General features: G+C 39.4%; 4 protein-coding genes and 1 long non-coding RNA gene across 17 annotated transcripts; 2 read left to right on the top strand and 3 right to left on the bottom strand.

Moving 5' to 3' along the window:
- Window positions 1–24,742: 24,742 nt before the first annotated feature.
- On the bottom strand, window positions 24,743–60,518 carry PROS1 (protein S). 2 transcript variants are annotated; one of them, XM_052794341.1, is made up of 15 exons: window positions 60,346–60,518; window positions 55,529–55,686; window positions 54,528–54,552; window positions 54,110–54,196; window positions 50,154–50,276; window positions 49,873–49,995; window positions 47,849–47,974; window positions 40,924–41,045; window positions 37,688–37,806; window positions 35,377–35,566; window positions 34,222–34,389; window positions 32,976–33,144; window positions 31,208–31,356; window positions 30,174–30,387; window positions 24,743–27,209 (listed from the first exon to the last, which is right to left on the bottom strand). In XM_052794341.1, exons 1-15 carry the CDS (start codon window positions 60,422–60,424, stop codon window positions 27,064–27,066), a joined length of 1,998 nt encoding a protein of 665 aa, XP_052650301.1. In that variant the 5' UTR covers window positions 60,425–60,518; the 3' UTR covers window positions 24,743–27,063. The 2 variants fall into 2 exon arrangements, with proteins under 2 accessions (XP_052650301.1, XP_052650303.1); XM_052794343.1 differs by lacking the exon at window positions 60,346–60,518 and adding an exon at window positions 59,762–60,296.
- On the bottom strand, window positions 38,283–40,110 carry LOC128144917 (uncharacterized). The gene is made up of 2 exons (XR_008236261.1): window positions 39,138–40,110; window positions 38,283–38,553 (listed from the first exon to the last, which is right to left on the bottom strand). It is a non-coding gene; the product is annotated as an uncharacterized LOC128144917 (long non-coding RNA).
- Window positions 60,519–61,262: 744 nt separating the features above from the next.
- ARL13B (ADP ribosylation factor like GTPase 13B) lies at window positions 61,263–112,286 on the top strand. 8 transcript variants are annotated; one of them, XM_052794146.1, is made up of 12 exons: window positions 61,263–61,472; window positions 66,416–66,587; window positions 68,332–68,402; window positions 72,309–72,558; window positions 97,682–97,787; window positions 100,486–100,688; window positions 103,082–103,178; window positions 105,046–105,277; window positions 105,739–105,855; window positions 106,320–106,388; window positions 108,079–108,122; window positions 111,377–112,286. In XM_052794146.1, exons 2-11 carry the CDS (start codon window positions 66,529–66,531, stop codon window positions 108,084–108,086), a joined length of 1,212 nt encoding a protein of 403 aa, XP_052650106.1. In that variant the 5' UTR covers window positions 61,263–61,472; window positions 66,416–66,528; the 3' UTR covers window positions 108,087–108,122; window positions 111,377–112,286. The 8 variants fall into 8 exon arrangements, with proteins under 8 accessions (XP_052650106.1, XP_052650107.1, XP_052650105.1 ...); XM_052794147.1 differs by lacking the exon at window positions 111,377–112,286 and adding an exon at window positions 108,856–109,119; XM_052794145.1 differs by lacking the exon at window positions 108,079–108,122 and having other exon boundaries at window positions 66,419–66,587.
- STX19 (syntaxin 19) lies at window positions 79,047–83,669 on the bottom strand. The gene has a single exon (XM_052794152.1). The coding sequence runs from the start codon at window positions 83,304–83,306 to the stop codon at window positions 82,428–82,430; it is 879 nt and encodes a 292-aa protein (XP_052650112.1). The 5' UTR covers window positions 83,307–83,669; the 3' UTR covers window positions 79,047–82,427.
- A 5,902-nt stretch (window positions 112,287–118,188) lies between the features above and the next one.
- NSUN3 (NOP2/Sun RNA methyltransferase 3) lies at window positions 118,189–140,303 on the top strand. Of its 5 annotated transcripts, none has more exons than XM_052794580.1 (7): window positions 118,417–118,583; window positions 119,303–119,381; window positions 119,606–119,715; window positions 121,322–121,665; window positions 123,162–123,316; window positions 123,836–123,957; window positions 139,621–140,303. In XM_052794580.1, exons 2-7 carry the CDS (start codon window positions 119,367–119,369, stop codon window positions 139,880–139,882), a joined length of 1,008 nt encoding a protein of 335 aa, XP_052650540.1. In that variant the 5' UTR covers window positions 118,417–118,583; window positions 119,303–119,366; the 3' UTR covers window positions 139,883–140,303. The 5 variants fall into 5 exon arrangements, with proteins under 5 accessions (XP_052650536.1, XP_052650541.1, XP_052650540.1 ...); XM_052794578.1 differs by having other exon boundaries at window positions 118,417–118,614; XM_052794577.1 differs by having other exon boundaries at window positions 118,417–118,614; window positions 119,223–119,381.
- Window positions 140,304–144,179: the final 3,876 nt, after the last annotated feature.

Raw genomic sequence — 144,179 nt, 5'->3', positions numbered from 1 at the left:
CATTTAGTTGACACGGAGAAAATGAATTTTCTGGCTATGCTAAGGAGTCTGTGAAAGGAAACCTACATACAAACACCCAATGGACTCTAATAGGAAATGATACCTTCTCTGGAATTGAATAGAGAATTACATCACGTGCACAGGACTCTATAGGATAGTTAAAAAGAGAAATTATTTCATTCCGTGTTATGCCGACAGTCTCTTAGCTGGCCTTTCTCCGCTGGAGGCAGGAGTGCTTTAATAGCTGCAAGCCTCTATAAGTCACTTCTATTCAGCTATAGTAAACATCTATAAATTTATGTATTAAATTCCTATCAAACTTCACAAGGTTTTACCTACAAGAGAAATGCCCAAACAGCAGTTGTATCTATTTTATTTCTCCTGTAAATGTTTCCTTAAAATGCTATCAGGGTAAGATCATTTCTCTACTGGTAAACCCAAACTAAGGTACTAAACTTCTAGTTAACTTTCCTGCTAGCTATCTTCTCTGTGGTTAAATGTAAGGAGAAGGACCAGCTCCAAACACTCCTGGCTCTGACTACCAGAGTGTGTTCCAGAACTCACTCAGGCTTAATGTGGTTGTATTAGGCATGATAAAATTTATTTTAAAAACAAATATTGGGCAATACAGGTTCAGGTATGGTCATGACTAGAGAGAAGACAGGATCGATGGTCCATCTTGAGCCTGTTCCAAGCCCCACAGCCATACTCATGCATCAGCATGCAGCGAAAAAACTCTGAGAGGAGGTCAGGAATCAGTGCATCCATCCACTAAATGGTCTGATCATTTAGTTGACCCAAGTAGAGAAAACCGTTCTTGGAACAGATGACTAAGTGGCCCAGTTGTGTTACTAATTTATAGTAGTTTGATGTGAACTGCAGCCAGGAAGTCTTCAATTTATTCTTTGCTCCAGACATGCTTTCTTCCTTAACCAGCTGTTCACCCCTTACCTACCAAACTGTCAATAAATCCCTGCAGTGCTTCATTGTTGGTGTCACTGTCCCAACATGCTATGAACAGAAGGACATGCATGAATAGGAGAAGGAAAAGGCACTCCTATCCTCTAGACCCTATTGCTATTGTTGCTGAGAAGCATAATCTCTTTCATGTTTTATTCTTATTGTAGTTACATTGATTTTGCATATAAAAAGGAAATAGATTTTGTACTGTATTAATCAATCCTTATAAAATTGTTGTTCAAGTTAGCATGATGTTGTGGTTAGTGGTTAAAACAGCCACGGCTATACCCTCTTTCCATTTAACTTGCTTTTTACACGGGTCCCTGTGTAACCCAGTGTGTTTGATCAGATTTTATGTTACTAATCAAGGTGTAGACCAGGCCTCTGACACTGTCTTTCAAATCAAGGAGTCCAAGTGAATTGAACCGTAAAATGGCTCCAATTAAAATAGTTTGGGACAGAAACTCTAAGATGAATCTGAAGAGGTTTTTAGTGTTACTTTTTTTCCTGCATTCCTCAGTTAATGCATTCCTCATTTGGTGTTTCTTGAACTTCTGTGTTACCTCTAGTCTCCTTTTCAAACAACAGTAATAATTTTACTCTGTGAATTCAGGTAGAGTTGTATTTATAATATTATAATAATAAAAAAAACCCCAAATTTGACAAACAAACATGAAATACAAGCTTTACTTTCAGTTTAGGAAGGGGGAAAATTTTAGCTGGAAGAAATCATCTGTTTAGTACTCATCAACTTTTTATGGACAGTCACGTTGAACTACTTAAAAGCATGACTTCACACAGAAAGTCTTATCTGCTGAGCATATTGGTGATGTCTTTCATTTCCCAATGGGACACGCAAACATTAATGTGAATCTTTTCCTCATGTTTTTTGAAGGGCTTGATCATACAAACACAAGTTCAGAAAGTGTCTGCAGTGCTGCACTGAACCTTCCTCCTGGTTCCTAGAGAGCAGTAAGGAAGGAAAAGAAATGTGTTCACTCAACAGAAGAGTTATATTTTGCTCGTATTTCAGTATAAGCCTGCCTATTGTGTTTGTGAAACATACTGAAAAGGCAAAAAGCTGAAATTACAGTCTTACCATCAAAACAGACTGATTCATGGTTTATATGCAGCTAATTTCTTACTACTTAACCCACTTTTAGCTACATCACCATATGCAGCCTGTTTCAGTCTTTAAATGCTTTCAAGACAGTTAAGGAATATTAATTAGTTCTTCAACCCAGAAGGGTGCCCAATTGTTGGGTCAGCTGTTAAGAAAGGGAAAATAGTCATGTGCACCAGGCAGCTTGCTTTCTTCCATTTGATCAGATTACAAATGATTAATCAAAGCTAAAGACTTCTTACGAGGAGGCAGTTCTCCATGTTTGAGAGTCCACATTATTTAACTCAATGTATGCCTTTTGTGAATTATTATTTGCCGTTATTATGTATTATTTATCCAGTAGCAGCCCCTGAATGAATTAACTCATACTCTGCTTTAACTTGTACCATCAGAGCTTGTAGTTCAAACAGGAACATGCAGCCCTTATATTATTTAGGTAAGGAAAGTTTATTACTTCACATTTATAGAGCCTTGGTTCTCCTGTGCCCTATAATCACAGAGGTCTTTTACTAGCACGACCGGGAAGTGAACTCACAACCATTTCTAAAGGAATCCAGCGTCTTGCAGCTTGAACATGAAATTACAGCTTCTGTAGCTCTGTAAGAATATATTGTGACTTTCATCCTGTTATATTACAGTGTATTTTAAAGCCATTATGGATAGTTTGGCAGCTGCTAGAAATCAGCGTATCGCTCTCAAAGCCAAATGAGCTTCACTTGTTAGCAGAGTTTGCTGAGGACTTGGCCTCTTCTGATTCCTACAGAACAAGACATTCGACGTGCTCTGTGATTTCGGAGCACGTCCTGCTGATGGTTTCAAATGTGTGTTCCTGAGTTGCTCAGTCCATTTGAAACTCTCAGCTCCTGAATCAAAAATGGATAAAGAAAACTAATGCGCCAGGTTGTACTTACTTGTTCAGCACCGCCAACCTAGAATAATCGCATTGCCAATATTTGAAGTTCCTCTGGATGGACAGTAGTGACATTTAGAGAACAGGCCTGTTACAGGTAACTTGGTTGCTCTCTAAAGAATCTGTATGCTTGTCAAATCAAACAGGTTGTCCTTCTCCTTGTGGGGAATAATGCTCCCATGTTTCAGAAAGTCTGTTTCCCACCAGTAAGCTACTTCCATCTTGATAGAAGTCCTTGATTACATCTCTCTGTGAAACTTTGCTTAGTTAAAGGTTCAAATACCTCTTAAGAATTTGATCTGGGCAGCCAATATGTAGCTTGTCTCTACAGAGATGCAAGCCACAGGGCAAAGGCTCAAGAAGTCTTTGCTTGCCTTCATCCTCCTACTCAACGTTTGTGCATGGGCACAATCAGCATTTGTTCTTAACGAGTCTATAGCTGCCCTGGAGCAAGGAAGCATGCTGGGTGGAAAGCCCAGCATCAGCACTCACACTGAGCACTGAGGCTGGCTTTGTACACCACGACCCTTCGAAGAGTAGGCGCACTGCATTTTGAAAGTCCGCATTCTCTCGGGGATTCTGACCCATGTGGTGTGAAAATGAAAGATGAATTTCCTAAGTACGGGCTCACTCTCGAAGGAGCACGAGGGTCAGCTTCACAGTGCTGTATGCAGCTACTTCAGTAAATCAGAATGGTTTCCAAGTGCCTCCAGCTGTGTTACAGCTCTTCTGTTGCTACTCCTGGAATATTAACGGAGAGAAAAGCAGCATCATACACAAGGGCTGTGATCCTACAAATGTCGCTGCTCAGAATCCACTTACATGGAAGCACTTTTGGGGTAGAGAACTTTGGTTTCTACATCAGTAGCCAAAATCTCTAGCTCTCTCTAGGTTGGCTTGGCCTGATGTAGTAGATAGGAAGAATGAGGGAAAGATTTTGTTTGCCAAAAGACAGGATTTTTGTTGTTCCCTGTCTGAAATCATAAATAAATAGTTGCATGATAATTTAGGGGGCTAATTCAACGTGATGTTTCTCTTCATTTACCTCACTGAGTCCTGTTAATATCACCTTGGACCTAAAACTTCCGTGCTTTAATAGTCAAAAGTTGAAAAAAAGCAACATATAAAAAAAGGCAATTAATTTTTCAAGGCAATGATTCACAGTAACAATAGCTTCCATCTAGCTGTCTCTTGTGTTAATGTACAATTTAATTTTCTAACTTTAGATTCATTTTGATTCCTGCCTCTTTAAGCTCTGTAAAATTTCTGGTGGTGACCTCTACTTCTTGCGTAATTACTGCTAATGAAAAGCTTAAAATGCCTCATTGAGTTGGAAAGCTATTTAAATACTTGTTATCCAGCCCAAAGTCTGAGTTCCCCATTGTCTTTGGTGTACTTTTGCTTAGAAGGACAAGTTATGAGTGTCAACAAACTGGCTGCACTGGAGAAATGGTCCAGCTGTCAACTACAGGTGGAGGCTGAGTGGAGGCTGAACTTCATCCTAAATGTGACCCACACTCCCTTCATTTGCTAAAGTAATATGCTAGCAAAGGCAGGATTTTACAGAAAATGTGGAGGGGAAATGGCATTGCTCCACTACACTCTCCCTCCCTTTTTCACAATCAGTGTCACCTTTTTTTCTGCTTTACATGATTCAGTGTCATCTGGGTGAGGGCTACATCCAAGGAATGAGAAGTAAATAAGGTGTGTGGGCAACTCTTTGGTGAAGCTGTGTTGGTTTCAGTGATTTTGTGCAGGGTTGAGTGAATGGAGAATGCGGCCCAGAACATTTTCTTTAGCTGTCCAGGACTGAAACTGGAGCAAACCGAGCTTCTGTGGAGAATTAAGTCTTGAGTCTTGGATCTATAGCTGAAAGCTTTACCTGGTTTTCTTTTTATTAAAAGGGTGTTCAGACGTCATCTCCTGGCTCCAAACCCAACTGGAGGAGGAGTGGTTGAGTGGCTGAGGCACTCGGAAGTGGCCTGATCTGCTACCCCACACTGTCCTGTGTGACCTTTGGTGTGCTACTCAGTCTCTCTACACCTCAGTTTCCCATTTATTTTAAAGGTGCACTTCCCTGCTTCTGGGAGAACTGTGAGGACAAATACACAAAAAATTTCTGTAACGTCTGAGCCTTTCTGAATGGGGCTATTACAGAGAGAGGCGAGAGCTGGTCGGTTGGAAGAGGCTGTAGTGGCAGAAAAGAAAAGCCATTGCCTCAACCTTTGTCCGGTTGGGAAGCTTTTGACATCTATACAATACAAGTAGTTTTTTAGCATGGCTCCTATTGCTAAAGCATTCTAGTCTTGGTTCTGATCTTTTCCCAGATGAGAAGCTGGGGATAATGGTATATCAGTGAGCCTTCCTCATCCCATGTTTAGCTGGAAACATGGGTAGAGGACAAGAGATTGGCTGAAGGTATGAGAACCGATTCCTGTAGCTTCTCCAAAAGGTAGATAGGTGCAGAGTGTATCCTTCTTCCCCCACAGATAATAGAAATGAAAAATCAGGAGTGGCTGGAGAAGCAAAGCCTCCTGGTTTTGAAGGAAAAAGGTACCTCAGGAAGGAGGAGCTGAAGAACTTTTTTCTATTTAACTGCGTGTCCAGACAAGATCAAAGGAAATTGGCTGGGACAGAGGAGAGACAGACAATGTCTCTCTTCTCTGTCTCCAGTGATTCAGAGAAAAATTATAAACTGTAAGAGAAAGATTGAGGACATCTCTGAGGACTTTGCCCTAAGCCCAAGGATGCTCCACTTTGGTGAGGAAACAGAAACAAATGTGCCCATTTTATTGATCCACAGCCTTATATCTCACATGTGTCTGTCTTTTGTTGAAGACCTGTTCACAGAAGCAGTTTGTGCCCCTCAGCTCTCATTTTCCCTTGGAGGGTTGTTTGTGAGCCCCAGGGTATGCAGAGGCTTGAGCTCTGGCAAATGGGGTGTGTAAGCCCCGGGCTTGGTGGGGAAGGGGAGTGAGTTATCACAGGGTCTTTGGGGCCCCACATGGTGACTCTGTGCTCCCGCTTCTGTGAAAAGAGATGGGTGGGCAGGCCCTGGGACAACCACGGACACCAAGGGAAGAGCACTTCAATCCCTGTCAGCCTGGCGGGAGCCCGGATGAGGAGAATTGTATGTGTAGCTGTAGGCAGAGGCATGTGCTGAGGGATCAATGGCAGCAGCAGTCCTGCCTGTATGGCAGGATGCAGGAGCACCGGGTGTGAATGTGATCTCTGGTCATGCTTACCACGCCACAAACCCCTTGGCTCCAATTTAGTTTTGTCTGGCTTTTAAGAGGAATCAGCCCCCGCTAACTCTGGCTGGCCAGCCACCTCTTGCTCTCATCTGACTGGAGTCTGTCACCTTGCCACTGCTGAGTCCTCCAGCTTCGTGAATTTCACAAGACGGACTGCAATCTGGTTTTCACCTGAGAATCTCAGGTTTTGTTGGAAAATAAATATATTTTTGGCCCTTGTGGCTTTAGAAAAAATTCTGAAATATGTGAACTTTACATGCTGTGAAAGGGGGTGGGCAAATTAAAAGACCTAAGCATTTATTATTTTTAAGTCTACTTCTTAGCATATCTCTGGAATTTTGAGGCTTGACATATAGTTGGGGTTTTTTTTAACATTTTGAGGTGATGGTGACACATCTTTGAAACTCTTGATACAGCACTGTGGAAAAAGCAAGACATGAAGAGGCCAGATCCTGCCCTTCGCATGTGTTATGTGTATCTGGAACCATGTCATGGAAGTGAAAGGGATTACTTCTGGTAAACAGGAGGCATACTTCTGGCCTCTGGATTTGGAGGAGAGTTTCTAATCTCAAATTTCCTTTATGTCAGCTCATGTAACCATAATTACCAGGCACTGGTCCCTCTTATCCCAGTCGCCTATCTGACATCTGCACAGAACTCTGAAATCCCTAACATGTTGGCGTGAAGCTGTGCTAGTCCTCTGGTTGTGGGAATTTTATTTTTTTTGTTTGGGGGATTTATTTCTTTTTTTCTGATCAGGTGCACAGCACACGCCTGGTTCCCACAACTGAAAGGAAGCAGTTTCTTGGTGTTCACTCTCCTGGGCAGTAATTACAATTTATCAGGAATGCAGTTCATTTTGTAATTCAACATTTCCCCATAGCACAATTGTGTAACACCTATACAAATATTTGTTCCTGTTAAATGCTTGGAAAAAAAAAAAACATTATAGTGGAGGTCAGAATAGGCCTAAGGTGCTCACAGGAGCAAAACCTTTTCTTTCCCTGTCCTTGAACCTGGTCCAACGTTCATTAAAATCCTTAGTAAGACTTCCATTGACTTCTGTAGGAGTCATTCCAGATCCTAAATATCTGTAGCTCCTGTCAGATGCTATATTGACAGCCCTAATCTATTTATATATTCAGGTGGCATAGTAGAGGTAAAACAAGACTGTCATCATTGCCCAAGTATAAATTTTGAGGGAGAGCAGTTGGGCATCAACAGACCTCAGTTCCTGTGCTCCTGCAATCTCTGGTTTCTCTGATTACAAGCTGGATAAAGGAATGAAAGTAATTTTTTCTGATTAATTTTGTACTGAAGCTTCTTCTTATGGTGTCAGGCTAGTACAATCTACACCATCTTTTCTTGTTAAACAGCCACAAAGAAGAGGTTAATGTGACAGATAGAGCAGTGGTGGTTACTACTTTCTGGGCCTCTTTCAAGTCTTTAAGGGTAAGCATTTAGAGCAGAGCAAAAGATGTGAAATCTGCTAGTTGCAACTCAGGATTTCTTGTGATTATTGAATAGTTGTAGTATTATGCAAAACAACAGCAAGAAAGTTAGAAAACTGGAATGTAGAGCAAGCAGCTGTGACTTTTTCCTCATTTTCTTTTAAATTTCATTTGGAAGGAAAAAAGGCCAGCATAAGAAATACTTTAGGAAACATTTTTTATTGAATATTCATAGCCTGCTGGTGAAAAATGGTGTGATTATTAAAATATCTGATGCTCTCATATGGAGATAAGGCCATCAGATGACGATCCTGATCAGGAAGCAATGCAACTGAAATGACTGTCAAACTATTTACACAGGGATGGCTCTTATTTAAGCTGCCACTCCTGCTGAACTCGCTGCAGTATTACACCCCTCTGCCTGCCTCATGGTACCCCAACAAAACAGTCAGAAGTGTAGACTTGAAAAAGAAAAAACAAAATGTTCATGAAGACTGTGGGATTTTTGTCCATGTTTTGGATGGACTGTATGAACTATTTGAAACATATTCTGGTGAATGACGTTTCAACATAATCCATTGAAGTGGAAAAAAAAATGTTCTTACTTTTTTTTTTTTTTGAGCACCTACTTATTTGCTTGAAGTTTTTATTGTTTGAGAGTGTCTCCTTTTTTTTTTCCCCATGTAGATGGAAAGTCTTGTTAACTTTCCAGATTAAGTGATAAAAGTATTTTATCTCCTTGTGTCCCACTCCTTCTATAGACTGTTCTACGTCCCTGTAGCAATCTGACTGGCAGAGTCTTCGCACTTTGAGTCAGGGCACACAGAAAACAGTTTTAGTATATTCTGCATCTTTTTTTTTTCTTAAGGAACTAATGCTTTTTGCAGATATAACACCTTTTCATGTCAAGCAAGATCCCAACTGATATGCGATTTTTGCTTGACTCAGGAGTGAAAAACAAAATGGAAGACATATCTAGTGGTGGAGCAAACAACTTTCTTGATGTTAGGAGTACCATCAGGAAATTTTGAAGGAACTGGGAGCCAGAAAGCCAAACCTGGGAAGAATGCTTCAGGAAAGCTTTGTCATTTGGGAGGTACCAGCAGTGCTCTGAAGGAGCCTACCTGCCTCTCCAAGGGTGGGGATGAACTAATGAATGGAGTAAACGCTCCCCATTAGGTCACTCCATCATCTCACTGGGTATGTGGATTACCATAGGGCTGGCATCACCGCGACGCTGCTGCTGTCGCGGGACTTTGCCTGCATGCTTGAGCCACACCTGAATTGTTGGTGAACAACAAGAGGCTCAAGAGCCATGAATTCATGATCCTTCATCTAGCTGATTTCTGAACCAAAGGCTGCCCATTGGGTTCCAAGCAAGATAAAATTGACATTCACTTTACCTTTGTAATTTTACAATGCAGCTGGAACTTTACGCTTTTGTGTCAAAGAGAGTCCTAAAGGTAACAACATTTAAAATTGTTCCTGTGAAGCACTTTGGATCCATAAGAGCCAGATGAAGGTATGATCCTCTATATGTGTGCGCACACATGGAGCTTACAGCAATGAGAAGAAATTAGGTATGGAAAGCTAGGTTTTTGTTACCCTTGACTGGAAAAAAAAGGAGATAAAAATAACAGCATTCTCAAGTGCTCACAACTCAAAAGCTAGTCGCTAAAAGCTAGGAAATCAAACCCAAATCAGAAGTTTTAAATAAAAAGAGATGCTATCTATTTGGATTCCAGTGTTAAGCTATTAAGCAGTACATTTCCAAGATATTTCAACAACCCTGAGGGTGATATGGCAAATATGTATTTTACTGTGTTTTAATAATATTTGTATTTCTGCAAAAGAAATTACTTCTAGGTTATCTGATGAACTCTAGCCAGGTCTTTGGTGGCAAATCCCTTGCCTTTTTTCTACGTTGCACTTCTGCATCATCGACCAGCTTGTTTCTATATAAAAAAGGTGACTGGAATTTGCAGGTATGTTAGTTATTGGTGATTTCACACTTGCTGCGAAGCCAGACCTTTGACAATTACAAACAGATGCCTCTGTAACACATTTGGTTCTGCTCAAAAAGTGGAAAAGTTGGTTTATTCTCTATTAAAATAATAATAGTAAAACTATAGCTTTACTGTAAGTGGTAAAACTTATGCAGTCACAGTCAGGAAAAATCTTCATGATAAAACTATTCATAGTTTCATTCAATAGCAGTATTTTCTGCTTAACTTAGTTATTTAACTGCACTTTATCTGATGCAAGTGTTGAGCAGAAGTGAAGCTGGACTGAGGATGTTAAACCTCTGATTATTCATCAAGCATGACCTTCACCTGCAGTAGCAGGGCCACATTCAGTGGGTCTGCAAAGACTGTACTATCTGAGAAATATTGTTTGTCTGTCCTTTGGCGGTGGGGGGGGGGAAGTCAGATATTCCATATAATAATCCCCGATCTACAAAATTTTAACTTCTGAAAACTCTTGTGCTCTAGTAGTGTAGAAGATAGATACATATGAGCTGCCAAATTGAAACAGTGACCCAGATATAGCCTGTGATGCCTCAGTTAACTGCAATCTTAATTAAAGATTGACTGTGTGCAGAAAAACTAAACCAGAAAATTCTTTAAAAACTAAAATAACTACTACCATCTAATGTTTAAATGTTGTTATAGTGGTTAATAATGCTTTGCAATAATATGTGTGCATCTCTACCTTTTCAATAATAAACAGATTGCATAAATGACAGATGTAGAAGCTCCTGTAAACTGACTTCATTATGGGATTATATGTTTAACTCAAGTGCAAAAATAATCATAGAAAGAATGTTCATACTGCAGCTGGTTGGAAAGAGCAATGGTAACATAAAAGGGTTTTGTCTTTTTTTTTTTTAATCCACTGATGCTTTATTCTATATGAACTCATCACTAGAAGACATCAAAAATCTTTAAAAATCAAGTTACACAGGCAACAAGACCAGGATGTGCACAGAAATCTAAGTTTTGATTCATTTATTTTTAATTAACAAGTGCTTCGTGTAGTGCAGTGAAACAAACTGTTTGCCAGTGTTTCTCCATTTAATGCACTGTATGAGAAAAGTCCAGGTTCTGAAGCATTGAAATCAATCTAATTGCCTTTGACATGTCTGCTGCTTTTCATATTTTCTTCTCCAGGATCTATATCTCTTCTTGGTACCTGGTTCTTCCTCTGTTTCTGTTCTCTCTCATCTTCATATTACCTTCCTTACTGTTTGCACCTTTCTTTTCTTTTCATCAATGAAGTTTCAATGGACAACATTCTTTGAATCAGAAATTTAATGCCACTGCACAGTGAAGGACCAGACACCACAAGGTTATAGGCATGCCTACTCTACAGTCATAGGACAATAATGTAGATATCCATGCTAGCTTTAAACTGTCTCGCTTGGTTAACAATACAGGTCTAGGCACCATAGGGATCAGCATGAGATAATGTAACCTAACTAAGAAAAGTCTGCAGAAAAGGTGCTCACTAAATCCTGCAAAACCTTCTTTGTTGGGGAGTTACACTGTGCAGTAATTTAGAGGATCCCTATTTAGATCAGGATCCTCAGACTTGGAAGATCGCCACTGGGGGAAAAAGCGAAATCTTCTACCATCTCTGGTGCAGAAGTATTCATGAGATTTTAGGTGTGAGTTTCTTTCCACTCTGTCTGGATCCCAAAGTGGCTTTTCTTCTCCTCCAGTCAGATGAGGCCGCCTGTGCTAGAAGAGCTTTTGGTTATGATCTGGATTCAGACTTCACGTAAGTGTGGAGATTAATTAAGTGAGGAACGGATACCCAAGACATTTATAATTAACGCCTTAAGTAAGTTATAAACCAGGGCTCCAAAGATGAAAGCTCACTGCTTGACTGATTTACTAAATCACACATTCCCTCTCGACCACTGTTTTAAGGGCACAATCTTTGCCAGCTCCATGCACGTGCTTTGAGAATTATTCACTTCAGAGATTCTTGCATTATCAACATCACAGTATTTTTTTCCCTAGCACTGCAGTACATGCTCATGTTAAATTCTTTGAACTTGCATCACTTCATAAGATCTGATTAAACCTTTTAGACCTGCAAGTAGATGTTTTGCATATTGAAGAACTTAATCTCATACCTAAATCTTTCTGCCTCCTGGGGTTCCCCACATGAAAGGTATTCTCCATCAGCTTCTCAGATGCTTCTATTTTCATCCTGGAAAACTATGATGACTTTAGGGGGGATCTAAGAGGGAGCAAGTTGCTTTGAACCTTAGTTCTCTGCTACAGGGTGGGCATGCTTTTCAGTTTCAATTTTAATTTAAAAAAAAAAAACAAACCAAAAAAACCAAACCATTCTGGCAGCTTTCAAGAAGTTGGGTACTTTTTTCTTTTTCTTTTGGCATTTTCAGAGAGAGTGTTTGGAGTCTGGTCCAATACTCCTGAAGTCTAAGAGAACTGGGGACAAGAAGGGAAGCCAGTATGGCTAAAAGCAAACTAAGGAGGTTATTAGAAGTTGTCCTGGTTTCAGCTGGGATAGAGTTAACTGTCTTCCTAGTAGCTGGTACAGTGCTATGTTTTGAGTTCAGTATGCGAAGAATGTGGATAATACTGATGTTTTCAGTTGTTGCTCAGTAGTGTTTAGACTAAAGTCAAGGATTTTTCAGCTTCTCATGCCCAGCCAGCGAGAAAGCTGGAGGGGCACAAGAAGCTGGCACAGGACACAGCCAGGACACCTGACCCAAACTGGCCAACGGGGTATTCCATACCATGTGATGTCCCATCTAGTATAGGAACTGGGAAGTGGGGGCGGGGAATCGCCGCTCGGGGGACTGGCTGGGTGTCGGTCGGCGGGTGGTGAGCAATTGCACTGCGCATCATTTGTACATTCCAATCCTTTCATTATTACTGTTGTCATTTTATTAGTGTTATCATTATCATTATTAGTTTCTTCTTTTCTGTCCTATTAAACCATTCTTATCTCAACCCACGGGTTTTGCTTCTTTTCCCGATTTTCTCCCCCATCCCACTGGGTGGGGGGGAGTGAGTGAGCGGCTGCGTGGTGTTTAGTTGCTGGCTGGGGTTAAACCACAACAGAAGTAAAAAAAGACATCCTTCAATAAGTGGAAGTCCAAATGAAGAACATAGAAAAGATAATAAACCTTCTGGCAAGCTAAATGTGAAGCCATAATAAAGCTGGCCAAAAAAAGATTCTGCGGAGCAAGGGTACAAAGTCTAACAATAAATACTTTTTTTTCAAATACATCAGAAGCAGGAAGTTTGCCAGCAAGTTGATGGGACCAATATATTACTGAAATGTAAAAAGACCACTATAGAAGGACAAGTCTATAGCAGAAAAGCTTGAAAGTATTACATTTGTGAATGCTCATTATGGAGGGGCTCAAGGAAGCTTCCCTGCTGGAGCCAATTGTTTGGGACTGTCCTGAGGAACTGCTGATACTGAAGTGGTTTGATAGTAAAGGGGATGAGAATAAATCAATACAACAACAGGGACAAGGGCCATGCTATAAGTGTGCAACTCGTGCAAAAGCTCTAAAGAAACTCAAAGAGCAGTCAACTCTTCTTGGATCTTAGCACTTAAGTCAGCCTTGTTTTAGAGATTTATGTCATTCTGTATCTGAAGCTGCTTTTCAAAAAGGCTTCAGGACAACCAGGGAACTACAAACGTGTGTATGACTTCCATATTTCCAAACGGGTATAATCTTCCCTTATTAAAGACAAATCAAAACCAAAACAACAACAACAAAACACAAACCCATGCTTATTACAGAGCAAAACAGATCAAATTTCCAGCTTCATTTCCTTTGTGTGGATAATTGTTCCAAATTCAGTTGACAGGTAATACTGGGTTTTTATCATTGCTTGACTTTTGACGGGAGACTACCTTCTCTTCTAGCTTGAAGTCTTACCAGCTCCTTCAATTTAAATCAGACTCATGCACTGCACAGTTGGGATAAGGAGTGGAGAGGAAGAAGTAATACTACCTAAAAATTGAACAGGGACTGTGAGACATTTGGTGGTTCATATGGCTGGGAGAAAAGCTGGTATTCCCACTTCCCTGTAGTATTAGTGTGCCTGATTTGAAAGACTGGCCTCAGCTCTGTTCCCTATCCCTAGTACTCAGGGGAAAAATAAGGATTAAGGTTATTGTAAGTGATATTTGTGGTTAAGGCATACAAGGGCCACCTGGTCCCTGCCTGATCACCAGTGCAAGTCAGAACAGCCAGTTTATATCCCATTTCCCCTGGTCCCTTTGGAGCTCTGGAAAGCAAAAAGCCTAGAGCTGTGCACTTCATCTCCTCTTTTCTTCAACACTCCCTCTTCCGTTCCTTGGTGCAAAACCTGCCACCTGCATGGGGGACTGAAGCACATTTGAGGATAAAACCCCATCCTGCCCATCTTGTGCTTCCTAAGAAGCTTCTTCATAGAAAATTACTTCATCTGGCCTTTTTTGCCCTCTTTATTTTACAGTCAGTGGCATAAATAGACTATACATAAACATTCATATGACCTGTCAATAGGTAAGACCTATGTTGGTAGGGCTGTGTTCAATAATAGCATAGTCAAAGCTCCACCTACTGTGCAATAAAACTCTTACTGTCTGTGTGGTACACGGCTATGACTTTGGAGACATTTTGCATGTGCAGATGCTACCCAAAATGCCTGTTGATACAAAGCAGATGTGTTCATTTCATCCCAGCACATTTTGACTACAGAGAATGTTGTTGATGATAATATGTGGACTTGCTACTTTCATTTTGGGTTAGGGTTTAGTTTTACTTTTCCCTCCAGGGTCTTGATGTAGCTTTCAGAAATAGGGTAGCTGTTTCTAGCTAAAAATCTCTGACCAACCTATCTGAACATATAGGAGACCTTTACCAGAAATGGTGGATGGGAATCCAGCTGTACATAACAGGATCTTAAGCATTGACTTCTGATCCCTTAACACACCTCTTTTTTTTTCTTTTTTTTTTCTTTTGTCATGAATAGTGTATGGAGCCTGTAATGAGCATCTCCAGGTGGTTGTTGCCTTTGTTGTACCTTGAGCAACTTTCAGCCTCCTTTACAGTCAGATACGAAACCTTAGTCTGGGTGCTGCAGGTGCTAGAATTTCCTGAAAATCCTTCAGGAATGACCAGACCATTTAGAGACACTTGAAAATATAACTGGAGAGGATCCCCCGCTTATCTGAGGTTACCATCAGAGTATATTGCCAATGAAATGTTTTGGGTTAGCTAAAAAAAGTAAGTAGTTTCTGCCCAATATACTTCAAATATTTCTTCTTCATTTATGAAGATTGTAGCTATCCAGACTACTGAATTGTTTGCTTTTATCCTTATTTGCAATTTACGTTTTTTTTCCTGATTTTTATATAGAATTTGTAATCGCTAAAACTCCAAGATAGAACCTTCTTAATTGCCTTTAATTCCAGCCCAATTGGAAGGGAGGATGAATTTACCCAGATAGCTTCAGACATGCTACAGTTACTCCACGAAATCTTCAAATGCCATTTCAAATGTTCATCCAAACTAAATGTCTACTCTTTTACAACGGTGGGGAGAGATCCTGTTTGCTCATTAAAAAAAAAAACAAAACAGTTCCCTGTGTGTTTACAGGACTTCGCAAGTCTGCAAATGTCAGGACTTACTTAATTTGTACTATAACTTTTCTAGAAGATGAAATGCAGTCGGTTTCTCCTGACAGTGTTTCTGTAAAATGAAGAAATCACCATTTTGCCCTAGTCTTTGTCTTGCTTAAACCACCGCGGGGATTGTAGCTGCACAGGAGGCTGAGGCTGAGGGAGAGGAGGAGGAGGAGAAGGAGTAGGAGGAGAAGAAGGAGGAGGAGGAGGAGGATAAGGAGAAGGATGGGGATGGGGATGGGGGGGGTGGAGGAGGAGGAGGAGGAGGGAGGGGGAGGAGGGGCTCCCTGCCCGCCCGGCCCCCGGCGCGGCCGGTCTCTCCCGGTGCCGCAGCGCCACCCCGCGGTTCGGCGGTGCCGGCGGCGGCAGGCGCTCCCCGACGGCCGGCGGGTTGGCGCCGCGGGGTTATCAGGAGAGTTACCGCCCGCCTCAGCGCGCCTGACCGAGGGGAAGCACGGACATAAAAATCTTTCGGATGCGTCATGAGCCTCTGCAGGGTGCTTGAGCTGGGCTTACGAAGGCCTCACCACGTTATGCAGCAGCTCTGCCCTGTCTGGCTTCTACTGACCCCGCTGACCCGCCCGTCTCTTGCCTCTTCTGGCTGGAGCTGACCGGGAATTTCCAGGCCGAGGAACCGAATGTGGCCTGTTGTGATTTAAGCGGGAACGACCTGTTGCTCATGAGCCCTCAGAGCTCGGCGGCCAGGCAGGTGCCGCCGGGGAGGGCAGTCGGTGGGGCAGCTCCGGCCCTGCCCGCCACCTGGGAAACCCAGCGCCCGGCTCTCCGCCTGGGAGAATCCGCTTTGAACACAGCCTAGTGTTTCCTCCAACGGTGAATTTCACGCAGGTTCTGCTTCTCTGTAGTTCCTTCGCATTTCTGGATTTCATTCGCGATACAAAAAAAAGGATTTGGGAGGAAAACCAAAGAGGGTTTGCGTAGATAGCAGTGCATGCACGTGCGCTTTCTCTACAGCAGATCTTGCATCACCTTCAGAAAGTGACTTTACTTCTGGAAACCTGGTTTATGGAACAGCAAATGGATGATGGATAGCTGATCCTCAGGGAAAAAAATGTAAGTCATCACTGACAAGCATGTGGAAAGACCACCAAATTCCAAGTTGATGGTCCCAGGCTGATAACTGTATTAGCAAATATTTCATATAAGCCTAGCTTGTGTGTTCTCTGGTAACTATGTTGGCTTTAACAGCTAACATAAACGTAGCAGATACGAGCATTTCTTTAAGATCTGGCGTATCACATTATGTCAAAGCACTAAGTGAAAATGTGGCAGCAAGTCATCCAAAATAATGGAGTTAGTTTGACGTGAAAGGATTTTTGTCAGCTAAGGTAGAAATTCTGCGGTGGGGGGAGGGATGTTTTGCCCTTAAAATACCTGATTCTCCACACATACGTGCTCCGCTGACAGCACATCAGTAGTTAGCCATATGAGAAACATCCATTTCTCATTGGTTTTAGTATCTTAATTAAACACATTTGACAAAGAGGCAAAGGCAGAGTGGCTGAATGGACACATTGCCACAGCTGATACATGCAGACAGAAGTGCTACATGGCAGATATATGTTAATATGGGCCATCACCTTTTGTCATGTTGTAAGCAGAAGCTCCCCTGCACCCCCAATGCAGAGTCCTGTGTATAAGAAATCTTATTTGTGCTGTCTCAAACCGTCATGTGTTCATGTTCCTTTTCAGATGAACTTTAATTCTGACCCCGCTGAGGGTATATTGCTTGCTTTGGAAATAACTTGCAATATCCCTAGAATGTTTATTTTCCACCCCAATATGCTGCTACATTCTTGCAAGCTTTCTCTGGTTGTAATGCAATGTTTGGCCAGGAAACAGAGAATACAAATGAAAAACAGTGCCCCAGTCTTAGGGAAACGTAGTGAACCTATGACGGAAAGTGTTTTATTGGAAACAAGACAAAGATTTCCAGAGAAATAATAAACAGCTGGTCAGCATCTCTGTAAGGCCATCAACTTCAGATGTGTATTTCCTGGAAGGGTCAGAGTACTTTGTTTAATTCTCTTCCTCTGCCCTCAGCAGGTGGGAGAAGCAGAGGGCAGGTCTAGTGATAATGTTCCAAAGCAGAAAATTAGACATCTAATAAGTGTAGCAACAATACAATTTGCATGACCAGCTAACCATCTGCAGATTGTTTCCAGTAATGGATCCAAACCGCTGGCTTCCTCCAGGTATTTGCTGAAGACCAGCACTTAAACCAACAGTACATAAAGAGTCAGGCTCCAAAGGGTCAGCAGCAGGAAAACACTTCTCCCCTGCAGTGTTATGCAGGAACCTGTCTAACGTCAATGTTGACATTAGGGTCTCTTTTGCCAGGGTAGTAGAGTATTGGAAGGGTCAAGGCAAGACCTGTGTTTTCTGAAACAAGGGCTCAACCCTTCATCAAAGAAAGAGAAGTTCCCAAAACCGGTGTCAGAGAACCTGAAAGCAGACCCTGGTGTCTATGAAGTCATAGCACCATCATGTCCCTGCACGTGGGCTAGATGGAAGTGCAGCTATTAAGGTGAGTCCAGGTACAGAGTCAGACCTGGTTATGTCACCTCAGAGGGCTAGACAGGAGCCTTACTGTACTGTCACTACCCTGAGAGTCATCAAAATTCAGGTTCTCCATGATAGCTAACACCTTTCCCTTCAAAACTACATCACAGAGGGATACGACATCTCAGAGCAACTCTAGAAGCAGGACATCCCTTTCTGATAGACCTTAGACTGGTCGAGGGGAACAGCAGGGGATCATGTTCTCCCATAAGTGCAAATACAGCTTGCAGAGCTGTATAACCTAAGTATTAAGACTAAAATGTTGTTGGATGGCACCAGGTGCTTTGAATCCCACTTTGTGATCAACAACAGAGACAGGGAAATAAGTGTGATGCAAATCAGTAGAGGAGGCTCAGATAGGCATTTCCTCATCCAGAAGCACGAGGAGACTTGAAGAGCTTGGAGTTGAGAAAAATTGAATGAAAGGGCTAGAAATGAGGAGGTTTTACAAATGCAGAGAAAGAGGTAGAGTCCTATATGACCAACCCAGTCATAAGAAAGCAAGTCAGATTCATTTCTGGTTTATGAAACAGCAAGGGGATTGATAACTAAATACCAGTGGCAAGCTCTGCAGTGCGGATGGTGCCTGAGCCCGCAAGAACCCAGCATGCCTATTACACTGCAAGTGAAGCTGTGCTGGCAGCTACCATAGCCATTATTTTATTGCTAAGCTAAGTAGGTCAGACATGTACATTCGCTTGGATCTCAAAATGCTCCCATTGTACTCAGATGAACTTCCATGTGAACATTCAGTGAGTAGCAGCATATCCACAGATCTGCTTTCACCGTGTGGATGATGGGTGGGAAACCTAACACATGGAAGGAGGGGACTAACATAGAATAGAGAATTTGCCTTCAGGACAGTGTTTGGACCAACCTTTTCTTGCTATAAAGGCAAAATAAAATGGTCACGGGGCAGGATTGGCTTTTGCCCTATAAGGCAAGGTAACAAAACTGGCATTGCACTCTAGTGAAAAGTCAGTCTTGTGACCAGTAAGCACAAAGCCGAAGCCTTTGAGCAGATGAATCCTTGTAGCTAATATGAAGACATAAAATTGCTGTAAGTGTATTTGCAAATCAACCCATAAACATTGCAGTGCCTGTGGAGACGACAGACAGGCCGCCAGGACAGCTGCAGTGCTACCTGGGCCTTCTCTCCCCCTTGCAAAGCAGCATAAATGGGCTTGCATCATGCTCCATGCTGGTGTCAAATACAGCTTGTTTAAAGCAAGGTGGGTTATTGTAACATGTCACTGCTTCCTGGAGTGTAGATGTATCATCTATAGGCTACACATCCTCTGCGCTCCACACTACGCAACAGTGGAGCATCCAATGGTACCTCTAGATGGCAGGGCTTCGTAACAGCACTTGAACATAAGCCCCAAACAACCAGACAGGTACCATCTGCTCTCTTTCCTCTGCTTGCCTCGAACACCCAGCCAGCATCTCCTTTCTGCTATGAGGACTGAGTGACAGCCAGCTAGCTCTCCTCCAAGGCTCAGACATAGCCACGCCAAGTGACTGGACTTTTGAACTCTGGTGGAACAGAAGTGGAGATTAATTTTGCTAGCACACTGGAGTCCCCAACATTCTCCCTGGGGCAGTGGTGTATAAACCTAGCTGCAGTTTGCAAAAGTCACTAGTGTCATTGCAACTTTCTTCATCACTAGGAACTGAAAGTCTGGATAGAAAGTTTCCAGCAGGAGTTTAAACTTGGCATTGCTGCATATAGTCAACATGGCTTATGTTCAACACAATACTTAAAAATGTATTATGCTATGCATTGATATATATAGTACAATGTACAACAGACATGGGAAATCATCAGATTTCTGGATTGTCTGGGAAGTTGCTTTCTAACTCTCTGTATACATCATACTTAGCTGGGACAGGTTAAAATTGGTCTCCCAATGCAGTACTATCACAAGCATGTTTTATTTTTGTTTGAAGTCAGAGAATCTTTGGACCTATTTCTCTTCTGACTGCAAATATAAACCTCTGTATTCGTACCCAGGTAGATCTTTGTTCTGGTAAAGAATAGCACACAATTTAAGTTTTGGCTTTTGAGATACTGTGTGTAGATCAGGTTCTTCTGGCTGTCTAACAAGACAGATTTGCAGAAGCATGAAAGGTAGTGGGGTGGTTGACTTTCAACAGCAGGTGAATGCCTAACATCCCTTTGCGCCCTTGGAGATCATTCCTTCATGTATTGTTTTGTCATCTGCCTACACAAACACTTTCTGTAGTTTAGGAGTTAAACATTAGCAGCAGAAAAATCAGTGCACATAACGAAGAAAACCCCATTGGTTCTGGGCAAAGGCATGAAGCGCTTCAGGGATCTGTTTACTAAACATTATGCATATTCCTGAGGAACTAATATCCACTTTTAAATTTTCACTGGTTGGTTTTTTGGGGGCAAGTGGAGGGTGGTTTTTATATCAACACCTACAATAGGGTGTAAGGTAAGACTGATTAAATCAATTTCATCCTTGCTTAGCAGCAGTTTCTTCAGGCTTCTGGCAGTAGCTGGACATTTGAAATATTGGCAAAGTTTGTTCTTACTTTCTTATAGATGAGCTAAACTACATTTTCAGCCCTTGAAATCATAGGTCATAGCTCTGCTTCACTGGCTTCGGCTAATGACATCACTGACACTCAAAACAGAGCAAGGAACTGCTGAATGCATCAACTGCTAATATCGTTAGTGGTAGGGAACTTGGGACTCCTTGTATCTTCACCTTTTGATGAAAGTCTAAAGCCAGTTCAGAAGAAGGGTTGCTACAGAGCACAAACAGCTGAAAGAGTAACCATTTAAGTTACCTGCTTTACAACAGCAGTAAAAACCATTTTATTTTCTGCAGGAACAAAATATGAAAAGAAGATTCATGTCATTTAAATCAATGATTGGGCTTTTCAGTGACATGTAAAGAAATTACCAATCCATATTGCCCCAAATTATTGTGATTATATTCTGTCTGCTTGTTTGAAAAAAATTCAGCCTGTATTTCGAATTTTTGTTGGGTTATTTCTTTAAAGTCTTCCCTGTGTAAATAAAGTTTGGAAAATAACAATGTAAGGCTCATCTTGCTTTAAAAAAGACCTACAGTAACTGTGCTCATCTTACTTGAAAAGATTGTTCTCATCCATTGTGTATTTAAAGAGACAATCTTTTTTTTATATGGAGCATGCTTGGAAATATTGTTCCTTTACCTTTGTCTAAAAAGCTAAGTGCCTACAAAAGCAGCCTTCACTTGTGAAGACAGGACACCAGTCCCTCTCTTGACTGTTTGACCCAGACTAATCTCATTTCCCGTATGGGGTGGAGCACCCCAAGGACTGGGGGTTTTGGCCCACCCCAGCAGATGGAAGGACATTTTGGGGCAGATCCTCATGTCATCCTCGTTCACATCTGTGGAAAACAGCAAATGCAGAGTAATGACTTCACTATGAGGATTTTGTGAAGCTGCCAATAAACTACTTATGAATCCTCTGAAAGACTGTGAGAGCGTGTATAAACCTTCACTGAGACAAACTTCAGTTCATCTGTGCAGCTTGCTTAATGCCTCTATTGCCCTGTGTGGTAATATAAAGTCATGAATTACAAGGTGATAGGGTTTGCCTGTTCCAGGCAAACAGGTTTGTTAAATCCACACAACCTTCTGTTCCAGAAGAAACCCTTTAAGCAAAAGGCTGGCTTCCTCCCAGATTTAAAAGGAAAGATTGCTTTTCAACAGGCTGTGTCAGCAGGAGTCTGTGACCAGCTCGTGGGAATGATCAAGCACTCTGTGATAGGCTAGAAAAGAGTAAGGCTTGCTCTAATGACAGCTGGTTTGTGGTTTTCTTTTTTTTTTTTTTTATACAGAGTTTTGGTTGATGGGAATCATGCTAGAATTTGAAGAAAGAAAAAAACCCTTCCTGGAAAGGTAAGCTACTGCTGAATGGTAACCAGAAATATTGGCTGTTTTATACATGAACTTTTCTTTCTTGGGGTTTGTTTTAAGCAAAGCTAGTTTTATTCTGTACCTTCTGTGCTACCCAAACCTTGCAACAATTCACATGTACCTTAGCATGTGTCTTACAGTGCTCTTCTTATGTCCCACTAATTAAGGCCTTACCTTTAATTAATATTTTATTTATAATATCATAAATAAACCCACTAGTAAGTTCTGGAAGTATTGCTCCCCAGTCCTGTGGCCCTCAACACCTCTTCAGTTGACTGACGCCGGGTGTCAGCATTGCCTTCCCCCGCCAGTGCTGCAGCGGGCCTTCAGCAGGGGAAGTTTGACCTGATCGGAGACGAATGAGGCTGATGCTGGCCCTGTCTCTAGAAAAGCTAATTATATGGCTTTTTGTAACTGCGGAGCAGTGTATTGTTGTGTTGGTTTTTATTTACCTTTTAACTGGGGGATGGGAGGGGAGGGAAGCACAGCTTCCTGCTGAGCATTAAGAAACGAAGCACTACTTTGGAAATGTTAAGGCTTGCAAAAGTAAAGCAAGATTTTCAGAAGGGCTTCAAGGACCTATTTTGCTTATGAGGAAAGGTGAGAGAGAGACTCGATCTATAGCAGGTCTGGCATCACAGACTAGAGTCTTGTACTTTCAGTGTCTTTGGTTACTCTTCTAGTGACAGATACTCAAGGGCAACAGGAACTCCTTGTTTAAGCTGCAGTTTACAGTCAAGCGTGCCTGTTCAAATACATGCATTTGTAAAGCTGGCCTTGGGGTGGGGGGGCACACACACAGCCCTGACTTTTGAGCAAACTGTTGCCATGTTGGTGATGGAAAATTGCCAAGTGAGGTTAAAAAGTAAGCTGGGTTTTTCTGAAAGAGGTGTTGATGCGTTTGGAGGGGCATAGGGTGGAAGAGAGAGGAAAGGTGAAAACATCTATTGGATCAAATTGGCATGTGTTTTTTGCTGTGTGTGTGCTGTTTTGAGAGGGGTTTTTTGGTTAGTGTTGTTTCTGATTTTGTGCGTGTGTGTCCCTCCCACAAGTGCTCCACTAGGCTGGATAGAAGCCAACACACAAAGGTGGACTGGGTTTCTGCCTTTTCAGTGTTTCCAAAATCAAGGGACAGAAATGAAGCACTATGCTACTTTGAAAATCTTCTGGCACAGATTGCTGCATAGGATGCTTTTATGTTAATGTTTGTGTATGAAAATGTTACTTTAAAAAGTACTGTTGTCATAATTATTTTTGCATATGTCTGACTTTCCCAAAATGCACCTAACTGCTCATGGGGAAGGGGAGGAGGGGTGCGGTGAGTGGTTTTTTTTGCTTTACATGTTGTTGTGCTTCCCACGGTCCTCAACCTGAATGACAAGGCGGGGGGGAAATCTGTGGCTCTGCAAACCTATGTTGTGTGATACTGGTTTCTTGTTACTTGTGGTTTTTCCATGTTCCTAATTTGCTGAGATGCTACAAATTCCTTTAACACCCCCCCCCCCCCCCCCCCAAAAAAAACCCCACTCAGAAAAACCCTACATAGTTAAGTCCTGAATTACATACAGCTGTGTTGATTTGCAACCACTTGATTGATTCAAGTGCCTATAAGCAACGTACTAGCTCCCTTACTTGGAACCAGCTTATGATTTAGCTGCTTATTCACATATTCCTATTGAAATGTAACTACCCTGAGAGCAAAAGGATATGCCCAGTGTAACAATGGGGTACAGTTGTTTTGTGGATAGGAAGCATTTTTTAAAAACATGAACAATAAACCCTGTTACTATGATGGTTTTGTAGGTAGTTTGGATGAAGTTTTTTGTAGACGTTCCTTCTGATTTCCAGTGATAGTGCAATGGTATTTCCATCTTGCTGGCACTTCAGCACCCACAAGCTATCTAAAATGACAGGAACCAAGGTCACCTAGCTCTGAACTGCTGCTCCGGGACTGTGGTCAGGAAAAGACAAAACCAGAGTGTGAGTATCTCGGTTCTTTTTTAGTCACAGTGATGCCTTCCTTACCCCTTTGGTATTAGCTGTTATGGTTTTCTTTGTATCCATTTTTTTGGTACATAACTGTTCTTTTTGGCAGATGAAACATGAAATTGCTCCCAAATCAGGGTGGTTATTTTGATATAATAAGGTTGCTGAGGCAACAAAATATTAAGCATGTATGTATGACTAATGACATCAAAGGACCAACATCAGTGGACTGTTCAGTGATAAGCAGGACTAGAATGACTGAAAATGAGTTTGGCCTCTCTTTCTCTGAAGGTAACAGCTCTAGAGCTAATCTTGAGTATCAACAGTGAAGGTGTTTGCACTCAATCTACCAGAAGACATGCAAGCATTAAAGAATGTAAAGTAAACATTGATCAGGCATGTAAGCAGGAAGCTGCTCTAGTATAAATGAGAACCAATTCCATGACTAGATTTCATTTTCAAGGAAATTAGGAGATACTGATTTTTAACACTTGGTGCACAGGAGCTGAAAAAGCACAGAGCAGGTGCAGCTGTTCTGTATAAACACTGAATGGCCCCTGCTGAAATGTATTTCATTGTATTTTTAGGCATAATCATCTGATGAAGGAGAAAAGATAGGAATCAGTAACTTTCACCGATCCCTTTTCTTCCACATGTAGTTTTAAGTAAAGCATAATTTCCTCAGGCAATATTGAACAATTAATAAACTTAAAAATTTATCTAGAGAATATGGATGCCTATTTGGATAGCATATTAATTTGAGCCAACTCTTTTCTTTGATGCTGAAGATTATCACAATCTCCTGAGTAAGCCATTTGACCACTGGAACAAGTCTTACACAGTGAAAATGAACGAAGATATGCAAATACAACTTAAAATGAAAAGAAACTTGCAAATGCTGCTTTATTTAATTCTTACAATAGGGAGGCACTTTTACATTAAAAAAAAAAAAAGTGCAGAGGTTTCATTATAACTACAAAACCCTAAAACATTATTCCATGAAAACAAAAAGAAATGGTGACTGCATGAGAAATTTTTTTTTCTTTCATTTTACCACTATACCATTTATTACCCTTAAACAAACAAAAGCTAAAAAACAAACAAACAAACAAACCCCCAAACCTTTTCTTCTGGTCGCACAGGCCGACACAGGCATTTAGAGTATTGCTGACACTTTACTGTGTGTTTCTCCTCTCATCATGTCTGTGTTTGTTGTGGAAGGCAGAGGCTGACCCGAGGGCTTTCCAGAATTTAGTGGGTGCTGCCGTGAGATACTGTAAATAGTGATCACGTGTATTTGGTGTCAAAAGTCCCAATTTAGCTCTGCCTTGCATGCAAAACCTGCTTATTTCAGTCAACTTTTTCTTCAACTTAGGCCCAAATGAAGAATGTGTGGGTTGGGATGGAAGGAGAGCAGGGAGAGATGCTTTCCTGCAGTTATTTCCCCTCCACGGAGTCTGGAGAAATCAAAGCTTTTTTTACATGCCATCCTAGAAAAGTGAAGTATAAGTTCACTAGCAATTAGCCCCCGAGTGTCAGCCGTATGGTATTCCTGCTGATAAGCAGCTACGTATGAACGACGGCTGGACAGATTCAGAGACTGTACTGAGGCTGGCCGGTATGAAAGTCGGAGCAAATCCTGTATTACATTACACAAGTGGGAAGTGAAGTTAACTATAACTTCAGACAAAGCAATAATGTTGAAAGATGGGCTCATATTCTGCAATACTGATGTACTAATGTTAGTGCTCAACAATGAAAGAAACCTCACTAATGTCACTGGGAATAGCTCTGGAGAAAGGCAATACTCAAAATGAGTATTGTCACAATCCATCCTTCTGTACATACATTTCCACTTCAATGTCTCAAGCTAAGAAAGCAAATCTCAGGTCAAGAATCCTGGCAGATAAATGTCTCTCCGGTTGATGGATGAGAGTATATATTCATTGCTTATAGCAATTCTCTTGCTATTTATTTGGTTTGGGGTTAACAAAACCTCTAGGTGAGCTGCATAGGGAGGTTTCTGATTGTGTGAAAATGAGGCTGGAAGTGGAAAGAGCACTCAAAGGATGTTAAAGAAGTATTAGAAATGCTTGAAATGAGCACACCTGAGGAAAACAATACTTTTCTAATTACCTGTTCCATTAAAGTCGGCTGAGCAGAATATGGCTTTACATTCTGATGTTACTAGCAAAATTTAGGCTTTCAAGTATGTCAGAAACACAACTGCAAGAGAGCTCACAAACAAATCTCTTCTGGGGCTCTATGAATGCAAGGTTGACCTAAATAAAGGGAATGATATGATGGACTATTAAAGGGTGCTCATTTTGAGGAGTGCTAGATTTGTCACAAATGGAAGAAATGTTTACCGCAAATTCTCAGCTTTACTTAGCAAAGTCCAGTTTGATGTCCTGTGATGAAGACCAGAGCTCCTTCTTTCAAGCCATCTCCTCTGTTTTCCAAAATTGCCTGGGGTGTATTCTAACCCACTTTGAAAGCAAATTACCTGACCTGATCCAGAACTCTGTCTAAAGCTGGGTTCCTAAGATAGAAGAATTAAAGCTGGTACAGTATAACAAGACCTATTTTCAAAAATTGAGCTACTTACAAAAACACTTCAGTTTTGAAGTTGCTTTACCAATATTGATACAACTTGTAAACATATTCACTGAGAGCTTGTGCTCTGGATTCCGGGCTATTTTTTTGCTTTACCAAAAGCACATGTTACAAAACCTGTAGAGATTTTTTTTCTCTGTATATTATGATTGGAAAAGTTTGAGACTGGTTTTGTTTAGATTCAAATACATTATCAAAATTTGCAACTCGTAACTTTATGCTGATATATGAAAAATAAGAAGTAAAATTGGTTCTAAACAGAACTTCCTAAACTTTCGCTCCAAACTAAATATATCAAGTGCATAGTATGAACATGGGAAGATAAATCTAGCTTTAAGATTTATCACTGATATGAATAAAAGAACATTTTACAGAATTTTCATCTTGATTGATTGTCTCTTTACAGCTGAAAAGAGAGGGGATTTTTTTCCCTCATTCTATATGAAAGGGAGGAAAAACATGCTGTTGATTACTTTCCTGGCACATCTTGAATAAAATAATATAGGCTCCATTATGGCATGAGACTAATTACACAAATTATATCTGAAAGAAAAAAGTTAAATTAAGAATTGAATGGTTACTGCATAATCAGTGGGCATGAGTGAGATCTAATGTCATTGTGTTTAGAAATGGCTTCATCCAGATCCAGCTGTCTGTTGTTGACCTTCACCTCCATGCAGCCATTATAAAAAGCGGTTACTAATGTAGCACCCAGAGGAACATCTGCACAGAAACACATTCAATTTATTAGGCCAAGGCATAAAAATTCTTATGTATTTTTCAGATTAGCAGAAACACGGGGAATACTACATTCCCCATCCATTAGCCAGCCATGGGAGAAAAAAAGCAATTTGGAAGGAAACACTTAAGTTCTTCTCCCTTTTCTTTAAGATTGAGATAAAGTCAGCAAAGATGAGAGGTCAGTAAAATTTGAAATATGCGTTAGGAGTCTATTCCCATCCAGAAACCTAACTATGTGAATGTTTTTCATAGCAGCATTTCCTGTATTAACAACAGTGAACCAATAGTTTGTTTCCTGGAGTCCACTGTTCTCGTACTGACCTACAAACAGATGTTTATGGCTTTAGAGGTCACAGAGAGAACCATCTTGCTTTTGCCAGAAAGCTACTCTGGATTCAAAACTGCAGGTTCTCAGATAGGGGACCCCTGGGAACTCCACACATTTTACTGCTTCCTTACTGCTTCTAAGAAGTGAATTCTCTCTAAAAGACTCACTTTATCTGTTCCTCATTTAGGTATTGTTTGGGTTACAGCAATATCAGATCATGGATATGCTTCAGGAAACAATATGTTAAGCACAAAATCAAGCAGGCATTGCTCTGAGGTCTTAGGGTACAACTGGAGTCTTACAAGGTAGACATAAGGTGATCCACGTACCTTCAGCAACTAGAATGAGGATGCCTAGAAGCTGATCTCAAGAGCATCACCTTTTTTTTCAGATGTTAATCATCCTATCACTCCTAGAAGATAGACTTCATTGTATGGGGAACAAGAAATGTTGCTTCCTTGTCATTTTATTTTGCTGTAAGCTGAGGTACTGCACAAATTCCTGTAGAATTGTGCCCTTCTCTTTTTACTCTAGTGATGATAACACTGCTGTCATAGAACTGTGCAAGTCTCATCTAGCCTGCACTGGTTGTGCTGTATTAATTAACAAGGAGGCATACTCGCAATGCTGTTACTAGTTTGAAGAAACGTATAAAAAATAGGGACTTCTGGCCTTCATGAAATGCATATTTTTGTTAGGTGCCGTTTAACCATACAGTTCTGTACATCGTAGCTCAGTGTGGGGATCCTTACCTACCTTTTTATACTGCTCAGTAATCCCAGAGGCTTTTCAGGGGTGAGTTAGAGTAAGTAAATGAATCGGTCTAGCCAAACTGGCTGTACACAGGGATCTAAAGTAGTTTTCCTATATTACTTTTTCTCTTTTTGGTAACAGAGGCTGTTGTGGAAGACGGTCCTTTGGATAACGTGGGGGTTTTTGTTGCTTTTTTGAGACCTCCAAGTAGAGACTGTTTATGCATGGGGGGGGGTGTTAATTTGCATGTTGAAGATACCTTTAAAACTGAGAGATTACACTCACTTTTAAGGACCAACAAGTAACTAATACTTGCTTCTTATCTATTTAGGATGCCTGACTGAAACCAAGGTCTTAACTCTTAAGATGCTAATTACTCTGTGGCTGGCAATGTACTAGAAAGAATCATTTAAATATCACAAAGATGAAGAGGTCTAAGAAATTACTGGAATCTTTGTTAAGTTACTATAGCTCAGTTAACCTACTGACACATCTCTACGAAGTAAATACTGACTTCATCTCTCTTTTAAAGAAGAGAGATGGTATTGCAAAAATACTGATGCTGACCTATTGCGGTATGTGATGGTACTGCACCATTAGTGCATTATTCTCATTTTACACATTCAATTTGAACTCACCTGGTTATCTTGTTTCCAAGATATTGCATATCCATTCAAAAACAAAATTAGAGGAGAAATTGTCATATTTGGTGCCTAAATCTTGTTACATCCTTGATTACCAGTGTATGAAGACTTGTAGAGAACAAATAAATGCCAACATATGGGCCTGGATACTCAGGCAACCACCACTTCAGACAGAAGCTGTGATACCTGCAGTGCTGCCCTAAACACCTTTCTTCTATTCTGACAAGCAAGTCTAGAGGGTGAACCATAATTCCAGCTTCTCCTGTGTAAGCTACCTTGGAAGAAATGCCTAAAGAGATCATCTCCAATGGATACACAGTTCCTCCCTCCTTTCTACTCCTGTGCACCCTTGACTCCTGCAGAAGACACACACTGCACATACAGACCAACTGTAACTGGGGCAGTGCTATGACACTGCAGCCTATGTGTAAAATGGATGTCAATTCAAAACTGTGTTGGTCAAACTCTTAGAATTTCCTTAGGAATTGTGGCTTATTCTCCCTAAAGTAACTTTAATAGAGGATATAGAAAAGCTCTGCTACTAGTAATGTTGTAACCATGGTGTCCTTCCTCTACTAGTTTTCAAGTTCTTTTCAAGATCTTAGGCTTTGCAAATTCCTTGTCTGCGGCAATGCTATTTTTCTTCATGATTCAGCCCGAAGTCAAACTATTTTACAGATAAGCATGTGTACACTTCCTGTACAAAATAATGTTTGTACATGTCTTAAGACTGGGGATATGCTGGCAGCTTGCTTTAATCAAAATATTTGCTGTTTCAACACATTTTCTGTCTCAAAGATTGCCAGTCATCTATTGCCCAGAGTTTAATTACTGAAACCATATTCCTGACCTCTCCTTCTGCACTTCTGACAATTTACTTAAAAATGCCTGTTTTTCTTACATGCTTGATGCAGTTCCTAAATTGTGCCAGCTGGTGGCATATCAGAAATATGCAATGTTCACTCCTCCCTAGCTCGAAAATCAAGACGTTTTCCAAATTCAAACCTCTAGAGAAAGACCCATGCCTTTTAACGGGCCTAATAATGCGACTGTCAAAAAGCAGGATCCCTCAGAAGCTGTATAGAATGGATGAAATAAGAATCACTTGGGAAAAAAACTGGGTTTTTTTTGTACAGTTGTAGACTTTTTCTAGCTTGGGTAAGGCTGAATATAATCAGGCTTGTACAAATAATCAAATTAATGAAAAGAAATAGAATTCACCTGGCAGGCCACCCAAGTAGGTAACAACATTTGCCATCATTGCCTGATGCAGGATAGACAGCTGCTCTGAATTGCTTCTGACTGTGTGTGAATCAACAGACAGTTGAAGTTGCTGTTTGGTCACTAGAAGTCCAACCAGAACTTTCTTGGGTGTACATAACTTCTTTGATTCCAGATGTGCAACAGTGATGTTTCCAATGGTCACAATGATTTTCTAAATGGAAGAATGGTAGGTCACAAAAGATGTCACATATAACTTTAACAGACAATTATACTTAGTTCTGATGCATTTTATATTTGGAAGTAGAAGAAAAGGAAATGTTAGAGCCACATTTTAAAAACTAGTACATTAAGTTGGATAAGTTACTAAAATTGCTGTATAATCATCACCTTTGGTGATGAATGCCATTCATTTATATTCTTAAATTTATAAGTCAGAATGTTCACTGTAAAAAAATCTTTGGCTATGGTTCTGAGGTGAAATCCTGTTTCTCTTACAGGCAAAAGGAGTACTGCTACAGTTTCAAAGGTAACAAAGTGTTCGCTATAGGTTCTCATTTCAGGCAAAAGCATGGATTAGCCATAGTGTATAATCATGCTCTCTCAGGATGCCTGACGTAAACAGATGTAAATGGAAACTTAAGGACAAAAAGATCTGTTCATAAATTGAAAGTAACATGATGCCATTACTATAGTATCATCACTCTACTTCTGCCATATTCCCCTTTCTGCTTTGTGCATTTGGAAGGAAAGGTTGAAGAAGATGTGATGTAATGGATAGTGCCTGACACAAGAGCGGTTAGTGCTTAGTCACTGCTGTAGCAATCATTAAGAGTAACACATTTTCTGCACATCGCTATACGATCTAAGTGCTTTTTCAAAATATTAATTCAGCCTACCAGCTCCACTGCAAGTAAGCGTGAGTAGCTTTTTTTTAGTTTGATTTTTCACAAATGGAGTAGTAAGTTAAGTGAGACAAAAACAAGAGGTGTGACGTATATGTGTATCAGCTGCTATGATAATTGTAAGATCACCTGTGAGTCAGAGGAGTTAGAGTCCACTATGGACAAAGCAAGAGGCACTGTTTCATTAGAAACCAAGGCAAACATAACACCAGTGTCTGTGGATGGGCGAATAGTCAGTGTCACATTTATTAGCCAATCTTCAGCACTGTCAAGATTATCTGTTTTAAAAAGAATAATTGAAATTAATAAATCCATCTGCTAATGAAAAACTAATATGGTGTTAAAAATTAGCATTTAGTCTGCTCCCACTGCGGAAAAATTAGTACTAATCTCCAGAAAAAACAGTGAACTTTGGAATTTTCAGAAAGAACTGTGAGTCTTTAAAAAAAAAAAAACTTTTAATGCTGCATCTTCCCTAATCTTCTGTGCTTATTGGACTTCTTTTTTTTTTTTTTTGCTACCTTCTCCATTCTAATGTGGAATACGTGCCACATTCATTAGAGGTCAGTTCAGGATTAAACCCAAAAACCTAATTTACTCATAAATTGCTGCCATTTAGTAGAAGATTGGCAGTTATTCTACAATTTTACATTCCAAAGCAGTTCCACTATTAAAATGGGAATATGCAGGTGCGTAAAGTAAATATGCAGATGGTGCAAATATAATTTCATATAATGCATTCATAGTGAAGCTAATATAAGAATTACTGTTTAAAGAAATATTTGACGTTTTGAGATCTTTGTATCTTTTCTTCCAGTGCCTTTTCTCTCTCCCCGCCCCCGAAGTCAAATCTAGTAGTTTCTCAGTTTCTAGTAGTTTCTTGAGGAAGCAGAAATCCTAAAATATGAGGTGAGGTTGTATCCCTGCACAAAGCCAAATGGGCAGGGAGACAGCGGGCTATAATAGCTCATAGAAGGGTAGCAGTAGGTGTGGGCAGCCTCTCGGTGTTGGGGGTGGGGGGGTGAGAACAGAAAGGAGAGGGGGTGAAGTCATGGCAGCAGCCCCAAACACAAAGGTCAGGATGAGTCATGGCAGCAGGGTGTTAGTGAATGAATGGGAGGAAAGTTAAGGAAATCTGAGTGGCATATGAAACCGTGATATAAGTTGGTTGGAAGAATAGAATATAAAAAGCTGGAGAAATCTTTTGAAGTAGGCTAGGGAATTTAAAGAAAAGGCCTGGGAAACAATAGCAAGTCCTGGGATGAAAAAGATTGGGGATAAGAGCAGGGCTGAAGGGTAGCATAGTATTTGCGATGGGGAAGAGCATAATGAAAACTGGATTTGGGATGATGCTCAAGAGATGTTTTGTTTTGGGCTCTTGGGTGTGCACAAGTTGATTCTGGACTGGAAATTTTGAAATTAGGGCAGGAGGTCAGGCAAGAAAGTTCTGGGTTCAGGAAGGAGCAAGAGATGCACCTAAAACATCTAGGTAGGATGTTCATTTAAAAGCACAATTGCATACACAAAACTATCAGCGATCCTTTTCTCCGTCCTCAGTGTTCTTTTTCTGTCAGTAATGTGATAGCTTTTCCCATTGATGAACAGGGGTCAGAATTAGATCTTTGGAAAGTAAATGTGTTCAACAGCACCCATCCTTTGCAAATAAAAAATACACTTCCCAACCTCAAGCACTTCAGAAATTAAATGGATTGCACCAATGGGATCAGAATTCTCATTCAAGCAAACTTCTGACAGAAGTTAGGGGAATCATTGCTGAATGCAGTGGTGTATAGTTTAGTTTGAGTGTGTGTGGTTTTTTTTTTTCTTCCTTTCAACAATTCATCAGTTCCATCACCAGCCCAGCAAAAAATAAAGGAATAGACAGAAAAATACTTACTATAGTTTATCTGAAATGTTGCTGTTCCAGTGCCAGGGTAGAAGGATCCTCTCCCCACTGCTATTAAACAGTGTTTGCTTTGTTTTTCTTGAATAACTTCTTTTACACCGGAATGTCCCTGATTCATCAGGTTCCAGGCACGAATGCACCCATCTAGCCGAGGGTTAATCTGTAGAAGAATTACAGCACTAGGTGTTTGCATTCAAAGTTGTTTTAAAAATGTTAATAAGGCATTACTTTACATATCAGCTTATTTCTGGGTAGCCAATAATAGCCCTATTGGTGCTATAGGTTACAGTACTGATGCTGGGAGAAAACAAATGGCATGCATTTAGTACCTCAGCTTTCAAAAGGTATTTCTGATTTAATAATGTTTCCCATTTTGATGCCAGTGATCTGTACAAAATAGATTGCTTCAATTTTTAAAGCTCATGCTGTCCTTTCATTTAGGTCACAACAGCTTTTCTGTAGCCAAAAGACAATGATCGCTAGCACTGTTCCTTGTTCAAGGTTTCATCTCCTTGTGCCAAAGTACAAAGAAATTTCTGGAATTACTTTCTATTGGGTAAGGGGATGTTGTTGTATTGCTTCATATTTTTTCTCTCTGTTTCACTTTTGAGCAAAAATGGATTTAATTAGAAAAAAAAAAAGGTGCAGCCTCTAATGTACAGTTACTTTTTGCCTCTCTGTTTAGACTGCCAATTAGTTTGAGGGCTCCTGGACTGTGAAGCAGATAGTTGCAACAACTTGACTGTACCCATCTCCAGTGTAAGACAGAGCTGTTGAGGATGGAAGACTGAAAGAATCATGGGCCATGTCTAGCCTGGGCTATTATAAAACCTAATAAAAATGAAAGCTCATTGTGCTGCCTGCCTGCACAGTGAATTCCGTACCTATTCAGAGCCTAGCAAAAGCCAGCACCAGAAACATGAATCATTCTGAAATGCTCTCGCAGCAGAAATGGTGGTGATTTAGGGAATCTTAAAGCTATATTAGGAAACAGGCTACAGAATCCTGAAAGATTAGACCATAAGTGCTGTGTTTTTTCAACTGAAACCTAACTGAAGACAGACTACAAAGCTTCATGCATGTTTATTTTCAAAACAGTGGTTTAATAACCTGATTTTCATCTTCTAAAAGGATTCTATGCCACTCTTCCTTCCTCTGTGACTACTAAGTAAACAATACAAACCCAAACAAATAACAGAATGGCATTAATCAACATTACTCTTACTATGTTAGTTACCTGTTTAACAAGAGTGTTGCCCACTTTGCGAGGTAATCCTGCAATGTACACCTTAGTTTCCAAGAAACCCTGTGATTGTTTAAAAAGAGTTCCTGGGCTGTTGATACTCATCACGGCTTCTTTAGCTATTTTTACACTGATGCTGTGTTCTAGTTCTTCAACCGATATCTAGAATTAAATACAAATAATTACATATAAACAGACAAACATGTAGAATATTTTAAATACTAATTACATATATCTGTATGAAGCATTACTAATGTTTCTTTAAATACCTAACTTGTAAAATAGTTTTAATGCAGTCAATATTTACAGCATATTTAGACTTGAATCACGACAACTGTCCATATCCATGGACATCCACAGGAGGATGATGTTACATTCCACCCCCATCCTACCCCTGGGAAAACCCATGAAGCTGATTAGTTTGCTTTATGCGCTATAGAGTTTGCAAGAAGCTGATTTCTACAACTGCTCTATATCCAATCCACGTTTGGCATACAGTTGTCCATGTCACTGCAACCTGCTACGGAGGATTCAATCTTCAGATGGGATGTAGACTAAATGGGTTCAACGCTTGCTCCTGATATTATTAGGCATCAAAGTGGATTTTTAATCTCGAGGAAGTTATACTGAACTGAAACAGGAAGTCTATGCAGAATCCTAGCTTCTCTTGCCCCCTTTTAAAACCAACCAAACAAAACCTAACTGACGTTAATAATTTGGTGTGATTTAGAGGTGGTGTAAGTGACCAAGGCCTTTCATCTTAGGTATGCAAACTTGAAGAATAAGATGGATTTCTGGTCTAGCAAATGTAAAACTTGCTCTCTAGACAAAGCATTAAGTAACTATGCGCTTGACCATGCAATCACACTTTTTAATATTCTGCTGCTTCCTTTTTCACGATTACAAAGAATAATTCCTATGTTGCCAGCTAGTGGTAGTTACCTCTTTCTTGATCATAAACAGGTGCCACGATTTCCCAGATATAAGGCATTCTTGTGGATTTCTTGGTTGATTTTTAAATCTGGGATTTGAGGGCATCATTTTAAGCCTTTTTAATAGTTGTTTAGTTTCTCCCTACTTTACTTATCAAGACAGAATGTTCCCATAGTGGGTTAAAGGAAGGAAAGGGGAAAAGAAAACCCAGCTTACTATATGCCATAGTCCATCATTAATGGCTTTGCCTCCACTGGTAACTTTTGTTCCAAGCTCATTCTTGAATTGAATTTCAATCTTCCCATCACGAACAGCAAGCAAGATCCATGCTGTATTGTCAAGGGATTCTGCATATAGTATAACTCCCTCTGCATCATATGTCCGGAAATCAAATTCTGCTGTAAATCTGAGTTGTGAAGAAGGAATCTTAATAAGAAGACAGGAAACATGAAATACTGTGTAGCCTAGGATAACTCATTAATAGGGTAAAAAAAAAAAAAAAGTTCATAGATACTAACCTTTTGGTAACTCTGTATCTATCTGAGCAGTTGTGATATTTGCACACAATTAGTCAAAAGCAGAATCTAATAATGTAAGCCTTGTTCATCTGAATCCAGTGAAAAGTTTTGAGATTAGCACCCTGAGCTGGGATTTGAAAGAGCCTTGGCTCAGTTCCCAAATCTGCTATGAGCTTTACGTGTGAAGGATATCACACCCCCTTGACTACAAAGATAGATGTAATATTCCTATTGCGTTTCATGGAAATGTGATGCGGAAAAAATACATGATCTATGATGTGCTTCAGTACAACAGGGTTGCCAAGTGTTGTGCTACAACAATTATAACCTAGCAATTTGCTTTGGTTACTGCTGCCTCTTACATGTCATTCTCTAATTTGAGGATTTGTTGCCTGGATCTTGGCAATTGGTCGAATGTGTGTATGTAGCAGAATTACGGTTTACATGGTACCCGCCTGTACAGTGGAAGAGGGAGAGTACAAGTATAGCGAAAAACAGTCCTTGTCTCCTAGAACTCTTGGACTAGATAAACTAGATTAAGGATGAAAGGAGAAAACAAAGCATTTGGAAGTTAGGATTTGCTGAAGACAACAAAAGGAACAAGTAAGGGAGCTGTAATTAACAACTTGGGTCGCTTTCACTCTCAGTCTTGTTCTTTGTCCACTAGATGTCATTGTCTCTCATGCAGACCCACAGAAAAATCATTCTGTATTTACAGAGACTACGAAGATAGCTTCAAACATTTATCATCTTAGAAAGGTCTTCCAGGAGAGCATTAATGCCTGGTCAACTTGGAATAGCAGCAGAGGAAAAAGTTCTCAATATTTATGTCCTTCTCTAAGGTTCTGAGGCTCTGGGGATCACCAGCTCAACAGCTGCTGCTGCTGCTGTTACCCTCAAATTGTTCAGTCAGTAAGTCAAGGAACACTGCAATTTCAGCTGCCACAGCGAAGAAATCCAGGAGTAATAAAGGGGTCACTACTATTAGCAATTGTTCTGACAGCTGTAAAGTAAATCATACAGACAGCACTCTAGACAAGGTACAGCGCTCTATCGGTGTCCTTGGAACACCCTGTGAAATGAAGCACAGGGGTGGGAGGGAAGCATCTGCCTGGTTTTGTTTCTCAGCAGTATGTGTGTAGCACGTCACAGCTTCTACCCAGAGCAGAAGTGAACTAGCAGCAACATCCAAATGAAAGCCATTCCCATATATAAATAGACCCTGTAATTATCTTCCTATAACATCTGAATTTTATGTTGAGAACTCTAAATGCCTTCCTGTATCTGTATCACTGCCTCCTACCTTACCCAGCCCCTGCTCTTTCCTTCAGAGGAAGAGTAAGCTTCTGTCATGAGGAAGCACCAATCTTTTTGCTCTCTTGTCCACAAACCAATGGGACTTACTGCCCTCAATCCTCTTCCTTTTTTGCCCATTCAGGTCTGGATCTCTTTGAACTCTTTGTTCCAGTCTATACAGCTCTCCCTACAACAGCACTGGTAACCAGGACTGTAATGGCTGGACTCTGTTATTCATAGATATGATCACATCTGAATGCCAGTGGTGTATGTCTTGCCCTAGCTGTGCACTGTTTCTTGGATGGGACACAGCTGCTGATGACTCCTACCTGTTTCTGAGGTATTTTGCTGAACTAAAAGTTTTGCCATGTACAAGAGCTGCTGTCTGTAGATATGAGGTGGCTCAAAGACATGGTACAACCAATAAAAGATGCTGTGATGAGGTGGCTCAAGGACATGGTACAACCAATAAAAGATGCTGTAAACTGAGTCCAGACACTCTTGTCTGTCCACTTTCAAATGAGTCCAGCTTCCTCTAAGTGCTAGTATACATACGAACCCAAGTCAATTCATTCTTCATATAAAAGTATCTTAACCAGTGGGGAGATGGTGACATAATTAGTGCGTGCAATGCACCCCTAAACCCTCAGAAAATTCATGGAAACAAATGTTCATAATTTCAGTGCATACTTTTCTTAATAGCAAATGCTTACCTTGTGACATTTGGCAATTTAAACTTTAAGTACAGAACAGGAATTCCTATAAATTGCTCTGCCAGGTAAAGCAGTTCATAATTCTTTTCAAGGTTCAGTGGGATACATGCAGTAACAGACTGAAAATGGTAGAGAATAAAAAAAGCTGTTAGTGCATTGTGATCGTTCATGAAGCAACTCCTGTTGTTAGCCTGTCCCTTTTTTCTTTTTTTTAAAGCAATGGCTTACCTCTCTTTTTCTTTTTCTGTTTCTTCTTTTTTTAAATTTGAATACCTATGTACAAATGAAGGGGTGTATTTTTGTTTTTGCTCGAAATGTCCATTATTTAAGCTGTTGGAGGACAATTCAGGTTGAAACACGGTTCTGGTGGATTGCAACTAATATTTAAATATCTAGTATTTGAATCAAGAATTCAAGTCTTCCATCAGGCACTTTTCTTTCACCAGGGACCTGTGACACGCACTTACAAGGGTCCTGCCAGGCTCCATTATTAAAGTTGTCTGGAATCTAAACCTGATCAGGTGTTAGAAGGGAATGGGGCCAGAGCTGTGCCTTGAAGATTTAATAATAATAAAACAAAACAAAACAAACAAACAAAAAAACCCAAACAAACCCCACCTTTTATTTTCTTTATCAGTATTGATGTACAACTACTCATAGCTGAACAATCTCTAGTACTACTAGAATCATTTACCTGGAATAAAAAGTAACATTTTACAAGTGGATTAAGTAATGGATTAAAAGAAAATGTTTCTATCTGGCTGTTCCTTGAATGTACTTGTCCTATTTGAGCTCTGGAAAGGCATGCTGATGAAATCAACACCACAATGACTGCTGGAGTAGCACTGAATTAGTATTTCTGAGAACTGTTAGTGGGGTGTCGTGGTTTAACCCCAGCCAGCAACTAAACACCACGCAGCCGCTCACTCACTCCCCCCCACCCAGTGGGATGGGGGAGAAAATCAGGAAAAGAAGCAAAACCCGTGGGTTGAGATAAGAACGGTTTAATAGAACAGAAAAAGAAGAAACTAATAATGATAATGATAACACTAATAAAATGACAACAGAAATAATGAAAGGATTGGAATGTACAAATGATGCGCAGTGCAATTGCTCACCACCCGCCGACCGACACCCCGCCAGTCCCCGAGCGGCGAATCCCTGCCCCCACTTCCCCATTCCTATACTAGATGGGACGTCACATGGTATGGAATACCCCGTTGGCCAGTTTGGGTCAGGTGCCCTGGCTGTGTCCTGTGCCAACTTCTTGTGCCCCTCCAGCTTTCTCACTGGCTGGGCATGAGAAGCTGAAAAATCCTTGACTTTAGTCTAAACACTACTGAGCAACAACTGAAAACATCAGTGTTATCAACATTTTTCACATACTGAACTCAAAACACAGCACTGTACCAGCTACTAGGAAGACAGTTAACTCTATCCCAGCTGAAACCAGGACATGGGGATATGAAGCTCTTAAGACTACATTCTCAGGAAGACTGTAAAAGAAGTTCTAAGTATTTGTGGCAACTGAAAGGCCCACAACAGTATGTAAAACTGGGATTAATCCTAATGCTCTAGCCAAAGTCAATGTGAGTAATCACAGTCAGCCAAGTGCAGTTGCAGTGAGAGGGGAAAAAATGGTGCTTATTCCTTCAGGTATTCACCTACCTGAAGTTTTAAACAAAGACTTTTATATCCAGGAATAATGTCTATTTCATGTGTGGTGTAGTTTGAACTAGTAAAACATTCAGTAAACAAATGCCGGGTATCCATTCTAAGGCATTGTTGACTTCTTTGTCTTCTGAAACTGTGATGTTATAATTAGTAATATCTACAGTTTTGTTTTAAAAGTAAAGCACTTGGATTTCCTTTTGGTACAGGGAACTAGGCTCTGCATGTGGAGAGAGGTGGGAAGACTCTTCCAGAATGTGGTTTAGAGCACCTGTTTCATTGACTAGTAGGAGCCTAAAAGTCTCTTTGATCTAAAGTTATCCCTCAAAACACCCCTTGAATATCTTCTGTATGATGGCAGTATAGTAGTCCTACAGAACAATCACGAATAGGTGTGAAGGGCTTTTCTGTTCTCAAGACATGCTGTGCTTTGGTAAAAGTTAACAACGCAGTTCCCAAACTCTGACTTCTGTATTCATGATGCAGCAGTTTCATTAAATACAGAGGTGTTCATCCTGAATTTTATGGCTACTTCATTTTATGTCTGCTAGTGTCACTAGTCTTCGGATTGCACATATTTTCAGCTGATTACACTTTTTTTTCCAATTAAAAGGCCTGAAACTAGCTTTCAGATAGATAGTTAATCACTTTTGAACAACAGTATTGAAAATAACATGTAATGAGGCTAGAAGATGCTCCTCCTATTTCATGAATAAGCAAAATGAAATATAATGACTGCAGGTGTTGTTCAGATATTAAATTTCAGAAAGTACAAACAAGATCTAATACATACATGCTAGAACCTGTGTCAGACCTTGTTCCTACAGTTTAAGCCCAATTTTGTTATACTGTTAGAGGTGGGGTTTTTTGTTGGCAGTTATCTGAACTCACTTAGCATAACAAGTCTCAGCCTGCCTGAACCTTTCAAAATATACAGAGAACCACTCACAAGAAAATCCTTGAACTGGGATTCTCCAGAGATTCAAACTTTCTGCTACTAAGAAATGTAAATTTTCAAACTGACCAAGAACAGCCAATTTTGGCTGCGAGATGTTCTTCAATTTGCAAGTATTACTAAGTGCTTTTTCTTAAGCTATGGCAGATGAGAACTGTGGAAAACAATCCATTTTTTTCAACCCAAACAGGCAAAGCATAGAGTAATTCTGAAAGAGTGAGTGAAAACTTTTGTGCAGTCTAAGGAAAATCTGGGAACATACGGACAAATGGAGTATTCTGGCTCTGAGTAAGCTGAAGAGGGATTATTTGTTTGATAGGAGAAGGCTGGGGCTTATTTTGGTAGCAGCAGGGAATAAAGATGACTGGCTAAGGCAAGCTTCCCTTGACAGGATTCCTGTAAATGAGCACGCATGAACTGAATGGCATCTAAATCCCTACTGGGTCTGCTTTGTGAGCCAAACCACAGCTCAGAGTCCCCAGCACTTTCTCAGCAATTTTGAATTAGTTCTCAAATAGCTTCCTATTTTCCTTAATCTAACTTCTCCTGTCATCAAGAAATATCCAACATTATGATTTTCTGCATGGAATTTTACATAGTGTAGTTTTACCTCACAATTCTTCATGTCCTTAGAGAGCTTGAATCCTTTCTTGCCATCACAATAGCAGCTATAACTTCCTGGAGAGTTTACACAGAGTTGAGCACAAACATTTTCAGCACATTCATCAATATCTAGGAGAAATGGAAGCATACAGAAAGATTTATTCAGATTATTCATGGCACAGACTGAAAACTAACACAATAAATTAATGGAATAACGGACAAGATGGGTTCTCTGGCATAACATGAATCCAATAGGTGGCTGCTGCTAAGCTAAACTAATGCTAATGGATGTCTCCTATGCAAAATTTACAATCCAGAATTATCTGCTGGGTGTACAAGACGTAGTAATTTCATAGAGGTCTTGTATGCAGAGCTGGGGAAAACCTGGTCTGATTTGTGAGGCAGTAAGAAGCTGCTGTAAGGTGGCTGAATTAGTGAAAGAGAGCTCAATAAATCACTACCATTTATGGCAGAAATGCCATTCTGGGCCAGATCTCTTCCTTTCCCTATAAGATGTCATAAGAACTTAGAGTATTAAGAGTATATATGGCAAGTATGTAGAGAAAGGATGTGCTTTATTCTCATAAAACCAAAATAATCTCAGAGCAAAATACTTTTTAAAATAACATACAATAATCTCATAAATAAGTTTCAGACAGCATCTATTTGTGGACACCAATCTGATTTGAGCTGCTAATAAGCTAAACTAACTAAAGGAACTTCATTTTCTGTTTAGTAGGCTGTACACAATAAATAATCTAGCAATGAAAGGCTGTGTAAAAGGTCAATGTAACTGTTACATTTCCAATACAGAAACAAACAAAATCACTCCTGGATAAGATACTCTAATGAGGGTGATTTTGGGCCTCACATTAAAGAAACTGCAATACTTATTTTGAAAGAAATGGCCCTTCTAGTGGGAATAATCAATTTTGTGCCAGTGTGTGCATTTAAAAAAATCTGTTTTATACTATGCTAGGGTTTCTTTTAAAGATTAAAATACTTTTTTTCTGTTGCTTGCGGGAGGAGAGACAAAAAGGAAAAAAAAAACCCAAACCCAAGGAAAAAAAAAACAACAAACCCACACCAAAACCTTACTGGAGAAACTGTTACTTTGTAGTGACCGTGCATAATCTCTTGTCCAAAACATGCTACTATGTTGAACAGCTTGTGGATGCTACTCTGATTTCTACCTCTGCTGCAGTTAATAATCCTGGGCAAGTTATTTTACCGTCAAGTACTAGCATTAAAATGGCCAACAGTTCATGAATAGGTTGAGGAAACTGGTTTCAATGTTCGGCTGAAGAGTTTCCTATTACTAAAATGTCTTCTCTTCCTCACCTTTGCCGTAAGTCATCACTGCAAGGGCTCTGTGCTCAGGCTTACACTCCTTCGTATGTGATCTTACCAGAAGAAAAAGCTGTACTGTTCTGTACTGCAGCTAATACAGCCAGAACCAAAGTTCTGCTCAAGATCTAGTCACATGCTGTGTCAGTCTTCCTGCTGACATTGCAGTCTGATGTGTGGCTGTGTAAGCTACAGGATTCAAATACAGTCTTGTGCTCATGTTTGCATAATTTCTACCTCCTTCCACTCATCTCCCATTCTACCCTCTGATCTTCAGAAGCTGGATGGCCCTTTACATAGGCTGGTCTGTGTGATACCAACTTTCATGTTCACTCTTTGCATGAACTACTGAGGACTCTTCTGAGTCACTTCTATTAGCTCCAGAATGGTTGCTTACCTCTGCTCTGCCAAGCTGAGAACCATCTGCTGTGTAGCGGGCTGATGGAATACAACAGTGAGGTTTTCCTCCCCCACTTTTTTTGGAAAGAGTTTCAGTGCCGTTTTGAGCTAGCTTAACCAGTTTAAGAATGATTGCACTGTATGCTAGAAGCCTGTCAAGTGTCTTGGGCATTCTGTTGAAAGGCACAGGATGCAATACAGATATCTGTAGTATATTCAAGCTGTGTAAAATTCAACATGGCATTAGCATTCTACAGCCAGCTCCACCACCGCCTTGCTTCCATTTCACCAGAAGAGCTCTCTCCCCTGGAAGAGGGTGAGGGATGGGAAAAGAAACAAGGTTCTTAATGGGAGTTCTCTGCATTACTGTCATGGTACTTCTATAAACAATGAGCTTGAACCAACTGCTCTGTACACAGTTCCACTGCCTGTCCCAGGAGGGTTCTCTGAGGATACGCTGGGTTATAAAGACACATGGAAGACCTCAAGCCTTTGACAAGCAAGCATTGCCAGCTTGTTTTCCTGTTCTGGGGAAAAGATTTGATATTGGAAGACAGTTCCTAAAATATAAGTGGAGAGTTGATGACTGGCTTTTTGGATTGTTCAAGTTCTAACTGGTCTTGGGTTCATAGCTGCAGAAAAGGTTATGTAGGAGATTCTTCTGCTTCCCTCTACTCCTTCAACTGCTTCATCCATCCAAAATGTCAGCTAAGTGAGTAAAGAGAATTTTTAATATAGAAAAACAGTACTGGGTGTTTCTTCACGTTGATCTGACATTTTGCAGATGTTTTCTGTGTTGCATCCTCATAAATCGATCTAGTTTTAAATAATGAGCACATAAATTAAATTGTGACTGTGTCTGAAATTACAGTCCCTTCAGAGATGAATGTTTGCTAGTGTTAAGAGTTTTATCCTTGCTCAGATTTGAGAAAGCTGTCCTGTTAAAAAGTGTAACTCTGAATGTATATATGTATGCACACATGTGCAGACTCCTTGCAACTGTAAATTACCACCCCCCTACTCACGGTTTAATTACTATTTATTTCATTCATTTTGGTCTCTGTCACTTAGGGCAGTAAGGTGCAAGGGTGGGTTGGAATATCTAAGTGTTTATTTTGGAGTCTTATTCAAACTTTTTTCCATATGCTTTGGAGACAATGCTTGGGCATTAGTCACATGGCAGGATTTCATCAGTTGTTATGAAATAATTTACTGATGCATTTCTTCCAGCTACAACTAGATTACCTCTTACTCTTTTGTTTGGCATGTGTACTCCTTTCCATTTAGAAATCATTAAACTGTTTATGGTCTTGATGAGGGTTCTCTAACCCAGTAGATTGCAAGCTCAGCTTGGTGAAAGGGGTTCTGCTGGGAAAGTCACTTCCTAATAATTTCTGGGGACTGGCAATCTGATGTCTAATTAAAACTAAGACTACAAGATGATGTGTTACAACATGAAGCTGCTTCTGTCACTGTTGTTTGTGCATCCTGGCTAACATGTAAATGAGGCAATGACAAAATCCAAAATGTAGCCTAGCCACAGTGTGCCATGGGTGAAAAGAACACTTTCTGTGTCCTTTCCTATCCCACCGGTTTTGGGGGGAAAAAAAAAAAACAAAAAAAACTCCTTCTAGTTATGATCATTTTGGGATCTGAAAAGGCCAAGAAATTGATCTAGGCCTAAGCGCATAGAGAGAAGAAAAAAAAAAACCCAAACAACCCCAAACACCCAAGCCTATAGCCCGCTTCACTGTGGAGATGTAAAAGGAAATAAAAAATCTAAAACCTCCCAATAGCAATTGGAGTAGAGAGACTCCGAGAAGCACCTCGTTTCCCATGCACTTCCCAGAGGAGCATGACTCTGTGTAGACACTTTATGAGTCATTGTTCTCTGTGAAAGATCCTGTACCCCTTCCAGTACGTGAATGCCTAGCAGTACAAAAGTAAAACTACAAGCACTGGGTAACCAGTAGCACTACAGTAAATCTGAGTGCTGAATTCTCTGAAAGCAGTAGTTAATTTTGAGCACGTTCTTCAGGCCCCGGCCTGCAGACAAACAAAGACTTATGAAGTTATTATGAAAGCTTATCACACAGTTCGGGAGATGAATATCTATCATTAAATCAATTACTCAGAGATTTGCACCAGTCTTGTAGGGGTGTAAATTTCCATTACCCAAAATTGAACCTACTGCTCAAGGGTAAGGTATCCCTCCAGAGTGTACTATAGCAGCAGAGGGACAGGCAAGCTTCTTGGATAGGCATGAAGTCTCCTTCCTCAGCAGACATTCTGGAATCCCTGATTAGTTCAAATGGCAGGATCTCCCCATGCGTAGTTAATTGTCCTGCTACAGAAATGCTGACATGCACAGGCTGGAGGGGACCAAGTTTTCTGGAGGTTTGTTTTAATCATTTATGCTATAACTATCCTGCTTTTTTTTCTTCCAAGCTGTAGTCAGCATCTTTGCATGTTTGTTTGAGCTCTTTCAAAGGCTTCCCACAGATCTGTCCAAATGTCAATCCCACATCATAAAGCAGTCAGTAGAAGCTATTTGCACAAACCCATGAACCTGAGCAGCATCCTGGGTTTATACAGCTGCTTTCAGTGGAAAGCTAAAATAGCTTGCTTCAGGTAAGTTGCTAAGCTATGATAAAATCAGCCACAAAAGAGCTGCATACCATGTCCTGGAAGGGAGCTACTCTATATAACACTAGGGAAATATGGTGATTTCCCCAGAGCATGGATGAAGGTAGGCAGGATTTTTTGTGTGTTAAACAATTCATGTGGGAAGGGGAAACCCTGATTCCTTGTCTCAAACTTTCACACTAGTGCTAGGGAGGGACTAATACCTGAAATACAGACATACTCTGTGCTGTTTGATTAACTGGTTCAGTCACTTTTTTAAGAGAATTTCCCCCTTCAGAGAAGGAAGAATATGGGGAAAGACATGCCAAAACTTAGGTCATTCTTTAAAATACCGGTTCAGCTTGGTTTGTCCCCTCAGTACTGACTGCAAGACAGACCCCTCTAGCACAATAAGCATACTTACTCATTCCCACTACCCCTTCTTTTGGCAAGGTGTTTGAAATTGCAAAGGTGGTGAGAAGAAGGTAATGAAACTCTGCATACAAAATTGCATGGCTTCTATGAAACAAAGACTGGACTGTACAGGTATCTTCCACTGATAGTGTCTCCCAAAAGGTGGGGATGACAAACTGTAGCAACATTCTCCTAGGAATGGGTAAGGAAAAAAAACCCCAAACTCTCTCTCTTCTATTCCACTCTAATTGTATCTGTCATCACAGAGATAGTTGTGCATAAATGTATGTAAATTTGATTTTTCTAATAAGCATAATTTAATTTGGCCACCTACACGCAATATGACAATGAAAAGCTAATGTCATTTAGTATTTCTGTAAGGCTACATTCCTGTCAGTCTGCACAATCCTGTCCTTAGACAGGATTTGGTGACTCATTTAATGTGGTTACAACAAGGTCTAAAAGCTTAGCAGTGTAATCCTCCTTCTAGGAGGTAAGACTTTGCTTGTTTTAATGTCCTCATCTTGCAACCTTCCGGAATCCATGTTTCAGAAGAAAAACAATACTTAAATTCAATTTGATGCAACCCATGTATCTGCAAAAAGGACTAAGAGGAGCGAGAATTAGATTAATGACTGTGAAGTTTTTCTCATTTCAGTGCACGCAGGGACGCAAAATTGTCAGTAACATTTTAATCCCGTAGTAACTGGACAAGGAGCAGACATCTGAATATGTCATCATTGCCACTATGTAAAGCTTTGTCACAAAAAAGCTGCACAAAAAGCCATGGAGCAAAAGATTCGTAGCCAGCAAGAAGCTAGTTTTGTGTCCTTTTGAGCAATAACATAAAGGCAGCATTTAAAAATCAGTCACAGATGTATTTTTCTTAAAATGGCAATGTAGAAAATTCCTCTTCATAGTAAAACTCTAAGAGCTTATATATCGCTTCTACAACTGAAATTTAATTTCTGATGTGTGTACTAAACAGAAACTTTAACAAGTAGAGAGAAATAAAATACATTCTAGGAAAATTACACAAATACTTTCAATACTTGAAAAAGTTATTTTATGATGGTCTGTGTATGAATGGCTTCTTGCTGCTTTACTGCTAGCTGTCAGTACTTCTCAATTTTACTATAATTGTTACAGAACTTTGTTTTGAAATTCTTTCTTCCAGATTTTCAATTCAGAAAAGAATAGTCCTGAGGAAAGATTCTTTTGGTGCAGCTCCTTTTTTCATAGGTCCTTTTCTGGACATTTAAGAACATTTTTATTTTAAATGTGGGGTCTTTATAAAAAATCTTCTACACAACTGCCATGCTGCCATTTCCAGCCTAGAATGGAGATCAGCTCACTCTAACACTGTCATTTTCTAGCATAACTAGATACCCTGAGGAAGGATTAGACGGATGTTATTTTAAATGGAATTCAATGACCCCAGTGAAAAGCTCTTTCCAATATCTGAGATCTAAGGACATATAAAGGACAGAGACTGCGCCCCTGGCCATGAGAACTAAATAAGCACCTAAACAGCCTATCAGATGGATAAAGACAAGTTTTTAAAGTTTTTAAGTACGGTTTTCATTTCTGGTGATTATCTCTTTATAAATCTTCCTAACCGTCTTGCCCAGTTTGGAATTGCCAAATAAGTACTTTTAATTGCTTTTGCTATAGCTTGTCTTGAGTTAGGGATATATATTGAACTGATTGATATCAAATATTCCATCCTTATAACTGTAATGATGCTTAAAAACAAGGCACAAGACACTCTACTAATGTGCAGATCCTCAACACTTTGCTCCAAGTTATCTGAAAGAAATATGCTAGCTGGTTTGAGAGCTTTGACAGAAAGTCCTCTCTACAGTGGGACAGGAGAGGTCCCATGAACTGAGAAAGTTATCTGGCAAAAAGCAGAACACCCAAGTATACTGTAAAACCCTCCAAAGTCTGGGAGTAAGTCATTGCAACTGTATACACTACATGTAATATAGCCTGACTGAACCTCTGAAAGAACAAACAATTGAGTCATATTGTAATAAACAGTATGAAGATTAATAAGTACACCACTAGATGAGATGCTGGAGTTTGGTATAGCAGTGGATTAAAAAAAGAAAAAAGTCAGGGAGCGGGGGAGGAGAAAGGCCTACCTTCACAGTTCTTGGAAGTTGAATTATATGTGTAGCCTTCTGCACATTCACATTCATATTTCCCCAGGGTGTTTTTACAGATGGCTGTCCCACAGATATTCGGATGTAACACACATTCATTTATATCTGGAAATACAAACAAGTTATTAAACTTGTCTCTTGTGCACCATTTTCTTCTGAACCCTATCCAAAACTGTGCAAACTGAGTGAGGCTGGCAAACTGGCTTTTTCTTGCTAGGTCTACCATGCTTTCATAGCAGACTATAGCTATAGCCATAAAGATTTCCAGAGGTCTCTAAAAGGTACTTCTGCATGCCCTCAGTGAAAAATGAATTCTCTGCCTGCCTACCTTTCTCATGCTCTCATGTGTTCTGTGCATAACAGGAAAAGGGATGCACTTCCAGGAAGGCATAGAGAGAAAGAGTCTGCAGATTTCCTATAAGCTAAACCAGACTGCATAATAAAATCCTATCTTAGAAAAAGACATCCAGCAAGACAAGAGATAATCCTATCAGAGTTTCTTACATGCTACAATCAATTCATGTCACAATCGTCTTTTAATTGGCTATGCTGACAGGTGTTCAAGTCCCTTGCTGTCTCTCCATCCCTCAAACCATTTTTGTGTCTATCTTCTATGTTGTTTCCAATTTTTCAATGTCATTTTCAAAATGCAGATGTGACAACTGGATGCAGCATATAGTATCAATCTTACTAAATGTCTTGTAGACAGAAAAATATCAGATCCCTGGTGGTACTTCAATTCCCACTTGTATGTGCAGGGATCATTCTAGTTTTCTCTGTGGTTTTGTAGTAGTTGTGGAAATGGTGCTGCACAGGGAGAATAGATTCTGGCACCAGCTTGCTAGGACTTCCAAAACATTTTTTAAGTCAAAGCTGTCCTGAATTTGGCCTACTTTTCTACAGTTACTGTGTGTACTCCGAATTCCTACATGTATAATTCTGTAGTTGGATGTAATGAAACACTTAAATCTGCTTTATCAAATGACCAAACTAGTACTCTAGGTACTAAGGTATATTAGTGTATTTTTATCTTTTGATTATTTTTTAACCAGCTTTTCCAGTATCTTTCCAAGAATTACAGAGATTCTAGCCAACTTATCTGCTTGCCCTTTTTGACAAAACAGCAATCTTCTGTTCTTCTGGAATTTCTTTGGAAATTATTCATTCACGATAATATACAGACTAAGGGACGTGACAGTGGGAGATGGCCCTCAAGTACGTCCTCTTAAATTATTTGACATTAACCAAAACTGTTGTCATAGTTCAGCAATAAAATATGACATTAAAATGGAATGAGGTAGTATTTTTTTCTAACTATGCAGTAAGAATTGCTAATTATGTCAATACATAGTCTTTTTCTGGAATGGAATGAAGCACGTAGGTCATGGCCAACAATAACAGACACAAGCATGTACAGAAAAAAAATTATGCTGGGTGAATAAAAGACAAATCTTTCTCTCCACTAAGAGCATTTTCAGATTCATTAATAGTTTCTTCTCTAATGAACTTCAAACTCCCAAAAGAGCAGCATCACTAATTAGGAGTGATTCAGCCTAAACCAGTGTTTACCAGGCAGGATTTCCGTGGTAACAATATTAGCTGATTGCACCACTCTAGATTCTTGTTTCAGCATGCTTAAAAGGTATGTGAAACTGGTTAGTGATCAAAACAAGCTTTATGGAGCTCTAGTAATAAAGCAAAATCTAATCTATAGACTCTTTCTTTTTTTTTTAGTTCTTTTTTTTTTTTTTCCTGAATTGGTTTCAACCCACCTCAGTTCCTCGATCTGGTTCACTATACGGTTGCCCAAATGCTTGCAGTGGTGTAAGGCTGCAGGTGGAACGAGTAGCCAAGCTGATGCAGGACTGCATCTTTCAGAGGCAATGCAAGCTTCTGCTGACTTAGAGCATTTATGGAACTACTGGACTAAATTCCTTCCCCTCTCTAGTCAACAGGCAATGTACTGTCATGTAATGATGTTCTCCTTAAGTCTCACTTCCTACCTCCGCAATCCCGTTTATTTGAATGCATGAAGTAGCCGTCTTCACATAAACAACGGTAGCTTCCAGGTAAATTAGAACAGCGTTGGCTACAACCTCCATTTATGTCTTCACATTCATTTATATCTAGAAGGAAAACAAAATAAAAATCTCTGCTGAGGGGAAGGCATTCATTGACCAACTGTGTGAGGGTAGTATACTTAAAGATCTGATACTATTCAATAATAGCAGAACTATAACAGTGTTCCTGAGAGCTAACATCATAATGAGATTAGAGACTATACCTTCTTCACATTTCTCTCCTTGCCATCCTGATTTACAGACACATGTATATTTGGCTTGTCCATCTATGCAATCCTTATATCCATCTTTATGGCATGGCAGAGGGCTACACTGATTTGAGATTTCTGTGGGATGGAAAACATTGGGAATACTTGTTATCTGTTTGTCTTTTTTTTCTCAAGGATCAGTTTAGTCTTCCTTCTTCTCTTCCCACAGGTACCTTTCATGAAAAAGGAAAGGGTTTAATGCATAACATTAAGTACCCATACAACCACCTTGCTACTAATTCTGTCAGCAAGAATTTGCAAGTGATTGAGAAAAAACAAAGCCACCAGTACTTTTTCTGTTTTCAGACGGAAAACAACTAGAAAACAAATGACTCCTCACTAAGACATGTCAATCCCTGCAAGATGTGACCAAACACAGACTTGATACTATTTTCATTACCTTTTAAGGATGTACTTCACTTTTTAAAGAACAGTGCTCTGTGCCATCATATTACCACAAATTTCACTAGAAGTAACAATGTTTCAAGAATACCAAGAATTCAAGATTACAGAGATCAGTTTCTCTGTTCAAGGAAGGTCACATTTACAGAGAAACTAACACCTCAGGTCGCCTTGGCTGTCCAGGTCCTGCGGGTAGACTGGATACATCGGTGTCTAATACTGTCACCTCTTATAAATCAATGACAAACAAATTTGCATCATAAAGAGCGACTGAAGACTCTTTATACGTGCTAGCAAGATCTCAGAAAGCAAGGCTCAAAATACATAGATTGGGGCAGAGAACACAGAATTCACTGCCTTTTTTTCTCTAACCAAAATACATAAAGTCCTTTTAACTTTTGCCACCATTTTCATAACCTTACATCAGCATACCACATAAGGCATCATTCTATTTGTGTCTCTTGAATATGCTGGTAGCTTCTGGATTATTTATCTGCAGGCCTCCAAACATGACAAATACATTGTTTCTACTTTAAAGTTATGTTCTTGTAAAGCTCTGGAATGTCATTCTGAGGCATGCTTTTAAAAAAAAAGTAGCATCCTAAAAAACAGATAGCAGAATGAAAAGAAGAAAGCATTTAGTGATGTTCAGATTCAAAAAAGTGGAATAAAAGGCAAGTGTTCCTGAAGACTGAAACTTGCTAAAATTCTGTACATAAGGCCTCACTGGATATCTTAAATGTTTCTTACTTCACTCAAAGGAACTAAAGAACTGAGCCCCACAGAATTATAAGTTTAGCCTTCTGTGACTAAGAAAGCTTAACAAAATCTGTGTTAGTATATTTGTCAATTAAATCTACTTCTAATTAAATTCTGCTGCAAGTAAATCCAAAAGCCCAGAGGCCAGCCAAGCTCCAAAACTACAGCGCACATCTAGAATAGGTGCTGCATGTCATGTAGTATTCATAGTGCAGACCAAGGGACTCCAGTTGCAGACTGACAGAAGAAATTGTACAGAAGAAATAAAAGGAATGGGGTTTATGTATGGATCCTTCATAGCAATCTCCAAATGTAAGTTCTAGAACTCCCTACATTTTTTTTCTCTTTTTTGATTATTTACTGCTTTTGTAGGTCCAGGAACAAGTGTGTGAAGTAAGGTTGGTATGAGCAAAGCACTTCATATGTGATAGATGTGGAAGGCACCCTCAGAGTGTGCAACTGGGGAACAAACTTGACTAAATGTTTCTAAGCAAAAGGCAGTGAGGGCTTGTGAGAGTCTGAACTGAGAGAAGATGGGTTGGGTTGGCAGCATGAAACATGAGGAGATGGAATGAGGTGAATTAAGGATATAAAGGGCAAGGGAACTGAGGAAACCAATGAATGAAAAAAGGAGAACTGGTGAAATACACTAGAAGAAGAAGACAGGAAAAGATGGATAGGACTGGATGGACAAAGAGGTTATGTCCACAAATGAATGATTAAGATGCCACTACAGGAAGAGTAATGTAGCAGCCATTTGTTCTAAAAGCGGGCCTAGTGTTCCTCTTTTCCCAGTTCACAGTGCCTTCTGACCTACTACCCAGCAATGCTTTTTGATAAACATTTGTGACAACAACCAAATATCAGAAGATATACTCCACCTGCAACAGAAAGAGTAGGTGGCAAGAAATGCGTTGTGGTAACTGTATCCTCTGTGACTCAGAGGCTTTGGTACCCATCAGATGTGTCATGGTGAGCTGGATAGATGTAAATGCAGGGATTTTTTAAGTGTTTATTTTCAAAAGCAATTAAGTATGCAGATTTATGGGATACAGATGTTTAGGGACATAAAGATGCAGCTTAGATACCTGCTTGGAATAGAAAAGTATGAGAAAGGGTCTTCTATTCCGGTGAAAATTTTCCTTTTCCTTTCTAGATGGGGATTAAAAAGTCAATATATTCACAGATTTTTGTAACTGTTTATCGAGAAATATGTGTCTTTAAAATGTGTGTTCATTTGTGTTCTGAAATCAGTCATTTGGACAAATCTGAAAACAATGATATAATTTTTCAATTCTGTTTGCATTGTTATTTTTATTCCTTGATTTTTTTCAGCTTGAGATTCAAACTAGTTACTGTATTATTATAAACTAATTCCTACAATCATTTAATTATTTCTCATTAGGAAAATTGGATTTTCATTTTGATAATATCAAAACAATTTGGATTGATAAGTTCAGAAAGACAAAACTTTTAAAATTAAAAAAAAATGTTGATATCAGTATCACAAAATCTTTGTCTCAATGAAAACACATTTTAAAAAAATGTTATGTAGTTCTAATGGGAATTTTAAATTCCACTTTCTCAGCAGTGGAAATGTGCATAAATTCATTGAACATTTGAGCCTTAGAAACACTTGAAAACTTTATGCATACTCACTTTACTTCTTCTTTATCCCGGTAACTGACCAATAGTAACAGTTTATTTAATTTGATTTTATAATGTGAACCCAAATGGAGAAATACAATGACTATCAACTAAACTAGCTGTTTTCACTGGGTAATACAGAAACACTGCACATTCACACAACTCTGCTAAATTCTTTCCGCCCAGGACCTCTAATGAGAGTGAGAAAGAGTGATATGAATGGGAGTACATTTTAGTTTGTGACAGCAGTCACGTTGGCCAAGTGATCTGGAAAATATGTTCACCCATGACCATGTGCACTGTAATTATTAAGGGGTTTTTTTGCCTTCTGTTGCTTTCAATAAGAAAAAGAGTGTCAGACGGTTAAGGATAAGTATTCCTATTCAAACTAAGTGAAAGCTTCTTTGATGTAACTGGGCTGTAAAAGTTTAAGAGGTTTAGAGAGAAGTTTCTACTGTGACAAGTAGAGCATATGGTACTAGAAAAATACACAATTCACACTGGACTTATCAATGTATAGGCATAGAAAATAAAATATTTCAGCAACATCACAAGTTTCATGCTTTGTGACCTTCTTGTGTCTGGAGTCAATGACTATGTCTTCCAGCTAATATTTGAATTTTTCATCTGGTAATGTCATCCACTTCATGAAGGGCTACAGTGTAACTATGGGCCAAAGAGTGGTAGAAAGGAAAATTAACCAGATGGTCTCTTCCCTTAACTGACAGAACAGGACTTGCTAGATGCAAAGAGTCAGGCATAACTATTAAAAACATGGTAGAGTACAGAGGACATACTAGGGAGCATCAGTGGGTTGGTGTAGGATATTTCTATGTTTCTAGAAGAATTCTGCCTTCCATTTTGCTGTTAATTATGTTTACTTTCCAGCATGCTTTATAAAGTTAAAAAGTCACTTACACAGCTTGCTCTGAAAATGCTATGTCTCACCTAATATTTTTTGTCAATTTCTGGTTTAGATTATTGAGTTTGCCTGCGTTAAATGGAGATTTGTCTCTTCTCCTGCCTATGTGAACTGCTTTCTAGCCACATACGCATGTGTTCTTAGATCTGAATGCATTAGGTAAAGTAACAGCAGCACTTACCGTTGACACAAGCCCTCAGGTCAGCTGGAGAATCTGGAGTAACTGCTGTAACCCTGAAAATCCCTGCTCGATGGGAGGCAAGGCAGCCTGCAAATGCAAACCCACACAATCTGCTTATGATACAAACACTCATTTAGACTGAAATTACAACAGCTTATGCATAGCATCTTCAAAGACTGTGTTCTCACAGCCTGAATTAGAAAACTTGTCTGGGCATATTAAGGACAGCTGATCACAGACCAACCTTCTGAGAGCCTCTGCTAGGATCTAAGCACACAGAACCGCCTATGAGCTACTACACATTACAACCAGCATGGAAATCATTCAAGCGCTATGAGCAGAATAACTAAACTAGTATTAGCCAAATAAGAAGACCAGTGAATGATATACTAGAGATGTTCAGATTTTTTGTACTTACTTAAATATTTGGGATAAAAATACTCCTGCAGAAAGAAAAGAAAAATAAAGAGTAAGAAAAATTAAGGTAGATAGAATTACAGCAAAATATATCACTGAATATGTTCTAAAATATATTGGTACTATATTCTGTACCAAAAAATATATTGGTACTATATATTTTGTTAACTACAAAAGAAGCAAAAAAGAAAAAGTCACTTTGACTCATAGAATATAGACGAAGTTTTCTGCATCACTGTTGTTTAGGGTAAGACAGCAGATGATTTAATAAACACAAGACACATTGGAGAGATTAAGATACTGCACTGAATTGGACACTTTCAAAGTGAAAGTAATGAAAATGAATTGGGTGTCAAAATTACTTTGAAAATTGTCTCTTTAAATGGGACGATCTTGCCCAATGTTGCTATTGGATGCAGAGCAGCCTCCTTCATTTCCCTTTTTCAGCCTAAAATAAACAAAAACCCTGGCATAGGTTGAACATCTCATATGCAATTCATTCCAAATAACGTGAAAACTGTTACTAGACCAGAAATTTTTAAAAACAAGACGTTGAATAAAAAAAAAAAGTTGAATAAAATATACCTAATACTAAATAATGTGCAGTGGGAACAAACTGAGGAACAGAGTTCTCTTCACTAGGAAAAAAAGCTCACAGTAGTATGTCCAATCCCTTCATTAAAAGGGCTGCACTGCCACGCATCCTCTGCGTAAAATTTTAATTGAAGCCAACAGTTTCCCCACGTGGAATGCTTGCAGACAACTGTGGTCTAAAACTGGTGATCCATACTGGGAATTAAAATAATAACTACTCAACTATTCTCTTTGCTTATACAGTCTTCATTATTAATTGTGCATGTTTTTTACACAAAAGAATTTCAAACCGGTTCTTGGTCTGCATAGTGGGGTTCTTTTAGCTTTGCAGTGTGAATTCTACGGACTTCTAACTTTCCCTCTGCAAAGAACTACTATCTACCTCATAGATATTCATCAGATACTTACAGTTTCAGGATTATTTTCAAAGATTTCCCTGGCTTCTTCCTTATTGCATAATTCTTCAATGCACTCTCTTTCTAGATTTCCCTTCTTACTTTCTTCCATAAAAGAATTTGCTCGACGTTTCCTCAACAGGAACTGAGAGGCATACTGCTGGGATAAAACTTTGTAGAAACAAAGGAGCTCTGTTGTTATTTATTTTTTAACAGCTGAAAAACGCTGTAAGCACTGAACAAATATGAGAATCTAATGAAAATCTGAATTAAATGCTTAGTCGGGAGTTGCTGTTTGCTATCATTTTGGAAAATGTGGGCAAAAAATCCTAGAATTCTGTTTTCTGTATGTGGGGTAGCTGTTTCTGACCAAAAAAATCCTGAGTCACCAAAAAAAAGTTTGTGCAATGCTATGTCTGAAGCATAATTTAAATGTCATATTCAGGTCAAGATTTTTTTTTTTAGCTATGGATAATACAAAGTGAGATATGTGACCAACAAGTGGAAAAAAGCTGTGAAGCCTTTTATATTACCTGTTTCAGTGATCTAAGAGTAAATATTCTGATCCTAATTAACTTACGTGAGACCAAAAACGTGTCTTATAAAATCAGGCTACCTGTCATATGTAATTAACAGAAATGTTATTTTATTTTTCAGAACTGTAAAGAACAAGACAAAGTAAAAGGTGAGAATGATATCCTGAGAAATACCAAGGCAGACAACCTACCTACATTCACATTTTACCAAGATAAAACACAAACCTACCTAATTTTTGTATTTCAGATCCGTCATGTTATGTGTCATTACTTAATTTTCACATATCTTGTTATTGTCATTTTATTGACTTTTACACAAATGGTGAACAAACTAGTGAATTGAGAAATTATATTAAAAATGAAAGAAGTTTGTTTGCTTCCATGTTCTCTGTAGAGCACACAACCCTACAGGAACAGCAACCAAATTAGACTGCCTTGTTAGTTTAGGTTTTGGACATACCTTGTGACTAAGAAAAATGGATGAGCCTAATTGGAAAAAGTCCAGCTGATAGGGTTAAAGAGCATGGCTGAGGTGTTAACTAGAGAGCACCACACTTCTACACACCTGCACTTCTTTTATCAGTCTTTGCATAACTTAACCTCTCAGACTAGCACAACTGTGTGAGGGTCATGACACCTGCAGTGCAAACCAGATAAGGTGTGCATACATATTCATCACTAGTCTACAAAGAAGATCAATTCAAGCAGACATAGTCAATTCAGTACTGTTCATGAGCACGTAATACCTCAAACCCTGAGCACCTTTACGAGACATGCCAGCAGTCAAATGTCAGAGAACAGCCTCCCAATGTCTGTGCACTAATGGGAAAGTAAAAAACTTAGATGGCTTATTAGAAAGAGCAGCTAATGAGGCCCAGAACCTGAAGCGAGAATACCTTTTAGGTGACAGATGTAACTAAAACCGTACCATCCTAAACACATTACTTAAAGGTCCCTATCAGTGACAGGGAACACAGCTGAAGCACTCTGAAGTGCTGCAACATTGGATGATGACCTGAAGAAACCTCCCTGTTACAGCATCCTAAATGTATTCAATGTGGGATAAGCTTGTAACTCCAAACTCATCTATCTGCTTCCACTCTGGTAAGACAATAGGTAAGGCAATAGGTAAGACTTCCTGAGCATAAGGTGGATGTACTACAGCATATCTCCAAAGTTTTGAAGCACACCTTTATCTCGGAGAGCAACCAGCAAGTTGCTTAGAAATGCAAGGAGAAGTCAGCTTGTGCTCTTCCCCCTAATAAGTATATGAGCAGGCAGCAGTCTGGTATTTGAGGATTCATTTCTTTTTATATACATTTTGATCTACATGGTGGTCTTACTGGAGAATGGAAAGAACTCTGTAAGGTGAAGACTGATCCTCAGGGAAACTGCTCAAAGAAAAGTCTTATCTTACTTTCTGGGCCCCCATTTCTAGAAATTCTTGGCACATAAGAATTGATTCAAGCCTGCTTTCGTCTTCCACTGTCTTCCACTTTCACAAACCTTAAGGTATGCCGTAAGTACATCTCAAGGGTTGTTAACAATGTATTTAAAAAGCTGGATTTGCATTCTCTGGTTTTTATGTATCCTTCATACAGCAGTTAGGAGGAGAAATGAATTGGAAGCTGCTGCAACTGTGGATCTCCCAGACCTTCTCTCTCAATCAATGAGCCCATCACTAACATATGGCCTGCTGAGAGACTGACGAAAAGCACAGCAAGATGAAAGGACAAGAAGGACCTTATGAGAGCTCTTCTGAGCCCTAACCACACTGGAAAGCATACCCAGAAAAACATTTTGATTGTTTATTTATCACCAACTGCTGCTAGCAGTATCATTTTAATTAACTTGGGTAAATGGCTGCATTTGTCGTTACATAAAAGCAGACTAATAAGAAGGATATAGAAAGTCCATCTGTTCTGAGGCAAAAGGAGCAACAACAAAGTAGTAAAATTGTGCATTGCACCTGCTGATTTTGTTTACATTGGAGATTTCTACCAGCGCAAGCATGCTGACATAGCTTTGGGGCAGAGGCTCTGTGGTGTAGATGAGGCCCAATTCACAGCTGACTTTAGACAATCTTGTTTTGAGCTTTAGCTACATCATTCTCATTTTGACACAATTTTTCAGTAAATAAAGCACAAGAAAATTCCAAGTGTGTGCAGTGTTGTTGAGGACATTACACCAGATAAAACTGCCTACCTTGTGTTTTCAGTACAGCAGGGTAATGGAAACAGGTCTTTTCCCCTACATCACAGCAGTTCAGCCTTCTCCTAAGCTGATTTCCTATGTCTTTTGAGTTTAAATAAAACATGTAACTCAATGCAAATTTCATATTTTTAGTGCAAATATTTCAATTCCCATGCACAGAATTAGTAGTGTATTTATTCAACTGTTTTTTTCCTTACAAAGATTATGATAGGACCTTTATTTAAAAAAAAAAAAAAAATCCTGACTGCTGCTGCCAGTTTGATTACAGGAAACTCCAGCCCACTTCTGACCCTGCCAAACCAATAGTTCACCCTTAACGTACTTGGTGTGTTTCATTCGGTTATCACTGAAGCCTTATGAAATTCAATAGCCTTATGATTTCAGTAGGTGTTGTACAGACACTGTGTAGTGATTACTCACCAGGCACCTGTTTAGAAGTAATGCTACTGAAAAGGAAAAAAAATGGGGGGAGAAGATGAGATTCAGTTGTTCCTTACAGCTGTTTTGTACTGCAGATGCAACTATAAACCTGCCTTAAGCAGGCTAGTTAAACATAGCTTAGAGCTGCTTACCTAATATCCCAGTCGTGGAAAGCAGTTGTAGCCAACTAGTGCTCTCTCCCAGAAACTCAGAAGACCCCATAGACTGAATAAAAAGGACATGTGATGCCACTGTAGAAAGTGACATAATCTTGTTTGTACAGCTGTTATATTGCAATCAGCTCCATAATTCCAGTGACTAGAGACTCCTGAAATGCTCATCAGTGACATAAGCTTTATGCAGCCAACAAAATAAAGCCAACCAACTGCTGATGTTTGCCTGTTCCATATCTATCTTATCCAAAACATGTCCCTCACTGGATGTTGGACCAAATGCAGCTGCACTGAGACTAGCAGGCAACTTCCATTTATGATTATTGAATGGTACAAGCTGCATTATTAAGATCTTTCTGGTTTTTCTTCCTCCCCACCCCCCCCTTCCAAAAATCCCTGGCATTGTTCAGAGGCAGGGATAGGAAACCAGACTGCATGGACCACAGAAATTTTGCATGTGTAGGACAAGTCCTAATTTCCCACTGTTCATGAAGGAGAAAACTGACAAGGTATGCAGTAGGGAAGACAAATGGAACAGAAAATGTGATGAAAACAGGAGAAAAGAACATTCTGAAATATTTATTAGAAGATTTATTTTTAGGACTTGTTGAAAAATAAGTTATAAAATGAACTTTCATCCTTCCATGCCGTTCCCTTCATAGTCAGAATCCCTAGCATTCAAACAGAACTCTGAATAGTAAACATTAGGTTTTTCTTCTGCCTGTTTAATCATTAGTAAAACACGTCAGAAACAGGCTTACTTTGAGCTGCAATTCCGCTTGTTCCAGATACCCGTTGTCTTCTTTTACTACTAAGCTCAAAGACTTCCATGTCAAAGACATAAGCTTTGATTTTTTTTTTTTTTTTTTTTTAAATCTGTATGTGAGAGCGAGTAGTTCTTACCTAGGCCGATAAGTCTGAACTTATCAAGAGAGTCAGGGCCGCTTTGCCTGGACTCCACAATAATGCCACTCTCCCGAGACCGTGATCTATCGAGTGGTTTCCTTCCAAGCGAATCACGCGCTAATCGAAGGCACGCTTTCCCCCGAGCCGCAGAGCTGCGTTTCGGCCGCGAACAGCTTCAGAGCCGCCACCGGCCCCAAGTTACAGCTCGGCTGCCCCAACAGTAACCGCTGGCTTCCAGAAAGCAGCCAAAAACCGACGGGGTCAAGGCGCTCCACCAACACGGTGGCCCAGCGGCACCTATCCGGGGAGGGAGGACGCGATGCACCGGGCCGGTGGGGAGGGCCGCCCCCACCGCACCGTCCCGGGCCGACCCTCGCCTCGGTGCCGAGGCGGCCGCCTGCGGCACCCCGTCCCCACGCCCGCGGGTCGGCAGCTTGCCGCGGGGCCCCTCGCCCCCGGCCCCCCCCCGGGGCTGAGGGACGGGCGGCTGGGAGCGCGAGGGGCGCTAACGGACACCGCCCGCGCGTCCCGGCCCCGCTCGCCTTCCCGCCCCCCCCCCCGCCTCCCCTCGCCTCACTCACAGGTCGCGGCCTCCGCCAGGGCGATGACCACCGCCAGGCCGGCCAGCAGCGGGAGACACCGCCTGCCCCGCGGCCCCATCGCTACCGGGGGGCGGCCGGGACCGGGCACGGCGCCGTGACTGCGCGACGGCTCCTCTGCGCGGCGGCCGGGACGGCGGGGCCGGGCGAGCCTCTGGGGGCGGGAGGGAGGGGCAGCGGGGCGGGGGGGGGGGGGAGGCTGGGCCGCGTCCGGGCAGCCTTGCCCTGCGGGAGCGTCAGCAGGCCGCCGGGGGCAGCGCCGCGGGGACACGGGCGGCTGGCGCCTGACCCGCGGGCGGCTGGCGCCTGACCCGCGGCCGCGCCGCGCCGAGGGGCGGCCCCGGGGGGGCGGCGGCGGCAGCCGGGCACGCGGCGGCCCGCGGGCATCCTCCCGGCAGCGGCTGCCGGCGCGCAGCGAGCGGGAGGGCGCGAACGAGGGAGAGCCCCGCACCAGCGGGAGAGGCGCAACGCGGGCCCGGCAGCGCCCGCCGCGCGGCGGGGGGCACGGCTGGAGGGTCACGCCGGCCGCGGGCGCGCGCGCTGTTGTTTACTTTCGGGCTGGGGGGACTGGAGGGGGGGGGGGGAGCGTCCCGTCCTCGCCCCCTTACAGCTGATTGGCTGATCCTCCGCCGGCACCGGGGCAGCCGCCCGCTCCTATTGGTTAGGCGCGGGCCTGCCCGCTCGCGCTTCTCCGCCCGTTCGCTGGCGTCGCCTGCCTTCGCTCTCCGCTGCTGCCCTCAAGTTTGTCCCTTTCTCTCTCCCGTTGTCGGTAACCAGGGGCTACCGGCCTGGTTACGCGTCCCCACCGCCTCGGAGATCTCGGCTCCGACCAATGAGCGGCTCGGCGTGAGCGGGGTGCCGGGCACGTGACCCCGGAGCTGCCGCGTCGGGCCCGGCGCGGCGGAGCCGAGCGGAGCGCCGCGGCCGCCGCCTCCCCCTCCCCGCGTTCGGCCGCGGCCCTCCCGTCGCCCGGGGCAGCGCCAGTCCCGCTGGCCGCCGCCGTGGCGTGGGACGGGCTGCGCGGCGCGGAGCCCCCTGGGGCGCGGGCGGGCAGCGCGGAGCCGTTAGCGCTCGGACTGCGCGGCCTCATCGCCGCCGCTGAGCGGCCGGTAAGTGCCGGCGGGCGCGCAGGCAGCGGCGGCGGCTCCGGGAGGGGGGGACGCGCTGCCGGCCGCCGCGGCCGTCGGTGCGAGGCGGCTGGTTGTGCGGCTCGCCCCCCCCCGGCCCGGCCCGGCCCGGCCCCGCCGGGGCCGGTCTTTCCCGAAGCGCCGTGGGCGGCGGTGCCGCGGGGGAGGGGCGAGGCTGGGAGCTCGGGGTCGGAGCGGCTGCTCGGGCGCCCGGCGGTACGGCGGGGTGCCGGCCTCAGGAGCTGGCCCGGCTGCTCTCGGCGGGGCTGGGGCGGCTCCCGGACGGGCTGGCGGGTGAGGTAGCCGCGGTGGAGAGGGGTCGCCCCGGCAGGCTCGGGCCGAGCGTCCTGCTCGGCTCGCCGGCGGCGGCGGAGATCGAGTTTCTGCCGGCTCGGCTCCAGTCTCGCCACGTAAAACACCTCGGTGCGTCTCCGCAATGGCAGCCTCGGGCTGTGGGTGTTTGGCAGCCTGCGTGTGAGTCTGTAAGCAACAGAGAGTGGATTTTCTCTGAAATGTTGATTTTTTTTTTTTTTTTTTTTTTAAAACAAAACCCCTATTCCCAGAGTGGAAGAGACAAGCGAAGGAAACCTGCCTGAACCAAGGTCTGGATTTTAGGGGTGCTTCTTTTTTGGAAACACAAGAAGGGTAGGAGCGTGGCTGGGAAGTGCAGAAACTCACTGGAACTGCTAGTCTTGTAGTAACTTTTCTTTGCGGAAGAACTGATGGTCCTAGAGCTATTTCTCACAAATACTTGTATGCCTCAGTCTTTCAGAACATTACAGTTCTCGCTTGCACTTCATGCACCTGTTAACTACACTGCAATTTTGGCAGAGAGGACGGTGTTCAGATTTTTGCTCAATATGTCTTCTTTACTGCTCAGTCACTTGGTTTGCTGTTCAAAATATAACGCAATACAACTAAAATACTGTGTTCTTATAACTAAAATTCAAACAAGTCAGGCAAGGAACATCACAGTAAGAAGTTAAACAATTAAACTTTATGAGGAGGGTCAGCTTTGAATGGCTTGTTTAATTATGTTTTAAAGAAAGTGAGAGCTTGTTATGACTGAAAAAATTCTCTACCATAAAAGCCTCTACCAAAGGCAGAACATTTAATGTAAACTCTGACAGTGAAATGGGTAAAAGGTGCTTGTTTTGTACTTTGATGTGGAAGTAGATAAACTTATTCATCAGATGACTTGGGATGTTGGACTTGCTGGTACCCAGTACTTTGGATCACATAACATACGGGCTGCTAAGTAGCAGCATCTTGATCTTAATCTAGAGCGTTAAGAGTTAATGCAGTTATCTGTCATGTTTTTCTTAGTCTCTGTAGTACACTTTTTCTGTTCTCTTACCTAAAAATGGGATCTTTGACATTCTTAGTCCTTGGTACTTGTGCTGACCTAAGTGGTATATTGGCTTAACTACACAGATTTACATTATTTCTGAGCTTGTGGGCCTGTTGGTTTTGCTTCACCTCAACAAGCATAAAGAGTTCAAGCTGACAGATGTAATATTTGGAACAACTTCTGAATGTTGTTAATGCAACACATAAAATACATGTAGTATGTTCCATATGTATTTCAGAGATCAAGTCTCTCCAAAAAAGCATAACACAATGCGATTTGCCTCCCTGCCATAATTTTCTCAACAGTGTTGAATGCCCTTCCCTCCTATAGTGGCATATTTTGGAAGTTTTTCATCTTATTTGTCACCTCCCTTCCATCCACCCCCCTTTAGGGTTTCATATTTAAACAAGAATCCTCTGCTATGATGTAGTCGTCCTCTGCTGTTCACTCTTTAATGAGTTTTCTTCATCTCATGAATCCCATTTGAATGCTATGGGCCATATCTGTGCTTTAGAGCAATTTTTGACAATTTGCAAATCTAGACAATCTGTGTAACGTGGGATGGAAATTGTTCTGTGGTGATGCTCAGGCACTGAAAATGTTACATTTTTGTCAGTGCATTGTGCAGTGAGCTGTTACATTTTGCTGTTCAGCAGAACTAGGTGAAAATTTGTGTAGCTACGTTCTCAAAGTTAGCTTTGTTGGTGCTTGCTTGTGGGTTGAGACACCGTATTCCACTGCATGTGGGATTTTTTTTAATTTTTTTTTTTATTTTGCATGTGTCAGAGCCTGATTTCAATATTTGTAATAGTTGTAATCATCTTGCTGTCCTTTTTAAGATCTTGTCTGTTCTTCATACACTAAACTTTCCTGTGGAGAAGCTATTCTCAGGTGCCTTGTATAATGGAATATAAATATTTGAAGAGTATCTGTTGTCTCTGCTCTGGAAGAAATCTGACCTGTTTCTGACACTGAATGATGGCAGATCCACACAAAGACATCCTTGAATACAGCAGCTTCATAAGATCAGGAGGAGTTCCCAGTTCCTACCAGTATAAATTATCTAGACCGTCATAGTTTGTTAGGGAAAAAATATGTTTGTTAGGCATAGTTCCTCAATTTTTTTTCTACTTTTATTTGTCCAGATTGGGGAGATGACAACTTTGGAAAGTTGTTATCATCTTTCATTATTTGGTTTTCTGCATCATTTGAAATTACCTTTGTTTGAGGTATGAAAGGAATTTCTTTGTTTAAAAAAAATAATTGAGAAACAGCTTTAGGAAGCTTGCTGTGGTAATTCAAAGTGTTACTACTCTCAGTTAATCTGCTCATGGAGGCAAGTTAGCGGTAGGGAATATCTGTCTACATCTCAGCTGTTCTGACGTGAATCTGGTTGGTTTTTTTCACCTAAGCCGCTGATCAAAATGGGAGCTAAGATGATGTGAGCCTATGAGCTGAGGTGATAGTGCACATTCCTTCTGCAAGCGTTGTGATAATCTCTGGAGGAGAGATTGGTATGTCGTCAACCACCACCCCCTGTCCCATAACATATGCACGGATACTATTCCCCTGTTCCATAGCTGCCTCCTGCTCCCCGAATAAGAACAGTTGATGACTTGGGCTCCATCACTGGAGGCAGTCACTCAGGGCAGGGGAAGCGGCCTGTTGGGTGCCAAGACTCACTTGGTTGAGTCACCACCACACTCGCCTGGTCCTCAGAAGGCTCATCCTCCTTTGCTTCAAGTGGTTTCTGTTGTACTGTTCCTGTAACATACAACTCAAATCATGGATTATTTTCCCCCAAGTTTAAATCTCCTTGAGATACACACCGGATTTCCCCATCCTTCCACAATACCCACCAAGTGCATGTGAGCAGTCATAATCCCACAAATGGCTTTGCCTTTTCCCAAGGGAGGAGCAACCTAAACAGCCTTTTCCAGCCACTAACAAGTGTTGGACTCTAATATTCAGTACAGTAAGCAGGCTCCGTGACCAGCACAAGAGCCTGCCAATTAACAGCTATAATGTGCTCAGAACAAAGTTGTCATTATCTTTAGCCCCACGTTGGCACTGAGGAGGACTGTGGTGGCTTGACCCTGCCCAACAGCTAAACATGCACCCAGTGACTTGCTCACTCCCCTCTCCCATGGGATGGGGAGAGGATAGGACAGTGAGAAGACTCATGGATAGAGTTAATGGCAGTTTAATGGGGAAAGCAAAAGCTGCATGCTCAAGCAGAACAAAAAGAGGAATTAATCATTTCTTCCCATCAGTGGGCAGATGTTCAGCCACTTTCTGGAAAGCAGGGCCTCAGCACACTTAACAACTGCTTGGGAAGACAAACACAATAACCATGAACGTTCCCCCTTCCTCCTCTTTTCCCTGAGCTATTTTTTTACTGAGGATGACATTGTGTGGTATGGGATATCCCCTTGTTCAGTTGGGGTCAGCTGTCCTGGCTGTGTCCCCTCCCAACCTCTTGCCCCCCCCCCCCCAGCCAGGAGGCTTGGGGGAGAGGTGGGCAGGGCAGAGTGGGAAAGAGAGAAAGCCTCGATGCTGTGCAAGCACTGTCCAGTAATAGCCAAAGTATTTGTGTGATATCAGCAGTGTTTTAGCCAAAAATGCAAAGCATATTACAGGCTGCTGTGAAGAAAATAACAGCCAGACTTGGTACGTCGTCCTACCAGGGAGTCTGTGGATTTGAACTCGTGAAGCAAAATTGCCCAAAGCTTGCCAGTGAAAGGCCTTTACCTGGACAACTACTGTCGTTTGCAGTAGGATTATTGTAGTTGAGTAACTAAGGGGGTTTTAAAGCTTTTGCAACCTTGTGCACTTGACTGCATGGCTTGTGTAAGCTTTACTGTTTCATAGCTATGCGTGCATACAAAGAAGTAAACATGCACATGATCACACGGTTATTCTCTATTGTTTGTTCCACAGAGCAAAACCAGAAAGAATATTCTGTTTCTTTCTCCCGCTTGAAGAGTGGGATAGTAAAATAATGGAAGTACTTGATACTTCCATTTAACTTAGTGACAATTACTAGACATTAAGTTGCCAGTTCCTCAAAGCACTGGCTAGAGAACCCAGTTTCCTTGTGCGATCTTTCTGTGTAAAAGAAAGGGACAGTTAAAGGAATATACTTAACAGGTAGGATATTCTTTGTTTGCTTTTAATGTCTTATCCTTTTATGTTCTTGCAAGCCTTACTCATGCTTGAAATTGGTCCTCATTTTCTGTCAGAGCTGTGGGATGTGTTAGCGAGGCAAGCACTGGAATTCCATAGCTTGATGTATCTTACTGCTCTAACTTGCGGGTTTCCTTAAGTACAGTGGTCTTGCATTATCATTTTGTGCAAGTATTGTGTGTTGCTGCCCAGATATGTAAAATGGGGTGAGATGAAGTGTGAGAGGATGGAAAGGTGAAAGACATAATGAGACTGTCATGGGGCTGACTGAATATGACACACTCTGAATAGACAGGCTGCTGCCAGGGAAATGGCTTGCCTTGGTTATACATAGGGGCTAACTATGCATTTCTTCTTTTTTTCTTTTTTTTTTTTTTTTTTTTCCTAGCAGTGACAAGACATCTGGGTCTCTGCAGTCTCTCTCGCAGTCTTCTTGTGTTGTTCTGGCCTGTCCACATTGTTTCTGTAGCTTGCATGGCTCTGGATGGCTGGTGAAGAGGGATGTTCAGTCTAATGGCCAATTGCTGCAGCTGGTTAAAACGGTGGCAGGAACCTGTGAGGTAAACATGTGAAAGTATTTTACATTTCTGCACTGACCCTCCCAAACTGTATTTCCTGTCCTCTCACCTATGTTTTACTTTATTTGCTATATAACATTGTTTCGTATTTTTTATTTCTGAGACAAAATCTGTCATTTTTTTCTCCAAGAGAGAATCAATACATCTTCTGAACTTAAAAGTTAAACGTTAGTCATCTCTAATTAGGGTACTTTGTTTCTGACTTCAGGAAGGTATAAAGTTCAAAATAATATGCTTCGCATACTGTTTCCTCAAGTTGAGCATTATGGCATGATGATAGAATGTTTATGTAAAGTTTATTTGGTTTTTGTCTTACTGATTTAGTTTCTGCATTTTGAGATTCTGAAGTGTAATGTGTTAAAATACTTTGTTGTCAAGAGCAGACTGTAGCCCCAGTGTCATACTAGTTTGCTTACTATTATCTAAGTAACTTAATACTGCATTTTGTGGGTAACCTGGTGATCCATTCTCACTTACGGAATTCTACGCTTCTTGTTTGTTTCTGTTACTTTTACTTTGACATCCTGCATCCTTTTCCCTCCAATTAGCAGAGATGCATAGATAGTGCATAGTTTGTTTCAAACTATGGGGAAGGGAAATAAAGGATATACCACACTTATTTATACTTCACGCTCATGTAGGAAGATTTGTTCTTTTCTTCAATAGTACGTAGTTTAGGTTTTACAGAAGGTGCTGCTGTTCAAAGAACTATATTGGATTGAATAGCTTTCTGACACCACTGAAGTACTATAGACGATTGTGAGTTTGTAGATGTTCATGGCTGTTCTGATTTTAGCTTACTGTTAAAGTATAATTTACTATGATCCTACTGTTCATTTTTAGGTTCTTTTCTCAGAGTTTTTGGCTCTTCTGAAAGAACTTGCATAAACTATACTTCATGTATGACGCTATTATAGTTTTAAGACCGGAAATAACAATGTTTTTAGTATTCCTTCACTCAAAGGGGCATAAAATTGAGCAAATTCCTTTGACTCCTCTGAGTCTTTCTGAATAGGAGGAACAATTGAGGTATACACATAGATATGTTTTTCCTATTGCTTTACTTAAAATCCTATCCTGGTATAAATTCTAACCTGTATACCAGTTTGCTAAAGTATTGTACATACTCAACAGCACTGGTTTGCACATTTGCAGTCTAGATTGCTCTTACTTGAAACGAAGGCATGATGAGTACCGGCGCGGCTTATTTACAGCATCTGATGTTGTCTACACAAGTGTTGCATACTGTATAGTGTTGTTCAGATGCACTGGTTGAGACAGAAATTAATTTCTAGTATAGGCATAACTTTGAGCCAGAGAGATGGTAAAAATACAGGGGAATGGAAATGAAATTACAGAAATTGTTAAAGAGACTATGACCAGACCAAAAAAAGGATAAAATTTACAGTACCATGAAATTAAATTTCAGCAGGCAGATAAAAGTTGAAAGCAAAATCATTGGCTCATGCGAAACTTACAGCACAATATTAGACTTCTCATTTCATATCTTGTTCTGCTGTTCTGTCTAGTCAGATGGTCTGACATACTGAACACCAGATACACAATTGTAACAATGCCGGCTACTTGGTATTTTGATACCTATTCTTTCTACTACTTTGTGGTAAATTTGCTATGCATGTATTAAAAAAAACTTAAATAAGTGAAGTCTAGCTAGAGGAAAAAAGATTTGAAATGTCTGTCTTTTTTTTTTTTTCTCCTTTTGGAGGAAGGTGACACTAATAATGGTGGGTCTTGATAATGCTGGTAAAACTGCTACAGTCCGAGGAATTCAAGGAGGTAAGCAATTGTTTATCATCTATATGGAGCATTGAAAGAGAGAGTATAATTACTAATTTTCCATCATTTTAATCTAAAAATGCTGCTTCAGCTCTTAAACTGTCTCTCCCTCCCATATTGTTGAAAGAAAATTTTAGTCATTGTACCACTGAAAGTGGTACACGTGTGGTTGCCAGAGTGAGCATGTCACAGGCCCCATTGTGTGAAGACGTGCAGATGAGAGAAGAGTTAAGGGGTCTTACCTTTGATGCATAAAGACTCTGATTTTTGATATCTGGCAAGTCATGCTAGGGTGTCTGAAAAAGTAGGTGCTCCCAGTCATGTGCTTTATGACTGACTTAGACCAAGTCAGTGGTCGTTCAACAAAGTTGCTACCCTTCTCCTAGATCTTTTTCAAAGGTGTAGAGGCAAGATAGATAGTATGGAGAGAGCTGCCTCTTAAGACATTGCACCATGCAGCATTAGAGCTCTTAGTCCACTCAGACAGAAAAAATTAGTCCATAGAAGTGTTTAATTATCGTGGAAATACTAAGACCAAATGTTCAGACTACCTTGGTGCTTATGTGCCTTGAGTTGACCACGGTATTGTTAACTCTGCAAAATGCTAAATTGCAACAAAATCTTTTCTGGGTTCTTGTTTAAATTTCATGAGCGTATTTTTGGACTAGAGTAAGGTTTTTTCAGTAGTTCGATAAATAGCTGAAGGAACATTGTAACTGCAAGCAAGCCGTCTGTCTCCATCAGTTGCTTTAAGTGAAAGCATAGAACAAAAACTCTGAAGGCTGTAGACCACATTCTAATTATTTAATTACTTTGAATTAATGCAATGATACAAAATATTCTGGTTAATGATGTGTTTCACATCTACTGTACATTAGAGAAATCAGTGGACCTGGTTTTTGGTTTTGGGGTTGTTGGTTTTTTTTTTTTTCTTGTGTGCATGTGCTGAAGTGACCATCCAGTAACACGCATACATCAGTAAACTTTATATAAAAATCCATGTTGTAAGTATGTATAATGAGGAAAAGGTTTAAAAGAAGGAAATTGTATGTGTATGTATATAACATAAAGGATGGTTCTAGTGATACATATTTTATATCACTATTTATCACCAGAAAAGCACCAGCAATTTTCTAGGCACTTACTTCAGTAAGAGACCACTTGATTTTGGAGGGTACTTTGCACCATCCAATGACACATGCAAGCCAGATGCAATTTGAGATGAAACTTGTGCTTATGAAAACAAAAATTCTCCCCCCACCCCCACCCCCCCCACCCCATTGTGGGATTGTCTTTCTAAATAACTTTCATCTTGTGTAATAACAAGAGTGTACTTAGTGTTTTGGCAGACTTGGAGACTCTACTTCGACTTTCAATTTACACATGTTGTGTAAGTTCACGGACTTGCTGAAGTTGAATAAAGTTATGAATATTGTCTCATTTATATTCCTGAATCTTTGCCCTGAAAACATGAGAGCTTTGTTGTTTAGCCTTCCGTTCTGTTTCAAAATCAACTTTAATGCCTTTTTCAGCTAAATGTGACAGTTATTTCTAAAAGTCTTTTTTTCCTGGAAAAATTAGGAGTAAAGATGGGTATTTCTAAATGGAAACTCCAGGAAAACATAGTTCTGACTTCTGTGACTCTTTCCCAGGGCTTGAATAGTGCTTATGTCCTGGTTTTGGCTGGGATAGGGTTAATTTTCTTCTTAGTAGCTGGTACAGTGTGTTTTGGGTTTAGTGTGAGAATGTTGATAACACACTAATGGTTTAGTTGTTGCTAGATAGCACTTATCCTAAATTAAGGATTTTTCAGTTTCCCACTTATCCTAAATTAAGGATTTTTCAGTTTCCCATGCTCTGCCAGCAGGTGTGCAAGAAGCTGGGGGAGGGAGCATGGCCAGGATAGCTGACCCAAACTGGCCAAAGGGATATTCCATACCACAGAATGTCATGCTCAGTATATAAACTGGGGGGAGTAGACTGAGAGGGACAGATCGCTGCTCGGGCATTGGTCAGCAGGTGGTGAGCAATTGCATTGTGCTTCACTTGTCTTTTCTTGGGTTTGATTTCTCTTTTTTTTTTTTAATGTTCCTTTTCATTACAATTATTACATTTTTTATTATTATTATTACTACTACTACTACTACTACTACTACTGTTATATTTTATTTTACTTTAGCTATTAAATCGTTCTTACCTCAACCCAGAAGGTTTACTTCTTTTTTTTGATTCTCCTCCCCATCCCACTGGGTGGGGAGGAGTGAGCGAGCAGCTGCATGATGCTTAGTTGCTGGCTGGGGTTAAACCACACCACCTTAGAAAGCAATTTTTTTTTTTCCTTAACAGGGCTTGCAGAGATTAGAACCTTCAGTTAGTCTTCAGGGTTGATAAAACCAGTATTTTGGGCTGTGCATCAGTCATACAGCCTATAGGAGGAGAATGCAGTTATGACTACTGTGTTTTAGCAGAAACCAAATATGTTTCAGTTCTTAGGACTCTTAAACCCAGGCAAATCAGCATGGTCACCAAAGTCGTATTTGCCAAATTGGATCTGCAGCTTATATGGCAGACCCTGTTTTTACATTGAAGACTGTTTATTATTGGAGACCTCACCATACAATAGGAGCAGATGTTTCAGCAATATCCCCTTACATTCAGCACCATCAATAACTTTCACCCTTAACCAACCCTCATGTTCACACTATTCTTTCTTGTAAGAGCACATACTTACAGCTCAGAGTGCAAAACGTTCTTCAAAATAAAGTCCGCTGAGTTTTGAAGCTGTAGTTTTTCACAAATGGGGGTTCCGGACCATTCTCTAGCTGGAGTTTTGGCTTACACTGTTCCAGTGAAGGGGTCTGTTCTGAATCCCCATGAAGCAGTCTGTTCTGAATCCCCATCTTTGTGGTGTGTGAATGATTCTCTCAAAAAAAGGGAGTGTGGTAGCAGAAGGCTGGTGATGTAGCTTCTGCACTGCTCTTCAGAGCTCAGCACTTTGGACCATGCCTTCATTTCTTCCTCTCAACAAGCTGAATTTTACATCTGTTTCTCCTGCCTTGTGCTACCAAGCTACACAAAACAGTTGCAGAGATCCAATTAACTCACCCCTGAAGAGACAGCTTAGTGGTGTGAGGCAAGTACAGGCTTTCTTTGCCCTCTGGAGAGGGAGATAGCAAGCAAAGGTATTAAATATAAAGCTATAGTTTTTTAGCATATTGCATGGCAAACTAAAAAGCAGAAAATAAAAATAAACAAACAAACAAAGGCCAAAACCTGATCTTGAATAAAGGGAATCAAGTAGTTTACATCTCAGAAGAACATGGTTTCTATCATCATGGTTTCTATCAGAGATGGTTTCATCTCAGCCCTTGGTTTGAACTTTTGGAGCTGTTTTGGCAACCATGAGGGATAAAGAATAAATTTGGCAGAGCACAAGCCTTCCCAGGTCATAATGCATTAACTGGTTTGTTTTCCTTCTCGGACTTGGATTAATACCATGCAAATGCTTTATAACTGTTCAGATGGGAGCATTGGTGGTGAGGAGGAAAGTAAAAACTGCAGTACACTGAACACGACTGCAATTTAACTGTGATTTTAAATATTAAAAATTGCATTTTGGGCTTTTTTCTCTCTTTTTTTCTTTTTTTTTTCTGTTTCTTGGTGCTCCTGTCTAAATTAATGTAAAGTAACTGGTTGAGACACTTGCGTATTAATATGAAATAACCTGAGGAGAGGGAAAATCTTAATGTAAAAAATACGCGGTTAGCAATATGGTGTCACTTAACAGGGAGGGTTTGCTCCATGTTTTTAAAATACTAATTATGCTACCCAAATCACAGTGTAAAATCCTCTTTAAATAACTAAGGACACTTTTTACTGAAGGCTTTCTTCTTTGAACTCTGACAGAGTCTCCTGAAGATGTGGCTCCAACAGTTGGGTTTTCCAAGATTGACCTTAAACAGGGACGCTTTGAAGTCACCATCTTTGATTTAGGAGGTGGAAAACGAATTCGAAATATCTGGAGAAATTACTATGCTGAGTCCTACGGTGTAATATTTGTTGTGGATTCCAGTGACATTGCAAGAATGGAAGAAACAAAGCAAGCCATGATAGAAGTTTTAAACAGTCCTAAGATATCAGGAAAACCCGTGTTAGTGTAAGTAATGTTAATAAATGTTCTCCTAATCTCAAGTTTTGTAAATTTTGACCTTCAATACACCTTCTAAAGAAGTATTTATGTATAGTATCAACATAAGTATAAAGTATGCTAATACTACTGTAACTTTAGCGCTAAGCAATATTACAATTAGTTTTACAGTATTTCTGAAGTATTTATTTATGCCAATCTTAGTATCATACTAGTGAACAAAGCCTCTTCTGTCTGTCTTTCTGTCTTTCCACATGGTGATATACTGAATCCATTCACTGCATCTGACATTAGATCTTATTTAGTCCTTCTCAGGGATATTTATTTCTCTTCTCTTTCATTAGCAGTGGAAAAATAATAAGGTGTGGTTTTTTAACTCTTTAAAATTCTAATATTACTTGAAATGGTATGATAGGTTAAAGGCTTTGCAAGTTTGTCATGGCAACATGGTGTAAAAATATTGTTACTAGTTAGGCCTACATCAATTACTTAAATTGTAAATGGTTGATTATATTCTGCAATACCAGTAATCTCAGCAATAAATGTCTTGTGCACTTAACACATGGTGGTGCTGCTGATACACAATCAGCAAAATCTCATTAAAGAAGGCTTACTTTAATAGTATTTGGCATATGCTTTTGTTGCAGTGCATGTGTTTAAAAAAAAGTTTCAAAAGGTCTAGACACATTCTTTCACAGAACAGATAGATTCATGAACTTCTCTGCTTAAAAACTAGGTTTTGTAAAATGTCGAAAATAGCATATTTTATTCAGCCACACAAAAGGTCTTTGGGGACAAATACCCTTTTGAAGTAACAAAATAAACTGTGAAAGTTTAAAATGGTTTATCAGGACAATATCTTTAGGGCTGGTGGGCATAAGACCTCCATAATGCAGTAATTACACAACTTTTCTGTGATATGAAGAATCTGTAAAGCTAAGAGGAGTGGCCTCTTCTAGGAAGCAGTGATGCTCTGGTGGTTTGAGGGTGAAACTGGCTAATTGTTTTGCTCAAGTGGAGTGTATTTCAGCAAGCTAATAGCGTATATGTTGAAAAATAGGTTAGATTTTAACTTCCACTGTTATCTGAATGTTATTACTACAAGGAAGGCAATAAAACCAACTTAATGCAGCTCATTTAACCAAAATCTCTTCTGAAAATGCAACTGTGACAGTTGACAACTGTGCAGTGTTTCTAAATAAATACATTTTAGGGGTTTTTTCATAGAAATCTCTATGCCCTAATCCTGTAATAGAGTTTATTTGGTTGGCTGGCTGTACCTGTAGAGAGCCCGCTCACTTCTCTGGGACTTGATCCTGCTTTTCAACCCATGTCAGTAGCTAATCGGAAGGCAGAGTGTATTAACTGAGTCTAATGGTGACTAAACTAAGTTTATTGATGTTACTGCATTCTAATTGATTAAGCCTCAGGCCTTTGAAGAGAATTTGCTCTTGCAGTGTCCCAGTTCTGTGGAGGGATCCAGTAGTTTTGTTTTATACTCTCTATATGAGCCTGCATCTTGAGTTATGAATTGTTTCCTGTATTGTCTGTCTTTTCTGTTTGGTGTGTGTGTTCATGGCATAGCTATGCTACCCTTGGCATGTTCAAATCACGTAAACCCTAAAATTTGTTCCAGTATTTGAAGCACTTCTTACATTGTGAAGCCTGCAAGTTGTGAAGCAGGAAGGCTTGGTCAGTAAGCACTAGTGTTTGTGGTATAGAAATGGAATACTTAGCAAATGAGATTAAACTGGTCCCATGCACCTTCCCTTCCCTGAAGATGCCTTTGGTTGGAGATGCAAATCTCCATCACTCATACTTGCCAAAAAGAAGTTCTGTGGCATAAACTTTTTTCCCCGTAAGTCACTAAAACAAAAAATGAAAATGTATCAAGAGCAAAGGAAACAGCTGATTTCCAAATTTGTGGTGAAAGTTAGCCTCTTTTAATATTTCCTGCTTCTAAGGATATTCAGCTTTTGTTTTGTTTTTTAATAATGAGATACTTGGTATCCATGTAGCAATAAGTTCCCTAATATCTTGGTAAGCTTCTAATTAGTGCATTTTAGTCTGTGCATGTATGCGTGAAGGCCAGTATTTACTGAAAACAGTACAGTGACCTGTAAGTATTAAATCTAGGAAAGTTGAAGTTTTCTTTAAGTAATTCCCTTCTCTCTCATGCTCTTGCAGTGCAGAGCACAATCTATTTCTCTTTTCATAGAATACTGTTATAATTTCATGCCAGAGGAGAGAGACTGCTTCTCTTTGATTTCCACACTCCACAAGTCTGTCTCTGGTCTGGACTACTGCTTTCTTCCAGCACTTGAAATAAACAAGGAGAAGCAGAAAAACAGTTGTAATTTGTTTATTCTCTGCTGTCTGTAGGTGCACAGAGTTCTCTGCTATGTTATTTGTATGCTTAAATACAAAGAGCTTATTCATTAATGTTTTATTAGTTACCGATTACCATCTTAAAAACTAATAAAAGAACCTAAATGCTAAGGGAATGAAAAGGAGTGAGCTATAACTTCAAAGTGTGTGTGTGCTGAAGAATGATGAAAGAGGTATTGGTGACTTGATCACAATGAAACAATTGAAATGTTTATACTGGATATTCACATTTCTTTTTAAGCATAGATTGAACCAATGTACCGAATTTTCAACCATCTTGTCTTTGAAATAACCTGCTGATTATGCCTTTTTTTTTTTTTTCCTATTTTTCCTTTTTTTTGTGTGTGTGTGTACTTCTGGTAGATAATAATCAAAAAGACAGAATGACCTTTTTCTTTTGCATTTATGGGCTTTCATCTATCTGGACAAAACTAATTTTGCCAGTTGGATCGGGGAAAAATAAAATCTTCATGACTGGTAGATGGACCTTTGAAATAAACCATTGCTCACCAGACAATTAAATTTGTGTATTTGTAAAGGAGATTCCAGTTATCAGGTTATCAATATCATGTTTGTAGCTGTGCTCTGTAATATTTTCCTTATTAGTTAATAAACCTTGGAAAGGAGTGATACTGGCTGGAGTGGTAGCAATGGTAAGGAGGTGGGAATTTGCCTCTGGACAAGAATTCTGATCTGTCAGAGTTCTCTTCCTAATCTGGACTACCTCAGCATATATAAAAGAAAAACTTGAAACAGAAATTGCATTCACTGTTAGGTAAGTTAATGCTTACTAGAATTTTCATCCTGTTTTACTTGTAGAGTTGCTGGTGTTTAGAATGTTAAGGTTTGGATTAAGAAGAGTGCTGCTGTTGAATGCTTTTAGAAGATTGGTTGCTCAATAATAATTCTAAGAGGAAATAAAATACAAGTTGTATAGCTCTGTACTAATGAATAAACACATTGCCTAATATACTCACCTTTTCTTACATACTCTGACCTCTCTCACTAGTTCCTGAAGTCTTACCCTCTTTCTCCTCTTCCCTTTGTCCACTCAGCATTTCTTCTCTGGCTGGGTAAGCACATGCTGTGTCTGGTTGTGGTGCAACAAGTGAAGTACTCAGCTGTCAGTTGCCTTTGAGAATAGGTGAAGTGAATGAAATAAAACTAGTTTTGGTCTCTCTCTTCTACCCATATGAATTTGATATAGGTCAGCAGTACGGTTGTTGTAGGAGCTAACTGTCCTTGCAAAAATGGTCTAAAAAAGTAGTGGGAAAAAACTTTTTCTAGTCAGGTAAGCAGATTTCGATGTGATATAATGGGTAAAATATATGCTGAATCATGAAGTTCCTTTATCTAAATATATCTTTTATCTTTAGAGATTTAAAAAAGAAAATAACGTATCCTAATTTACATAACTATGTTTCTTCCTGTAAAAAGATAATGTTGTGTTTAACTATGGGGTCTGCTTCATTAACAGTAAAAACATCTATGATAGTAACATTTAAATAAAAGTATTCTCCAGTTGCTTGCTGCTATGTGACGGCAGGCTTGTCCGCTGCTCTATATCTTTGTTCAATGCTCTGTAGATTCATTCCGTTTCAAGATTTTTTCATTTGCTGTTGTAGAGTTGAGAGTTTAAAAAAAAAAACCAACCAACCAACCAAACAAACAAAACCCCCCCAAAACCCCTAAACCCCAAACAAACAAATAAAAACCCCAAAACAAAACAACAAAACCCCCCCAAAACCACACCAACCCCAAACCAACAAAATCCACAAAAACCCCACCCCTAAAAAACCCCAAACAAAACAAAAAAGAACACACACAAAAAACCCCAAGAATAGGAGCAAACTTCAGCAGCAATACACTTAATGGTCACCAGAAAAGGCTTGGGAGTCTTTGACACACAGTCCTTAATGAAAGTAGACAAATTAAACTTTCTTCCCCCCCCTCCATTTTGAACAGCACAGTAATTATGTGGTTTGTCTACACCAAGAGATTTAGTCATTCACACTCTCCCCTCCCCCCCTTTTTTTGTTGTTCTTTGGGTGCTGTCACCGCAATAAGCCGTACTGTGTATGTGGTAGCTGATTGACCTACATCTTGGAGAGAAACAGTTGCGTGTCCTCCCTTTTACTGAGAGGACATGTCTGTATAACACTCTAGTTTGGTCAGATAGTAAGGGTGTAGACCATACCAACTTCACCTCCTACTAATCGGGACAGGTCTCCTACACTGCCTCAGCAGGTCTTGCACACTGCATGCCCCCATGCTATGTCCCAAAACTTTAAGCATATGATACCAGCATGAACAATTTTCATGAGATGCATTGCACTGATCATAATTTTGGATTTGTTGAATTAAAAATAAAATAATTTTATACATGTAAGTCCTAAGGCCAGAGGGATGTCACATGCAGCCCACAAGAGATTGGGGTCAAGTCCTGTAGTGTAGATGTGACCAGTCCTCTCCAGAAGAGGATCTCCAAAAGCTCTTTGCTCCAAACAGCGTAAGTGGGTGCTGATCCACACCACTTTTTCCAGGGGTCAGAGCTTGCTCTCTGGCACTGGCCACAAAGACAGTGTAGTTATAATTTATCACCCAGGTAAGCAACTAAGTTAATGTGTGTATTTGGAAGAAGCCGGGGAGGAGAGATGGGAGAACAATTTTGGATATGCTGTCCAGCTAGGACTGTGATGTGTGCACTAGAAGTGTTTTAATCATAATGTATAGGGAGGTGTGCAAAGGAGGCCCTCCATTCTTTCATGAAGTATGTGGAAAATTGTATCCACAACAAATACTTTAGAATCTTTCCAGTGGAAGAGTAAGTCCTTGAAAAATGTATGTGTTTCATTCTGGAAAAAGTAACTTTAAGTAAAAAAGTTAAAAATCTGGGGTTTTTTAAACGCTAGCTTTTCCCAGTAAATATACTATTTTTATTATTTCTTTAAGTAACAGAACATTTCCCCTGAATATTTTTCCTATTTTGTTTTACATGTGCCAAAACAAGCAACAGTCCTTTCTGAAAAGCATTGGGAATTAATGTCAATTCATGTCACTGCGTGTCATCTTAGATATCTTTTGTTCATAATCAACCTTATACTGAGTAGTGCTAGCAAGATACCGCTGAGAATTATCATGGGTAGATGGATCTCATTTCACAATGAAGAACAGGATCTATTACTAAAGGGTTTGAGATGCAGTCTTCGTTACAGAGCAAAGTGGAGTTGGAGTCATTGGCCCACTCTTCCTTTTGCCATCTTTTCTTCCATCCCAGTCAGTTGCGTTATAGTATGCCCTAATCCCATAGTATGCCTATGCATGTGGCAACTCTGCTTCTTGCTAAGGGTGAGAAGACACACTGCTGACAGAAGAAAAGGGGAAGACAGCTCTTGCTCCTCATCCTCCCTGATAAAGGAATGGATAGCGAGCCTCAGCACTGTTCAGGGAGAAGTGGAGGCCCAATAGCCTGGAAAGAGAATAGGCTGAATTGTGCAATGTGGGCATAAGATTGGTCCAAGACATTCTATGTTACAATAATATGGGAATATAAGAGTTCTGATATTGTTCAGTGTGATACTTGCTTCAAATTGAATTGGTACTGTGGCATCTTATTATCTATCACTGGCCATGGAGGTATCACAGTATTGTTTAAGACAGTTTTCCTGAAGTGCTGATGGTATTGGCTGTTACTGACTCTTAGTATGAAATACTTGAAGACATTAAACTTTTTATTTGGCATTTTTTTTACTGTTTAGTGTTACTACTTAATTTATGTTTGCTTTGCTCATGTAGGCCTTGTTTAAGCATCTAAGTGCTTAAGTAGTTAATCAGTCTGTTATGTGTGGGGAAATTGAATTGTAGAAAGCAAGAGTTCTTGCAGTTCTTATGTTCATGGGTCAATTATTCTGTCAATATCCTCAAGACTTATATAGGTATGCAAGTTTAAATTTTTTTCTCTTAGAATTTTTTTTGTCCTTCTTTTTATCAGAAAGGAACACTTAGACTTCATATTATGCTGGAAAAAAAGAGGCAAATACTGGTTTTGTTTGGGGTTTTTTTTGTGTTTGCTGGTTGGTGGGTTTTGTTGGTTTTTTGTTTGTTGTGGGTTTGTTTTTTTTTTTTCTTTGACATGAAACACGTGCAAGAGGAAATACAATTCCGTGTGCTATGGCTGATATTTTTATACCAGAGAGATTGCTGGGCAGGTATTTTTTTTAGTAGAAAGCTACTTTCTACCTGCTATTTTGGTGATGAGGGATTATAGCTATTAATATTTCACATTTCTTACTAGAACACTAGCAGCTCTGCTTTAATTTGTTTGCTCTTCTGCATAACTATGTAACAAAAAAAACACTGGAAAGTTATTTTAATGATTACTGTAAAATTTCTGCTTTTAATAATTTTGAATGCTTAATATCAATTTCTCATTATGTCAATGTAATTTGTACTTAATATTTTTACTATCAGTTAATAGCACCTCGTATTAAGAAAAACCTTTCCACAAGTCTTTCTGGTCTCCTCTCTTCTCAGTTCTGCAACATGTTATGTATGTTTCTGTTTTGCCATTTTGTAATCAATATACAGCTGAAAACTACTTGAATTATTTACAATGTGTGGATAGGCAGCTGTCTTCCTTTAGTAGTAGTGAAACTCGAGTTTTCTTCCAGGATTTAAAGTACAGCTCTTGTTTAACAAGACCATGTTTATTTCAAAGAAACGTATCTGTTGTGTGAAGAGGAAGGGCTAGCCCGGGAACACATTTCTCTCTCAGATAAGCGATGCTTGTATGAACACTCCTGCATGGGGGATGCTGTGTAAATAGGTGATGTTTGTTGTATTTTGGTTTTCTCTTCTGTCAATGCTGGCTGCAATAATCCTTCATAGAAGTACCATAATGCATTTCTTTTTAAGGACCCAGGAGAGAAGGAAAGGGCTACCTGTTATGTACCTTTGTTTTTTCCAAAAGTAAAACCAGGAAAAGTAGATGGTGTGGTGTTTCTGGGTAGTGCATGTATATATGCATATTAATGTGTGTATTATATATGTTTATATACATACATATATACACGAAAGAGCATGTTGGCCACAGCAACTTTTTTCTCTGTATTGCTTATTGGCTAATTTCTACTCCTCCCTTGGCACGTAAAGGTAGCTTCCATATAGGTAACAGTTAGGGTAGATTATTTAATGGGATAGTATCAGTGGTGTCATTATCTAATTTTATTTTTTGTCGCTACTTTGTAAATAGTATTTTTCATTTTAAGGTTCAGTCCTCTGATTGTACTTTGATAACAGTTAATTTCAGTTGCAATTTTCAGCTGGGATGGAAGGAATCCCAACTATTTATAGATATCGCAGTATGAAAATAATTCAATAGAGCCTTTTGATAGTAGATTGATTCCCACCCCCACTAGATGCAATTAAAGACATCTAGCTCACTTAGTGTCTTGCAGAATTGCAGTGCAATTTGCTCTGACTTCTTTGACTGTATCCAGGTATAGTGGTATTGATTGTGTCTTTGCACAGCATAACGGAGTTCAGAAATAACATTCCTGGTTTGGTGTTTGGTTTTTAGTGGGGTTTGTGCATTGTTTTTCTTTTTGGAAATAACTCTTTTGTCTCAGTTGCGTTGTTATTTTCTGTTAAACTGCACTAGAGCATGATTTCTCAGTCAGTTCCAAAAGGGGTTAGGTACAGGGCAGAAACCAACCATTGGGACCATGGAAAGCAAAAGCACTCTGCTTCTGCTTGCTTCTCTTCACTGCAGAAATAACTGCTGCTGCAAAATAAAACAGTGGTATACTTCCTGTCTTGCTAATTCAGCTGTTTCATAAAGAACATCTAAGGTATCTTCAGGGACAGGTTGAGTCAATGGCTAGCTGCTCTGTTTAAGGTACTCAGGGGAGGTATTCATATTTACTACTTCAGGCATCTGTTTTGCATACCTACATGAGGATCCTAGGCTTCTACAATTAGCAGAATTTCATGGAACCCTTTAGAGTTCTGGAAACCCTCAACTAGTTCTTCTGGCTGCTCCTGTAGTAGTACAAATAAATGCATGTCCTATAACATGGCTGGTTCTGGACTTCCCAATACAAGAAGACCGTGAAGACAAATGTTGATTATACTATAGTGAGTCCATGCTGCTTGGGTATTGGAGTGTGTGACATATGAGGAGAGTCAGAGAGCTGCATTTGTTTGGACTTAAGATGAAGAAACTAAGGGAGAGATCTTCCTACTGCCTACTAGTAAGGTGTGAAGATAACAGAACAAGGCTCCTCTCAGAGGTGTGGTGGTAGGATGAGAAGTGGTGGACAAGAGCTGCAACCAGGGAAATTCCTGTCTTGATTTGATCAAGAGTTTGAGCAAGAGGTTGCTCTGCATGTCCCCCAGAAGTTCCTTGTGACCTAAATCATTCTCTGGTTCTAGATTATGTTTATTTTTATAAGGATGGAGTTCTATTTTTTTAATTATATTTTTTCCTTCATTTTTATACTAGGGAAAGTGAGACTGCAGAGGCAACTGCATATTTAGATAGGCTAGGCAAAAGTAAGAATGTGTCTTACCACTGTGTAATAAAGTGTCATATTCCCCTATCCTTACCTCGTAGGGGTCTGCCTAAGTAGTTGAATAATGTAAATACCTCTATGTCAGTTTATTAATGCTTGGCTTCTGAGCAGGCTGCTAACATGTCCCTGCAAGTTTGGTGATGTGGTCTTCTGCTGCTAGTGATCTTTAATGTGTTCAGAAAATACCAGCTCAACACCCATCTGTAAGAAATACAGCATGGTGTTATTAAAATAAATAACCCAATGTCTGTTTTGCATTCCATAAGACAGTACACTCTGTCCTACTATAACATGAGCAATATTTGATGGTGTTAAGTAGGTAAGTAAGCTTGTAAGTAACTTTTCCTATAGAGGTAGTATTGAAACACTCCTAATACTGTTTTCTGACTTCTCATTTGGTTTAGGCATCACGTTCTGGATTGTTACTAACGAAGTCTGCTTTATGTGTACATTTTAGGGGGTTTTTGTAGAATTTCAGATTCCTGGAAAAAAAACCTTAGAATTTGAACCAAGTAAATATAAGCGCTAAAAAACCACAAGGCAATTAAAACCACTAATCGTTATTTTGTAAAAGGTAACTAAACCGTTCTTCTGAATCCTGTCATTGAGATTAACAATATTTTCAATGCTTCCCAAAAGTACAGGTAGTTTGTTGCCACATTGTTTTAGTTTGAGTGGAAGAACAAAAAAGTGTCTCTTGTGTCCTTTGATCCTTTCCCCTAGTTCATGTGTTTCTGTGAAAACATAGAATTCTTTTCATTCTTCTAACTCTTTGGAAAAACAGATGCAGTTTTTCCTGAGAGCTCTGTGGAGGGGGAAATGGGAAGAAAAATGAAGCAATCGAGGGATCCTGAAACTGCTTTACAAGAATAGTTTACTAAATAGGAACCATTGGTATTTCAAAGTTTATTTCTTTTGTCATTTGCAGCATGGACAACACCAGCAGCACACTGCTTTGCAAAGGTTTCTTCTTTGATACTTGACTGCAAGCCCAAATTTTTCTTTAGATACTTGAGTGTATTCTTGAGTGTTGTTCATACTGATTTCAATGTTGTTGATCATCTCCCCTTGCTCTTCCACCAGAACTGATATCTGGATAAAAAGTTCCTTTAAGTCTTTGACCTGGTTCTCCAGATTGACTAGTTCTTTGTGTCTCTGTTCAATCTCCGAAAGCTGAGCTTTGGTAATTTTTACTTCAGTGAGTAGATTTTCATTGAAAATCTCCCATTTTCCTTGTTGGAGCATGTCATTGACTTCTTCCTCAGATACTTCTTTACCAGCTACTTCAAGCTGACGAACAATAAATCTTCTGCATTTCTCTTGCTTAGCAGTTATAGCATCATTGTATGACAGCATAGCATTTAGGTAACGCTGGGATAAGAAAGCGTGCTGGGAAGCTAAAATTCTTACTGTGGCACGTGATGGCCCATGTTCATTTTCAGCCTTTTTCACTGTTTTTGACAGTTCATCCAAACATTTTCGTATGTGCTCTGCTTGAATTTTTATTTCTCTTGCTATGTTAGATTCCTTTTTAAGAACACTGAATCTTCTCATTGAAGATAGTAGGCTTTTTTGTTGTTGACTGAATTTATGAACTTCTTCCACCAAATTATTAATTTCATTCTGAAGCTTCTGGATTTCATGCAAGTGCCTTTCAGTTATGGGCTCTTTTTCATAAATAATGGCCTGCTGTTCGAAGTCCTCCTGCTCCTCTTCTTGTACAGTTGCACCATTGTTTTCTCCAGCTAGCTGTAGTTCCTTAGCTCTCAGTTTAAGCTCTTGGAGGCGGTCTCTCATGGTTTTTGTGTTCAGGGGGTTTTTTCAGGTTTTTTTCCCCTCTTGCAACACAGGGAGTTAATTCCAATATCTTGTTTCACTGTAATCAAAGTGTAACAACAATCAATGTTAGCAGTTATATGTATACATGAAAAGTAGTTTTGGAGACTAGAGCTACTTCCCTCTGCACAAAAGTAAAGTAAAAGTAGCAATGAATTGGAAGTGGTAGGTATTCTGAACAAATGTACAAGATAGGTGGCATCAGTGCAATCCACCATTTAATCCAGTTTCTGTAGGACTTAATCATAACCTGAAGTTTTTAATTTATCTTCGCATGGGTATGGTTAACAGTCTTCCCTCAGCTTCTTCACTATAGTGGGTTTTTTTCCACATACAGTGATTTGTAGCGCAAGCCCGTTTTTGTGGTAGATTTGTGGTGTAGGGTCCAGAACTTAGAACAATGAGGAATAGGGCATGTGGAGAGGACTTTTATTTTGGGGAGGAAAAGAGGAGTAACTCAAATTCTTACATTATTGTAATTCCTTACTTGATGAAAATTAATCAACTTTTCAATTTTTTTGGAAAAAACAGTGAATGTGATGCTCCATTTTTGGATTCTCGGAAGGAAACACACACTTCAGCTTTTGAGGTTATGAGATAGACTAATGAATCAGAGTTCTGGCATGAATAAGTTACTTTAGGCTTTTAGTTTAGCCATGCTGAAAAAACTTTCTCCATTTTCCTTGCCTTCCCTTGCCTGGGGAGGTAAACTGATAGTAACTGAAGCAGTTAACTCTACAGCAAAACAGAACAGCAGAACTCTAATAATTAAAGAATTCTAATAATTTAGCATGAAAATACATTTATTTTTTTAATGTCTGAGTTTTCATAGAGGTGGATCCATATCACTAATGTTGCAACTTGAAGATTTTCTAAACTTTTTTGGATTACTGTCATCTATTGTTACATTGTCATTTGCAGTCTTCAAAAAATTTATGCAAATATACTTTGTGCACCATAGTGGGATACAATTCAGTACTGTTTCTTAATTAATAGAAAGTGGATTTAGTTCTGTTTTCTACCCTAGCTGTTGTGCAAGCTCTCCTGGACATATAATTAAGGAAAGTTTCTATTGTGTATGTTTTAGAAAATATCTAAGGTCAACTATTTTTAGTTATAGGGAAGAAAGTATTTTCCTCAAAATCTACATGAATGTTTTCCTTGGACTATGATCAAGAATGGAAAATTTCAGTAAAAAGTAAAATGCTCAGGATGTTATGGGATTTTTACTTGGGGTCTTCTGGTTAAATCAAATGTGTGTCTTTCAAAGGGCTGTTCAAGCGTAAACATTACACAGTACAGCTGTATCTCCTGGCTGTTTTCAGAGGTTTCAGGGCAGTCTTCTGAAATAGTAGTGTTTGATAGGTACATTTTTTCTTAAACCCCAATTGTAAAGATTTATTTATTTATTTATTTTAGTAAGCAAATGCAGTATTTCTCTATAGTATCCAAAAGGATGCATTTGTAGTAACTGCAAAGGATCAATCCAGTAACCTGTCAATATGCAAATGATTTTGTTACATTTGAAGAGCTTCAAATGATACTGCTGTGGTATCTCTGCTCCCTTATGCATATTTAAAGTCCCTAAATAGGTTTTTGCATAATATAAGTCATGGAGTTGAACACTCTGAACATTGTCTTCCACAGGCTTAAGTCTGGTTGTCTGCAGGAGGATTAGCTGAAAAACAAAACTTGAAATGCTACAGAGATCAATCATGAGAAAGAATGTTGAAATGCTACCCTAGCGTGGATTTCCCTTACTGTTTCGGGTTGGGTTTTTTTTCCCCTTAATGCCTTAGTATCTGAATTTAGTGTTTGTTGATTCACATCAAGAGAATCCAAAAAGCCTGGCAGTCATTAGAAGTTACGGTAATGTACTGAGACTTGTGATCAGGTAAGCTTGAAAGCAATTTATTGGAAAACATTACTTTGGGGAGGGGGGAATGCAACATATATTAATTTTGTTACAGTAATTCCCCTTCATTGCCTAACTTGCTGTGTATCTCCCCACAGCAGAAGTCAGGCAATTTCTTCAAGGTAACATTCTTTAGGAATGTTTCAGAGCTGCTTGGCACCACCGAGACTGCTGCAGGGAAAGTTCAATCTGGGGCATGTGAAAGGAACCAGGAGTGCTAAACAATGCTTCAGACAAGTGACCTGAAAATCTGTTTTAGTATAGCCTAACACATCTGTTGACCCATATTAATTTAGCATGGCTTGACAAGCCTCTGATTAAAAGCAAGTTCTAAGGGCAGCATTAATGCTTATGATGTGAGGTGGCAAGACTTTCTTGTATCTAAGAGAATGCAAGTAATTACTGAAAAGCTCTAAAACATGCATCCAGTCATCCAGTTACTCCTTCAGAACACAGTACAATTTCTGGAAAGGGCAGTTACCGATTTTTTCATATGATGATTCTCCTATGGTTTGAAAGTAAGTTAAACACAGGAGCATAAGAACCATACTGGGTTTCATCTTGAATTTGTGTATCCATTAAAAATTGACAGCTACTTTTCAATGTTTTGGGTGCATCGGTCTTGAAATAGCCATATTCCTAGGGGGGGTAGGGAGGCGGAGAGAAGCAATGGAATTGCAAATCTGCAAATATTCTCAAAGATCAAACTTGCAAAGAAGTAAGCAGAAAATACTTAAGTTTGATGTTAATGGATTTTTTTTGTTTTGTTTTGTTTAAACATCAGTCTCCCTAAAGAGTGGAATCTAAGCAATTGAACCCTGGTTTTGTATCTTATATCCTATCGGGCTTGACTTCAAAACCTGCCACTAAATGTGCTTGCCAATAAATGTCGTTGATTATACTGGCAACTGAAATGCATGCTGGTTTCAAATAAATAAGGATGTCTTCATGACAAAGATAACCTTGGAAATTGTTGGCCTGACTTCTTGAGTGTTCCACAACAAACTTTGTTCATATACTAAGTTCTTGTTGTTGTCCTACGTGTTTGTGTATATGTATAGGGGTATGTCCTGTTGTTCTTTTGATTGAGATGAAAGATCTATTTCCTTGAAGTTTTTGTCAAGAGAGGGAGATTATGCTTATTCTTTTACAGTTAAGGGAATATGTGGACTGAAAGCACTCCAGTGACTTAGTGTGTCCCCTACATTCAAAAAAAGATTTTAAAAGATGATCCTTCTGAAGCGATAAAGTAGCACAGCCTAGCACATCCCCATCGGACTTTTTCTTCATTGAAGGTTGGAAAATTTAGGTTAAAACAGCTAAGAGACTGCAGTAAAGGTAAAGCAAATCAGTAGATGGGAAAGCATTAGCTTGTTAAACTGTAGCTTCAAATTATTGACTATGTTTAGAAATGGCCCTAAATGCTCTTACACATACATATAAATCTGAAGAGCCTCGGTGAGGTTTGCCCATGTTTCTGGCCATTCCTGTGTCATAAATGCTGCTGTGTCACCTTTATCTGAACTGTTACTGATGCTGAAACCATGTGTTTGGAGCCGGGATCACAAGCTGCTGGCCAGGCTTCAATAAAAGATAATCTGTAGAAATGGAGTTGCTCTAATAATAAGGCTGCAATAACTTAGGCAAACTGATGTGGCACTGTGCCTTCTCTGTTCACACTTAGAAGCAATGTAAGACTGAAAATATAGCTGAAGAACAGACAGGGCTACAGGATGGATTTGGGGAGGAGGTGGCCAGGTTAAGGAAGGGAAAGAAGGAAGAATCAGGCCCAGTTTTGCCCAGTACCTAAGTTGTACTTGGAGTTCAAGGGTTATTGATGTGCTTTCATACACATATTTGGGGAGAAAAAGTAGGAATGCGCATGCGGTGTTTCAGTTTGTTCACTCTGGCATACCTTATCGTCTAGAAAGGTTTGCCTTCCCGCCCCTCGCAGTGTTTTTATCATGCAGATCCACTGGTGATTAAGTCTGTATTTGTCCTTCTGGTAGGCATCTTTATATGTAGTTATATATAGTTAACAGGTTCAGAAATGCAATTTTCACATCCTTGTCAAATACATTTTAAGGGTATTGCAAGAATCTTTGCCTTCTGATAACTTTACTGTGTTGCTCATCAGGGTTATGAATCTCTCCAGTCAAACTGATGACATATGTGGCTGGGAAAGTCTTTATAATGGCAATTACCTCAGCACACTGACTAGAGGAATAATAGATCCTGATGACTGGACCACCGTTATTAATCTGTCATGATGATGAAGTATGTCCTGAATTCAAAGATAATGAATTTGGTGGAAATGAAAATTTTTATATTATCCTCTCCATTTTTTAAGGGAATAAAAAAAAAAGCAAGTTGAAATGTCCTTTCGCTTAATTGCAAAGCAGCCATATAGAACGTTCTTCCACCTATCTAATTTATCAGTAGAGCCAGTAAACAGGGAGCCTACATCCAAAAATGAGATTTGGGCTGCATTAAGTTAAAAGGCATAAATGGATATGTGAAGTAGATAAGTTGATAATATGGAACTCTTGTTACTGGTTGTAATTAGATATATTGTCTTCTCTTTTGGCTTTGATGAATTGTTTTATTTCCTCCCACCCCTCGACTTACCAAAACCTCCTGTTTATTTTAATTGCCATAGTTTTGTTCACTATTTCTTGGTTATTCAGCACCTTCATTAAAGTGCCTAAAACAAAAGCCTCTGTTAGTATTTGATCTTTGATGCAATTTGCATGCCTTCGTGCATTCATTTTAACATACTGTGGTCCACCAGAAGCGGACTTGCAGACAATCAAAGGACAGAAATCTGTCTTAAAGAGCTCCTTGAGATGTATGATCTGTGTTCTGCATCATACTCATTCTTTATGTCTGCTGAAATAGTACCTTTTTTTTTTTTTAATGATTGCAAAAAAATAAGTGTCAGTTTGTTTTCCTGTTCTGTAGTTATGAGTCTGTTAAAGGCACTGGGTAGAGGACAGTTTCAAGCAACATGTCCCTAAGGAATTTCAGGTTACAAGTAATCTTATATATTTTTTTATTATTTTTTTAATCCATTTCCAGACTGCAGTGAAATTACATTATAGCTCTGTTATATGGTGCCAACAAACCTGTATAACTGTTATTTTTGAGCACAGTGGCTCTGAGTAATGTTCGGAGTCATACTCTGGTCTGGAACTTGATTACTGCTTTAAGTGTCCTAAGTTTAGCAAGAAAAAATTAGTGAGACACATATACCATTTAAGTGCCTACAGTTTAACTTATAGTTAAAACTACAGTTTACTTATAGTAGTCTGTGGGGAAAACTTAGGGCTTGAGTTAAATTTCAGTTTTCTCCAAAGGCTGTGCTCTCTCGTATATTCTCACAAGAAAAGAAGGAACTTGTTTGATGGTCTTTTGGAATCTTGCCCTGTTACCCGAAGATATATCTTAAGTAACTAAAGTAAGCAATCTTGCTACAGGTTATGTTTAATTTCTCCTCTGTTTAAAAAGTTTCTTTTAACTTAAATACCTTGTAAACAAACATGCTTAAATCAAGGATTATTACACAGCAAGGTGGTTGGATGAAATTATCCTTTTAAAGCATCTCTGTCTTAGGATGACAAGTCCTTAGAAAAACATATTTAAAAATAATTCTAAGTTCAAGTGCTGTTTGTGGGAAGTGTGGGAGTGGTTCAACAGGAAAATACCAAAGGCAGAGAGCTTGCCCTGGTTATGAGCCTAAAAAAAGATGCCATTATATGTGGAAGGTAGCTAATACATGATATGATAGTGCAAAATCAGTAACATTTTCAGCGCAGAGGACTTAAGTGCTAATAGGTATCTCATTCTTAATATTAAAAAATACTAACATGCAAAAGTCATTTGTCAGCCTTTCTCTCTAGGAAATAACCTGTAGCACCTTGCTTCTGGCACTGCCTACTACATCACATTGAGGAAGTACATTCTGGTGGCTTGTCCCTTTGAGACAATGTTACCCACCATAGCTGCCATAACGCTACCCAGTGAAACCAAAATGACCAGTATCCAGGAGCATAGAAATGCTGTGTTTGAAGCAAGGTAGCTTGGGAGTTCTCTAATTAGTGTGAAATAGATCATGGGAGGTGGAGAAATGTTGATACTGAGTAAAACCATGAGATTTAACTTTCAAGAAGTTCGTAAGATGGGGAAGAATGAGTCCAAAGTTGCTGGAAAACTGTAACCAAATCATGCTGCTAGAGTAAGGCCTCCAAGGGACATGTAGAGGGGGAAAATATACCTTAGTTACTTAAAATAATTCACATGTTCTTGGGCGTTTGGCCAGAAATCTGTAACACAATCATGTTGTAGGAGATGTAGCTGTCTTGTGTTGATTGTGTGGTGTGGCATGATATGGGAAAGAATCCTGAGAGAGAAGTTAAGGGAATAATACAAGGTATAGACTTTAGCATTAGTGGAGTGGGAGAATACAGCAGTTTGTAAATCACCTGTATTACAAGCTTTTATACTTTGAAAATCTCTACAACTGTCAGTACTTCTCTTACATTCCAATTAAAAAAATGTGGGGGTTTTTGCTATTACTTCTCTTACATTCCAATTAAAAAAATGTGGGGGTTTTTGCTATTCTATAAAGTGTTTGGTTCAAAGATGCACAGTGAATCGGTGGCAAATCTGAGATTGTTCCTTGAAGTTTTGGGACCTTTGTTATGAATGTGTGGCTGCAGATGTGGAAGACTTGACGAAAAGCATCTACCAGCAATTCCCATGTTCCCTACTGATACTTTGGGTAATGGAAGGTAGTGAGTTCATGCTTTTGCACTGACATAAGTCACAGTAACGGTGACGCATACTGCACCTACAAGTCCTGACTGACAAAACAATGATCTCACTCTGCAGATCAGTCTGTAGATTATTCTCTGTAATTGTAAGGGAATGGAGTATCCCTTGATTAAAAGCAAAACTGAAGAATTTACTTAATGTTTTGATGGTGGTTTTTTTCACCTATTAAACCAGAGATTTACTGTCAGTAGTGCTCTTTAAGAGACCTCAGAAATGAGCAGTAGAGAGAAGTCAATTTATATGTTGTAGATGCCTGGGTTTATTTGTTTATTTCCAGCAAGGATAATACTAGAAATCAGTACCTTCACTTAATTAGTTGGTGCAAATATGACGGTCACCTATAGGTCACAGAAATCCAAAAAGAAAATCATAATCTCCTCTGCCAAAAGATCACGTAATTAAGGTCCAGATATTGATATATTTTAAAGCAGTATTTGAAAATAAATTAGGAGCAAGAGAAAGGGCTGCAAGAGGATAGAGGACAGGTGAAATTCTTTCCATTTAATAGGATATATAGTTTGAACTCCTAGTTAATGACTTTGTATTGCTATAAATCAGTTTCAAGATTTTTGTCTTCCTGACAGTAGAATTGCAGGCTCAAAATTTGTACTGTGCAACATCCCACCTACTTTACATTCCCATTTCATCTCGTCAGACCATATAGCTACATATCACAACCTTGGAACTCACCTGTAATAAATGTAAGGATTTCCAGGGAGCTTTTTTTAAAAACATTTCTTATAGGCAACTTTGACTAAATAACTGTAACGTTTGCCTAGGTATTGATATATCAAGGTGAAATAGAGTATAAGAAAATAATTCGTATTTACAACTTTTTTAAATCTCATACGAAAATGCATGGCAATATCATTGTCGTTGCTTTTGGAATTACACATCTGGAAGCTGAACATAATATTCTTGATGTGAGCTCAGACATCTCTTTGGATGCAGCCTATTTGACCAATAAGTATGATTAAACTGATAGCAAAGCAGAGTGTGTCAGGGAAACATGTTTTCAGTAAATGGGAATATGATTCAGACCTGAGGTGAGAATGAGGCCACTTAACCAAAATTAAAAAATTATAATTGTTGACATTCTTGTGACCACTTCAAAAGGTAATATGAGAATGAAGTTGCTCTAAAGTTGCCTAGAGATACTATAAACAGGATGAGTTTAGAATCTTATTTCTAACTATTCTCTTATTTAAATGTGACCTGGAGGAACTGTTTAGGGAAAAGGTTAAATTAGAGAAATGTCTCTCATATCTCCCTGCAACTGCATGAAAGCAAATTCCTAATTGATGTTTGCAGGCAGATAATCTTGTAGCACTTTATTCACCAGTTTACCCTAATATTCAAAGGATTGTTTTGCGTAAGAATTGAAGGCATGAAAAGCAAACTAGAGAAATGAAATAAACCAGTTTATTTGAGAAAGAGCCTAGTATCAATCAGTAAAAAAATTACTAATGGGTTTGTAATTGTTGTCAACAATCCAGAAGGCACAGGGGCTTCGAGTGCTAAAGAAGAATGTAGTTTAAGATCTGTTAACACCCACCATTTGGATTATTTCGGTGTAGTTAAAAGCTTTTAAAGGCAATCCACAAAAAGTCTGCAGAAAGAGGTGGCTCAGAGCTTAATCTTAGAGTGCCTTATGGTCTCCAAGGGAGGCCAAAACTGTTGGCTAGTTCTCCTGTCTGCTTGTTAAAAATGTCAAGAGTTTTGTTTTCTGCGACTTCCTCAAAAAGCTGATGAACTGCCAGTAACTGAAGAGGAAAGAACAAACAAAACAATCTGACAAACTGACAAACTCTGCTTGTTTGTGGATCAGGAGTTTGACTTTCATGGATATTAACATAAGCAAAACGTAAAGAGACTAACAAACCTTTTCTTGGTATATCTGCTGAGGCCTCACTTCTCTAGGATAAAACATCCTACTGGTTGCTGTCCACAGGGTTGCCCAAGAAAAAAAGTTAATAGATGAAATTTCTGAAGGAAAAAGGGTAGAACTGCATTTTTTGATAGAGATTGACCATAGACTGAAGAATACAGCATTGTTCTTTCCTTTGTGTAGACTGCTGTTAAATTCAAAGGTTCTCTCTCTTCTTTGTTTTCCCAGGAATGCTAATTCAGTCACTCAAAGCTATGGCTTCTTGAAGTAGCCTTAAAGACTGATATTCTTGATCTTAGATAAATCATTCTCATAAAGATACATTTTCCTAAAGTTGCTTTTAATCATGTTGATAGTTTGATACTGTAATACTTTGACATCAGGGATGCTTTGCACTTCATTAATTTTGATGGCCACCATGCAGGTTTGACTCAAAATTTTGGGTTTGTGGTAACTGACTCTGATTAAACTAACCTTAAAAGCAGCATCTCTGAGACACTTTTACAGTTTACGTGTATATGTTCCCCCCCTGCCAGTGTGTCAGTGTGTACCCTCTACAGTATTTAGTTTTCAGTGTTACGTTACTGTATGAGAATCCCACGCAAGTGGAGAAAAAGGCCTAAGTTGCAAATTAAGTGTTTAAAAAAACCCTCCAAGTCTGCAAAACAAGAAAGCGAACGTGCACATACACTCACGCAAAATACCCTCTTCCCAAATAAACCCTTTCTGTAACACTTCTTGGATTTTTGATGAAAGCTGAGATACAAATATGTCCATTTCATACTGGATTTTTTTTTCACCAAATCTTTTGGATTATAAAGTAAACTTTAATACTGATTTTTTTTTTTCTTTTTCCTCTTTGCTCAGTAATTTACATTTTAGAAACAGGTCAAGGAACACACATAGTTTGTGTTCAGACTTTGTTTTTCTCTGGCATGTCTTCTGGCTTCTAAGAGAAATATTGTTACTGAACTGTAGATGTCAGTTGTGCCAATGCACACATACACTCCCTTTCCACATTGTTTCCCATGACTCTTAAAGTTCAAAAGCTCTCTAGTTACTTAAAAAAATCCTACTTGATATAAAAGCAGTTGGTGCCTACCTTTTCTTTATTTCTTGTGTAAAGTAAGTTTGTTACACTGAGAAGGTTCCAAATATACTTTATGTGAAATTGAAATAAGCCAAGCATGATTTTAGATATGAAAGTTTCTTACTCAGCAGACTTAATGTGATAGACCAACAGACACTTTCCTGTGCTTTCAAGTATGTTTTGATATATGCCTCCTACAGTTTTTTAAACATGAAAAATTGCTATATTATGAAGTTCTACTGACTTGGAAAATTAAAATCAAGGTCTATCCTTTAAGATAACTCTGATGTATTCCCTAAGGAAGGAAGTTTTATGCATAAAACTTGCCTCAAAACCTAGCATTCCTGTGCATGAGCAGCAGAGCTCTGAGACTGTATTCACCTAGAGAAATATTCAATTCTTTGCAGGGTAGACATCTATTATTTGCATGTCTTGACACTTTTGCATTCTAAACCACACTACACAGCCTTTTTCTGATATTTGCAACTTTATAAATGTTAAGTAAAAGAAAAGTCTTACCTTTTAATCCTGTGCTGGTGGGTTTCTGTTTTATCCTTTACAGTGGAACTACTGAGGTTAAGCTTCAGTATAATCTGAAAAACATTGTTTCAATTATTTGCCTAAGTAACATGTCTTGAGTGGCATTCCATTAAGTCTTTTCTGCATGCCTTCTGCTTCTAGTTCTTATTTAGTTGTCCAAGGGTTCATCTTCAGGAGTGGTGGTGTGAGAGAGAAGCTGACTTCTGCAACTGCAGTAGACAGGCAAATTGATTACTTTCTACTTGGGGAATCTGGTTCTGCCTGTTTGAAACCCAGCCTTGCTGAGAGGCGGATCACTGCTGGAGCTGCCCAGTAGTAGGAAGTGTCTAGGAGCAGCTCCCGAGATAGAGACCTTGTAAGCTGGAAGTGGAGCACTGCCTATGAAGCACAAGTGTAAGCGCAGGGATTGCTTTCTTCTACACTGAAGCACGAAGGGAAAAGGAGGCAAGGGTAGGTCATGGATCTGTTAATGCATTTACCTGAAAAGGAAAAAAAAACCAGCAAAATAATACACTTTATCACAGTATCTTAAAAATATTTTAACTCCATTTGTAAGTTTGACCTAAAGGCTGAAGCGGGCAGGGGTGTACAGCAGGGAACGTATGACCTGTGCAGAACCACTTCAGTTCTTGGGAAGCATAAGGTGGAGACAGCTATTTGGATAGGCTACTTTTCCAGGTACAGGACCTCAGCTGTATTTTTTGAATATAGTCAGTATTGCAACAGAAGTGCTGTGGAGAAAATGGAAGCTAATTGACCAAAAAGACAAATCTTACACCTTTCAAGGTATTAGAGGTTAAAAATCAGCAGCTACTGCAAGTTATAGGACTTCAGTGTCACACTCACACTGAGGTATGCAGCTTACCAACATTTCATTCTGCTTCAGCTGTGCTTTGTAGAACGTGCGGTCCAATAACATTGTAAATAGTGCAGTTATTTAATCTTCAGGTGAGAAAGGAATAGGCTGTGGCAACAAACTCTGTGTTCAGAAATATTTTCTTCAATTAGATCTAGATGAATTGACAGCACTGCTGAAGAATCCTTTTTGAGACTAAGGGGCAGTGCAGTAGGATTTTCAGACTGTAACAAAGACAGGTTATGTGGAAAAAAAAAAAAAAGTGGAGATAATTGTTTCCAGTCTTTTAATTACTTTCCATAGCTTGCTTGAATTTCATTTCAGTTTTTCCCTGGTTTAGCTTTGGCCCTATTTCATAGCTAAATACTGAGAGGACGTTACTTGTTCTAGCTGGTTGGTGAGAAGGAATAGTGCCAGAGAATCATAAGCATACTGAAAATGTCATAGGTTCTATATATGCATTGAACAACAGTTAGGGAATCTCTGCACTAAATCATACAAAGTACTGCAGAAGTACTCTTTTTGTTGACAGGTGGGAAAGGATTATCAAAGCAGGGACAGGGAGGAGAGCCTTATGCTCCTTCTAGCTCTGCAGGCAAGTCAGCAAAGTTTTGATTATCAGTAGGATGTAGAGGGTTTTCTCCCCAAGATGATGATAAATAAGTGAAGCTTTTGGACCACAGGTAGTTAAGACTGATGAAGATTGAGAGAGAATGGACATTTGAGAAGCTGTCTTTCTCTGGTCTCCTTCATAAACTCTTCTTGAAAAGAAAGATTAGATAATGAATCACAGTGCATGAGGTTAATGGTGGAGTGATTTTTTGAGCTGTAGATGCAACACAGCTTTTTTTTTTAATGTCTCTTTGAAGCTAAAAACTCTCTTGGGAATAAAATGTTTAAGAATTCAGGCTCTCATACTGCGATTCTGGAAAATAGGAAAGGATAAGTTCTTAGATCAAACTGAAGTGCTGACAAATTCTGCTAACTATGGAGTGAATTCTTACCACTGTTCCTTCTCAGAAAGGAGTATGATAAATCCAAAGTACAAGCTTTGGCCTAACATTCTCTGCAAGCCACGTGAGTTAATGATGATGACTTGAGATTTCAAAAGAAAGGCTATGTTGTCTGGTTCCAAAACCATCTGCCATTACGTTCACGGAAGCCAAATATTTGTGATTATATCCAGAAAGTTGAATCAGAGTTCTCATGTAACGGAAGGGTTGCTAAATTTCAGAACAACATTATTTTAGTGGAATTCCTTTATTAAAGAGAGGCAAGTGCAATTTTCAGATTCCCTAATGCTATGCAATACTCCTCTTTGCAGCTTTTGCACTTAGCTTGGATAATTACTGTTGTAGAAAGCGCAAAGTAAGATTACATTCCAAAATGGTCTACACAGGTTCAAAGCAAACAGTACCAGTTTTCATGGTAAAAAGTAATAACTTTGAACAGTAGTGTATTGCTTGTAAAATATAATTGAAATTTAAGATATTATCTTTTGATAGTTCCTAGATTTTTACTATACTAGCTTTTAATTGAAAGCAGATAATAGGAGAGGAAAGACTATATATCCTATTGTCACAAAGAGTTTTCATGGAAGATGGGAACAACTCTTTTTTGACTTGACCTCTTTTGTGAAGTTTAGTTTATTCCTTATAAAACTCTCAGACCCTCAAGAAACATGAATGATTTCCTATGATTTTTTTGTCATTTTTGTTTAAAATATGTATTTTGGATTTCTATCTAAATTTCTCCATCTGTTCTTAAAATCTGCTTGTAAATGAACTCAGAAAATCATTGGCCAACATGATTGCAAGTTTACTTTTTTAAGTTTTTTCTTAGGGAATACATCTGCCTGGCTAATACCTTCCTAAATACTTAGGTAAACTTACCTTGTTAATCCATCCTGCCTTCTTGGATGTTGACCAATTTAAATCCATTTTAATGGAGAAATTGAGGTCTTGAGGACAGTCAAGTCCCGAGAGTGTCATGAAAATTATTACTTGGATAGCTGAGAGAAATCCCCATAAAAGAAAAGATTTTGCCTTTCTGTGAGTTGTGGTTCCATACAGGTTTTGGCAGTTACCCTTGCTTTTTCTTACATGGAGTTTGTGATGTACCTTTTAGGGCTTTAGATTGGAAGTTTTTCCAGTTTTATTTCATATACAGAGGAGTTTTCATTGAAACATTAAAAAATTAGTCTTGATAAAAGGAAGTAACTTTCATTTCTGTTGTTAGAGCATGGTATCACCAGGAGTTTGCTGAGGTGAAGAACTTAAGCATTTGGGATATTTACAATTCTGAACAGCCCTCTTATCTTTGTAGTAGTTACTGATAACAGTGTTGAAAGGAACATAACAGCCTCTGCTTCAGGGTGTATGTCCATATTAAAGTATGAAATAATGAATAACATACTTTGGGTGGTAAATCAGATCTGGTTTTAAAAAACACACATTAGTGGCTGTAGTGTTGGATGCAGCTACAGAGTATATGGAAGACAAATCTGATCAAGAACAACAGTCCCCCCAAAACTTATGTTTATTTTCTGGAGTCCTCTTTGCTACCATATCTCTAAGAAATAAGACATTGATGGCACTTAATCTTACAGAACACTTATTTTGTAAGCTATGTGTTTCATACTTTTTTTTTTCCTTCCCTCTATTTAATAATAAAGTGTGGTTTTTTAGAGCTATTCATGCAAGTACCTCCCTCTGAGCTTTAAGTTTTACTTACGAAGAGCGGGTTCAAAACATTACATATCAAATCGTTTGGCATCAGAGAGAAATTCTGGATAGTAGGCAAATGCAAGATGATCATAAAGCAGTATTATGCACATGGTTTGGGAAGTTGCAAAGTTCTGAACTTTGATCTGTAGACTCAAACAGATTGTACTGTGTAGCTTTAGATGTAGAACAGTACAGTCTTTTACATCCATCTTAGCTGTAAAATATAATTTCTTTGTCTATTAATAATTAATAAGTAATTCCTAAGCACCTTAGTAATTATTTAATGTAAGTATCTGCAGAAAATATTGCATGGACTAACATTTTTTAAGTAGAAAGAACAATTCAGAATTAAAGCTGAAACAAGGCATTTTCTCTTTACTTTCTCCTTCTTCCCCTTCTTCCTACTTTTGTCAAAAACTTAGCTTTTGGAGATCTGAGAGTCTCTCTAGTGTCAGGGTGCTAAGTGTTTCTTTTGATCTTTTCTTTAGGCTGGCAAATAAGCAGGACAGAGAAGGAGCTCTGTCAGAAGCAGATGTAATCGAGTCCTTATCTCTGGAAAAGCTTGTCAATGAACACAAGTGTCTATGTCAAATTGTAAGTATATTTTAAGATGCTTCATTTTCTAATATATATTTAAAGCTTGCAATAAGGTGGAAGATCGTGCCGCATAGCATAAAACTGAAACTAAAACCCTGCAATCCCAGCAAAGATACAGTACCTGTATCTGTTTTGCAAGCAATTCTACTGTTCACCTTGACGTTCTGCTTCTGGATCTGTTGAAGAAATCTTTATAACAAGGATCCTCAAAGTGTACCTGCTGGTCTGTTCTGAAACCATGTAAGAATAATTAGTTACTGATGTGGTTTAAAACTTGCTTAATTGGACAGCAAGTTTAGTATTCCACTTTTTAAAAAAGAAGCAGGAAATGGAATTTGCCTATGTTGACGTTCAAGAAGGATCACTATTCAGATATGATGTTTGTCTCATTTCTGTTCATAGCTAAAACCATCATTTAGTCTGAGTCACCATCTGGCAAACAGCAAGAACTTAATCTAATTCCTAGGGCATCTAATTCCCAGCACAGCAGTCACCAAAGAACACTGTTAGAGCTAGTTGCTAGTTAATATTTGTCTTAAAATATCTACCTTTCAGAGGTAGTATTCATAGTCATGTTAAAAAAAAAAAAATCATAAAAAAGGGGGGGGGGGGTTAAACCAGAAATCTGTATGAAAGCTACTTAATATTGGTCAATATTTCAGATAATTTATCCAAATCAGTAGTCCCTGAAGTTTTCTTTAAGCCTTTGCTTTTATTGACTAGTTTGTTAGTTAACTATTTGTGGGCTTTACTTTTATAATCTTTTTCTAATTGCAATAAGAAACATTTTAAAAGATAATGAAAGTTATGCTGTTATTAACCAAAATTAGAAAGCAATTTTGCAAAACTATTCCAGATGGTATTTGGGGTTTAAAATTTAAAACAAACTTTTAATTCCCTAGGGAGATTTGCAAAATTCATAGGGTAATACATATTGCTATTATTTTCTTTAGAAAGTTGAGTTATAGCAGGGCATAGCTATGTTCATTATGTCATGACTCTTTGACTGCATTTCTTCGGTCAGTGTACTTTGCACTGTGCATGTGTAGCAATCCTAAAAATAAAAATTGCAAATTCACCCTTTTTTTCCAAGGGACTTCTGTGACAAAAATATTTTCTTGCAAAACATTATCAGTATAAAAGACCTGAAAGATTCTAGTGTATTTTTCCAGTACTTTAGAATTACTTAATTTATGACATGTTCCAGTTCTTATTCTCCATTTATATCTTGGGTGTAATCAATAAAGAAACCAGATCTCTTACTCTCAGTCATTTTAGCTGAAAGCAGCAGAGAGTCTTACATACTCAAATGGGCAGCTTCTTTACTAGGCTCATTAAAGGTAAACATGGTCCCAAGTTATTTCAATGTGATGACTCGTGGTGAATTTAAACAGGAGTGTTGTGAAACAAGATTTAAGTAAAATTAGGCAAGGACCATAAAACCTTTTTTTTGTTCTTATTCTTTTAATTAGTTTTCTTCTGGATCTTTAAATTTCCCCACAAAATATTAAAGCAAATGGAAGGAGTCATTTGTCTCACTGTCACAGTGTCAGTGAGAGTGACCTTCCTCTTTTTTAACATGTCTGTATATTCTATATTTCTAAATTTCTATATTTTATAACTAAACTACAGCAATGATAATCTTGGTGCAAACCAAGAATAAAATTGCCCCAGTGCTGTCTATTGTTTTATCTTAGTTTTCTCCCTGATTAGGTTCTGCTAGAGAGTATTGTAGTGTTCCATAGTGAACAACACTCATATTTGAACCTTAATTTAGCAAAGTAGGAATGTATTAAAATGCAAACTAGGTTTGGCACTCTGGGGGGACATAACAAGTCAGAATTATTTCTTTTTTCTGCTGTAAATCCTATATACCTTAGCTGACTGTGGTGCCATTTAAATGCTTGTCAAATGAAGAGATATACACAGAGAATTTTTTAGGTGTTAACATTGGAGAGTTAGTCTTTTTTAATCTTCCTTCATTCATGAACACAAATTCTGAAGACAAATAGTGTTGAAATATCATTTCTTCATGTCAAATACATAGCTGGATCTATTCAATTATTATTCAGACAACAGTTTAAAAGACCCATACAGTGCTCCAAAACATGCTGGAAAATAGTTCTGAAGAGATCTTGAGAGGTCATCTAGTCCTTTTCCATGTTCTAAGCTGGAATCAAGTTATATCTCTTTTGTTCCAATTAAAGCCCATTATACTTGTCCTCCTGACAATGAACATGAAGAGAAAATTATTCTTTTCCTGTTTGCATACATATTTGGGGTTGATAAATTATATTTCTATAGAGATGCATAGATATGGATGTGTATAGAAACAGGTGTGTAAATATACATGTATACGCATAGCAGGTGTATATGTAACAGCTGTGTGTATACGTAAGAGGTGTATATATATGTCTAGAGATAGATATGCAAACATGTTTTTCTGTGCAGTATTCAAGTATTTTTGAAATGGGATGGGAAATAATGGAATTTGGTGGAACTATTGTGATTTGTATCTTGGCAAAAAAAGCACCTAAATTTATAGAATACCTAAATGCAAATTTATTTCCCATACTTCTTAGTGTTTTGCAAGCTTCACAGTAAACAGTAATTGTTTGGCTGATTTCTTGTTTCCAGTCAAGAAATGTGATCTGAAGTGCAAATAATTTTCCCCTCCTTGTCCTTATATTTACAGGAACCTTGCTCAGCTATCATGGGCTGTGGGAAAAAAATTGATAAATCAATAAAAAAGGGTTTATACTGGCTTCTACATATTATAGCAAAAGATTTTGATGCCTTAAATGAGCGCATCCAAAGAGACACTACAGAACAAAAAGCATACGAAGAACAAAAGAAACTAGAACGAGCTGAGCGAGTGAGAAGGATACGAGAAGAAAGGTATTCTCTCTGTAATTTTTCCTACCTCCCCTTCCTCCCTTTCTATATGATACTTGATTCATTCCTGTATATAGACCTTATGGGAACCAAGCTATCAAGGGTTTAAAGCTTACAAGCCAAGAGTCTCCATATTAAAAGTATGGACCTGAATGCTAGAGCCTTTCTTTAAGAACTGCAAGTTTTTGCCTGGTTCATCCCCTTTATTTTATTCACTCTATGCTGGAAATGTGCTGTGAATGAGAATTCCAAGGTAGTTGTGGAATAAATTTGGCCTTGCTAATATACCTTCTCAGGAGGCTAACCTAAAATATAAATCCTGTCATTTAATCTGAAGTTACCTTCAAGTGTGTTCTAAAATAAACTTTTATTAAGTTAGACTTTGTAACCCATATGTGAATATCAAAGACTAGATGTGAAACTTTATTCAACACTGTGCTTAATAAACTTCAGGATATCCAGCAGGCGAGGCATGGAGGGACTTAAGGTGATGCAGGGAGGGGAAGCAGGGCAAGTGATTTATTACTTCCCTTCAAAGCTCTTTGTGGTTATCATCAGCCCACCATAGTTCCTACTAGAGACTGATGTGAATCATTTTACTGGCACATTCTTAAAAAATTTGCTGAGCATCCCTGTCCCCCCGTCTGCCCTATATATGCAGAGATTTGCGAGTCTCAGTTACTTTGAGAAGTAACTCTGAAGCTACTGTGAAGTGTCTCGGCTTGTAGTCTTGCTGATTTTGTTTACTTCAGCAAGTAAATTACTTAAGCACATTTTAAACACCTGGAATTTGACACGGTCTTCATGCATATTTCACAAATGTATAAAAAATTCATATACTGTTAGTCTGCTAGGTGTCTCTGCATAGACACAACCCTCTGACCATGTTGGTTTGTGTTGGGTTTATGCCATGTTGAGAGGTGTAGTGAGGACTGACTTTGAAACATGTCTCAAAGAGATTGTCTGATAACATGGGCATTTTCCATATATCCTGTTCTCGCTCAGTGATCTTGATTGTATCTGTTCACTGGAAGAATTGGTTGGGTCTGAATTGGATTAAAAGCTTAAAAGTTTTGCTTAACTTCTTGTGTCTTAGAGGAAAGCTAACTAGTAACTTCTGCTGGTTTTACCTGTAGCTGAGGGCTTGTCTCAGATATGAGATGGCATTAACTCTCATTTTGCTGTTTTGCATCAAATTGATTTCTTACTGTAAGAAACAGGTTGATCTTGATTCAAGTGTAGTTCTGTTTCATTCTCAGTTTTAATAATTCCCCAGACTGCTTTTTGTTCAGATTTGCTTCCCTGAATGTTTTCTGAAAGTGCATTTCCTCCACAATGTTACTTGCAATCATCTTGTTCCAAACAGAAAACCAGAGAGAGGGGTAGTGCCAATAAGTTTTAACATAGCACTGGCCGTTCCTTCCAAGCAGTATGGTTTCACAGGTAGATCGGTGACCTTTTCAGTCCCATCGGTGCCTCTGAACAACAGGGTTACTTCCTCTCTCAGTACTTGCAGCTGTAAAGTAGGTGAAACGGTGACTTCGTATGCACAGGTGCCATCAGGTCGACTGATGAAAAGTATTTGATGAGGATATACTTTATTAATATACTATTTAATACATAGTAGTTTAATATTTCTTACATAGAGATCTGGTACATAAAAAATAACTAGTGCTGGTGCAACGACAGTGTACTGAGCATTATGTGTCTTTCTGAACTTTTCTGAGTCTAGTTGAAGCGAATATGATTCCCTAATTGTTACTACATGAACTGAACAGTCTGGTACCAGTTCTCCCTTATGTATATTAAGAAGAATCTAGAATTATGAGAAGTGGAGGTGTATTAAAAATAGAAGAATAGGGTTTAGATAGTCTGGTTTCCCACCACATAGATTTTTTTTTTTTTTAAGCAATTGAATACCTTGAAACAATTGTTATAAAGGATTACCAGTGTGAAAATTTCAGCATGAAAATTTCAGCATACTGTTGAATAATCAAAACCTTCCAGTTACAGATGTATGCTGTCACATATCCTGTCCTCAGAAACTGCTTCTACTTCCTGAAGTGCTGATTGAACATTCTGGCACTTAGCAGCATGTGTTTCTACCTCTGCCATAACGTATCCTTGTGCTTTCTTGATGTTAGCCTGTCATTGTGATTTCTGTAGAATGTTTTTCAAAACACAGAAGTATATTGTAAAAATCAGCTGGCATAGACTGGAGGATAAGTTAGGTGACCTAAGAAGTGTTCTCTATTATGTAAAATTTATGGCTTGGCTTCTTCATAATTCTTTGTTCATCCCCCCTCTTTCCACTCCCACCCCCCCCAAAAAAACCCAAACCAATCCCAAAACACTAAAACAACAACAACAACGTAAACCCAACAACAACAACAAAGAGAAAGAGAAGAAGGAAGAAGTGTACCTGATGAAGAAGACCCGGAGCCTGGGAACTCTGAAAACCCCTTCCAACCTATATCTGCTGTAATCTCTGAGGTATGAGAATATGTGGAAATCTGGATCGTTTTAGACCTACCACTAACAAATGTCTGAGAGGTAATGAGAAAAATGGTTTATTTAAAAGAATTGTTGTAAATCTGTATGCACAGAACTATTTTTTTTTTTTTTTTTTTAATCTTGGCAGTCTTGTTTTGTGTGCATTGAATCAGTGCTTTCATGTTAAGAAAAACCCCTATTATTGATTTGGGGACAAAAAGTTTTGTAGACACATGTCCTGGTTTCAGCTGGGATAGAGTTAATTTTCTTCTTAGTAGCTGGTACAGTGTGTTTTGGATTTAGTGTGAGAATAATGTTGATAACACACTAATGTTTCGGTTGTTGCTCAGTAGCACTCACCCTAAGTTAAGGATTTTTCCGTTTCCCATGCTCTGCCAGCAAGCAGGTGTACAAGAAGCTAGGAGGGAGCATGGCCAGGATAGCTGACCCGAACTAGCCAAAGGGATATTCCATACCATAGAACATCATGCTCAGTATATAAACTGGGGGGAGTTGGTCAGGAGGGGTGGATCACTGCTCGGGCATCGGTCAGCAGGTGGTGAGCAATTGCATTGTGCATCATTTGTCTTTTTTTTGTTTTTCTTTTTTTTCTTTTTTAAATGTTATATTATTATATTATTATTATTGTTGTTATTGTTATTGTTTTTATTGTTGTTATTATTATTACGTTTTATTTTACTTTAGTTATTAAATCATTCTTATGTCAACCTGTGAGGTTTTGGGGTTTTTTTTTCTCCTGATTCTGTCCCCCATCCCGCTGGGGTGGGAGGAGTGAGCGAGCAGCTGTGTGGTGCCTAGTTACTGGCTGGGCTTAAACCATGACAACACAGTAAAATAAAGGTATTGTAAACAGATGGCTGAACACATTTCCTAATTAAACTATTGGATATTCAGGTGTGGAAAATATTCAAGGTCTATTAGTTTCTTGTAAAGTGTTTTAGTGATGTAGTGAGTCATATAAAATCTCCCTAATTCAGCTATTTAGATTTCTGAGCATAACCTGTTTTCTGTTGAAAACTGGGACAATTGAGAAGTTTCCTTAGCTTTGAAATATGAAAAGCATATTAATATATAAAGTTGCCTTAACCTTTGTTTCTGAGTTCAGGTAGTTCTTATTTATTGTACCGTATCTTTTTATTCAGTTGGCTTGAGATAACGTAATCTCAAGAAACACATAAACTCTCAGAGACTTTTCCAGTAATTCAAACGTTTGCTTCTCTCCAGGACAAAAGCGCCCATGTCCACATGCACAAGCTACATGCACAATAATACACTTTATAATAACATACAGAGTAAAGAAGAGAAGGGCATAGCTGCGAGTACTGCAAAGATGGTGATTTAGTGATACAGGACCTGTGAAACAGCCTATCATTGAGTCTGTATGACACAACTGGTATTTGTCCAAATCACGGTAGCACTTTCTGGATACTTAAGCTCTGTGCATGTGTATTATGTTTTAAATAAAACATTGGGAAAAAAAAAAGATAATTGAAGAGGAAGAAATTAGGAGTTATCTAACCTTTTGCTCAGGACTGTTGATGTTGATTTGTATAGCTAGCATTCATTTTGTCATATAACCAAAAAGAAAGCAAGAAAACAGGCTATAAACCTAAAGGTCATTTCTTTTGCTGTTAATCTTTTTTTTTTTTTTTCCCCCCTTCCTCTGGACAGGATATTTGAAATTTAATTTCTTCACCTATTTGAAAATATTTTCTGTGCTAGATGTGGGACAGAAAAATATTTTAGGAATATTTTCATTTTAAAAATAACCTTCCTGTCTTATTAGTCAGTATACAGCATTAGAATTTGTAAAAAAAAAAAGAAAAATTCTTTTACTTTTTGTTAGAATGAAAAACAAATTGAAAAGGAAAAGAAGCGGCAAAGGTTGGAGACTGAAAAGGCTACGATTGTCCCTAAATCGCAAACAGAACAGGAACAAACGGATGCCCAGCACTTATCAAGTAGCAGTAGCCAAAACACAAATGATAGTAGACTAGAAACATGCAATTCTACAACTACACAGCTTTTGCTGCATGAAGAAGAGAATGAACAGCAAGTCACAGAATGCCTTGACTCAGGTAAAAGTGCTTCCTTTTAATGTGTCATTTCACATAGTTTTTCCCTCTGTCTGTATTATTTTTCATGATACCACATGTCAATCTATTGAAAACATAAAAATGCACCATTAGATTATTGTATTGGAAAATCTGCTTTGAAAAAGTGTGTATGTGTTGGTGTGACTGGTACTGTAGCTGAAACTAGGTTCATTTTTATCATAATCAAATATGTGGTCCACTTTCCATCAGTACCAAGCTAAGCTGAATTTCTTTATTAAAACATTGAGTTTACTTATATTTTATGCTTACAGTTTATTTCCTATAGGAAAATGTTGTGTGAATTTTACATTTCACATCATTTTGTGTATAAGTTTGTACTGAAAACGCTGATGTATTTCACCCCAACAATTGTATTAGATGATCTAAGATATTCTCTGAATGTAACTGTAGGATATGTAATGCTTTCTTTCTGTTTGGTATAGATAACAGTAAGAAAAAAAATAAAAAACCAAAATTAAAAAGGGGCCACAGAGTAGAACCTGTTAATGCAGAGGACACTGTTACCAAAAATCCTACACCACCACCAGCTCTTCCACCAGGTAAGTGTACTAACAAACAATAATCGATGTCTCAATTTGTGGTTAATAATTCTTTAAGATATTCATTTGTGAATGTTGAAACTGGAATGGTCTTCATACAGAGATATGCTACTAAACCTTACTCTCTAGGAAATCTTTGATGCAGTTCCCCACTGCATGATATGAACTTTCAGCAGTATTGATTTGATCTAGTCCGTGGGGGAGGATGTTATTATTTTCACAAAAAAAAGAGTCAGAAACTTGACTACTCACTGATGAAAAAGTGATTAAAAATATCAATATTTTTAACAGTAAATCAGTCTATTTTTAAAGTATTTCATCGTTATTCACCATATGTACAATATATTACGTAGTTTCGGCATTTCTAAATGCTTTGATTTCTCCCAAAAAGAACTGGTTTCCATACCTTTCATCAGAATCAAGTGCAGTCGTGGCGTGTTTTGACTGTCTTTGTTTTCCTTTAGTTGGCTGGGGAACTCCCAAACTTAATAGACTTCGAAAACTTGAGCCTCTTGGTGAAACACATCATGCTGGTAATTGAAAATATTTGGGGTTTTGTACTTTTTTAAAGCATTCTCCATTGTTCATTCACTTCTACATTCATTTCATTCTTCATCTTTTTTTAATTTCTTAATGCCAATTTTCACTGACAAAAAGCTAACACTTTTGCTTAGTAGAAAGCATCTTTTTGATTTTTCAAGTCTTATTTCTTTTTTTACTAAAAAGAATAAGTTCTCTCAGATTCCCTTATAAAGTTTAAAGTGGCACAGGATATCAGAAGCTATTAATGATCTGAAGTTATTTGCACAGCAGCATGCACCTAAATATTATAAAGTGCCATATAACAAAAAGTATCAGGACCAGTTACTTTAAGAGTCCAAACACACACTGCATTCAAAGTTAAAATTTCAAAGTATATTTCCATTGTCCATATGTAGACAGTTCATCATTATCTGATGCAGTGGGGACAGGAGTTGGGTTACCTGGATACTGGAAGAAGTCTGAGGTACTCAGCAGAGAGGACACTGCAGAAAGACCTAAGCGGGACTGCAGAGATCCATCAGGGCTTATTAATTTGCCATCCATAGTGGCTTCTCCACATCCAGGCTGGTTCTGCACTAAGCTGCCTGTTTGTTTCCACACTGATCTTACAATCTGATCTGGAAGTGGTAATCGCTTCACAATACTAAGCCCAAATGGGCCCCAGGTATTTCTGTAGTTCTGTGAACGATAGCCCACGTCCAGATGAACTTGCTGTGTGTAAGCTGACTGCTTGTGTTGCCTCTTGAGATAGTCTACAATTTCTTCTACCCACTGCTACTGTTTCCATATGGTTTTAAAAGCATAGTCTGTAAGACTTTTGTCATTGATTTGGGGGTGTTTTCTTGTGAGAAGGAAAGCTAAAGACATGTGGGCACCTCTGAATTAAGTGCATTACATTAGCAACTCCAAATGAGAGACTGCAATCCCAGCTATAATGAAAAGCTCCAACATAAATTTGATTGCAAAAGTAGTGAGACTTCCAACTGAAAACTAGGTTGTTGGTCTGCAAGGGGAGGTGTCAGTGATAAAGCTTGGGATCTGCTGCTTTACCTGAAGAGCCAGTGTCCCTGCAAATTCACAAACTGATAGGAAAAGTAAGTTTAATAACTGGATATGTCAAGGTGTAGTAGGCAGATTCTTGATTTCTCTCTTAAATAATGACTATTTTCTATTTTTGGAAGACTATGGAAGATTTTCATGTTTTTCATATGCTCATATTGCAGCTTTTTCTCAGTTTTAGATGATAATTTCTTCATTTTTCTTACATTTTTATTTTTTAAATTTTGAAAAGCGAAGTGAATATGGAGACATTGGGAGTAATATGAGAGGATAATAACCAAACTAAAGCAATGGCAACACTTATACAAATTGAACAAAGAGAACATTAATTGAGGAACTTCTAGAGAAAGGAGCTCAGTGTGGCTGTAGTGATCCTTGAGCTTAACCCTGACTTGAACTGATTGTACTACTATCATGTAGTACAGCACCATGTGGACATACCTGCTGAAGTTCTGAAGGAACAGAACATGAAGCTTCTCTGCCAAAGAATCAAAAGATGCCTGAAAGGGAATTAAAATCTCTAAAACCTAGATATTTATTCTTTACAGGAGCGTAATTCATGTGCATAAAACATAATTTGTAGTCTTAATCATAAAACCATCTTGCTCTTTTTTTTTAAAGGCATATAGAGAGAAGGCGGCAAGAAAGAAAAGCCAGATGAAGAGGTAGGGAGGGGAAGAAAGGGAAGAGGTGGTACTCAATTTTTTTCTGTGCCTAAGGGAGGTGTTGCATTTTGTAGCAAGAGCATGGGTGGGACAAAGAGAAAAAAAAAAGGTCAAGCTAGGTTCCCTACTCACAGGTGTGTAAGTTAGTAACCTGAGATCTGTGTTAATTTAGTCCATTTGTAAAATAAGGATAATAATGAAAGTATTTTGGAATCTAACAATGGAAAAGATGTTGGTAGGGGAATGATCTCTTGAACAGAGCTGAAACCGTTGAGATCAGAGGAAACTTGGAGTGCTCAGAACTTTGCAGCTGAATTCAAGACATTGCCTGCTATTCGCTGAGATTTGTTTTTTTGAGGAATTTTGAGACACTCACAAGATTCACACAGATACAGAAAACCCCAAGAAAGCAAGAAAACATCTGTCAGGAAAGCACTGTTTGTAAATGAAAAAAGATCTTCAAACGCATGGTCCAGCATTGTCAAACCTTTAGTTAGGTCCTGATATCAAAGAGCATTAATTACTTATTTTGCTTAAAGTAGTTGTTGTTTTACTCAGACCATTTGAGAGCCATAGAATCATTTAGGCTGGAAAGGACCCTTAAAATCATTGAGTTCAACCGTTAACCTAACACTACCAAGTCCATCTTGTACCAATTTTAGCTTGCCATCTGTCCTTGCCTGTTTTCTGTCACGCAACAGTGTTTTTCAATGAGTTTTTATATATTTTGCAGATGGAGAACCTGCTCCTGCTTGGAAACTCACTTGAGTTTTCCTAAGACCAGTGGAGCCTAACTTTGATCCATTTTTTAGAATATTCCCTGAATTGTGTCTTTCTGAAAACCAACTTCTTTTTGGCTGTCCCTTCAGCAGAAAAATAAATCCAGTTTGATTTTTTTTTTTTTCACCCCCCAGCTTTGCCCAAAATCCACTGCAAAGGTGGTTTTAAAAGTTTTTCAGGCATTCAACCTTTGTGAAATAAAAAGGCCTACTTTCCATATTGGTTTCATGGTTAATTGATATTAAATGGCTTGAAGGTACAATTTGCAGTGAAAGCTTAAAGTACTTTTTTTATTTATTTCCTTTAGCTGGGACTTTACTAAGGCTTTCCTTTCTGTGGGTTTTTTTGGATTCTCTGAAGTGCACTGTTTTCTATAACAATACTGCATTCTATTGAACAATTTGTTTTGACAAACTGTTATTGGCCAAGTGGCTCAAAAGTCTTTGTATGTGAGGCAAATGAGCACCTACCTTCATGTAGATCAGACTGAAAAACCTCGATTCCAGTAGGATGCCTAGGAGATGGTTTTGTCAGGACTCCAGGTAAAACTGTTAGTGTCCATAAGAGCAAGGAAAGAAAAAAGTATTTAACAGTCTGCTTTTAAAAGTTTAAGGAGCCTGGTTATACATAGAGGTTATTTTCAGGAGTACTCTCAAATTCTATGTCCAAGAGTATATCAATGAAACATTTGATAGCTCCTCAATGTAAGTCAATCCCCTTAAGATTCAAAACAGATATGACTTTTTGTAGTGTTCATTTCTGCTAGTCCCTGGAAAAAACACAGGAACAGGTGCTTCTCAGTATTCCCATGCATTCTACTACAGGTCTTTGTCAGTTAGGATGGCAGTTATTCATTTGGTTTTGTCTTAAAAATTATTTTTTTGGAAGTGTCACAGATATGTGGTAGACCTTGCTGCTGAAATACATAAAATTAGTGTATTGTGAGGTTGAAACAGCCTCCAAAGGTCTGGTTTTTAATGCTAGGTGTTCTCAGAGACATAAATCTGTCTTAATGATTTGATGTGCAAACTGAAAAATTTAAATGTTGGTAAGCAAGCTATTTAGTGTATATATTGAGTCATTTTTGTCCTATTCTTAGCAGAGAACATTATGTTGGATGTTTAGGCAGAGTTAACAGGCAGTAGAGTCAATTATATAAATCTTTAATTATACATTTATTTTCACTAAAAACTGCAATTTTTCCAGTCATGCTAATGATTCTAGCACAACACTAGGTAATGAGTGTCTATTTATTGTCACTAGAGGACACATTTGCAAGAATGATAAATCTCTCTCATTATAGGAAGTAAAATTGTCTGCCAATCTTAAAGTCATCTGCCAGACCTCAAGAAACTAATAAAAATATCCATTGTACAGGTTTCCATTTACCCTATAATTATTTATTGCAGTTTTGTCGCTTTTCACATGCTGCTGTAACATTGAATTAGCTCTATTAAAATCAAAAAATTTACAACAATAATATAAAAGTGTTGTTATTTGACTGATTAAATGTGAGGATAACGAAAACCTTGATCCTACAGGCTGGTACACATATTCTTAATGTTATCCAGCTTGCTTGCTTTTATTAATTTTAGCTCAGGAATGCAATTTTAACACAAGTTGTTGCATATGTAGAGCAAGTGGAATACATTTTTCTTGGAAAATTATGATTAAAGCTGAATTTTGTGTTGGCAGGCTATCAAGGCTTTGTTGGGAAGGAGGTTGTCTGTATAAACAAAACTGAGATCTGAATGCTTCAAAAAGCTGCTTTTATTTTTTTCTTGATTTCTACCTGTTTCCTATTACCATCTTTCATGACATTATTTTGCTTGTGAAATTCTTTGCATGTACCAGTCTACATGGTTTTTTTTCTTTTATATCAATTACAAATGTTTGAGAATACTTGTTAGTCTCTGCTGGTGTACTTAATTTTGTCTTGAACAATTTTACTACTTTAAACTCCGTTACTGCCAAAAGGAAATGTTGCACTTTTATCTAAAAATTCTTAATATAGTTCTTTTAGGAAGTTAGTATATCTTTCAACATAGATGCCGTGCATAGATGGTCCCAAAATTTTGGATGCTGCATAGCAAACTTTATTGCAATGCAGACTTGACTACAGCAATATTCAAATTTTGATACTTCATTTTTTCATTTGTTATTTGCACACTTTGGATGTCTCATTTCCTCTTTTTAGGGATGTTTACAGATCACCTTTGGGCTTAATCTTGCAAATGCTGATGCATGTATAACATAATTAAATAAAAACGTAATTAAAACCTGTTTTGGCCAATACACCTCCAGACACTGATTAGCACTGTCTGAAAGTTGCTTGTAGGAATTAGCTCTAAACTTGTAGGCTACCTAGCTTTCATTAAGGAAGCAAGAATTTACCTTATTTAAAAATCCTTTAAGCAAGGGAGATGGTAAATGACAGATTAATGTGTTTTTCTTCTCTGGCATTTCTTATACAGATTTCTACGGAAAGCCTCTGCCCCCGCTGACTATACGCCAAAGACCCAACAGTGATACCCATGATGTCATTGCTTAACTGGAACACAAATAACATTTAAAAAACAAAATCAAAAAATTATATCAGAAACATTTTTTGCCCTTGAAGAAAAATTTCTAAAATGACCCTCTATCAGCTTGTTGCGAAATAACTTGGTGACAATTAAACATGGAGTTCATTCTATTGTACTTAGTTGATCAGACTTTATCATCTACTTTTCACATCACCAGCTCTTCTTCAGGATTTAGCATGAAATCGAGGAAGGTCTATGTGTCCATGGATGCTCATGTGAACATGGTATTGAGTATTTATTGGATTTACTTGTGAAAATACATAGCTGTAAACCTGAAGAAAAATACCTTCAAGATCACATAATACCGGATTGTACATTCTCACCAAGACCTTTCTCCACATACTGTGCAGTGGTTGGTATTTTTGCAGCTAATAAGTGATTCTAATGCATTTTTTAAGATTCATGTATGATAGGGTGACTATAGGAAGGTTATGCAACAAATATTGAGTATATTTTTCTAACTTTTTATAAAATTATTTGAATGTTTGAGTGGACACGCATACCTACTACCAATAAAATACCTAAAAAGTATTAGAAAGCTGATAGTCAAATACATACAAATAGAGTATGTTTGACTTACATTTCTCTTACAGTAGCAATATCTCTTACTAGGGATTACATTACCAGATGCATATTTCATATTTCTGACAACCCAAAGGGGGGGGGGTGTAGAAAGGAAAGTTAAAGACATTTTATACAAAATTAATTATATTTGATTGTCTGAATGTTTTCTTACGTGTTGTTTTCTTTGTTTTGTTAACTGAGTTCGGCATAGGTAATAAATGCAGTTGAAAAAGTAGAGCTGAATATTGTATGGTCTGCTACAACATACAAGAAAATTGCACATAGTAAAAGTTTCGCACTAATTCAGTCATCAATTTTAATGGAAAACTGAATCAACCGGTATGCAGATAAGCTCCAGCAGTTTTTAATCTTGATAATACTAAAACACCATCTTGAAAACTAAAGAAACCACAGATTTTTAAGGACTTATATAATGCTTCCATGTAATGTGTTAATTTTACATTAAAAAAATCACATGCAAGTGATACATAAACAACAACTGTTACAATTGGTTATATTCTTATTTAAATGTTTTTCCTCTTACATTGGAGACAACCATTGATATATTGTGTAAAGGTATATCATTATGCCATTTAGTTACAGCAAGGATGAAACCCCCATTCAAAGGTTTTTTGAAGTAGCAGTACTTGATTATTTTCTTTTACGCTCTCAGTCTTCCATAACATGGTATTACCAAATGATTTTAGTAAATGTTAAAACAATGCAATGTATATATTTGGCACTTTGACATTAGAAATCTTTGCCATATACCACTTATGGCAATGAGTTGCACAAATAAATGTCTACCACATTAATCAAAACGAAATTATTAATTAAGATTTTTAAAGAGTATGTTTGAGTGGGGGGAAAAAACCCTCAGTCTTATGTATATTAAGTTTGGAATGGGTGGAGAGGAATATTCCAAGTTTGCTAGTTTAGCGTAAGGATGAAACCATTTGTATGTGACTGTCACCATGAGAATACTTTTGTTGTATTCTAATAGTGTAACATGGTTCAGTTTGATTATCCTCAGGATTTAGGCATTTTCACTTCAGACAAACACAATATTAAGTGGAGGGGGGTTGCATAAAAGTTTGCGTGCAATCTCAATCTTATTATCTTTAGCTATGTTACCACTTAAAGTTTTCGGCTTAAATGCTCTACTTTCACAGACTTATTTTTTTTACAGCTTCAGTTTCTAGGAAAGTATTACCCTTTTATTTTAACACCTATCTAAAATAAATTAATGGAAGTCTTTATTAAAAATAAAGCTATATACTGCTGCGGTAACAAAATCTGAGAAACTGAAATGTAAGATGTTGATACTTACATGTGAAATCTGTGTTATGTGTGTTGTGTGTGTGGACACATGTATCAGTTTTGTTTCTGCTTTTAAAATAAATTTTACCAATATGTGACCAAAGTACTCAAAAATGTTTCATACAGTTTCGTTTATTAATATGCTCTATAATTATTTACTACAGTAGTTTTTTCAGTAATTTATACTACCTTGACCTTTTATTTGCTCAAGGTGACATTTATGTATAGAATAAAACTAATGCACAGCATCAACATGTTTCCCATATTACCATAAATTTACAATTTTTTGGAAGCAAGTATAGTCATAAATGTTTAATGGCTGCAAGTCTCATTTACATTGCTAAAATGTACAAAACAGAGACCTTATAGACAGAATCTTTGCATATTTTTCAATTGCAATGTGGTCAAATTTAGAATATATTGATAGATTGGCACTAAGTTATGTATATATGTATACATATAAAGTGCTTTGATAGTCCACTTATTTGACAGGTTATAAATTGCACAGTTGTAAGTTGAGAGGTAATAATTATTGCACAAATTAGAAGATTTCATCAGGTTCTGATGCTTTTCATTGTCAATAACATCACTTTCAAAATATATCAGTGCATTCAGCTCAAAGTATTTGTACTTACATGAGTGGTAAGAACACAGAAATGTGCTATGTAAGCAGAACATTTTGCATTATCTATGTGCAAGATTTTAAATACATTTTAGAAAAAATATTTTAAAGGTAAGTTAAACGTATCTTCTAAGATAAGGAATAGTAATTTTCATGAGCTGAATTAGTGTGAAAGGTAATCAGTGCTTCAAAATAAGTCATTCTCATTGTTGTCTTCCTTTTTAGCCAAAACTAGAATCCACAGAAGGACCTTACTCAGAGATTTAAAGGTTTTAAATAGAAAATAGTAACTATAATTGTATTCTTAAAAGTAGGTATATTTGATATCCCTTAGGTTTAGTTTCATGCCTGTGACGTGGTCTGTCCCTGTAAATAATGCACAGTGAGGGGCACTCATATTGAGGCGAGAGAAAAGCACTGTGATTTTAGAGGAAGCTATTTGATAATCTTGTGAGATTTCTATTTAAATTCCACAGTCCTGCTGGAGAATTGGAAAGCTTTAAAAGAATTACCTACAAAAGACAGCTGATGCCAGCTTTCTAATGGCCCTCTTGTGAGCCCTGGTTATGAGGATCAAGATGGAAGCAGCAAGGCACCCACAGAGAGCCCTGCCAGGCAAGTGCAACTGGCAATCCTCCAGCACATCCACCACCCCACTGGCTATCAGTGGGGCTGCGGAAGCCCCTGTGCAACAGGCTTTGAGCCCATGTTCTCCCTCACTTTCTGGGCTGTGAATTCCATATGAGCTTTATAAAGGCTGTGGTGATTATCCTTCCCCTGAAACTCAAAGAACCGCAACTCCATCCCCTGGAGGCCCATCTGTCACTTAAAAATGGATTTCTCAGTATTGCTATTTTAGATGACTTTTAAAATAAGACTGCCAGGAGTGGTCTCATGACAATTTTCTTCTCCAGTAGAAACCAGTATATTTCCTGAGAACAGTTATTTTTGGATATAATGATGCCACATTAGAAAAGATTGATGGACAGTAACAAAGCAAGCAGCATAGGTTGTAGGGTTTTTTTTTTCTTTAAATAATATTCAAATGGTATTTTTTCCACTAAGATATTCTAGTATTTTAGTTAAGAGCTTAGTACTGTAACTTCAGGATGCTACCCACTAACTTTGCCATACTGTCTGTTAGCTTCCTAGCTTCTGGAATTCATTCAACTTAGAGTACTTTACTATTTTGAACAGAATGTACCCCACAGTGTTTCAATAGATGCATCTGTAAATGGAGTGAGGAACTATATTTTCAAAGTAAGTGTAATTTGAGACATCTTGGGACAGAAGAATCTTTTTGTTGTTTGGTTGGTTTTGTGATGGTTTTTGGGAGTGGTTTGGTGGTGGTTTTTCTTTTTTCTATTTTCTCCCCCTACTGTTCACATAAGCTGTATCTTCTTACTTAGGATTGCTCTGTCAACTGCCCTATGGTAACAAAATCTATGCTTTCCAGAAGATTTTAGGAAAGTGGACCATGGAGTGGTTAGCAATCTATGTATACTCTGCAGTGAATATGAATTTAACATCACTTCAAATTCTCCTCCTGCTGGGCTAGTGGAAAGATTGAGAGAGGGAAAAGTTGAGTGAGGATGAGTAACAAGAAATTAAGTCATTGCATCAAGTGGAGTATGTGGGTTAAACTTGTGAAGGCCAACAAAGCCAGGTGAGCCTGAATAAGCTAGCAGTGCTACTGAAATAATGATTCACTGATAAGCAACTAGATGATAGACTGAAGGACTGAAGTAGAATAGGAGACTTGGGATTTTGAAGTGTATACATACAAATAAAAATTTTCTTCAGAAGGTAGTAGATTTTGCAGACGTCAAACTGATGCTTAGTCAGTCTTCCCACCATGTTTGCATTTGCTACTGCAAAAAGCAGTGTCCTAAAATTTATCATGTGAAAAATAGAGTCTTAAAAAAGTTTCCCAAAAAGTACTACATCCCAATAGTATTAATTTACATGATCTTATAATCTACATATTTTTGATCCTAAAAGTCATGCTGTCCATGACCTTGATCTCCATAAAACCTAGCAAGCTTTTGCTAAGTCTGTCTTAATAGAACAAACAAGGAGAATATTGTTTGCTTGTGTATTTCTAAATTACTGTATAATAATGTGAAGGTGAAGACTCAATTTGTGCTTGCTCCAGGAGCTGTGGACACCTGAAACTAAACAGTGAAATTCACAGTAATGGCCTGTCTTTTCTGTTCGCTAGGCTTGGAGGATGTTGATGTGCTGGTGGTGGTATTTCTGAATATTGACTCGCTAATTTTAAGACATTTCATCCGTCCTCCACTCTCTGAAAGTATCAGGGGACAATAGGGCGTACCTTGTGTCCTCTTCCTTTGCTTTCCTGAATGCAAGGACATGCTTAGAAAACACAAGTTTGAAATAAGGTAACTTAGGTTAAAAGGAAATGCGTTAGCTTAAGAGAATTGTGGACTGAGGTTATAGTGGAGTTGCAGAGATACAATGGATTTTGCAGAAATGAGATACAGCCTGTGGTTTGTGGTTTAACAGGGCATCTGGGCATGCACATGGTCACTTACCATGGCAAGCATAGCTGCTTAGGTGACAGAAATGGCATAGTTTTGGATTGCTTTTTATTAAGAAGAACAGTAGCCTGCCTTGCAAAATGTACTGAAGTTAATCCCCCCTAGAGTCAATCCATCTCTTCAGCAGCACGTGAGAGAGATAGACGTTCCAGGTGCCTGTATACTGTTTTGTTGCCGTTCGTCTGCTAGTGAACAAACTGTTTAACTGAAGTCCTTTCTTTGCTTCTCATGCGTTGCAAATCTTACTGGTTTCAGACACATCAATCAACACTGACGGCACCATCTACAAGTGGAATATAGCCCTAGATTTAGGGGAAGGTGACTCGTTCAGCGTACTTTTTTGTTTTATTGGTGTGGTAAAAGTCAATTATTGTATGTATTTTCTTGTACGTTACTGGTATTGGCAGAATTACAAGCGCAGAGAACTGTACTTTTTATACCAGTTTTGTTCTGTATCTGTTGGTACAACTAATTTGTCAAAAAGCCTTTCTGGTTTCCTTTCACATTTGATATGTAGGAGGCCTCCATTTTGCCTACTGGCTCTTTGTCAGGATCCCGACTGAAATAAGATTAAATAAGCTTTCAAGTTTGATGATAATTTGCATGAGGTTTGCATAAACGTTCTTAGTCTTCATTAGTCGGTGCCCGAAACTCAAATATTTATCTGTACGATAGCACTCCTGCCTTTACCTTTGCACCCCTTTCCAGTCTGGATTTCAGAGGCCGGTTTCAGCGCGCAGAAGCTGCGTGGTCAGACTTTAATCGAAACTACTGTTAAACAAACTTGCTGTTTCCGCAGGGGTTGCTCTTACTGAAGGAGTCAGCAAATGCTGATGGACAAGTGAGCATTTGAGAGAGGGAGGGTACGTGGCGACTTTGTTTTGCTAGGCCATGACGATTGCAGCAGGAGATGGCCAACAGAGCAAGATGCCCTTTCTCACCGGAGGAGCTCGCAGGTCTCCGTGGTGCTGTTCAGACGAAGCGATCAGAAGAGGAACTGCCCGAGCATGTTGGCAGCCTCAGATTAGAGCGCTGCTAAAACAGTTACAGCTGGCAAACTGGTGTCTGGTGGTTCTCCTGGTTACCGTTCCCAGAGAACGGGTTACCTGAAAACGTGTGTATGACATTTGTGTGAATAAGTCATAAGTTTCTACCCTTTTTTTTTTTTTTTTGCAGTAGCTGCGGGTTATGCTAGAGCTGATTTCCAGTGTGGTTTAGAGGAGGCTGTTGAGCAGCTGAATAGCAGTTGCAAAGTCTGCATAAACCGGGACCAGCCAGGCGTTAAGGACCGGTGAAAAGCCGTTAGGTCTGGCGGTGGTGGCGTGGATGGCGGCAGCACCTGGAGCGGGCTCTGGGGCGAGCATCAGGTTTGTAAATGGATTAACGGAGGGTCCAGTTACTGCCCAGTCCTGGTTTATCTCCTGGAGAGGCAGAGGAGACTGGAGGACAGTACGGCCTCCCACGGTAAAAAAGACCACAACGCAACCCAAAATCCAAGAAACCACCCAGCCCGCCTCAGCCCGCCCCCCGCACCCCCTGGGACCCACGGGACACGAGGAGGGCGGCGGCGCCGCACGGGGGGAGCTGCCCCCCTCGGCCGCCAGGGGGCGCCCCGCTCCCGCCGCCCCGCCCGACACCGGCCATGCGGCTGCCGCGGGCGCTGGCCCGGCTGCCGCCGCCGCCGCCGCTCCCCCGCCGCGGGGCCGCCCTCCTGCCGCGGCGAGCGGCCGCCCGGGCCTCGGAGCAGGTGAGGCGGGGGCGAGGGGCAGCGGCGCGGCTGGGGCTCGGCAGCCGGAAGCGGAGCGGGCTGGCGCTCGGCTCCTTCCGGCGCGGCCCGGGAGTAGTTCCCTCCGCCGGCGCCGGCGGCCCCTCCTCTCCTCCGCCCGAGGGGGGCCGCGGCGCCCGCCTGCGGGCGGGGCGGAGGGGCGAGAGCGGGGCTTCTCGGGTCGAAAGGGCGGCGTTGGCGGTTTGGGGTGTTTTGTCGCTGCGGGGGCGCCGGTAGCTGCAGGAAGAGCTCGGTAGGGCCTCGGTGAGCAGCGCCGGGGTGCCGCTCCGCAACGGTGAGACCCGGTTTGTGACCCCCTCGTCCGTGCTGCGAGCAGCGTGCGCGTCTTCGGCCCCTCGGCCCGCGGCGGCGCTGCCCCGCTGCGTCCCGCCGTGAGGCCGCGCTGCCCGCCCGCGCGGGAGCCGCTTCGCCTCGGAGCGGGAGGAACCGGACCCGCGAAGGCACCGCCGCGTTTCGCTGAGAGGCGACGGCGGCTTGGCGGCCCCTTCGGGCTCTGCCTTCTGCCGGGTGTTGCCGTCGAGAGGGGAGCGGTGTTTGGCGGGAAGGGGAGGCAGGAGGACGGGTAGCGGGGTGGTCGGAGGGGAGGGGAGGGGAGGGCTGCTGCCTGTCCTTGCGGGGGGGAGTCCGGCAAAATCTAGTGCTTGCCTTCGGGGTTTTCCTTGTGAGTAGCACGAGTTTGCTTAGAAACTAAAAGTTCTTCCCCCCCCTCCCCAAATAAAATACAAAATTTTCATAGGTTAAAAAAAGAACCAAAAGTATAGCCGACTTTTTTTTTTTTTTCTTTTCCTTATTCCTGGAATAAATTAGTTATTGCAGTGCTTTGTGGCTCAACTCCAGCTGACTTCCACAATGCTTCAAATTAATTTATCTCTTTTACTTAAGCACATGGGTACATCTTGGCAGAGGTGATCGTAATGCAGGATCATAATCACGCCTTGCTTATTTTGCTCCTGGTATATTAGAGTCCCAGGAACCACTGTATTATTAGCATAGTGGATATGGAGGAGTATTATCAGCAAGCTTCCAATGACCTCTTCGCAGGTAGGGACAGAGAGAGTACGCTAGCTTAACTAGTTTGTTCTCTGAAATTTCTGTTACGTCTTGATCACATGTATGATGTGACCTTGATGTTTGAGCATCCTAGTATCACTGATACTAAGTTGATTTAAATTGATAAAATGTTCTTTTAATAATTCTAATGAGAACTAGGGAAGGTTTCATTTGTTTGTTTTTACTGCTTTTCTTTTTTCCTTCTCTTTCTGAAGCTGGAAAATAAAACAAAAGGGAAACCTCAAAAGCAGATTTGTCAAGTTGTTTTGGATCATTTTGAGAAGCAGTACACAACGGAACTGGGACATATATGGACCAGTGTCAGGTCTGTTTTGGGGAGCTGGGGGAGGCAGAGGAGAAGTTCTGCTATTTTTTAAGTGCTTCATAAAATAACTTTGAAAACAGTCATGGACTGTAACAACTGGTTCAGTTTGTTTTCAGCGTAGAACTATCGTAAAAGCAATAAGTAACAGAAGCCTAAACTTGGAATTTTTTTTTTTTTCATTGACTTTATTATTTTGGACGTGATGAAGGTTCTGTTCTTCTGTATGCATATGCACTGTAAGAGGACTGCCATCTTATGTCTTTGTTGACTGTTTTGTAAAAATGTGGTCCAAAAAGCATCCCTTTATACTTAACAGCTGCTGTTAGGGTTTGTTTTTTTTCCTACAGCTTTATCTTATCTTGAGAGACTGGGACAAAGATGTTAGAAGAGAAGGACATCCCCTGATTTCTTTCATCAGAAGAAATTGAATATTAGCAACATGTACGGAAAAGGCTATCACTTAATTTGGGCCTTGATTACACAGCTGCTAAAGAACTGGCTGTGATATTGAGAGAAGACATCTTCCCTTCCTTGCTAGCTGGAAAATAGGAAAATGTTGCTCATAGGAAATCCAGCAGAAGAGCCCTTCTGGACAAGTTCACTGCTTAGCTTATATACTTTTCAGCAGGGATTTGAACAAAATCAGTTGACTTAGACCTAAAGTGCATGAGGAGTGCTCCCATGATCAGTGCCACGTTACTTTGAAGGGAAAAATCATCTTACGTGTTCAGAGTATCATAAACTGTGTGATTCGTCTGAGTGACCTCTTTGGTTTAGCCTGTTTGGATTAAAAAGTAGTTTAAAATAAGTGTCTCCATTGTTAAAAAAAAAAAAATTAAAAAACAGCATAGATGTATAGCATTAGTTTAAGTGAATTAACTTAAAAACTCTTTTAGGCTGGATCAATGCGTATTTCTCTTTTAGGCAGTGGATATGCCTGAGAAGTACTTTTTGAGGCTAAATGAAAAAATACTGAGAGAAGTTTAAAGAGAAAATGGGGGAATTCCATGTAAGAAAGGTCTGAAAAAGTGAACTGAAATATGAGCAAGCGTGTTCTTACCATATAAGCACTGCTTTTTTACTATCTCCAGGCATATCTTATTGGTTTAAGTTTTTCTGGCTCAATGTTTGCAGAACATAAAACAAAATTTAGAAAAGAACGCTTGTAAAAACTGCATTTTATGGTGTTGGCTGGAATAACCATTGCAAAGCCAATGTGATTCTTTATGTTGTGATATTTACAACTAATATTACAGTTGTTCTTTGTCCCTAGGGAAGTGCTTTATGGTCAGAAAGACCATTATGCTTCATGATTTATAAATTCTACAGCCATTTGTTAAATAATTAGGGAAAATAGGGAACATCTTGTTTTAGAAGAAGTTAGTGTTTTAAATGCAATAATTAGAGAAAACGGTGGCTTGAAATTAAAATTATTTTCCTGCATACTTTTCTTAATCGTATCTAATCAAAATGATTCCTTTTTTGATTGTACCAGAATCATCCAATGGTGAGGTTGTTACCCTTATGTAAGAAAAGGCTTCCTATACTATGGAAGGATCATTTTATTTGCCAAGTTATTAAATAGCTTTTCTTTTTTTCAATCTAGAGATGTACTCACATACCCATTGTGCTGGCAGTACGCCATCCTGCTTAACAAGTTCAGCCAGTCCTCTGAACTAGAGAACACCTTGGGTGTGAAGGGATATCACCCTGCCTTTCAAGGACCTCTGCCCTATATTCCGGCATTGCTGAAGTGTTACATCAGGAGAACTCCTGGGAGATTCCCTGCACAAAAGCACCAGGCTGGTAAACTGAAAGAGTATTATCTCCTGAATGCTGCTTCGCTGCTGCCAGTGCTGGCATTAGAAGTGAAAGATGGGGAAGATGTTTTGGATCTCTGTGCTGCCCCAGGGGGTAAATCAATAGCTATACTGCAGTGTGCCTATCCAGGTAATGTATTGAGGTGCTTTTAGAAGCTGATCCCTGGCTCTGTGCCTGGGCTATTTCAGTTGTGCCTGTGTTCTGTACAAGATTTGGATTGGGGGCAAAAAAAACCCAAACAACAATTTATATTTATATTCTAAGTAGTTCCTTGCTGTTTAGTAAGATTTTTTATGAAAGTCTGTTTACCTTAAAGAGGATGAAAAATGCAGTATTTATTTAAATATAGGTTACTGCAGACTGACAGACAAAAGTGGAGTAGCTGTGCAAATAGTATAAGTAAATTTAAATGTACTGATGTAAAATGGAGCATAACAAATGAAACGTGCAAGGTCTAGGCAGAGGGAGAAAGCTCATAATGAGGAATTGGTCTATATCAGTATTTAATAAGCTCTGTGTCTCAATCTACCTAGATGTTGCAGAAGGGCACTAAGATAATCACAGTGTTTAGAAAGCAACAGCAAGCAGCAGCTCAGTTCTTCCAGGCCAGGGAGTTAAAGCAAGCTGTGATTGCTGTTTCCAAGTTTATATGTTAGCTTGGGTAGTAATTGTCTCAAAATGTTCACAGCACCTTATGTTCTTACTGATGAGACCATTATTATAACCACCTGCACCTGTTGATTACAGCTAGTTCTCCCTCCCTCTTCTAGAGGAATGATACCAATGAGGTAAATTAAATGTGGATTGCCCTTTCAAAAGGTTGGAAAAAACCCACTTTTATCCCATGGCTGCTTCTGAAGATATGAAATTGTTGCTGAGAAACAAAGATGTGAGGAAGTTGATTCTTTATATACCTCAGTGAATGCTAAGATGTACCATATTGTGCGTGGCAAACATGGTGTAGGACAGCCTGTGGAAGCATGAAAATAAAAATTTTATTAAATTAGAAAACAGGACTAAGAGGAAAAAGTATTGTGCTGTGTTTCTGGTCTGGGTACAAGCAACAGCAGTGTTTCTTCTGAAGGTGTAACTACTCTGGCTACATTGTTAAAAGTAAGTGCAACCAAACCTCTTATGTTAAAACACAGCTTAAATTTCAAATAAGTAACAGGTTGGACTGCTCAGCTTAGGATATGCAAAACTGATGTTTTATTTATTTAAAAGGCAGTTAATTAATTAATAAGGAGCAGGTACTTCATTTAGACAGTGGCTCAAGGAGCCCAGAAAGGCGTTCACTTAGCACTTGTCTTTGGATATGGATCATGTTTAAAGTTTGTTTTACTGTGGAAGTCTATTGCTACAGTATATATTTGCTAGTAAATATTTATGGATTGCTCTGTAGGAGCATGTTGAAATTTACTCAGCTTTATAAAAATTCAGCAGTGTTATAAAATGTGCAATAACATAAGCGCATGAGGTGTAAACTCTATGGCAGTCATGGCAAAACAGTAGAACTTCTGAAATCAGTGTAGCGCCTTATATTTGTAAAAAAAAAAAAAAAAGAACAGAAAAAAACATAAAGACTTATTTTAGGGTGTTTACTTCATTTTTTTAAATTTTCTAAGGTCAGTTTCACTGTAATGAATATGATGACTTGAGGTCAAGATGGTTGAAACAGACGATAGAATCCTTCATCCCGTATCCTTTGATTAACTTAATAACAGTCTCTAAACTGGATGGTAGACAGATCGGAGATCTTAAGCCTGAATTATATGACAAGGTAACATTATTACTTATTAGCAAATTATATTTCTGCATTCTGCTGCTTTTTCTTCCTATGTCGCTCTTTTTTTAATTTTCTTTTTTTTCTGGCCCCCACAAAAACCAAGGGGGACCAAGGTCATGTACAGGATTTGCAGAGCCTCAGGAATCACTTTATGAAGCCTGTTATGCATTTATTCATGTGTTAGATGATGTTACCCATTTAGCCTTGGTAGAGAATTCTGAAGACCTTGCAGCAGTGTTCTTTGCATAATGTGTAATCAGGAAGGGGGGGGAACAAGTGAGAGCTAATCAGGTAGAGAGTACTTTTGGAGCAGTAATTTCTTATCTCCCCACCCCCAATAACTCCATAAAACCATCTCAAAATAGTAAGTAGATCATTTCTGCACCTAAAATGGAAAATAAAAAGGATGCTCTAAGTATTTGCAAAAGTAAGTTGAGTAGATTTTTGGCAAACTGTTCAGAAAGTGAGTATCCTTATAGTGAATTGTCTTATTTGCTCTTATTTATTGTGTAGGTACTGGTTGATGCTCCTTGTTCAAATGACAGAAGTTGGCTATTCTCTTCTGATATTCAGCAAGCTACGCTTAGGCTAATGCAAAGGAAGGAGTTACCATCTCTACAATTCCAGCTGCTAAGGTGAGAAGTGCAAAGGAAAACTATTAAAGGAGCTTTTCATAATTAATAAAAGTGACATGGGGGCAAGATTTGTCATGTTTAATAACCAAAACCAGGTTTCACCCTGTGAAAAGAATGTGAAGAATATGTTGTTGCAATGCTGTTTAGAATAAGCAGTTGATCTAGGTTAATGTGAACATGGAAATTTGTATGGGGTAATATAAGCAGTGAGGCCTAGGTCCTTTACTACCATACTGCTGTACAGTCCTTGTAACTCGCTTATTCACATATATGTCCATTCAGATGACACAGAACAGTCTGGTACCATATAAAAATATTTTCGGTGGACACAGCTAAAACAGTTTCAGATATATTCCTCAGCTGAAGCAGACACACACATATAATTTTTAATAGGGTTTTTTTAACTATCTGCAAAAGTAGTCTATAAACCTGCCAAGCTGGGCATTCTTCCCCAAACTCCTTTTGTTGTTGTTGTTGTTTTTCTTTCACAGAATTACCCTTTACAGTTCTTCATTACAGTCTTTTTGATAACTGAGCTGTAAGTCAGGACTGGTTACCAAATGTCACTTAGGTCACTAGTTAATGCTGCTTCAGAACTTGCTTTCTGGGCTGTTTATGTGAAGAGTTTGAGTCCACTATTGCACATTCTTACATGCTGCTTGAATTTAATACCCATTTGACTATTTGTAGCATAGAAAGACTACTGATCATGATTGGGTAAAAAAGTAAAAGAATGTGGGGTTCAGTGCAGGAGAGAGGATTGTTTATTTTTCAAGAACATCCACCCAATAATCCAAATCAAGGTTGTCATGTATTACACTTTTTAATGATACCAGCCATAGGCTAGCATTTGTGAAGCATTTCAACTCCACAGTTTTTTCTCACTGGGAAAAAAAAAAAAAGAATGTGATTTACCAATAATACCTTCTAGACTTGAGTGTTTTTTGCAAAGTAACAGTCACACCTGAAGTTCATCTGTCAAAGCAAATTGAGGGAAAAATAACATATTATAAAAAAGAAAGTTTTTATGGAAAGTTCCCATTGCAGCAGTTCAAGATACTTTTGCATGACTTCCAGTTGAAAAAGGCCTAGCAGAAGCCTATGATTTATAACAGAAATATGAGTATCTTATTGCAGTAATGCATCATGTCACCCATTTCCTTTGAAGAAATCAATCACATTTAAAACACTGACCTGTTTCAGTTTTTCCTTTTCAATATTTGACATATAAAATCCAATTTGTGAACCCCTACCAAAAGAAAGCATATATCATGCAGAGAAATTTTGAGCATTTGCATAAATCACTCCAGATTGTAATCCTGAAGTGGAGAACTCATGACAGCAGGAACCTTGTTTTTAAAAAAGGAGACATTCCTGTCAGCCCAAATCAGATTTAATTGAATTATTCCTAAATCAAGAAGAGAACTTTGTTTCTGTTGAAAGTATACTTTACTATAGCAACAGCAATAAGAATTGGATTTGTAAGGACAAAATACTTTTGATATGTAAATGGAAGTAAAAGGATGGTAATTTCAATTTCATTGCTCAACATAGGTGTGAGTAGTTCTGTAGATTGACCAATCTATTGTTATGTGCGCTGGAATTTTTTTTGTCTTTTACAAGATTTTGGAGCATATGAAGTAAGTGGTTAGGTTCAAGAGTTAGAGATTGCAAGTGTTATTGGGTAAAATATTTGACATATACTTAGTAAATGGTATAGCTGTCCACTGTATTTTTATTGTTCCTTTTATCTGATCGTTTTAGAATGAATATCTAATACTAAAGACATCTTGGATCCTGTGTGAAAGAGAAAAAGGAAATGATAAAATGAGACCAGGAAAGGCTAAATGATTCATGCAAGTGCATTAGAAGTTTGGCAAAACTAAAATTGTGGAATGCTACCCTATTCAAGCCTTTGTTTTATGGCTAGAGTGCATAATTATAAATGAAAAATTTAGTTTGAATCCCGTTTCTGATACTTCCAGTAATATTCAGGAAGGCTGAACCTGCATTAATCCAGCTATACTGCATTTTATGTGAGTCAGCTCATGCAGAGCTACCTCTGGCTTATCTGTTCAGATTACCCAGTGCTTTATGCTTGTGGGCATCTCTCACCTTGGTTCCTGTATCTGTAAAACAAAAACAAGTATAAAGCTGGATCCCAGCAATTTTTTTGAAAGTAGTGTAAGTAATAGCGTATGATTTGAAGATGAAGCTTAAAGTATAAGGACCAAGCATTATTTCGGTTTAGCAGTAGTATTAAGTATAAGGATAACACACAAATGAGAAGAATAAAATGCAAAGGGGAGTTCTAGTTTCATTTCTATCAAGTGACACAGCCCAAAATTTAAAGATTCCCTCTTTCTTAAGGAAATGCTTCACTTGTAATCTTGTAATCTATTTTTCCAGGTTAGGTCATCTTGCACTTTTTTTTTTTTCTTTTTTGGGTGTGGGTTTGTTGGTTTTGGGGGTTTTTTTGTTAGCAGATCTGCTTGGGCGTAAGCTGGGGACATCAGAGAGGAAGTGAAGGAAAGAAAAGTATTTTTTGCAATACAGTGTAATTTATTAAGTATACAGAGACTTCAGAGAGTGAAGATCTGGAAGAAGTTGAAATTGATGCAACGATTTTCCTACTCCAGTCTGAATAAAATCTGAAATGTAAATAAGTGGCATAAATGCTGAACAGCAAATTTTATAAGCAGTGAGGGCACCACTGATTTGAAGGAAACAGATTGTAATGATTGTTAATACCAAAACCAAAGCATCCCTGCTGAGTGCTATAATCCAAGAACACACTGCAAATCTTGTTATTATTTGGAGTGTTCATGCAGAAAACAAATTGCAAAGTAAGGAAGGAATGTTCATTTCCTGATACTGAATGCTAGCACAAAATGCAGTGGTTCCTGTAAGTGAATTTTCCAATGTTATCAGTTCTCAGATAGAAATTAAATTTTGAATTAAGCTCAAGTGCATAATAACTTAGTGGTGAAACTGTTACGGATGTTGTAATTATTCCTAGGCCAGTTACTGCAGCTGAAAGAAACTGTGTTAGGGTTCAGCTGAAAATAATTCCAACAGGATGCAATTTAGAAAACACAGTAAAGGCATTCAGACTAGTGTAACTTCTATACACAACATCTCCAAGTAATTAAACAGCTGTAATTGATGTTTAATAGAGTTCTGGTCCACAGGAGTTCAGACTAACTTTAGAAGATACATATTGGCTGACTTTCCTCCTTCACCTCTTTTTCTCCCTAGTAGTTAGCTACAAGGGAGATTGTTTTGAATACCTAAGACATGCACACAGAAAGTTAAGAGATTTGTGGGATTTCAGAGTGCATGAGAAGTTTGAAGTGTGCTTTGGATTACTGGTGGCAAAATAAGCCGTACAAAATGCTCATTTTCCTAGTTGATGTCTTTCGAGGTGTATGTATTCTCATTTTTCAGAACTCAGGATGAAGCATTAAACTTGGCTTGAGAAATCCTGAAAACCGTTTAGTCTTCCTAGCTAATGAGATGTTTCAACCCCTGTTTTGCTTATAAATATGATTTTTAAGGAACTGTGTCTGGTTCTGTATAACATGCATATCTCCTCTTACAAATCCTATGCAAGTGGAGCACGATAGTGAGACAAAATGAATGTGTCCCTCTGTACAAACAAATTTTGCTTTGGATATCAGTAATAACATGGTATTTGAAATTACTGATCTTTTTCATGAAAAGGTTACCAGAAGTTTTGAGGGTTTATTTTTTCTTTCTCGTTGAATAGTTTGGGAGGTAGGAGGGTTGTGCACATGCTTTTACTTGGAAGGAAAAATAAAAAAAAAACTCAGCCCAAATATTCTGAACCTATTTTTCTGAATTAAAGGGTACTTAAACCATCAGTTACTGTCATATGTAAGTAACCAGGTGTTGTGCAAGCGGCTTCATAAAGCGTTTGATCTGTGTTTGTCTTGTTGCTTTAGTCCCGGAGCAGAGACTGCTGATTATGCAGCCACTTTGTATGGTGGTTTACCAGTCTGCACACATGGGAAGTAAAATGAGATTGACTGTTTCCCTTAAGTCATCAGGTAGAGTTGGCAACCGAAGTCTCTAAAGGCTAATCTACATGCCACAGGACCCACTTTATTTTCTCCAGTCCAGACCTTTGAAAATATATCTTAAAATAAATGGTAAAACTTTTGGTGAAAACATAGGATGCAAATATAACAAACCTTAAGTTACCAGCTGCTCTGTTTTCCCTGGTATATGAAAATTACTGACGTTGTTTCACAGAATACATATAGTCATAGATTTATGTGTTGAAAAAAGAGTCTTTTTCACATAGTGTGTAGTAAATACTGTGATTTACTGGAAAAATCCTGATATTCCTCTTCCTGCATTCAGTGCCACCTCTATTTTCACTGAAATGTGGAGTCTTCCACATGTACCTAGAAGAGGAGTTGTGTGCTCTTAATTGTGGGGTTTTTTGTTGTTGTAGAGTGAAGGCAAAAATTGTTTTTTTGTAAATATACCATCATATATTTAGTATATGGTACCACTGTACCATTTCTGCTTTGATTAAGACAAAAGCCTTTATAGCATGTGGACGTGTAATGATGAAGTAAAAAGGAAGATACTCGCATTTAGCTAGTTGTCCTGTCCAGGCAAAGTGATTCAGTTTTGTTTGTGATTTGCTACTGATGAAAAAAATCTCAGCCTTTAATGTTCATTGCAAAAGCAAGGAGAGCCAGTGTCTTGAACCTTTAAAAAAATTTACCATCATAGAAGTTGCTTGAGTTTGTGTCAGGCATTAAAAGGATGGCAGGGCTGAATGTCGTGAGGGAAGGAGAAACACAAGGGAGTCCCTCCAGAAATACAGCAGCCATCTTGTGTCACAGATTTCTGTTTCAGTGTGCAAGGGACTCCTGCACAGGAGCTCCCTGGGTGAAGTTCAGGGGTGTTTTGGAGTGACCGAGGGAATTCTGAACCACAGTACTGGAGCAGGAGAGGTGAGCTGAGGAAAGTAGTAAAGTGGATGCCATTTTCTGTGGAGAAGGGAAAAAGCACATAGGAAAGTGGAGAAAATCACATTCAGGATTGCTTCATCACACTGTTCTTCAGGTCTTTGCCTGGAATTTTGCTCTTCTGTAGCTGCCCGTTTAATCCACTCGTTATCCATAACCATTTAGTCAGTTAGCTCCACTGGGAATTTTTTAGAATTGCAAGTGTTGGACCAACAAATCTTATATGGGTTGTGTGGATGATTCCTTCTTTAACCACTTTCTATGCTGGAAAAGCTGAATAGTTTATATAGACTGCTGGCCCCAGGCTCCAAATTGGGCATGCTGTTCAGGGTGTCTTGCTGTGCAAACCGTGTTCGCTCTCTGTGCATCCTTGCCCCTCAGGATGAAAATGGTTAGATAGCTGCTGACTGGACAAGAAGGCTTTGGGTTTTGTTCTAATTGCGTATGCATAAACGTGGCATGTTTGCGCTGTGCCATTCCCCAAAACACTGTTGGTTATGTTGCTGGAGGTATGAGTCATTTTACTGAGTTTTTTAGACTCATGGTTGGTTTGAATTTCTCACAAAGAGTGAGTGCTGTGGCCACTGTTGTGGCTCCATGTTCTCTTCTGTTCTCCCTTCTGTAGCTGAGAATGTTCTGCCTGGGCTATATATGTTTTTCTTCTTGTAAATAATAAGTTTAAGTTGGGAAGAGGGATGGACCTCTGCGAGTGTATAAGGTAAGAAGGTAATTTTGGGATGACTGAAATGACAGAAGGATTGAAGATTTCTTGCAGTGGACTACCTCTGGCTGCTGGAGGATAGCCAGCTAGAAACAGCCCTGCTGTTAGTGTTACTGAGTGTGTGGAAACCCAGCATGTGAGTGAGCCAGGCAGCTGCAACGTTGAGAGTGGAAGCAAAATTCTTGAGTGTTGTGTTGGCGCTTGTGGCTCTTAAATCTGAGAATGGGAGATAAACCACTCTACTACCATTACAAAGGCACTGCAGTTTTGGTATTGCAAAGTATATCTCGTAGCCCTGTGTTAATAGGATGAGTATTTCAAAAGTCACCATGCATTAGAGGAGAAAGCTCAGTAATGTTAAACTGAAGGTTTGGTCTTTGCTTTAGAAGAATTTAAAGTTGTTTGCTATAGAAATGTTATTTATCAGAATTTTGGGGACAAATTTTGGCTAGAGCAGAACAGAGTGGGTTTTTTGATTTTGTGGTGTTTGGTTGTTTGGGTGGGGTTTTTTGGTGGCTTTGTCTGCTTTTATTTATAGTCCAATCCTAATGCTTAAAAAAAGCAGTTCACTTCATGTTTCTCATCTTGCTACCATGTTATACTGAACTGCAATATCTCTCTCCACAATAGCAAAGCTTACTTAGAGAGAAGCAGAGGGAGTGCATGCTTGGGGTATGGAGAGAATACCTAGACTAGTGTCTCTGTCTCCTATGCACCTCTGTCACTGCCCATTACAAAGTATTAAAAAAATCGGTATTTTGACACAGGAGGAATTTCCTTACCTTTTTTGACTTGGTTTGGAGAAATAAAAGCAAAACCTTTAACATGCAGGCCATATTACCATGATGTGTCTGGACTCTTGTAAGAGGAAGAAAGAAATGTGTAATATCTTTAGTCAATAAAAAGAATAGGATTGAGGATAAAAGCAAATGCATCTTGAGATGCTTTGTTTCTTGACTAGCTTATAAAAGGGTTGGTAGTTTTTATTCTGATCAGACATTATCTTGCATATTGAGCAGAAATACATCCCAGTTGCCAAAAGATGGCACTGTTGAAGTGTTGTATTATTTTAAAATTGCCCTAAAATATAGGTAATTTTTTTACTTTAATACTGAAAATGGTTGAATGATTAACATAATTAATGCTGACCCTTCCAATGGCATGCAACATAAACCCAAGCACAGGAGGAATAGGCTGGACATGTAGGTGCTAGCTATAGTATGAAATACATATTTAGTGTCTGCCTATTTTTAAAAGAATGTTTGAGACTCCAAGACTTTTAGAATGAACAAAATGTCAGCCTATCATGTTTAATTTTCTGTAAGTGTGAAAAATCCTCTTTTGGGGTTCTGGCTAAGTATGTTTAGTTGCATGAAAGAGTTTTTTGCCTTTAGAGTTGTCGTGTGGCTCTAGAGTGGTCTTTTTTCCCTGAGATATTAAATAATAATACTGCTCTGTTTTCCCTAGTTTATTGTTAGCATCTCCTCTGTTGTTAGATTTAAAGTAAATCTTGAGAAATAAACTAAACTGCTTTAAAATAACATATTTCTTTAAAAAATCTCATCCAGTACTCCTGTAATACAAGGGGTATGCATCTTTCGTACCTCTGACTTCCTTAGTACTATATGTGCCATTGAACCTGTATCCAAAGACACAGCCTGCAAAAACATGAAGTATTGCTAATACTTTTTTTCCTTTTTTTTTTTTTTTTTTCTTAAAACCTTGTTTACAATGAGGAGGGGAGCAAACTGTGTGTGTTAATTGTTTTAGAGTACCTCCTGAATGAGATGGATATCAACCACCCTTTTTGTTTGGATTACAGAGGTGTCTTGCGCTAATGTGCTGGAAAGATTTAAGTGTGGATTTGGTGGCTATAAAGTGATGTCTGTAGTTCAAAATAAGTGTGGAAAAACATCAGGCAAATTTCTATAGAATTATATGCCAGTGAATCTCACTCTATTCTGCAGTTTTTCAGCTATTGTAATTCAAAGCTATTGATGATTTGAAAACGTCATTAAAATTTTGGACTATTAGATATCAGTAAAGTCTCCTAAACTGTGATATGCTGATATATACTAAAGCTGTATTCAGAACCCCAGGAAAGAGCTGAATTTTTTTTCTTTAGTTCAGCATGTATGTTGTCTTGTAACAAATGTGCGATAGTACTTGCAATTCTATAAAGTAATTACTTCTTTTGCACACTGTTTTATATCATCTCCTGGAAGAACTAACCTTGGAGATTTTGTATACGGGCCTTTCCTGGTAAATAGGGCATGTTAATGGACTGTCATGCATTTCACCAATTTTAGTCTTTTCTGCTATGCGTTGACTATCTTATGGCACTAAAACAGTAACCTCATACTTCTGCAGTGTAGTATGATAGCATGCAACATAAAAGCTTAAGTTACACATACTAGCTGCTGACAATGGTGCTTCTTCTTTATGGTCTTGATTGCAAGCAGAATCATAGAATTGTTTAGGTTGGAAAAGACCTTTAAGATCATCAAGTCCAACTTTTAACCAACCACTGCCAAGTCCACCACTAAACCATGTCCCAGGCACCACATCTATACGTCTTTTAAAGACCTCCAGGGATGGTGACTCAACCGCTTCCCTGGGCAGCCTGTTCCAATGCTTGACAACCCTTTCAGTGAATAAATTTTTCCTAATATCCAATCTAAACCTCCTTTGGCACAACTTGAGGGCATTTCTTCTTGTCCTATTGCTCGTTACTTGGGAGAAGAGACCAACACCCACCTTGCTACAACCTCCTTTCAGGTAGTTGTAGAGAGCAATAAGGTCTCCTCTCAGCCTCCTTTTCTCCAGGCTAAACAACCCCATTCCCTCAGCTGCTCCTCAGAAGACTTGTGCTCCAGGCCCTTCACCAGCTTCATTGGCCTTCTTTGGACGTGCTCCAGCACCTCAATGTCTTGTAGTGAAGGGCCCGAACCTGAACCCAGTCTTTGAGGTGCGGCCTCACCAGTGCTGAGAGCACAGGGGGATGATCACCTCCTTAGTCCCGCTATTAGGCCACACTGTTTCTGATGCAGGCCAGGATGCGATTGGCCTTCTTGCCCACCTGGGCACACTGCTGGCTCATATTCAGCCGGCTGTCAACCAGCACCCCCAGGTCTTTCTCTGCTGGGCAGCTTTCCAGCCACTCTTCCCCAAGCCCGTAGCGCTGCATGGGGTTGTTGTGACCGAAGTGCAGGACCCGGCACTTGGCCTTGTTGAACTTCATACAATTGGCCTCAGCCCATCGATCCAGCCTGTCCTGATCCCTCTGTAGAGCCTTTCCACCCTTGAGCAGATCCACATTCCCGCCCAACTTGGTGTCATCTGCAAACTTACTGAGGGTGCACTCCATCCCTTCATCCAGGTCATTGATAAAGATATTAAACAGAACTGGCCCCAGTACTGAGCCCTGGGCAACACCGCTTGTGACTGGCTGGCAGCTGGATTTAACTCCATTCACCACAACTCTTTGGGCCTGGCCATCCAGCCAGTTTTTTACCCAGCAAAGAGTACGCCCATCCAAGCCACGAGCAGCCAGTTTCTGCAGGAGAATGCTGTGGGAAATGGTGTCAAAGGCTTTACTACAGTCTAGTAGTACTACTCATAGTAAACTAAGGCTGTTTATCCATGGCCTTTCCCTCATCCACTAAGCAGGTCACCTTGTCATAGAAGGAGATCTAGTCAAGCAGGACCTGCCTTTCATAAACCCATGCTGACTGGGCTTGATCACCTGGTTGTCCTGTACATGCCGCATGATGACACTCAAGATGATCTGCTCCATGTCCTTCCCCAGCACCGAGGTCAGACCGACAGGCCTGTAGTTCCCCAGATCCTCCTTCCGGCCATTCTTGTAGATGGGCGTCACATTTGCTAACTTCCAGTCCGCTGGGACCCCCCCGGTTAGCCAGGACTGCTGGTAAATCATAGAAGGTGGCTTGGTGAGCACTTCTGCCAGCTCCCTCAGTACCCTTGGGTGGATCCCATCTGGCCCCACAGACCTATGTCTGTCTAAGTGGTGTAGCAGGTCACTAATCATTTCCCCTTGGATTGTGGGGGCTTCATTCTGCTCCCTGTCTCTGTCTTCCAGCGCAGGGGGTTGGGTACCTGGACAACAACTGGTCTTACTATTAAAGGCTGAGGCAAAGAAGGCATTCAGTACCTCAGCCTTTTCCTCATCCTTTGTCACTATGTTTACCCCCGCATCCAATAAAGGATGGAGATTCTCCTTAGGCCTCCTTTTGTTGCTAACATATTTATAGAAACATTTTTTTATTGCCATTTACAGCAGTAGCCAGATTAAGCTCTAGTTGGACTTTGGCCCTTCTAATTTTCTCCTTGCATAACCTTACGACATCCTTGCAGTCCCTCCTGAGTTGCCTGCCACTTCTTCCAAAGGTCATAAACTCTCCTTTTTTTCCCCAAGTTCCAGCTAAAGCTCTCTGTTTAGCCAGGCCAGTCTTCTTCCCCACTGGCTCATCTTTCAGCACATGGGGCAGCCCGTTCCTGCGCCTTTGAGATTTCCCTCCTGAAGAATGTCCAGCCTTCCTGGACTCCTTTGCCCTTCAGGACTGCCTCCCAAGGGACTCTGTCAACCAGGCTCCTAAACAGGCCAAAGTCTGCCCTCCAGAAGTCCAGGGTAGCTGTTCTGCTGACCCCCCTCCTCACTTCTCCAAGAATCGAAAACTCTTTCATTTCGTGATCGCTATGACCAAGACGGCCTCCAGCCGTCACATCACCCACAAGTCCTTCTCTGTTCGCCAACAACGGGTCCAGCGGGGCGCCTTCCCTAGCTGGCTCACTCACCAGCTGTGTCAGAAAGTTATCTTCCACACACTCCAGGAACCTCCTAGATTGTTTCCTCTCTGCTGGATGGTATTGCCAGCAGACATCTGGGAAGTTGAAGTCCCCCATGAGAACAAGGGCTAGTGATTGTGAGACTTCTCCCAGCTGCTTATAGAATATTTCATCTGCCTCTTCATCCTGGTTGGGTGGTCTATAACAGACTCCCACCATCATATCTGCCTTGTTGGCCTTCTCCCTGATTCTTACCCATAAACACTCAACCCTGTTGTCACCATCATTAAGCTCTAGACAATCAAAACACTCCCTAACATACAGGGCTACCCTACCGCCTCTCCTTCCTTGCCTATCCCTTCTGAAGAGTTTATACCCATCCATTGCAGCACTCCAGTTGTGCAAGTCATCCCACCATGTTTCCGTGATGGCAACTATATCATAGTTTTCCTGCTGCACAATGGCTTCCAGCTCTTCCTGTTTGTTGCCCATGCTGCGTGCATTGGTGTAGATGCACTTCAGTCGGGCTATTGATCCCACCACCGTTTTGGGGAGAGAAGCCCTAATTTCCACATGACCATTCTCAGACGCTTCCATGGTTTCTAACATCAATAACCCTTGTGTCTTTGCTGCGGCATGGATCTCCATCCCCTGCCTCCACTGAGATGAGAGACCGAAGGACCTTGCTAGCACGAAGGTGTTGTCACGTTATGAAAGCAAAAGTGGTTATAGGGAAAGGTGAGCAAGTCATGAGGCTCCAGGAAAAGTTTCCTGTGCTTTTACTGTGTGTTCTTATGTTTCTCCATATGAAGCTTGAAACTTTGCAGTATTAGTGCCTGTAACTTGTAAAATCCATTATGGTAAATGTATATACCTGAATTTAAAATTATGAAATTAATTATAACTAGCTCTACATTTAAACTGAAAGTTTTAGTTCTTTAATAAACCTGAAGGTCATCTGTACCACTAAAAGAAAAATAACTGCAGATTAATTACCTTTAATGTGTTTTATTTTTAAACAACATATTATAATAAGGGGAAGGTGAAAAAATATTTTAGGGTCTTTTGCGCTAGCATACTTTTTAAATCATTCTAGATCTGGACCCTGTTTTTGGAAGTTACAAACTACCTTATAACAGGCACCATATTCCTTCAGCTAAGAGTCGAGCTTTAAGTAAGGATTTGGGGGATAATTAAGATGCCTAATGTAAGAGGAATCTTACATTCTTGGATGGTGGAGTCATAGTAGCAGTGGTGGGTTCTGCTAGATGTCTGTAAATTATGCTCCACCTCCAGCCTATCCCTTGGATAAGCTTGTTTCCCTCCATTGATTATAGAGGAAGACTAGTTTCTTAAATTTATTTGAACAAATTCTCTTATGAATGAATTCTCTGTCATGCTGATGACGATGAGACCAAACTCCCTGAATCTGCTTAGCCCAGCACAGTATCACCCTGTGACTTTGAGCCCAGCACTTCTTCACTTTGAATTTTGCAGCTCAGTGCAGGTTTATCAAAAGCCAAGCACGGCTTAATCAGGGATGGCGGTCGGTTGCCTTTGAACACAGCCACTGAAACAACTGTTGCTGAACTTGACAAGATGGATAGATACATTGATTAACCTTGCAGCATAAAGTAATCCTCCTTAGATATTTTAATTCATGACTTAGGTTCAGAATAAAGATAACTGCACTGAGCAGCCTGACCTTTTTGGGTCATGGGCCAGTGAAGATTCCCAAGCTAAGGAAGCTTAGAGTTATGGGGGGTTTGATGTGAGATTTTCAGGATTTCATTCAGAAGCCTGTGCTGCTCTTTCTTCTGAATCACTGCCCCAGTGACTCAGTTGTAGAAGCATGGTGCCTTTGAAAGTATTGTCCTGAATGGTTGTTACTTAATATATGGTAAGAAAAGGACACTTAGTAAGCGCCCAAGCTTTTAACTGTGTAAGCCTATTTTTTTTGGTATATACCTTTACCTTTTACCTTTTCCACTTTTACATGGTAAAAATATTTTCTCACTTATTTAAATGTTCATGTAGTATCTGTCTTATAGGTAGGAAAGTAGTTGTCATTATCTGCTTTTATGTGTAACATTATCAGGTATGCTAAAAGTACATCTTGATTGTCATGCAAAAACATTTTCAAGCCAACTAGCTGTGCTCTCATGGCTCAGCATTCCTGTATGCATGGAAAACATGTAGCTGTAGGGGGAAATTCTATGAAGATCAGTAAAGTAGGTGGTTTCTAATAATACTGTGAAGATGTGCTCAACTTTGAGAGCCCATTTAGACTTCAGCCCTGTTCTCTTTGAGTTCTAATGTGAAAGCTAGAAAGCAAGCAACTATTACATGGAGAAAAAAAAATGCTTTTATGTTTTCCAGAACTGGTATGAGGCCAAGGAGACAGAGGATCAGTGTGCAGTTCTCTTGCTGGCTTGTTGTTCATGAGAAGGGAAGGTTGTACATTCCTGCTCTGCTTTACAGTAGTTACCTTCCATACATCTGGGTGCACTGCAGTTGCTCAGACAGGCCAGAGAGCAGCAGCATAAGCCCTGCCCTTTTAAATGGACAGCTGCAGCCACAGGAGGACAGCTGCAGGCAAGGAAGGTAGCTGGAGAGACAGTGGAGACAGCTTAGAGCCTCGGGTCCAGTACTGGTGCCTTTGTGGCCTGCAAAGGAGTATATGTGTGTTGGAATGCAGAGGGGAGGAAGGATGAGTATCTGGAGCTAGGCAATTCAAATGTATGCTGGTAACTGCAGAACTTTAGAAAATAAGATCTGGAAGGGATGTTAGGATGACACCTGCTCTGTTTTACTGTCTCAAGGTGACATTGTAAACATCGTCCTATATCAACCTGTGTCTAAAACATTCTTAAACATTTTTGCAGACTCTCAAAAGCTACTCAGAGGTCTGAGATAAGCTTGCAGTTTTGTGATATCTTTAGCTAATTTTGGAATTATTCTAGAATGAGTCCATTAGGCCCAGTTAAATTGAAAGTATTCAGACTGCTTAAGTACTCTCTAACCTATTCTCTACCTATAACAGGCTGAACTTGAACTGCTCACTCAGGCTAAATGTGCTAGCCATCTGCTCACTCTCCATCTTTTTACTGAAGACTGATACAACAAAGGCATTAAACACTGATTTTTCGCTGAGCATCATCAGTTGATAGAGCTTTGTTCTTTTATATTACACTAACTAAAATTGGAGTACTATAGACTCCAGTAAAATATGTACTTGGCTTGCTGATTAATGTAACCAAGACTCACAGAAGAACTGAGCAAGATAATGTGTACACTCCCCAGAGAAACAGACTGGGTATAATACAACAGAAGTTTTCACCAGGGAAGGTGAACAGAGTTGTATTATCTCTGTCTGAAACAGTCATTTGTCCTGGTGTTTCCTTATTATTTTGGACAGGACTTTCAGAGTAGCTTTGACCTGTGATCTGCTTTGATGCTGCTTGTGATGAGGCTTTTCTTTATTGATTCTTTTCCTGAAAAGCCCCAATCCTGTTAAAAGGACTTGCCTTTTTCCCCTTGTATTTTCTTCTTTCCTTTCTCAGCTGTTTTTTTTTTTTTTCAGATATCACCCTTATCAAGTCCTCAGCTTGTCTGTGGGGGAATTGCTGTTTCAATGGCATTGTGTTTGTTTATCTGGGCTCAGAATCAGGCTTGCTGCATTTGGGGGCTTCTCACCTCATCTAGTTTGAAGATATGGTGGTTTTTTCTTTTTTTTTTTTTCTTCTTTTTATTTTTCCCTGAAGATGTTTTTATTTTGGGCCAGTGCTGTATTATCAGTAATATCTACCAATCTAAGATTATTCAGTGTCTTTCCATACAGCATGACTGTGTGTGTCATTGTGCTTCCAGTATCTGCCCTGCCCTTGTACACCTGCTAAATTCCCAGTGACACACCTGTGGTCCCCTGAGCGCCTGTGTTGTTGTCTCTCTGACATTCGCAAGCTGAGTAACAGCATTCACCTGTTCAGATTCTCTTGTTTGTAAATAAAAGAAGTTTTGTTTAGGGAACAATTGTATTTTAATGTGGTATTTGCTTCAACCCAGTGGTATCTGTTTTCCAGAAGCAGTGAGGTGATCTGTTTGAATACTAGCTTACAACTCAGTCTTTGAGCCATTATGTCCTTGAAGGCTACAAAGTGTAAAAGGGATTATTTTAAGAGAGCATTTCAATAGCAAATGAACCTTTAGTGTAGCTTCCTCTTTCAGTTATGTGGTGGTACCAGATTGCTCTTCTGTGGTGCAAGATTTGGGATTTTTCTCCTTACTCTTTTAATTTGCAGTAGGTGAATGTGGATTGCATATCTCATTTCTGTACTCTCATAGGTTATATTTTGTCCGTCTGAAAAAGGACCTTGCAGATCTGGTTTAATGGAAAGTGAACAGTCTGTTTAAAGTCAGTGTCAGCAGGGATGTGGAAAAGAACCTCTGTTCACCAGTAGTCATAAGCTTTCAGGATACTTGAAATCCTAAGCCACTATTTTGCCTTTGTTTAGTTAAAATTTGTCAACAGGTTAATAGGGGAAGGGCACATAAACAGACAATATGTTCCCATAAGTCATATTTCCTTAGGAAATCTGGTTGAAATGCAGTGTCTCAGTGAAACCCCCAAGTCCTCTTACCTGCTAATTAAGTTGCAGAATTTGCACCGATGTTTGTAAAATTACAGCCCAGTAATTAATTCAGGCTATTACTGCAACTGTACATTCTGATATTTGTTCACACAAGCAGCTAGCTAAGTATCTAACTAGCACTTTTGATGTGGTGTAACCCATTTTGTATGCACAGTTGCAGCATTTTCACAGTTGTGCTGCGCATATAAATGTTTGAAGTATATTCTGCAACTCCGAATGGATGCTGCTTTCTACTTGTCACCGTTGTATAAAAAATACCTTCAGTTAACTGAGAATACATTAATAAATGAGAAAGCAAAAATGTGTTGCAGGTAGTTTCCTGAACTGTCAATTATATACTGTTAAGACATTTTCATAATGTTATTTTTCTCATATTTATTTATACCTATTTATAACTCTAGATTTATAAGTCTTTACATGTTCCCCACCCCCAGTATGTCACTTATGTTGAATTTTTTTTTTTCATTATTTGCAGGTCTGCTATTAAAGCACTGCGTCCTGGCGGATCATTGGTCTATTCTACTTGCACTCTCTCAAGGGCAGAAAACAGCGATGTAATAAATCTCATTCTAAACTCCTGCAGTAATGTAATGCCTGTAGACATAAGTGAAATGGCCAGAGCTGTTTCTCAGGAATTCACTTTTCTCAGTGGTACACAACAGCATGAACTTCTGGTTCTCCCAGAGAAAGGGAGAGCATGGGGTCCAATGTATGTAGCTAAATTAAAGAAAATGTAGTCCATCTGATGCCTGTTAGTTTTTTATAAAGGATATGTGAAAAATTAATACTTATTTCTAGTATAGTGTGTGTACAGGAACATGTCCAAGGCAACTGAATTTAAAGCATTGCAGTTTTGTATTGGTTGCTGCCTATAAAAAGGAAGCTAGACACTTAATTTAGCTTAAAATACTGAATGTGTCTTCTAATGTGGACTAATGGGCCTCTGTGAAGTCCTTATGAAGTTGAGGGAGCTTTGTATTATTTTCAAGGTGATGCTCTTAAATGGAATGGATTTGTATCCTAGAATAGAGGCCTAATGTGGTGGGGTTTTGCACCATTTTGGTTTTTTGCACTGGGGGTTTTTTGTTTGTTTTTTTTTAATTACTAATTTGGTTTTAATACAGTATATTTTAAAATAAATTGTTTCAATGGTCTGAAGGCATGGAAATCCTGCATTCTCTCTCAAACACGTCTAGAAATCTGTTTTCCTGTAAGAACTGATTTGTATGCAGAGTTTGTCATCTTAAGCGCTGACTATTCCAAGCACTGGCAAAACAGGTTTCATTTTTCTAAGTTGTTTACTGGTTAAAAACTGTCTTTTGTTTACAGTCGCAAAGGTCAGCAGCTATATTGACACCAGCTTTTTCTTTTTTTATATTTTTGAGCTTACAAAAATATAAATTCAAAGAGTAAATTATGTTGAAATGTCCTTAAAACAGTAGATTTAGATGTGTTTAGCTTTGGTTTAGCTTTGTTTTTTTTAGTTTAGTTTGTGGCATAATGCAGTATATCCAGCAGTCTCTAGAGCACATATATGAAACAGAAGCATAATGATTAATAATTGCTGTAATAGTACAGTATTCAGAGTTTTGTTACATAATTACAGTCATGATGAGCAACACACGTTCTGGAGAAGTGGCTTATCCACCGAGTTAGGAAGTGTTACGTGAATTCATGATGTCGTATCTGTGGTGTGTAAGGAAAGAGAGTCCCAGTGAGTGCTGATGTTGTTTAGAGGTTCCCTCAGTTCTGCTACACGATGCTATGGATAAATATCTAGACATATGTGCACATGTTCATGCGTGTGCACATGTTCATGCGTATGCACAGGCAAACTGCCTTCCTATAAAAACCTGTAAAAACTTCTGACCCAGCAGTGCTTGAATTATGCTTGAGTGGATCATGTAACGGTGTATATATTAGGTCAAATGCTTGTCTTGAAGCAGAACGGAGCCCTTGCATCCCTTTCCAAGCAAAGAGGGGTCCGTTCCCTGGTTGAAACTTATAATAATTGTTTTTAAGGAATAGTGTTTTAAAGAACAGAGTTTTTTTCTGGTAGGTGTGTTGTTCGTGTGGAAATTGTGTGTGTGAGACTGTGTACATGTCTCTGTGTATATATGTAATTATACGTTTTTTGCAATCACAAACATGACTTGTTAATGCAGATTTGATTTTTTTTCTGAGTACAAAAGAACATCAACATGTAAACACTGGAAAAACTATCAAATTGGTGATTCTGCACCTCGTTAACAAAGGCAGGAAAAAAGTTGATTGCCTTTTGTCTCTGAAAAATTCAGTTGACTTTTCACTGCCTTTATTGTCTACTCACCTTGTTACACTGGTGAGCCTCGACTCTGCATTCATGGCAGTTCTCTGTCAGTACACCCATAGTCATGGAGCACTCAACATTTGTCCCCGCTCTGAGCATTGTGGCTGCTGGGAAGGTCCTGTCCGTAGTATCTAGCTCAGTAAGAAGGCAGAGTTCAGAAGCACAGCACCTGAACTGAAGAAAATCTTAGTTGCCTAAAAGCAGATGCTGATTGTGAGCAGTAGCTTTGGTTCTTGAGGCCTCTGTGACTAAGAGGATGGCTTGGGCAGTTTTTCTCACTGCTGCACCTTTTGCTGAAGGAAATAAATAATGCGCAAGGTACTCAGCCCCTTTGGTGCATGAGCTTCCACAATTATCCTTTCCCCTACTTTGTGATGAAAAATGTTTGAGGTGCCCCTGCAGCATTAAATTGTCAGCAGTGTGTCTGAAAACTTAAGAGGATATAAAGCGTATGCAACTTGAGGCACAGAAGTTACTAATGTATGCAGATGATACTGTGTTCCTATGAAAAGACCTAACAGCATCTGTCCCAGAAACATTAAATGTAATATCCAGATTTGGAGTCATCTCAGGCTACTGGATGCAATAACAGTACCCTTGTCAAAACGCTTTCCATCAGTTTTATTTGCCCTGTGGAAATTGAAATGGAAAGCCAAGAATGTAACTTACTCAGGGATGGAATTAAAATATGTGGTTAAACTGAATGGTTGAGGAGAACGTGGGCTAGGTAATCACAGAAAGAACAAAGGGATCCTTGAAAACTGAACTTCGCTCAATCTCAGCATATGGGCGAGTCCCTGTGAACTGCATTGCATTAGACCTAAATTATGCAGCAAGGCCTCATGACGTATGTAAAAGTTGCAATGAGTTCTGCATAACCCTTTGCTGATCTCCTGGAGTTTCTTTTCAACTAGTCTAAAAGTGCACCAAAAAGGCAGGAAAAAACAAGGCTAATTAATAAGTGATACTTATTTTACGTTGTAGCAGATGAATGCTAGTCCAGAATGCTGCAGAGGTTTTTTGTTCTGTTCTAATCAGTTCTGGCTGGTGACAGGGATTTGGTAAGCACATGTGGAGAGAGGGGGGGTGAGAAAGGAAAAGCAGAAAGGATGGGAAGCGTGCCTGTGGGTGTAAGGGCATCTACACAGATAAAAGGTTTGCACGGGTGGGGAAGCAGCATCCACTCAAGGGTACTCGAAAAGCTTTCATGTCCATTCAGGTAGCTCTTAGATACTTCCGATGTCCGAAGACAACTTCTGCTCACCTTCAGGACAAGGCTGCAACAATTTCCCTTTTTACACCTTTTTCTCAGGGAATTGTGATTTAATTCCTCTATTACGTCCTGCCTCCTCTTTCACAAGCAACTCTGGCGGAAATGAAGTAGCAAACAAGTCAGGCTGTCTAACTTGGAGGAAATTGCAGCCCCAAGGAAAAGGCAGGAAAGCAAGCTGAGGGCAAGAAAATGACCATTTTTGTTGGATCGTGGAGTAGCCAGAGAAATCTGCATAATCTCTAATGAAGGCAATTAAGAGAGTGTTTGTCTGACTACTCACAATCATATGCATAGCACACATCAGTGCCAGTATACCTCAGAGGCAGCAGAGATAATTGGAGCTCAAATACTATCATGCTTTTCTGCCATTCCCTTTTCAAACATACAAAAAGTAATTTCCCTGTTAGTTTCGGGGGGGTTGGCACAATAAGAAATGAAGGCTTACATAAAGGCTACTTCAGTATTTGCCAAATTTTATCCTTTATTCAGTGACATCTGACACAATTCAATTATGGCTTGTCAAAAGCATTCTCCACTGTGGAATAGAGTGGAAAAACAGATTACACACAAATGGCAGTGGACTGTTACACTCAACTCGGGGACTAACGAACTCTTGGCTTTCTTACTAAGATGTGCAAAGAGAAGGTGAAGCACACTGAAGGAGGGGTGAAATGAAAAGATCAAGAATACAGCAGTGGAAGAACAATGTGAAATACTGGAGAGGAGATGCCATGGCCTTTAGCATGCAAGAGCAGCAATGCTGCACCCTGCACAGGAAAAGGTCTGTGTCTGGGTGGTGGGGAGAGGAGAGTTCCTTTGGGGCAGTCAGAGCCACAGTTACCTGTGCTGGAGTAGGAGGATCCCCTTACTTCATTTGTCTATCCTAGGAGAAAAATGTCTTTTGAGGACATCAATCACGAAAGCTGCAGGGGGCTTGCTTTAAATTTGCAGGGTATTTAAATTAGCCATGAGCACTTAAATAGAGCATGGCTAGCTGTTTCTTGCAAAATGAATGGCTGTGTCAGTGCAGTGTTCCTATCAGAAAAATCTATTTGGTGGGAGGAAATTTTGAGAATCTGATCTGGCTTAAATAGTCTGTTCTGTCATAGAATATGGCCTGCTGGTAAGCCAATTTAACTTTATGCAATATTGGCTATCAGGGGAAACTTGAACAGCATATATTGGTGTAGTCTCTTAACTGCCACGTAAAAACTCAAGTAAAAGTGAAACTTTTAAGTTTTCAGTTACCAGTTTGTCAAACTTGGATCAGAGAGCACAGGGCATACGCAGTCACTAGTCTTAGCTTTTAGATGGTGCTGCTGCATCCCCACGACATGATTTTTTACTAAAGATAGGTTTTTATAAGACAGATCACAGCAATCATGAAACATTTGTCAGAAAATGCTTTCATTGGCAGATCTTCCTGGCTGCC

Source organism: Harpia harpyja, chromosome 8, assembly GCF_026419915.1.
Source record: "Harpia harpyja isolate bHarHar1 chromosome 8, bHarHar1 primary haplotype, whole genome shotgun sequence".
Taxonomy (NCBI): Eukaryota; Metazoa; Chordata; class Aves; order Accipitriformes; family Accipitridae; genus Harpia; species Harpia harpyja.
The sequence above is the reverse complement of the archived record's forward strand: the minus strand, read 5'-3'. Positions and strand labels throughout refer to the sequence as shown.

Excerpts from the sequence above, each read along its gene's own strand:
- PROS1 (XM_052794341.1), bottom strand. The coding sequence starts at position 60,424 with ATGGGGCCGCGGGGCAGGCGGTGTCTCCCGCTGCTGGCCGGCCTGGCG. Across the intron at positions 55,687-60,345 it reads CCTGGCGGAGGCCGCGACCT|TTTTATCCCAGCAGTATGCC; the intron begins GTGAGTGAGGCG and ends GTTTCTACAAAG. Across the intron at positions 30,388-31,207 it reads CTAACTCCTCTGACTCACAG|AAAATCATTGTGACCATTGG; the intron begins GTGATCTTACAA and ends TCTTCCATTTAG.
- ARL13B (XM_052794145.1), top strand. The coding sequence starts at position 66,529 with ATGTTCAGTCTAATGGCCAATTGCTGCAGCTGGTTAAAACGGTGGCAG. Across the intron at positions 105,278-105,738 it reads CACAGAATGCCTTGACTCAG|ATAACAGTAAGAAAAAAAAT; the intron begins GTAAAAGTGCTT and ends TGTTTGGTATAG. Across the intron at positions 105,856-106,319 it reads ACCACCAGCTCTTCCACCAG|TTGGCTGGGGAACTCCCAAA; the intron begins GTAAGTGTACTA and ends GTTTTCCTTTAG.
- STX19 (XM_052794152.1), bottom strand. The coding sequence starts at position 83,306 with ATGAGAGACCGCCTCCAAGAGCTTAAACTGAGAGCTAAGGAACTACAG.
- NSUN3 (XM_052794576.1), top strand. The coding sequence starts at position 118,197 with ATGCGGCTGCCGCGGGCGCTGGCCCGGCTGCCGCCGCCGCCGCCGCTC. Across the intron at positions 118,302-119,605 it reads CCGCCCGGGCCTCGGAGCAG|CTGGAAAATAAAACAAAAGG; the intron begins GTGAGGCGGGGG and ends CTCTTTCTGAAG. Across the intron at positions 123,958-139,620 it reads CTACAATTCCAGCTGCTAAG|GTCTGCTATTAAAGCACTGC; the intron begins GTGAGAAGTGCA and ends CATTATTTGCAG.